This window comes from Pinus tabuliformis, chromosome 5_2 (genome assembly GCF_031772625.1).
Source record: "Pinus tabuliformis cultivar Carrire ecotype Pingquan chromosome 5_2, CPIR1, whole genome shotgun sequence".
NCBI lineage: Eukaryota > Viridiplantae > Streptophyta > Pinopsida > Pinales > Pinaceae > Pinus > Pinus tabuliformis.
The window spans coordinates 548,391,973-548,536,151 of NC_142306.1; the positions used below are offsets into that span (position 1 = coordinate 548,391,973).

The following is a 144,179-nucleotide window of genomic DNA, read 5'->3' on the forward strand; positions in this document are numbered from 1 at the left end:
TGTAATCAACTAGTTATTCTAGCTTAAGGAGCATTTGTTGAGGGACCAAGGGTTGTAACCTTCTCGGTCCACAAATAAAAACAATTTCTTCCACCTTCAGTCCCTCAACAAATGCTCCTGAGAGTTGGAATGATCCTTTGTTTATGTTGAAGTAGTTCCATTATGGCTAGTTGCTTGCTTGTTTGCCATTCATGGGAGATAATAAAATATAGAAAAATCCATATAAATTATCACTGAACAAAGGTGGTGTGGTTTGTTAACTGGTGAGATTAATATGGATTTGGTTTTAACCATGATTAAGGATCCATGATCAATGTTTATAAAGGTTTCAAGTATGTGGAATTTAGTAAGCTTTGTAATATTTTTTTGAATTTTATAAATTATATAATAAAAGCAATTTCTTCCTTTGTCTCTGAATTTTATAAATTAAATAATAAAAGCAATTTCTTCCTTTAGGTTTTTCATGAGGTTTCTTTTGTAATGGAAGCAAGTTACTTTTATCTCAGAAGCACAGACTCTCATGGTTAAAAAATGAAATTAAAATAATAATAATAATAGTTAAGAGTTAATTAATGGTAATTAGCAGTTATTAAAGGATAGTTGTGGATCATTTAAGTCTAATTAGAAGTAATTATGAATTGGAATGAATAATTAAGGTCAAGAATAGAGTTAATTAAGCATGAATTGTAAAGTAACTAGCATAGCCGTATAAATTAAATGGCTAATAAATGTTGATAGACATCAATCCATAATAAGCATCAAAACACTTCATCACATATCAACTTACTAAAATAAATAAATAAAATCACTAAATTTAACTATATTATAACTTATTTAAAATAACAATAATTATTATTAATGATAAAAAGAATTCATATATAAGTTAAACATATATTCATTTAAAAAAAACATGTACTAAGATCTCATTTTCTCATGGAGATTCTTAATTTGTAAATAGACTTTGTTATAATACCGTGTTTTATCAATACCACATGCCCCAAAAACCATATATCATTTCACATGACACTTGTTCATATGACATTTTCTTAATTAATTAACTTAATTAAAAGGGCAAAAAGGCAATAACTACTTTCAAATAAATCTTAACCTTCGATTTGTGTATACTACTAAGAATATTCTATAGAGGTTAAATCCCTACCATCCACCTAATAGTTATTGATAATTAGATTAAAATTCTAGAAGCCCTTTTCCAAATAGATATGTCTACATAATTAGTAATACTTGGTGGAATTAGGGATAAAGTATAGGGTGATTAGGGATAAATTGATGGTAAGTATTATTAACTTATGAGGTAATGAAAATTTAAATGATGGTAGTTAGTGGTTAACTAGAAATAATTATGGGTCACTTAAGGGTGAGAGAATACCATGAGATCAAGATCATGATTATTATGTCAAGGTATTTCATGATGATTACTGACCAAATCTAATCCAAAACTAAATGGATTAAATCAATCTAAGCCTCAATTTGAACGCTATTATCTGCATATCAATACTTGAAACACACTTACCACATTGCCCAAATATAACAACAATCACTTAAACATTATCCAAATCCCTTGCAACCTAAAGATTAAAAAATAACAAATACCTTTTATATTAAAGATCTAAAGCCCAAACCATAGAATACCATGAGATCAAGATCATGATTATTATGTCAAGGTATTTCATGATGATTACTGACCAAATCTAATCCAAAACTAAATGGATTAAATCAATCTAAGCCTCAATTCGAACGCTATTATCTGCATATCAATACTTGAAACACACTTACCACATTGCCCAAATATAACAACAATCACTTAAACATCATCCAAATCCCTTGCAACATAAAGATTAAAAAATAACAAATGCCTTTTATATTAAAGATCTAAAGCCCAAACCATCTTCTAGCAACCTCTCCAACTTGATCCAAACCAAATAAGTTCAAAATCTTGACAGTTCACATATGTATTTCCATGTTTGCCACCCTACATAAAAAAATTGGTTGAACATCAAACAATCCTCTCCCCACATGATTGGGTCTCTCTTTGTCACCCATGTGTTTGTTATGAGCCTCAGTTTAGCATGAGTGAGGTCTCCCACTACAATGCACGCTTCCATTCACTTATAGGGATTGTAATAATGGAACCATGGAATGCATTTTCAACATTTCCTTAAGACACATTTCAGGTATTTCAAACTTGTTAGATCACATGGCTTTACTTGTACATCTTTTCCCACAACTAGCTTGAGCTCTTCCCAATAGAATTCTTAAAGAACTATGACATTGATATTCACATTGAAATTGAAATTAACATTCCCCATTCTAATCTAATATAATTGTCGAAGTATCAATTTTAATGCTCAACATATCTAAAAGAAAGACTTTAACCCAAAATGACATACAAAGTCACTCAAAATGCTCTTCATCTCACTTTAAAAAATGCCCTTCAAGGCTATGTATTACACAAGAGCTATCAAAGATGTCGATCAATGTGATACCCATTATGCTTTGACTTTTGGAGAGGTCGTAAACCTTGCTATACCATAACACTTGAACTCTTTAATGGCGTGAGATGAGCTTAGTGTTGTAGTGATACCCATTATGCTTTCACTTTTGGAGAGGTCTTAAACCTTGCTATACCATAACAGTTGAATTCTTTAATGGCGTGAAATGAGTTTAGTGTTGTAGATACTAGAAGACTCTCACATGTGAAACAAAGCTTCAGGTGCCTACGACACTTCGCATGGATACATTGCTTGAGGGTGCAATAAGATAAACTTGGCGTGATTAGGAAGCATGGACTCGTTGCAAACCTTCAAGCTTGGCGTGATTAGGAAGCATGGACTCGTTGCAAACCTTCAAGCTTCAGTGGTTTGTGGTTCGAGGTATCGAATATATCTCATGAATAACTATGCAATTTCAAACCAATATGTCTAGGCCAAGTAGACTTATCATGACGGGGCCATGAAGGTGGCTATAGAACCAAAAAATTTAAATCACAAAAATCTATAGCCAAGTCAAATTTGCATGGGCAAAACATGCCACGGTGCCAACGCTATGAAATCTAGATCAGAATTATTATGTGTTTGATGGATTTTTGAGGTCCACATGAATCATGGATCCCTGTCTGAATTTGGTGTTATTTTCATTATTATTTATGAAAACGTGAATAATTAATTTCTGATGTTATAGGTATTATAGTATTTTTTGAAATTGGTAGATTAAGTGATGAGCTAGATTATACCATAGTTATTGGGAAGGTGAACGAAGCGGCTTTATTTAGGTGTAATTTAAAATTATCTTTTGGTATTTTTGGTATTTCTTATTGTAATTAGGCAATACAATTCTTGTAGAGATTGTAACTTTTCATTGTTTAAAGCATGTTTTTGAATACATAAATGAAATCAGTGTAAATTTTTGGGGCGTTTAAATTGCACAAACTATATAGCTCAAACCTATAATTGCAGCAAATCCCTACCTATTCGGGAAATTGACTAGAAAATATGTCCAAAAATGGGCTAAAATATAAAACATTTAAAATAAATTATTCATAATTTTTTAGCATTTTCATCCAAGTTATAAAATGCATCTTCACATCAACTTGGACATTTGTATCTCAAATCTAATGGTTAGTTTGACAAAAGTTTCTAATGTGCAATGCTTTATTGATCATTATTATTCATAGTATGTGCATCTAACACACAATATGATTAAAAGACATCAATATAGAACAAATTTTTGATATATAGATATGTTATTATTATAATAAGATATTATGCATTATCAAATCTGTAACAAGCATAAAGTAAAGATGAACAACAACAAGGGTTAAAGTTGGTCAAATCATACCATTTCCGGTATAAAAAAAATTGGTTGTTTCTAAATGGAACTTTAATGTCAATTAGCACCTTATTGTATAAATATAATTTAATGGCAATTCATAACTACCCCGTGGGTTTTCAACGTTTCCAAAAGAGTACCTAATTGTCTAGTGAAAAAACCCTCTTTCTAATCACAAATTTTACAAAGACACAATAGGAATTTTATGGATAAAGTTCCACTATGACCAAAGTTTCCTACCTCTTGTGGTATTGCAAGCTACCAAAATTTTCCATTGAAGACAAGATTCTTGTGTTATTGGATAGGAGTTGTCTGTCATGAAGATTGAAATATGGAATTACAGAGAAAGTTCCTTGATGCATACCAAGAGTTTCCATATGATTCCATGCATGTAGGATTAATGGACACACTTTCTTGTTGGTGGAGGTTGAAGGGGAGAAATACTAAGGGAATATCGATGTAGCAAATGACCTAGGTGAATCACATATATCAGGGATCAATCTGCGTTTGAAGACAAGGAGACACCTATCAACACAAACATGCTTTGAGAAGGATGATTGCTTAGAGGATCATATAAACCCTCATCCCAAAAGTCATGCAATTAAACCAAGAAGCAAGGACATACAACATGTTGAGAACAATTTATAATTTTATAATCTCAGATTTGTTGTGACAATCATCGGCGAGGCATTTGACACCCTACTACTAAGTCTATGAAAGCGTACATACTCTACCCCCTCTAGTTTTGAACCTGTGACCTCTTTAGAGGAAACACATGCTCTTAACCATTAGGCCCACTCAAGAGCAAGTGTTTCCTCTTCAAGTGAAGGCACATATAGAACGTCTTCCTTGTGAGGTCTAGATGGGTGCAAAGGAGCTTTGAATCTACAAAGAAGTTTTGCTTTGGTGGGAGAGGTTAGACAAGAAATGACTACTTTAACCATTAAGTTGGGCAAGTTGATAAGTGTCATTGATAAGTTTTACCTTGATAGTTATTTAGGAGCAATGATTTATAATATAACTTGGAACTATTTTTAGTAAACAATGGTGCATTTCCCCCCTTTTCAACTTATTAATATATATGAAGAAATTTTACAACTTAAACAAGCCTTTGATCAGATTTCATGTCACCATATCTACAGGGAAATAAACTCTGCAGCAGATCCCTTATCTAAAGCATGCACTTTACATGTTATGGGCACTTGGAAAATCACTGAGAAGATAAGAGATAACGCCTTAGAAGTCTCTCATAGGCCCTTTATAGAGGGTTTGTAGCAGGCGCAACAAATGGATTAATTATATTGACTACCTTTATTTATGTTTTTACCCAGATAACCAAGAGACTATTGTATATAATGATGCTTATTTTTTGAGGCAGTTTATGGACATGATAGGAACTGTTAATCAACCCTGCTTTTTTAATTTTTGGGGATGGTTGTCAACCAGTTTTTTGAATGCACAAGGGTGCATATACTTAATGTAATTTCCGATACGATAATGAAAATTACGATTTTATCTTCATGAACCAAAAAAAAAATGATCCCCCCACACACACACACACTACCATGATATATGTCATTCATTATATATCAAGAGATGGTTGTGAAATTACTTGATTATACCTAAGAGTCAACGTTCCCACCATTCTACCACTACAACATTCTAATTTGGGCTCTAGAGACATTGCACATTCTACAAATAGAGGAAACAATAATGCAATGAATAAGTCCTCCATCTAGTAATCTTGAGTTTGGATTTCCTAGTGGGGGGTAGAAGGAATGGATTTTCATAGCCATATAAACATGTGGTTATCCATGCACAATTAACAATTTCCTTCCACTCCTCTATCCTACCAAACCTTTTGATTCCAAGCCACATCAATGCAGCACCATTATATTGGCTCCACTAGAATGTCTATTACTTCATTTGAACAAATAGTCTTATTTTCATGTTTGTGTATCACAACAAAACTTCAAATGGATCATTGTGTTTTGAGCTTATGCATTTTACAGTTTGCACCATTCCAAACCTGTAGAATTTAAAAATAAAACATAACTACCTCTCCACCGTATAATGGTGTTTTTTACACCTTTAAGGGTTGTTACCCCCTCACGTCTAGGGGTAATTATAGGAGAAATTTTCCTATGATCTTGATCACATATAACAATTCCATAGATGATATCCATGGTTCTCTACAAATAGTTGACCAAGATGATTTCGACATTATGCTCAACCCACTCACACTTGATGGTCATGATGCCCTACATACATGAGGCACATGTTTTCATTGTTTCATATCAAATGTTAATGCTTTGTGTATTTCACATGAAAGTAGTGACCAATGGTTGAGTTGGATCATGATGCTCTACATCTATATGCCCTTTCCCTTATTTTAGTTTGGTGGTTATCATCATCTTCTATGTAATTATTGTCACTCCTAGTTTGAGTTGTATTTCTAAAGGCTTTAAAAGGTATATAGTTGATGTAGCTAAATATTAAAAAAGAAAGAAAGGGCAAGAACTAGAGTTCAAAATCCCAAAGAAAATGAAGGAATAAAAATAATAAGACAAAATCCAAAGAAAAGCTTCAACTATTCCCTCTCCATATAAGGTCATTACCCCAAAGTCCTATGTGATGAAACATATACCTAAAAAACTAACCATGCACCCTTTGTGATGTCTTTACCAGATTGAACTTAGGCACCCCACCAAAAGACACTGGATTTTATGTATATGATTCATTTTTTTTCCACATTTGATTTCATTAATCCAAGTAATGTATCTTTGTTATTCATAGAAGTATTCATTTAATGAATTTATGTTCGTCTCGGCAATAGTGTTAACAAAATAATAATATGATAAGGAATGCCCTTTTATGATTTTTTCATCTTACATTACTATATTTATTACACATTAATTCTCTCATAAATGAAACATTATTGGATTTGTCAATCCATTCACGGAATATTTATACTTTTGAGTTTGATTAAAAATGCATCTCATAGTTAAAAATAAACATAAAGAATATCACACTAATCGATTCCACAATAATACATAACCAGTTTGTCACTTTCGTACTCTAATATTTTGTTTCAATATTTCAAACTACAAAAGAAATAATATTCTTGCATATCCTTTTGAATAATTCTTTGAACCATTGTACTATTACTTATTGTTACACAAAAACACAAGGTATTTTCCCTTGGCAAAGCATATGATGTGATGGGATTTGTGAACGTCTATGTATCCATTGATCTTTTTGGATGGCCATCCATGATCTTCCCTCCATTCAATTATTCCTACATATCAAGTGTATGTCCATATGTTAGATGATGACCATCTTTCACTTGGACATCCAACCCAACCTTGCCAATACATCTCGCTATATCTTGATCCTACGATACCTTACTATCACCATGCAATATTCCTCCTTTCTCCTTTAGTCCATGCTCATGTGAATCCAAAGCTTCCTTCACATGGCCACCTCAATTGCCTTTTTTAACATAATACTCATGAAACTTTCCATTTGCTAGTGTAAAATTTCACCTGTTATGATTTTTAAGAGCCCTTCAAACATATCAATTCTTTCCCTAGCAATAAATTCATACTAAATGATCACGTGGAAGCCTTTTCCTATACAATGAACATATGAAATCTAAGTTTTGTGGTTCCCTTATACAAGGTCAAGGCCATGGAGATAATGCACATTGCCTTTGACAAGGATTACATAGTTCTCTGAGTCATAATAAATAGGAAGAAAATGCAATACACCAAAAGGTTATACTAAATCCCTTAGGTTTTCATTGTCCTCCTCTTCACAATACGACATTCATTAGAGCCTATCAATTTCCCTCGTTATCCTATGCAATGGACCATATTTCCTTTAATGCCTTGATGCCTTAGAATGATGGAGATTTGAGTTTACCTTCAACTAACTTTGGAGTTTGGTTGTGTGTTTTGTTATATTCTTCTTCTATACGCTTCCTTGCACCCCTACATCCAATCTTCTCTTCTTTTTTGGAAGCAATGAAATTCTATGTTCTTTGTTTGTCTCAAGTCCTTGTACCACCCAACAATTTATCTATCCTCATACATCCACCTTGCAAGCAACACATCGCCATTTAGGGAAACAGAGCCAAACATGGATATCGATATGCTATATCAAATCAAGCTATGATGAGAATGGATATTGTTGATCTCCTGATGTGATGGTTAAAGCATTTAGAGCCTTCAATGCTTCACAACAAAGGTCCTTTTGTTATGATACATCATAGCTCTTGTAAAATAATTCCCTTTTGTGACATTTCACATGGACCAAAAACACTTTCCTATATCTCCTTTGCAACGTGTTGAACAAAAAATTGTTTTCCACATGATACATCACGACACAAAAACCAACAAAAAAAAATCCATGCAACATCGTATGAAAGATATCATTCTCCTCAGCTTTTCTCTCCACAACTATCTCTTCATTTTGTGTCGCACAAAATATCTTTTCCACGTGATGTAGTGCATTTCACTCAAGATTTGAAGGGTGAAGCACAATGTTGATCACACCCAAAGAAAATACGTATAACACACCCCCCCAAGCAAATATTTTCTGGTGTGATACACAGGAAACCAAAATGTACATAAACCTTATAACAACGTACTTTTTGAACCTTTAGTATCAATTTATAATCATATTTATGCTTTGACTATCATAAAAAGGGAAACCCCACAACCAAAAAAAGGTCAAGAGCACCATAGCCATCGATTTTCATTTTGCAAAAATCACATTAGGTCGTCCATTTAAAATATCTCTTACCTTCCCCCTTCATATGTGCATTGAAATACCCTATCCTTGGGGCCATGACTTTGGCTGACTGAAGTGGAGTGTTGGTGAGTCCACAAAGACCAGAAAGGTAACCGTTCAAAGCCCCCCACTCCATCTTTCCAAGCACAAGTTTTGTTGTTGTGTCGCACGTCCACAATCACATGGCAGAAGCTAGCAGTTTTGGTAGCCAAGAAAGTTGTCCAAGCATGAGAAACATATAGACAGAGGCTCGCCAAGCTCAACAAACATGGCCATTGTTCAACGTCTAAAACCGGCATCTCGTCCAAGATCCAGGAGACATGCTAGTAGGTTTTCACACATAACCCAACTAGTCCCAAGACAACACAAAAAAACCCAATGTATGTATCAATTCTATCCACTAGCAGCAGTGTAGCAACGGTTCTAGCATCAAGATGCTATGGTGAGGAAGAATAACTTGACTTTGTCTACCATCGAGATGTGCAAAAGGACCGAAGCAGCAAAAGAATAGGCAATACGCATGTTAGATAAACGTGTGAGCAGACTTACTAGAAAATAAATGCACTGAGACAGGTAACTCAGAACTAACTCAGAACTATGCACTCAAAGAAACGGCCATGTGTGAATATCAAAACGAGGCAGGGCACAGATTTGACAGGCTATGATACACTATTGGACTGTAGACCAAATTAGAGGATAAGCGTGGATTGCATTTTATTCAAATGATACATATATAAATACAAGATGTACTACTGTTGGATTCAGCTTTCAACGTCTTTTGGTCGTCCCTTTCAACGTCTTTTGGACTCCGGACGACGGTTCATATTCCTTACCATAACCCTAATAATTTGGTTCTAACACCACCAAAGGATGAAAGGAAAACTACTGTGAGTCACAAAGGGGGAATGCTCTCAACGAATGGCTCCTTGCAGCATATACCAAAACTTTTTGAATAATATTCCAACATTAGCAAGCAAATTGGCAGTCCCAGAAATGTGCTTAATGGTCTCGGATTTGAGACAGTGAAAATATTTGTCATTGGTGAGACCAGCTTATGCCAGCAGAGCTACAAATAGCAGTCCTTGATGTAAACCGAAGAGTCTATAGGTAACCCTGAAGAACCACACCCTCGTACATTTGGTGATCCATTTAAACTCTGGATCTGAGGACCACGAAGCTTAAGAGTAGGATCTAGCACGTGTTTTTGATATAATTGTTCAGGATTGTATTCAAAACTTCGCAGCATATAGGGATATGTGTAGCGTTTAATCAATATGGATGATCTTCTGCAGGAGTAATGCTCCAGAGCTCATTAACACCGTTCCTGTTCTAGGCTAACAACGAATCCCTATAGGCAAGGGTTCTGCAGTCTAACCGTGATCTGGTTATGGTAGGATAAGCCATTCTTGCTTAGTATTCTTTCCTTAAGACGTGGAAATTCATCTTCCAACACCTTATTGCAGCGTTAACCTTAATAAGGCATAGTTGATCTGCAGCTTTGCACATATTATATGGTTCATTCTTTCCATATTGTTTTTAAGAAATATAAGTATTTTCTCCCAAGAAAAAGGATAAAAACAAACGAGAACTGTAAAAGTTCATATTTTACGTGGTTAGAAAACAGTTGGCAAATTTATTGGACCATCCGCCAAAAGGATGTTGCCAATTGGGAGGCCATGGTTCCAATCTAGTCCAGCCCCATAGGGTTTTCAGTCACTTTTACAGCTGGCAGTTGGCACCGTCCTTCATCCAGAGATTATGTGGAACAAGGGAAAATCCCATAAAGTTTTTCATATATATATATATAGTCCCAGTGGATTTCCAATCTAGTCGAACCCCTTAGGATTTTCAGTCACTTTTACGGCCGGCGGTTGGCACCGTCCTTCATCCAGAGATTCTGTGGAACATGGGAAAATCCCATAAAGTTTTATATATATATATAGTCCCAGTGGATTAGTTTGAACAGACTATTTCAAGGCGGAGTTCATCATGAGGTCTAGTCCTAGTTCAGCTGATTCCTAATCAGATACCAGCAGTGAGGTCTAGTCCTAGTTCAGCTGATTCCTAATCAGATACCAGCAGCTATTATGGCTGGTGATTGAACCACCTTCCATCCAGATATTCCTTGGAAATATATGTATATATAACATCATTTTTTAGGCCTGCTTTTCAAATCTCGTCTAATTAGGAAATAAATCTCGATTATGTTTAATAACATAAAAGTCCAGGGAGTCCACGGGGTTTTGGATAGACAGTGATCAGGTAATCTCTTAAGGCACTCTTTGATGTGAAGTCACCGGTTCAATTCTCTGCCCTGATCGGGGTAATATATTGGACATGATGAAGATGTAGTCCTACCCAACTTAAAAAAAAAAACATACAAGTCCATGAAAATCATTGAAATCAAACTTTTATGAGTTAATTCATTCAAAGTGAAAAAAAAAATAATGCCCAGTTCAAGCATACTGTAAAACTGAGAAAGTTAAACCATAAAACTAGATATACATACCAAAACAAAAAATAAGTCTGTTGGGTGGTGGTCTAGTTGTTGAGATGGGGCATCACCATGTTAACAACCCAAGTGCAAACCCTTGTGAGATAAGCCCTAGAAATATAAGTTGGTTAAATTTGATGGGTATCATATACCGCGTCAGTTATAAAGAACTGAAATATACTCTCCTCGCTACATTCTGTATACAATAAAATTTATTTCCCCTGAAGACATCTTTGAAAAGCTAGTGAATGCCTATTAACCACTTGCAGAGAACAACTTATGCTGGCTTCTCATAGGTTATTTTATTTCGAAATTCATCGATCTGATGGAGGATCTGCTCAGCCATATTAGGTTGCACGAACATGTGAGTGTTGTCAAGTACTTGTATAATAAATTTCTCAGAAGGAGGCCTGGCAGCGTTCAAACTGATAATAAACTCAGTCATTGGTATATCACTGCAACAGGTTGAAAGTAAACATCAATACATAGCTTAAACAGATAGTTTCACCATCAAACAAATAAAAAGCAAAGAAAAAATAAGATATTTATCAAAAATCAGGAGCAGATAACACTAAATGTTAACAGATTGATGGAACAAAGAAAATCCCTAATCATTAAATCCATGGGAACAAAAAGTTGTAAAGACAGTTCCTAAGAAATCAATAGATTAGTAGATATAATTATTAGATCCTAAAGGTAGCTGACCAGGAAATCAGAAGGCCTCTGATAGCATTCACCATGTTGAACTTTTGCTTTTGACGTTGAAGAGTTACACCATGCAATGTAAGCCGGACAATTTCCTGTAGAAGGGGACATATTAGAACGTAAACTCTTATCATGGGGACACCCAACGAATAATCATACCCACAACCCACTAGCTGTCCCGGCCATACAATATCATATTCCTCCTCAACCATATCTTTGATGAGGTAACACCATCAATGTAAAAACAATTTAATAAAATATAACTCTAAATGCAATCTTCCAAACCAAAATAGTTGTTCTAAGTGTCACTCCAATACTAAAATTCATTTGAATGCAAACAAAGATGATCTTAATTTCCGCTGATTCATCCGTAGGTTACAACCTTGTGAATATATGTGAAAATGTTTGGGCCGGAACTTCCAAAAGTTACCTTGATTAATACTTCACTATTGTTTGTTATTATCTGCCTATTCAAACCTAAGGGACTATAAAACGTTACATAGTTTAGTTTAATTGGGGTTTAGTATTACATTATAGCTATTAATTTGACTCCGTTTATTTTAGTGTACAATTCATTCACATATTCATCAGTACGACTTAGACCTATAATGCTGTTGAGAAGATTGCTATTCCATACTCATAGGCAGTGTTACATGGGGACACATTTCGAAGGGTTGGAGATGCATTCTCCTCACTCCTGAAACGTGGATACTTCAGGGGGTGTTTCCCACGTACCCTTTTGAGGGAAACACATTGAATGTCCCCATCAAAAAATGAAACACTCCCACATTCCCTTTTACCAAATTTCTTTGTTTTGAAGAGTTAAACCATGCAGTGTAAGCCGGGAAATTTCCTGTAGAAGGGGAAATATTAGAATCTAAACTGTTATCAAGGGGGACTCCCAACGGATAATCATACCCACTACCCACTAGCTGTCCCGGTCATACAGTATCAGATTCGTACTCAAACCATATCTTTGATGAGGTAACACCAACGTAAAAACTATTTAAGAAAATATAACTCTAAAGGCAATCTTCCAAACCAAAATAGCTGTTCTAACTTCTAAGTGTCACTCTAACACAAAAATCTATTTGAATGCAAACAAAGATGTTCTTAACTTCCGTTGATTCATCCATAGGTTACAACCTTGAAAATATATGTGAAATGCTTGGGCCAGAACTACCAAAAGTTACCTTGATTAAAACCTTCATTATTCTTTGTTATTATCTGCCTATTCAAACCTAAGGGACCATAAAACGTATGCATAGTTTTAGTTTAGGGGTGGTTTAGTATTAAATTATAGTTATTAATTTGACCCAGTTTATTTCAATGTACAATTCATTTAAATATTCATTAGTACAACTTATGTTGAAATTTGGTACCGGAAGACAGGTGGTTCCCTTAGGCTTTGATCTTTGGCCTAGGGAAAAGTGTCCAAAAGAATTTAATTTTTCTCCTAAAATGACTTTATAATTTTATAAAGTTAAATCTGATTTAAAAGTGACTTTAAGTGATAAAGTTACTACGTCTAATTTTAAAGTGACTTTTATAAAGTTAATGAAAAATTAGAAAGGAAAAGTGACTTGGAAATAAATGACTAAGTGGGTCTTTATTAAAGTGGGGTGAATTAAAAAATAAAAAGTGAGATTTAAATGAGCATTTAATCTCAGCCATTGATCTAAATCTAATTCAGCCATTGGATTTAGAGATCACCCAAAAGTCACTTGGAGTTATATTAAGAGAGGAAAAGGAGGAAAAGATTACATTCGATTCAATTCTTTCATGAGCAGATTGAGAGAAGGAGAGAAAGAGAGCAAGGGAGATTTCTGAGCGGTATATCAGTAGCTGTGTATCAGCAACAGCAGCCGTGTATCAGCGACAGCAGTGGTGTATCAGCGACAGCAGACATGTATCAGCAACAACAGCGGTGTATCAGTATCAGCAGCTGTGTATCAGCAATAGCAGCGGTGTATCAGTATCAGCAGCTGTGTATCAGCAACAGCAGCGGTGTATCAGCAACAGCAGCGGTGTATCAGCAGTTGTGTATCAGTAACAGCAGTGGTGTAACAGCTGCGGAGTAACAGCAGGCTGAGTTTCAGCAAGGCTGAGATAAGTTGTAAAAGTCTGTTTGCTGATTTTTTTTTGCTGAATATTTCTCCTACTGTAAAAAGGGATTTTCCAGAAATAAAAAATAGCTCTCAAACTGGTTTTCCCCAAGAATTGTAGGGGGTTTTCTAGGGTCACATTGACCAAAAATCTCAGTGTTTAAATGTGTTTTAATGGCTGTTTATTACTGCTGATTTTTATTTCTGCAATTTCCAACATTCTGTAAAATTTCTAGAATTTGTGTTTTCAGCAAATTTATTTTTTTCAGCTTGTTAAATGTATGGTTATGGGAAATGGCATTTAACTATATGGGAGAAATAAGGAGAAACTGAAAACCGGGGTGGGAAATGAGAAATTTCTACATGGTATCGGAGTTTGAGTGCTGAATGGCAGTTTGGGACAGCAAAATGAAAAATTACAGTTGCTGATTTTTCACTCAGAAAATTCCAGCAAGCTGATTTTTCATAAATAGCAGTTTTATCTTTACTATAGCAGTGCTATTTTTCAGTTTTAGGACAGCAGGATGTCATTGGGATTGAAGGTGGAAAATAGGCTGGATGGGCATATAATTACAGCGTTTGGAAGGAGAGAATGCAGAGTATCTTTGAGGAGGCAGAAGTCTGAGATATCATGGTGCATACCACACAAAACCCTGTTGTTGTGCCTACTGATGTTACTCAGTTGACAGCTTATAATAAAAAGAACAAGGGTAAGAGGCTGATTCTAGACGGAATCAAAGACCATTGCATTCCTCATGTGAGAGGAAAGAGCAATGCCCATGAGATGTGGACAACATTGTCCAATCTCTACCAGAGTACCAATGAGAACCGGAAGATGGTCATGAAAGAGAAGCTGAAGAACATTAAGATGGGTAATGATAGTGCAGCTGGATATCTCACAAAGATTACTAATGTGAGAGATGAGTTGGCAGCGATTGGAGAGGCCATTCCACCCACTGAGTTGGTGCGGATTGCAGTGAATGGCCTCCCCCGTTCATGGTTGAACTTCGCTGATGGGGTTTGTGCACGTGAGACCCTTCCCACATGGGAGAGGTTTTGGGATGATTGCCTTCAGACAGAGATCAGGAAAGGTCAGCTTGGGGCAGCCAAGCCAGTTGAGCAGGATGAGGATGTAGCACTGGTGGCAGGAGGCAAGAAAGGCAAAGGGAAGAAGCAGGCTTCCACAAGCAGTGGTGGGGGCAAAGGCAAAGGTAAACGTAAACAGGGGAACACACAGAAGGACTGTTCCAAGGTGAAGTGTTGGAATTGTCAAAAGATGGGACACTATGCAGTTGTGTGTCCGGAGAAGAAGAAGAAGAAGGGGAAGAACCATGACGTGGCAGCTTCAGCAGAGATTGAGGACTTTGCTGGTCGTTTTGACCGAGAGTTTGCGTTCACTACGTGTGAGTCCTCTAGTGCAGGATCACTTGCCACACAGGTTCAGAGGGAGCATGCTTTCCCCTCGATTAGCGGAGCATCTTCAGGTATCTGGTATGTGGACAGTGGGGCTTCACGTCATATGACAGGAGTCCGTGAGTACTTCTCAGAGCTTTCAGAGTGGCACTGATATTGAGGTAGTACTCGGTGATGACAGAGTTGTTAGAGCAGTCGGGGTGGGGACAGTGACATTTCAGAGGGAGTCCAAACCTCCCTTGAAGGTGTCAGAGGTTCTTTATGTGCCAAGGATGAGGAAGAACCTCATATCCGCCTCAGCTTTGGAGGACAGAGGATATGAGGTACTGTTCAGGGGAGGACAGGTGTTGATGTATCCCAGGGGCACTCCAGCTGATTCAGCTAGAGTGATAGGTGTACGCCATGCAAAGGTGTACAAGTTTGCATTCCAGCCCCTTTTGGCATTGAGCAGTAGTACCGACAGCAGAGCTAGTAGTTCTGAGCTGTGTGAGATTTGGCACCGCAGGATGGGACATATGTATCATGGAGCCTTGAGGACATTGCGGGAGATCACTACAGGTGTACCAGATTTCAGTGCTGATCACTTTGATACTTGCAGAGGTTGTGCGATGGGCAAGTTTGCCAAATCCCCTTTTCCTAGCAATGACAGCGGAGCGACGGGGATACTTGATTTGATTCATTCCGATGTGAGCAGTCGGATGTCTCATGTTTCCTTGAGTGGATATGTGTACTATGTTTTATTCATTGATGATCACTCCAGGAGGACCTGGATTTATTTTTTGAAGACCAAGAGTGAGGTCTTCAAGTGGTTTCAGGAGTTCAGAGCTCTTGTGGAGACTCAGACAGTTCGAAAGATCAAGTCCTTGAGGTCGGACAATGGAGGAGAGTACACCCTTGGAGAGTTTGTTGACTATTGTGCGGAGGCAGGCATTAGGAGGGAGTTCAATGTTCCTTACAACCCCCAGCAAAACGGGGTTGCAGAGAGGAAGAACAGATCCATCATAGGGGCTGCCAAAGCCATGTTACATGATCAGGGGTTGCCATTGTTCTTGTGGGCAGAGGCCTGCAACACGGCTGTTTACTTGCAGAACAGGAGTCCGCATCGTGCCTTGGCGCACATGACTCCGGAGGAGGCTTTCTCTGAGAAGAAGCCTGATATTGGTCATCTTCATATCTTTGGATGCATTACATACTCCTATATACCCAAGGAGAAGAGGACCAAACTAGAGCCCACCACAGAGAAGGGTATCTTTGTGGGCTACAGTGAGACCTCAAAGGCCTTTCGGATTTACATTCCTGCACAGAGGAGATTTGTTGTCAGACGGGATGTGAAGTTCGAGGAGGACAGGGCCTTTAGGAGGTCACGGGAGTTAGAGTATCTGGATCAGCCAGACCCTCAGCAGCAGTTGAGTCAGTCGCAGGGATCCAATGGGCAGGGATCAGGAGGATCCGGAGGTACATCTATGAGGATGTCAGGTCCGTCAGTGAGCAGTGACTCGCCGAGCCAGAGGGGTGGTGCTCCGGGCAGCATGCAAAGCAGTTCACAGAGTAGTTCACTAGGGAGTCCACTGATGGACAGTTCACACGGTACCTCTGCGTCTACAGGTTCAGGTGCAGGCAGGAGGACAGCAGATAGACAGTCGGGATTTCAGGCTCCTAATGATGATGAGGAGGAGTTTCATTCTCCTGTGGGAGAAGCATGCTCAGGGAAGAGAAAGCCCAAGTGGCTTCAGGACACCTTGAGAGATGCCACATCTGTTGTTGAGCCGAAGAGGCCGGTCAGAGAGAGTAGACCACCTGTGAGGTTTTGTAGCTATATGGCGATGGTTACCAGCATCCTTGACTCTGAGCCTTCTAGCTATGAGGAGGCAGCTAGCCAGCAGGTCTGGAGAGAGGCCATGCAGGAGGAGTATTCTTCTATCATGAAGAATGATGTTTGGGAGGTGGTGCCGAGGCCTGAGGGCAAATCCGTGGTTACTTCCAGATGGCTTTACAAGGTAAAGCATGCTGCAGATGGCAGCATTGAGAAATTCAAAGCGAGGTTTGTGGCTAGAGGGTTCTCCCAAGTAGAGGGAGTTGATTATGAGACCTTCGCTCCCGTGGCTCGATATACTTCGATCCGCTCCATTATATCGATAGCAGCAGAGATGGGTTGGAAGATCCACCAGATGGATGTGAAGACCGCATTTCTCAATGGCTTCATATAGGAGGAGGTGTACATTGAGCAGCCACAGGGCTTTGAGGTGCATGGGAAGGAGTCCCATGTGTGCAGACTGAAGAAGGCCCTTTATGGCCTGAAGCAAGCTCCCAGAGCTTGGTACTCCAGGATAGATACATATTTGCAGGGTATGGGTTTCACAAAGAGTGAGGCAGATCCGAACCTTTACTTTATTGTGATTGGTGATGAGCCTCTCATTCTGGTGCTGTATGTGGATGACTTGATCATTACAGGTGCAGAGAAACTCATAGAGCACTGCAAGAGAGATCTTGCGACGGAGTTTGAGATGAAGGACATCGGCTTGATGCATTACTTTTTTGGTTTGGAGGTGTGGCAGGAGGAGGGGTATTTCTTCCTGGGGCAGGGGAAGTATATTGTGGACATCCTTAGCAGATTCCACATGGAGGATTGTAAACCCATGTCGACACCGATGATCACCAACTGGAAGAAGCTTCATGCTTCGGATTCCAAGTTGGTGGATCCCACATTGTACAGGCAGCTGATTGGTTCCTTGATGTATTTGGTCAACACTAGACCAGATATCTGTTTTGCAGTCAACACGATGAGTCAGTTTATGTGTGAGCCTAGGAAGGTTCACTGGGTGGCTGCAAAACACATTTTGCGATACTTGCAGGGGATAGTGGATTATGGTCTGGACTACAGGCAGGGAGATGGAGTGAGATTGGCAAGATACACTGATTCTGATTGGGCAGGTTGTGCTTCTGATAGGAAGAGCACTTCAGGGTGTTGTTTTGGGTTGGGTTCAGCAGTAGTGTCATGGTTCAGCCGGAAGCAGCAGTCAGTAGCACTGAGTTCAGCGGAAGCAGAGTATATGGCAGCCAGTCTAGCTAGTTGTGAGGCTATCTGGCTTCGCAAGATGTTGTTTGGCTTATTTGGTCAGCCGTTGAGACCTTCAGTGATTTACTGTGATAATCAAAGTTGCATTAAACTCACAGAGAATCCAGTATTTCATGACAGGTCAAAGCATATCGGGATCAGATATCATTTTATGAGAGACTATGTTCAGAAGGGAGTTGTGAAGCTTGAGTATATTTCCATTGATGAGCAAGTTGCAGATATCCTTACCAAAGCCTTACCACGGGGCAAGCATGTCTACTTCAGAGACAAGATGGGTGTGGTGAGGAACACCTTCCTCGGTAAGAGGGAGTGTTGAAATTTGGTACCAGAGGACAGGTGGTTCCCTTAAGCTTTGATCTTTGGCCTAGGGAAAAGTGTCAAAAAGAATTTAATTTTTCTCCTAAAGTGACTTTATAATTTTATAAAGTTAAGTCTAATTTTAAAGTGACTTTAAGTGATAAAGTTACTAAGTCTAATTTTAAGGTGACTTTTATAAAGTTAATGAAAAATTAGAAAGGAAAAGTGACTTTGGAAATAAATGACTAAGTGGGTCTTTATTAAAGTGGGGTGAATTAAAAAATAAAAAGTGAGATTTAAATGAGCATTTAATCTCAGCCATTGTTCTAAATCTATTTCAGCCATTGGATTTAGAGATCACCCAAAAGTCACTTGGATCACCCAAAAGTCACTTGGAGTTATATTAAGGGAGGAAAATGAGGAAAAGATTACATTCGATTCAATTCTTTCATGAGCAAATTGAGAGAAGGAGAGAGAGAGCAAGGGAGATTTCTGAGCGGTGTATCAGCAGTTGTGTATCAGCAACAGCAGCGGTGTATCAGCAACAGCAGCGGTGTATCAGCAGCTGTGTATCAGCAACAACAGCCGTGTATCAGCAACAGCAGCCGTGTATCAACAGCTGTGTATCAGCAACAGCAGCGGTGTATCAGCAGTTGTGTATCAGCAACAGCAGTCGTGTATCAGCAACAACAGTCGTGTATCAGCAGTTGTGTATCAACAATAGCAGCGGTGTATCAGTATCAGCAGCTGTGTATCAGCAACAGCAGCGGTGTATCAGCAACAACAGCGGTGTATCAGCAACAGCAGCGGTGTATCAGCAGCTGTGTATCAGCAAAAGCAGCGGTGTAACAGCAGGCTGAGTTTCAGCAAGGCTGAGATAAGTTGTAAAAGTCTGTTTGTTGATTTTTTTTTTGCTGAACATTTCTCCTACTGTAAAAAGGCATTTTCCAGAAATAAAGAAGAGCTCTCAAACTGGTTTTCCCCAAGAGTTGTAGGGGGTTTTTCCAGGGTCACATTGACAAAAAATCTCAGTGTTTAAATGGCTGTTTATTACTGCTGGTTTTTATTTCTGCAATTTCCAGCATTCTGTAAAAATTTTAGAATTTGTGTTTTCAACAAATTTATTTTTTTTAGCTTGTTAAATGTATGGTTACGGGAAAGGGCATTTAACTATATGGAAGAAATAAGGAGAAACTGAAAACCGGGGTGGGAAATGAGAAATTTCTACAACTTAGGCCTATAATGCTGTTGAGCAGATTGTTGTTCCATAGTCACAGGCAGAGTTACATGGGAACACATTCCCAAGGGTAGGGAACACACTCCCCTCACTACTGAAACGTGGATACTTCGGGGGGTATTTCCCACATATCCTCTAGGGGAAGACAGAGCGGAACACACTAGAGAATGTCCCCTTCAAAAAATGAAATACTCCCACAATCCCTCTTTGCCAAAGTTCTTTGTGTCAATTTTCTAAATATAATGAGAAATACAATGGACATACTGTTGCAGAATCAAGTAGGGAAGCTTTTTAAACAAATCTCCTTATCCTTAATAATTGTTTGTGAACTTATATTAGCTTCTTATTGTTCTTTATTAGATTCTTTACTTCAAACAATTATCAAGAGTATAAACCACGAAGATCATAGAAGACAATGGACATAAAATGTAGGCTCCAATCCAGGGCAAAACCCCTCCAAGGGAAAACCATAAAGAATCTCCTCTTCTTATAAAATCAGATCAAATGAGAAATCCAAGACCCAAAGACCAAAGCCAAGACCTCCTCCAAGCACCAAGTCAGCCCTCCAAAGATTCCTTCCTTAAGCAAGTCAAAGTCCTCAAAGTCAACGAAAGTCCAACCTCCAAAATTCTAATCCAGTCAAACTGTTTTTCCCTCTACCTCAGGTCTGATTATCAGACCTGCAATTTTCAGCCGCCTGAACGAATCTACATGGGCGCCCACACGACCGAAACGAAGCGGCAAGGGAGAGTCGGGCAAACGAGCTGCACGAACGTGCACAAAGCCAACCTCGGGTCACAACTTAGCATTTTTGATACGGGCTCGTCCGCCTGGGCGCGCCGTCGCCCGAACGAGTTCACACGGACGCCCCCGAACGACCCGCCCGAATGAGTTGACACGAACGCCCTCAAACGACCCACCCGAACAAATTTACATGGGCACCCACACGACCGAAACGGAGGGACAAGGGAGAGCCGGGTAGCAGCAACAACAGAAACCTAGTTTCGCATGTGTGAGAGAAAGTAAGCACAAGAACAAGTTACTTCTCTTCTTCTTTGACCTTCGCTCTTTTGCTTCTTCTTTCTTGCTTCAGATCGAACTTGAAGTGTGTCCAAATGAGTCGAATCTTCTTCCTTTATATACCCTTCTCAAGAGGTCGAATAGGCCTCTCCCAGGCCAAATTTTCACTGGCAGGGCAAACATGGTCTTGGAGGTCATTTTGGCTTTCTAGACTCAAAAATAATTTCTTTCTTGTTACAAATTGCCCAAATGGGTCTTATACATATGAAAAAAACTCTTTTGACTCAATAAACCCTAGGAGCATGAAGAACATGCTTGACCTAGTGACAAATCAATGAGCATGAAACCCATGCTTAAAATAATAATTCTTTTTCTCCTTTTACAAATATATACAATGTCATAAGTACAAAGATAATTATGAAGACCGAATCTAGTTACATTCTCCAACACGTACTTTATAGATGATTTCTGAATCACAATTGATGATTTATGAAATATTTATGTATAAGATTGTAAAATTTCAGTAAATGATTTACATTTATGTTTCAAGTTTCATATATTACAAGTTAAATTTGTAATATTTCAAGTGGGGTTCTCCACATTGAAAACCCCAATATTTCCTAAAATTTGGGGGTGCTTCCACATATCCCGCAGATGTGTTCCCCCTTTCCTACATCCCTGTGTCCCAGAAACTTGGTGGAACATCGGTCAGACATCCAATTTACATGACCCACCAGCCTAGACAAGGGGGCTTGAACAAGACCTACATGACCCACCAGCCTAGACAAGGGGGCTTGAACAAGACCTACATGACCCACCAAACTAGACAAGGTGGCTTGAACCAGACCCAATGGGTCTACCTTAGAGTCGAGTACACCTGCCCAAAACTGTCAAAAGTCCCCTCAACCTTCCAAGTTTTAGAAACAATCATCAATTTTTAGCAAGAGATGTCGATTCTTAACAATACCAATCAACATAAAACTGTAAGTCCTATGATTTCAGATTGACTTAGATTTGACTCTTCACATTGAATGATTTATTGTTTGAGAACCTTTATGCATTTTGGTTCATAAATCATAATTTCTTGCTATGATCCATGGGGATTTTTAACTTGATGGATGAATGATGTCTTGATAATTGATCGTGATTGTATGATATACTTGATTATGTTTGGATATGTTCGTTTTACATTGTATTCAAAGTAATCTCTCATGTATCTTGAAAATCTATATTTTTGGTATTTTTCATGGTGCCAAGTCATTCTCAAGTCAATGCATTAATTTTTGTTGAGTCCCAAGTTTGTAAAAGTAAATATCAAAGATAATCAAGTTTGTAAGGTTGTGCGATGACTAAGTACATCAACGACCCGATGAGCTACCTATATAATGTAGCATCTACTCGCTCTTCTCTGCAAGCATCCACCTTCCTCAACTTTATGACTAGAGGGGTGGTCACGGACCTACAATCTTGCATATGAAACCTCTTGAGAATCTCTAAAGTGTACTTCCCTTGTCCCAAGATGAATTCCCCATCACACTGTAATACCTCCAGCCCAAGGGAATAATGCATAAGCCCTATATCCTTCATCTCAAGCTCCCTTGCAACATCTACCTTGCAATCCTAGATCAAGTTGTTTGTTCTAGCCAATATAAGATCACCAGCATAGAGCACTAGAATGAGCGAAAGCCCTCCAACCGTGATGTAATATAGGTTGGGATCCACCTCACTCTTAGTGAAAGCCCAATCCCCGAAGGTAGCTGCCAATATGAGTGTACCATGCTCTCAGGGCCTGCTTGAGGCCATAAAGAGCTCTCTTCAGCCTACACACATGTGTCTCTGTTGAAAGTATCAAACCCCTCTGGCTGCTCCATATAAATTTCCTCCTCAACCACTTCACTGAGGAATGTTGTCTTCGCACCCATCTGATGGATCTTCCAACCCATCTGCACTACAAGTGCCAGAATCGTCCTGATGGATGAATACCACACCACCGGAGCAAATGTCTCCTCATAGTCGATCCCCTCAACCTGTAAGAAGCCCTTGGCCAAAAACCTAGCCTTGTACCTTTCCACACTCTCATCTGCCCCATGCTTCACCTTCTACACCCAGCGTGAGCCTACTACTAATTTTCCCTTTGGTTGTGGCACAATCTCCTAGATATCGCTCTTCATGATGGAGGAATATTCCTCCACCGTGGCATCCCACCACACTTGTTGAGTTGTTGCCTCCTCATAACAAGAAGGTTCAGTGTCCAACAACTCAGTCATCAGTGCCATATATCCAGTGTACCTCTGTGATTGCTTGCTCTACTTGAACATAGAGCTAGGAGTCTCAACTTGCTCCTGGGCCTCCTAAATCAACCTCTCGCAACACTTGCTTCTCTTCCTCCCTATACTAGAAGTCTTTGACTGAGTCGCTACCTCCACTCGTCAAGGTCTCTCCTCCTCATCTTCATGTTGGTCGTCCTGTTGTGTAGTCCTCTTGCCACTTGACTGAGACTCAATCTGTGATCCTGGTTGAGACTCCTGCTTCGGAGAAAGTAGATCCTCCTCAGGTACTCCAACCTACTCTCGCTCTAAGGACTCCCTCAAAGCTTTGGCCACCTCAAATCTCACGTCCTACCTAATAATTGTCTTCTTGAGTGATGGAATATACATCCGGTACGCCTGAGATGTCTCATTGTAACCTACAAAAATTCCCATTTCAGTTGTGGGCTCCAGCTTCTTCCTGCTATCTTTGGACACATGGCAGTAAACTTTTGTGCCAAAATTGTCAAAGTATGAAACAATGGACTTCTTGCCTATGAAAGCCTCCTCCGGTGTAACTCGTCCAAGCACCCTGTGTGGACTCTTGTTCAGCAGAAATATTGCAATGTCGCATGCCTTTGCCCACAAGAACATAGGCAACCCCTAGTCATGCAACATGGCCTTGGTCGCTCCAACTATGTCGCGGTTCTTCCTCTCAACCACCCCATTCTGTTGAGGGTTATGGGATGTTACCAGCCCTCTCCTATTGCCCTCCTTGGCACACATGTCCCTAAAAGCATTGGAGACATATTCCCCGCCATTGTCACTCCTCAATGCTTTGATCTTCTTCGCGGCGTGGTTTTCTACCAAGGCCTCAAACTCCATAAACTTGGAAAAGACCTCCTCCTCCTTCATGAAGAAGATCCATGTGTTCCGGGAATAATCATCAATGAAAGTGACATAGTACCTACGTCTCATAAGAGACGGAGAAGAGAAGTGCCCACATACGTTTGAACGTACCAGCTCCAAAATACTTTTGGCTTCGTTGTCTTAGCCCTGAAAAGATGACTTGGCATACTTTCCAAGTGTGCACCCCTTGCACGCATCATGTTGGTCAAATATGCCCTGTGGTAGTCCTATGGCAATCTATTGAAGGATCTCCATGATGCAAATACCCCATGCGTCTATGCTAAATTTCTCCCACATCTCTGCTCTGCACACTTTCTGCCTTGTTGCTCAAGGTTGTGCATGACTCAACCTGCAGCCTGTACAGATTCTTCATCCTCACACCAATCTACTTCACACATCCAAAAGCTAAGTGCTTGAGGTAAGCCTTACCTCTGGTGAAGATGACATCATAACCCTTGTTTCAGTGACTAGCCACTGAAATAAGGTTCTTCTTCAGGCCAGGAACATAGAGGACATTCCTAAGATGAAGAGAGTTGCCAAACTCCCTCTCAAAACTGAGAGTAACAACTCCCCTAGTCGAGTACTTTCCATCATCTCCTAACTCAATATGAAACTACATGTCCTCCTTCAGTTGGTTCAAATACTCCTTGCTCCCGATCATATGGAAGAATGCTCCTGAATCAACATACCCTACGTTGTTGCCTATTGATTTTTCCATGCAAGCTATTGATGAAAACTTGACTAAACTGAGGGGGGGTGAATCAATTTAGTATATTCATGGACATTAAATTCTTTTCTTTAATCTCATTTACATTACATGAGCAGCTTAATAAATAATGACCAATGGACAAAATAGATAAACAACAATTACTAAGCAAACCAAAACATCACATGAACACATAATAACAGCAACTATCGACACCAGATATATGTGAAACCCATAAAGGGAGAAAACCACGATTTTATTATTGTTGTGATGCAAAGGCAAGCTCCTACTCCTTATTACATCTGATTTTCTGTAGGCTACAACCTACAAGAGGCTGCTACCTCAATTTTCTGCAACCTGCAACATGCAAGGAAGCTCCAACTCCCATGTGTTTTATGTAGGCTACAACTCACACGAGGCTCCTACCTCAACAGGCTCCAACCTGATGTTTATCAAGCCACTACTTGAAAGGAGACTATCATCCCCTAATGCAAACAAGAAATAACAATGTGTTGGTTTACCTGGTCATAAATTCTGCATATCTCCATCTTCATTTCTGCATCTTCTTCCCTTCAAATCTACTTCACATAAGCTTCATATGTGCCAGGTAACTAATGCATAATAGCTCAATTAGCTCTCACACATTCTCCCACTCTCTAACCATCTCAATGCCTTCCAAAATCACATATTTTATAAAGATAGTTTGTTGGTTGTTTGTATCCCACATAGGAATATGAAGTGAATAGGCTTGACTCTTTGCCTTCCACTCATTCGTTTCCAAACTCTTCATATCTTGAATATTAGAACACAAAAATAAATAATCCATCCAATATTAATTTCAGCCACATGTAATCATTAAATGCATCAACCTAATGCCAACATCAAATACCAATATTTATCATTAAATGCATCAACCTAATGCCAACATCAAATACCAATATTTTTCATTAAATGCATCAACCTAATGCCAACATCAAATACCAATATTTATCATTAAATGCATCAACCTAATGCCAACATCAAATACCAATATTTATCATTAATGCATCACAACAATCTTTGCAACATCTTTGCCTTTGCCTTGGAGTCTTGCCTTTGCATCACAACAATTCAACTCAATCAACAATTTCACATCACAACAAATTCTTCAATATAGCAATCTCTGCAACATTATCCAAGCATATCACAACTCCTTTGTGTTGCTCCCTTGCTTGTTGCTCCTTTGCTTGCTGCTTCTTGTGCAAGTTGGTCCTTTGCTTGTTGCTCCTTGTTGCTACTCCTTTGCCTCTGTTGCGCTTTTGCCATCAATGACAACAATGCAAACAATCTCCCCCTTTGGCATTGATGGCAAAACACTAATCCTCCCCCTCTTGTCCTAAGAAGTGTCTTCCTTCCTCTGATTGCCTCCCCCGTTGACATCAATGGCAAGGGGATTACAAATGTCTTATAGCCTATAAAAGAGTCCTCAGTGTAGTTGTCACCATTGCATTAAGCCTTAAGGTACTGCAAATGAATCTCAAAGAAATTACCCTACTGGTTTTAGGACAAGGAATATGCCAAAACTCACCTTAAAGAATGCCAAAATAACTTCTAGCAGCCCTTACAAATATTAGTGAATGATTGCCATAGAGATTCAAATTCAAATTTGTAGTGATATATCTTTGGAATATGCTTGATCAATCAACAGAAGGAGGTTCATTTGTGTTAATTTAAGTATGTTCTAGGCTTAGAGCAATTTATTTCAATTTTCACAGTTAGCTCAATATCTTTTCCAGATTAGCAATCACATCAGCGTTAAAGTAAACTGCAGATAGAACATAAACATAAATTGCAAAAGATAAACCAAGACAAGAGGACACAAGATGTGGCGCTAGTCAGGGACAAACCCCAATGTGGGGAAACCCTTGATCAATTCTTCTTATATGTTCTTCAATAGTTCAACAGAGAGAGAGAGAGAGATAGTACATTTACAATAGAAGTCAACACTTTGACTTATCTAGATAAGACCATAGATCATCTCTAAGAAGATGATACATGAGATCAGTTGAAGACATGTTGCTTCAACTGATTCTCCAAGGTGACTCCTTCACCTATCATCGTGTTGCATCTCATCATCATGCTGCACCTCACCATGCTACACCCATCATCACAATGTTGGACCTCATGACTGTTGCACCTAATGCTGCACTGCTATCCCATGTGCCATGGTTGAACCATGTTGTCATACAGCATGTCTCATGTGCTTGCCACAACTATCCATGTTGTCCATGCTTGCCATACTGCACCATGCCATACTGCACCATGCTTGCCAAGCTGTCCAAAGATGCCATGTTGCACCATATTGTCCATGCTTGTTGTCCCATTGTGCCACTGCTGCACAATGACATGGCAATCCCATCATTGTTCTGTCTCATCATGTTGTTGTCCCATTGAACATTGTGGCACAATATCATTGCTGCTAGTACTGTTGTCCCATCACGGCTTGTTATCTCAATATACTTACAGCAACCCAGCATTGCTGCTATCCCTACAGCAATATAACATACTTACGCTGCTCCAAATATGCATACACCATTGCCTAGCTATCCTAGTTGTACTGTTGCACTGTTGTACCTAACAGTCATGCCCAAAACATTGTTGTTCTAGGCATATGGCAGCCTTGTTGTCTTGTTGTCCATGCATCATGGTTCCACCATGCTCCATTGCCTAGCTATCCACAACACTGTTGTTCCAATGTTGCCTTCACAGCTGCTTATGTGGTCACTGGTTAGGGCATCTGGCAGCCCTTACACACCCAGCCAAACAGCCCCTAAAATCTGCCCAAATTTGCCCTAATGCGGTTGTCCTCCAAGGGAAGGATGTCCCCTTCACTATAATTTTGGGCAGCCTTTTAGCCCTTAATAATGGCTTTGCCCTCCTTTCATTACAGTGGCATCCTACAGCCCTTATAACAGGCTTGTGGCATCCTTTCTAGAGGATTGTTCCACCCTCTATGAGCCCTCAAACAGCTCCCTTTCTCCTTGGCCTTCTAGCAAGATACTCGACCTCCTTTCATCCCTTCAGTCTTCCTAAAATGGCTTCAGAACAACCCTATTTCACCCACGCTGAATTGCCTCTTCTTGCTACGGCCCTAAGCTTCAAACTTCGGCCTTTCTCCCTACAAGAGCACCCAAACAACCTCTCTTTCCCACGTTGTCTAGGGCAGCCTCTTTCTTGGCTGCTTAGAGGCCAACATATAGGCTAGGGCTTCTTCATGATAACATAGATACTAGGGCTGTCCTCCTTGTAGCGTTAGGGCTTCTCACTTGACTGCGTCCTCTAGATTAGGGCAGCGTTCTTCTTCTTGACTGCGGCTAGGGCAGCCTCAATCCTCCAACGTCTAGGGCTTCCACTCCTAGATTTCTCTTCCACTAAAACCCAAGACAAGTGGAGAGAAATCAAGATAGAAGTGTGTGTAGAAATGACTATCAAGTCATCTCCTTTTATACTAAAACGTTGAGCACATGTGGGGTATATTTGGTTGCTGGCTAACCTTGACGAATTGTCTTATAACACAAATAAATTCATAACTCCATGAATACTTATCGGAATTGGATGATCGTTAAATCAATCCTACACCTCTCAATGAGAGGGATCCAAGAAAAATATCAGCTGCCATAAATAAGATGACCCACATGGAGTTTGGCCCTAGTTGCCAATTTTAACACTCCCTCTCAACTAGGGGGAACTCCATCTGCTGATCCATATGTCCCACTGTACTCTCTACCATCAATGCCCTGCACTACTCTGCTCTATTGTGCTCTGTTCTGCGCTACTCTGCTGAACCATGAAGAAGAAGAATTGATCGAGAATGTTTCATACCATTCTCTACTGACACGAAGTCAGTTTTATTGATCCCAGATCAATATCACAAGAGAGTGTCTCAAACCACTCATACTAATCCCAGATCAATGGAGGTCATCCTAGTAGAGGGAGTACAATAGATACAATGATGAGTCCATCGATAGTACTACTATGGTCCCTAACCCCATTTCCCTGCTCATTGGCCAAATGAGATGTACTTCCCATGAGTCCTAGATTGCATGGGTAGGATGCCTCAACAAGAGAACCATTCATCCTGTCCCTAAGTCGCCACGGGGTATCAGGGGAAGGTTGAACCATTCACCCTATACCCAATGCACCATTAGGGGAGGGTGAGTCGCCCTGTGGTTGCGTGTTGCTCCAGTAGTACCCCAAGCCTCTCGGAGCTCCCAGAGCTCAAAGCACGCAACATGCAGGACCCTCATAAAAAGGTCTCTCAATGACTCCAAGTCGTTCAGAAAAGTCACAAATATGACCTTTCCCCGAGGCTTTGACAGAATGTTTGCGACCTGTACATCAGTTTCAATGCGATAGAGCCTCCTCACTCATCGACATACCATATCCCAGATAAGGTAGTATCTGATGTCTATATACTGGAGCAATCATAGAATACGGGATTCCTCAACAATCAAATCCCCCCCTGGTTGACACAGAAGATCACGGTGGTATCCATCATGTGTACAAATAGCTCACTGAAGAGCTCCCGCAACCAGGCAACTTCACACGAGGTCATACTCGTAGCTATGTATTCAGTCTCAACGGTGCTCAAAGCAACCATCTTCTGCTTCCTGCTCATCCAGGATATCGAGCAGAACCCAAAGAGAATCAGCACTCAAAAGTGCTCTTGAGATCCTCCACACTGCCTGCCTAGTCAGCATTCGAATAATCATGTAGCTTCACATTTCCAGCAGTGTATCTCAATTCATGAGAGATTGTGCCCCGAAGATATCTCAGAAGATTCTTGGCACCAATCTAGTGAGGCTCAACCATATATGAGCTCATCATGCTAACTGCAAAACATATGTCCGAACGGAAGTTCACCAAGAACATAAACGCGAATGAGTTTATGAAACTCAGAGGCATTTTCCAAATCTGGTCTGGCATCACTATCATGAAAGTTAAGATCCTCGAGGTAGTCACAGGCTTGCAGTTTACCATTCCACATCCGGAATCCAACTCCCTCTTACTTCTGCAAATGAGAGGGTCTGCACCTGTCAGAAATAGGTCGTCCTTAGAAGGTGCCGTTATGAGAGGTCTATCATCCACAACCTTCGAGGAATGGTTTGGATCGACTTCACTCCTAGTGAATCTCAGCTTCATCAAACAGCGATCAATCCTCTCATACTAAGCTCGGGGTGTTTTGCTTCAAGCCATAGAGGGCTTTCTTCCACCTGCACACATGAGATTCTCGATCATGAATCTCAAACCCCTCGGGTTGTTCCAAACCTGTGGACCTGCTACATGAGGGGAATGGTCCCCTTGTAAGATTTTCCTTCGATACATCTCAGACATGTACCTTCATGCTCTTCTTGAATTCAGGCATTCCTGTCACCATCTGACTCACATCAGGTAGGGCCCCATAATAAGTAGACCTCTAGTGCTATAGATGAGATGTGACAACTGACATGGTCCCCAATGGACCATCCTGCAACTTGATACAAATTTCCAACCCTGAACCCATGAGTAAAAGCATCTTAGAAAATTCTATTTTCAAACACGTACCTTTCCATCGATGAATGCCATCCTAAAACCTTTGACGTCCATTGTCGAAATGGAAATCGGATTCTTCTTGCGATCAAGTACATAAAATAGATTCTATAAATGAATCGAGTTACCCTTATTCAATTGAGGGGTAATATTCCCTACACCCTTTCCGGGATAGGTGGCATCGGCTCCAAGTATAATCCCATGATTGTTTCCATCTCTACTAAATTAGAGAGATCACCCTTCTATCCGATGAAGTGCCTTGAAGCACTATAATCAATAAGCTAGATTCCCACAGAATCTGAAGGAGAGGGCCAATACAAGATAACGCTTCTTTATCTTATCAGAAACAACATTTGATTCTTCATACCTGGGGTTCCTTGCTTTCTCTAAAGAGTCAACCATTTCCTTTATGACCTACACTGTCATTCCTCTGATCATTGAAGAAGTCCCTGGAATGGTTGTTATCATCATCAAGTGATGTGTCCCTGCCATTCGGACACTCCTTCGCATAATGGCCAAACTTATTGTAACCAAGGCAACTGCCTTTCCTTCCACCCTTAGATCCGGACTTCCCATTGAAGTGATCTTTAGGTAGGCCATTAAAAGCTTCCGTTGCGCCATTCTGAAAATGTTCTTTGCTTCGATTTCACCCTCGGTGAATTTGAAGAAGGATGAGGAATCCACTGATCCTTTTGTTCTTTCCCAACTGTCTTCGGTGATTGCTCTTTCACTCTTGCTTAGGCTTTGTCTTCACCTCAGCTCTGATACCATGTTAATTTTAGGTATGTTCTATGCTTAGAGCAATTTATTCCAATTTTCACAGTTAGCTCAATGTATTTTCGAGATTAGCAATCACATCAGCATTAAAGTAAACTGCAGATAGAACATAAACATAAATCGCAGAAGACAAGCCAAGACAAGAGGACACAAGATGTGGCACAAGCGAGGGACAAACCCCAATGTGGGGAAACCCTTGATCAATTCTTCTTATATGTTCTTCAATAGTTCAGCAAAGAGAGAGATAGTACATTTACAACAGAAGTCAACACTTTGACTTATCTTGATAAGAGCATATATCATCTCTAAGAAGATGATACATGAGATCAGTTGAAGACATGTTGCTTCAACTGATTCTCCAAGGTGACTCCTTCACCTATCATCGTGTTGCATCTCGTCATCATGCTGCACCTCACCGTGCTGCACCATGTTGCACCCATCATCACAATGCTGGACCTCATGACTGTTGCACCTAATGCTGCACTGTTGTCCCATGTGCCATGGTTGAACCATGTTGTCATACAGCATGTCTCATGTGCTTGCCACAGCTATCCATGTTGTCCATGCTTGCCATGCTGTCCAAGCTTGCACTGTTGTCCATGCTTGTTGTCCCATTGTGCCACTGCTGCACAATGGCATAGCAATCCCATCATCGTTCTGTCTCATCACGTTGTTGTCCCATTGAACATTGTGGCACAATATCATTGTTGCTAGTACTGTTGTCCCATCACAGCTTGTTATCTCAATATACTTACAGCAACCCAGCATTATTGTTGTCCCTACAGCAACATAACATACTTACGCTACTCCAAATATGTATGTACCATTGCCTAGTTGTCCTAGTTGTACTGATGTACCTAACAGTCATGTCCAAAACACCATTGTTCTGGGCATATGGCAGCCTTGTTGTCCATGCAGCATGGTTCCACCATGCTCCATTGCCTAGTTGTCCACATCATTGTTGTTCCAATGCTACCTTCACTATGGCTTATGTGGTGACTGGTTAGAGCATCTGGCAACCCTTACACACCCAGCCAAACAGCCCCTAAAATCTGCCCAAATTTGCCCTTAATTAATGTGGTTGTCCTCCAAGGGAATGTTGTCCCCTTCGCTATAATTCTGGGCAACCTTCTAGCCCTTAATAATGGCTCTGCCCTCCTTTCAGTACAGTGGCATCCTACAGCCCTTTGAACGGGCCTGCGACGGCCTTTCTAGAGGACTGTTCCACCCTCCACAAGGCCCTCAAACAGCTCCCTTTCTCCTTGGCCTTCTAGCAAGATACTTGGCTTCCTTTCATCCCTTCAGTCTTCCTGAAATGGCTTTAGAATAGCCCTATTTCACCCATACTAAATTGCCTCTTCTTGCTGTGGCCCTAAGCTTCAAACTTTGGCCTTTCTCCCTACAAGAGCACCCAAAGAGCCTCTCTTTCCCACGTGGTCTAAGGCAGCCTCTTTCTTGGCTGCTTAGAGGCCAACATATAGGCTAGGGCTTCTTCTTGATAGTGTAGATACTAGGGTTGCCCTCCTTGTAGCGTTAGGGCTTCTCACTTGACTGTGTCCTTAGATTAGGGCAGCATTCTTCTTCTTGATTGCGGCTAAGGCAGCCTTAATCCTCCAACGTCTAGGGCTTCCACTCCTAGATTTCTCTTCCACTAAAACCCAAGACAAGTGGAGAGAAATCAAGATAGAAGTGTGTGTAGAAATGAATATCAAGTCATCTCCTTTTATACTAAAACGTTGAGCACATGTGGGGTATATTTGGTTGTTGGCCGACCTTGACGAATTATCTTATAACACAAATAAATTCATAACTCCATGAATACTTATCAGAATCGGATGATCTTTAGATCAATCCTACACCTCTCAATGAGAGGGATCCAAGAAAAATATCAGCTGCCATAAATAAGATGACCCACATGGAGATTGGCCCTAGTTGCCAATTTTAACAATTTGAGCCACATTTAAGGCATTGTTTTGCTTTCAAACAATCAATTAAAGCCCTGATCTAGAGGTAATGGCATTATCAATCTTATCAACCCTTACTAGTGCTAGCCTGATAATCGCATCTCTCTCTAATGTAGTGGTTTGGAGCTCAGTGATCATGGCATCAAATTTCTCTTGTTTTTCATGTACTTCAACAGGTTGATACACTTCAGATCTCTCACCACCAACTTTGAACTCTACTATAAAGTCTTTGCTTGAGGTAAAATCCACAATGGAATTATTAACCAGTAAAGCATGCTGACTGTCCTCACAAATACTAACACAACCTGTATTTTCTCCCATGGAACTCACCTCACCTCGTCCACTTCTTCCAGTTTCTACCAAAACTTCAGATTCACCTGCTCTACTTTTTGCTCTATTTACAGAAACATCATTCCCACTAATGTCACCACGACAATCAGTCTGAGTCCCACTTACTTCTGGACAACCATTCATTCCCACACTACAGTAATAATACCTATTCTACCCGTTCGGATAGTTGCAATGTTTGTTCCAGTACCCTCTTCAATGCCTTCATCACTCTTGCATGAAACTTGATGTACATTATCCACACTCTCGGTAGAATTTTCCATCCCATCATGGTAGCATGTATCAACTGCATTCACAGAAGAAAACCGTGAAATTCACTATTGGCAAGTTCCTGAACACGTCTTTCACCAAAAGCAGGCCCATTCCACCTACACTTGTTTTTAGTATTGTCTTCTCCACCACTGAATCTTTCAAATGTCTTTCCTTGACCAACATGAGAAATGCCCCTGGAAACTTCAAAGCTGGCTTCCATTTTCTTCCGTTTTGATGATCTTGCAGTGTCAATTCCTTCTTTGTCAACATCTGTGCTCTCTGTGTTTTCTCGCTTGTTATGCGTAGAGCTACCACAGTTTCCCTTACTTTGAACATTGTTCTGAGGTTCATCTGACTCTGATGTAACCTAGTCCCCAACTTCACTGTTGCAATGAAATCCATGTTTCCTTTGTTGAATAATAGAAGGCGAAGGGAGTTGTGAATTAATACTTTGCTTTGTTGGTGGAAGGCCCCCTGCTATTGTGAGACTCAAATCCAATATTCGTTCCTCTGTGACATCCTTCTGGCAGCTGCTAGTCATGACCTCACTAGCATCATCCATGTATTCCTTACCTTCAACTTCACTGGTCGAAACTCCACCAACACAACTTGTTGCACTCATACCACACATACTGCTATCATTGTGGTTTTTGCAAATTTCTTGTGATTCAAGTGAACCATTAGTTACAAGTTGCAAAGGTCTATAGACGATAAAGAAGGCCCACATTCCCACATTGGCTCCACAAAGGCTACAGTCAAGAACCACTGAGGTTGGCTCAGGCTTTCACTGAATACCAACAGATTTGTTCTGTGATGATTCTATGGCTTCATTCACCCCAGGTTTTGATGAAAGTTGAACACTGGGACTGTGAACATGGACCAGACATGGAGATGATTCTCTAGGACATGCATCTTCAACAGGCTGAGTAGAACAATCCTCACAATCAACAACATAAGGAAGCAACCTCAGTTCCCATCCACAAGCTATCAAATCCACATCAACATTCACCCAACCTCTCCTTGAACAATTCACTGGTTCAACAACCTTCGGCTTTCCAAACCATGTCATGGACTTGAAAGTTGCCAGATGCCTCATAAGGTCTCCTCGATCCCAGGGTCTACATACAGGGGATGGTGAATTTATTGATGTTGAAATAGGTTTTGGATTGTTTTTTGTTAATGTAGGGGACAACCCACTGACTCTGGATGATGATGATTGCCCTTTTGAAATTTGTCCCAGTTGGGTTGTTTTTGACTGTGTGCAAGTTCTTTGGGAGAAGGGGTTCCAATAGAACTGGTGGGAGTTGAGGGCAATTTATAGTGGAAGAGTTTGCCCATGGCCTTCTCAAAGCGCTTCTTCGCGTCTTTTGTCATCTCTGTCACTGCAATTTTTTATACTTGCCCTACAAATTCCCAAGAGTTGTATGTTACGATCCTGTCCCAATTCAATCTTCAGATTTTACAGGTGGGAAAGTAAGTTGGTTTTGTTTATTTGTGTTGTCGTTTCTGCTGTTGGCCCTGTGTTTATGTGTTGGACACTGTCTTGAGATGCGTAGCTTGTGGCGAGGTGGAGTTCGATGTTGAAATAGACAAATATTAAGTTATGAGCCTTCATCCCTAGAGCAATAAAACCGTGAAAAAAATGATAAAGTATATGTATTCACCACTCATCATTCACGCATATAGGAATGTTAAACGCATATCTCTCATTTGGAAGGCATCATAGGAAATCAGGTTGTCACTGATATTGTTGTATCATGCTCCACATAATCAGAGATTCTACTTGTCAACTCAAACTTAACACAATATAATACTTGAATACAATATAGAACTTGGAACAACGAATATAGAACTTGGGACATAACTCCATGTGATGCCATGATGGAAACATCCTCAACGCATTGCCTGTCAATAATACCAATGACATATACACCATTGTAATATAACGTATGCGTTGGCACCATGAGATCCTCCGAAATAATAATGTTGCTCCAAAAACATATGAGAATAACCCTGCTCCAAGGACGTATGCTTCAAAAGGACTATACGATAAGCGCCAATGTATTGTCATTGTTGTTCAGTCAAGGCTGTAGCGTCTGCCTCTCTCCATATCCTTCAGCTTTGGTCGTGTTCATATTAATAATACCCATGTGACTAGGCATTTTTCATTATCAAGTAAGAAGCAGGTCTTCTTTCAATAGAGGTTGTTGAAATAAGAAAGCCAACCAATCAATTTATTCACAAGGTAAGCTCAGTCAATGTTGGATACCTACCCTATCCCACCATCTGCTCATGGTAAGGGGCAAGCATACGTATTTTTTTCTTTCTCTGCCATTAATCAATCTTGGCCTCGCCGCACAATAAATTATTTCTGCTCATGGTAAGGACAGCAAGCAGCATATGTATTTCTTGTTTCTCTACCAATCCAGACCTGCCCCACAATATATTTCTCTATCTGCTCATTTGAAAGGCTTAGTGTGAAGATCTGAACCCCAAAACACTACCAGGTAGTCTCAGCGTGGATGTAAGAAAACAGTGAGTGCTTTGAATGCCATTTTCCAGCAAGCCTTTAAATGCAGCATTCCAATCCTTTAAATGGCATTGATAAATGCCTAACAGAACAGCTCTATTAAATTGCAATCACTCCACCTCTACAAACAACCAAAATCAAGTGCTCCACTTCTTCGACCACCGATAATAACACTGCACCACTTAGCACAACAGTGAAACCAGCTACTTCAACATTATACAAGTCTCACACCCATTTGGATAAGACACAACCCAATAAAGGACCAGCTTACATGACCATAAGTTTTTTAAAGATCAATTTTTAGAGTAATAGTAAGATAGTGTCGCAAATTGATAGACTGGAGGGTCTCCTGCGCAAGGGTTACTGCATCATGGATTTGACAGTGTTGAAGGAACCTGAACTATTCCTCCAATATATAAGAACTTAGAAGTGGCTTCAATCTCAAAGAAATAATGATGGTGGCAATTTTGTAGATAACGTTGTTGTAACACCCTCATCCCACATTTATCCAAGTTGTAGATTTTTATTGTAGATTCAAACTGCATATTGTGATATGTTAAAACAATTGACTTGAATCTTCTCTACTAATCAGCGGAAACAAAAATTGATCGATGAAATCACGAAGCAGAAAAGGAAGAATTCAATCACACATAACATAGTAATTTTATGGTGAAAGCCTTGGTTAAAAACCCCTATTATCTGTATATTGCATTAACCAAAAGATCTGAGGAAAAAATACAATGCTTGTTCAACCCGAACAATCTTTGCACAAGTACAATCTATCTCACTACTTCACAAACCAGCTCAAACCAATACTTAGCCAAATTTGTTGCCTATCAAGCCCCTACTTCCTTGTGTTGTTCCCTTGGGAATTAGCCGATATTTAATTGGGAAATTCCTCACAAATAACCATGCAATCCATCCATATGTCTTTCTTTGATTGCATGCATCATCGCTTTAATTTATATGATTTTACAACTAATAGTACATTGTCCCCGAACTCTAATCTCAACTAGCTCTTCCTCTAAACCAACATGCATGAGTTATTTTTGAGTGAATTATCAATTATTTGATTGATTACTGCAAGTGAATTAAATCCAATTTAATTCACTTGACCACTCACTAGTTCCTCCAACAATTAGAACTAGTTTAAATGAATTTAACTAAGTTAAACTGAATTAAATAATTACAACTCAATAATAACTCAACCTCAGCCCCTAAAATTTAGGGATCACTCTACATGACTCTAGATAGACTTGCAACTCGAATTTACCGAGCCAACTAAGTCAACTTAACTTAGTTAAATGTTACAAGTTGTTACGATAATATAATTACAATTTAATTCAAGGACCAATTAAATTAGGATTTTCTTCTTACTATTTTTAACACTCCCTCTCAACAATAAAAGGATTATCTACTACCCCGATCCTACCTCTGTGAAAATAGAATTTGCATATTGACAATGCCTTTGTCAAAATATTTGCATTTCGCTCCTCTGTAGGAATGTACTCCAACAACATGATTCTCCTCTACACACAATCTCGTAGATGGTGATACCAGATGTCAATATGCTTGGACCAATCATGAAAAACTAGATTCTCAGAGAGTTTGATACACCTCTGATTGTCACAGTAAATCATTGTTGGATCCAGCTGTTGACCAAACAACCCAACAAGGACCTTACTCATCAAGATAACCTCATAAGCTGCTTGACTAGCAGTCGTGTAATCTGTTTTTGTTGAACTGAGTGCAACTGATCTCTGCTTCCTGTTGTACCAAGAAATTGTTGTTGACCCAATACTAAAGATTCCCCATGATGTGCTCTTCCTGTCGGATAGACTCCCTGCCCAATTTGCATCTGTGAAGCCTTGAAGCTTCACTTCCTTTGTTTGTTTGTACCAAAGACCAAATTGAGTGGTGCCTTTGAGGTATCTCAACACATGTTTAATTGTCTTCCAATATAGTTTGGTTGGCTTAACCATGGCTTGAAAAAGATGGTTAACTGCAAAAAACATGTTCAGTCATGTGTTCACCAAATACGTAAGTGAACCCACAAGTTGTCTATAAATAGTAGCCTCCACTACTTCACCTGAAGCAGCATCCTCCTTCCTCTAGTTACCGGCTAGAGGAGTTTCCATGGGTTTGTCGCTCTTCGTGTGGAACTTCTTTAGTATCTCGTTGGCATACTTGCCTGAGAGACAAACAGTTCTTCATTTCCTTGCCATACTTCCATACTAAGAAAGTAATGCATGAGCCCCAAGTCCTTCATCTCGAACTCTCTTGCAAGGTCCTCTTTGTAAGATTTGATCAGCTTCTCATCACCTGTCAGAATCAAATCATCTACATATAATATTATAATCAACAGTTTACCTTCAACCACAATATGGTAGAGGTTCGCATCTGCTTCACTTTTGGTGAAGCCCAACGCGATGAAATAGTTGTCAATCCTGGTGTACCAAGCATGGGGTGCTTTTTTCAGTCCATACATGATCCAAGTTGACTCAACTCCCGGATTTAACCAAGATCTTTTACTTTCGTGATGTTGTTAGACTTGCATTTAAAAGAACATAAGGAACATGTATGCATGTTGTAAAGAAGAGGGAACATGACACAAATCAACAACATAAAACACAAGACATTGATAACGGAGTTCGTCCAGGAGGGACTACGTCTCCTAGCCCCGGTGTCAAGATGGTGTAGGTCGCTGCATTAAGTGCTAGAAAGAGTGATGATGTACATGCATGTGTTTTCTCTATCATGCAAGGAATATGCCCTCACGTACGAGTGGCTCCACGAGATGTTCCGCTACAGGAACTCTCATTCACTAAAAGACTCCTATCAGCATGACATAATTTCACATATGATAATAATGAGCATCCTGCCAACATGGCATCAAAGGGATCTCAATTCAAACATACATGGCGGCACATGAGTATCTTTTCAACATGGCGACAAAGGGATCTCAATCAAAACATGACAATAAGTACATCTCACATCAAGAACAAAACAAGATCCCACATCAAAAAACATCAAACGGGGATCTATACAGCATAATGCATTTCAAGCAAAAAGACAAAGAAGTACATGATCACACTGCATATACCTCACATCAGGAGTTATCTGAAGAAGAGGATGATAAATTGGTGGATCTGGATGTACCATTAATCTCGTGGCGTCGAATATCATGGAAATGACTGCTCAGACATTGAATGCTGACACCTGCACTCCACTTGGAAAAATGGCCAAAAAATGAAATGATCAAATGGAAAATCTGATTACACCATCAGATTCATGGTGTCGAATAATGTAAAATTGACTGTCAAATTTCTAAATTCTAACAAAGTGAAAATCTGGGGCTACAGGAATCCTTTAGATTCCCCCTAGATTCCTCAAAGATTCCCTCCTCCGGGTCAGCTAAAGCTCTTTTACTCAGATCAAAATTATGTCTACGCCATCAAGTTCGTGTCGCCAAGAGGTGTAGGATCGACATAAAGTTTGTCCAATTTGAACACTGAAAAAATTTCACCCTCCTGAAAGTTGGGCTCAATCATGGTTCCGCCTGCCTCTGCTCCACGCTCATGGTTCCAATTGCAATTAATTAAAAAATCACCTCGAACTCTGCACTTTGCCTTAGCCTCCATTCTGTTCCGTTCCATGTGTTCTACACCACCGTTCTGTGCGGCCTCCTCTCCCAGTGCATTTTGAAATGAGACTTAAATATAAGATGTTGGGCGAAAATTACAACATGGAGCAATTTGGCATGGTGGCAAAGATAGAAAATGTTTGGAGAGAGGTCAGGGGATCGAATCACGCCCCTCTCAAAATAGTCGCGCAGTTATAGTTGACATAACCATTAAATATTATGTGTTTTAAAATAGAGGCGTGGTTATGATTTGATTTAAATTTGACAGAGTTTTGTTTTGGGTCATAGTCGTTGTGGTGGTGATGTGAGGACGCCCGGGAGGTGGGTTGGCCACACCGGCGGAGCGGGTTCAAGCCTCACTGCCCTCGTTGTAATGTTGACAAGTATCGTATGGTGGGGCATGGGCCGGGTCCACCAGAGGTGGCCAGCCCGCCGCCGTTTCTATATATTGTTTGATATTAATATGAAGGTAAGGTTGGTTGGGTCAGCGGGGATCACAACCTGTCAGCCCGTTAAAATTCGTTTTTTTTTTTATATATATATGGCCCGATGGAGGTGGCAGGGGTCATGGCCCACCACCTAATTTAATATATTTATTTTATTTATTTTTATAATATGCCATTTTTTTATTTTGTCTAATATAATGGATATTAGACAAATTAAGTATCCAACAAATTCTCCCGCTCCTCGGGAGCCAGATTCCATGTCCGAGACTCGGTCAATTTGTAGGACCATTAAACCTGGCCCATGTGGCAACTTTGACCAAAACTTTGACTAGATCTATCTGTCTCATACGAGCTCGGATTTGAGCGTCATTCGCACCGTTGGAATCAGAGCGACGAGTAATTTGATCTAGTGCTAGTTTAAGAGTGTTATGTCGAATTTAATTTTGACCCTTTCAGAGTCCTCTTGGACTTCTGCATGTGCCTAGAGCCACCTGGATCAATACAACGCTCGCTTGAGTCTGCACACATGAAACTCTCTATTGAAGGTCTCAAATCCTTCTTGTTGCTCAATATACACCTCTTCCTCAATCATGTCATTGAGAAATGTTGTATTTACATCCATTTGATATATCTTCCATCTCATCTGCGCTGACAATGCTAGAATAAATCTTATTGATGAGTACCTTGCTACATGAGAAAAAGTCTCATTGTAATAAATTCCCTCCACCTGAGAAAACCCGCAGGCCACAAATTTGGCCTTATGTTTCTCCACACTCCCACATGCTGCTTGCTTTACCTTGTAAATCCATTTGGAACTCACCACTGACTTGTTTTTTGGTCTTGGACCACCTCCCAAACATTGTTTCTGATGATGGAATCATACTCCTCAACCATGGCATCAACCCACACTGATTGTTGCACTGCTTCCTCGGATGAGGATGGTTCAATCTCTACACTCTCGCTCATCATAGCCATCTACCCAGTGTACCTCTTTGGTGACCTCCTCTGCTTGCGTTGTGATATGGGTGCTCCCACATTCTATTTAGCATCATGCAATAATCTGTCAGCCCCTCTGATGCGCTTTCTCCCATCTCTGGAAGTCTCTACATGAGTGGGTGTTTCCACTCTCTGCTCCTTTGCATGTGGTTGCTCCACATCATCATGAGGTTCCTCTCCTCAACTGCATGTAACTGAAGCTCCCTCTCAAGGGAACATCTCTTGGCCTTCTCTTCATCAAACTTTACATCTATACGAACCACTGTCATCATGTTGGATGGCAGGTACACTCGATAGTTGTGAGGTGTATCAGTGTACCCCACAAATATGCCCAACTTAATTGTTGGCTCTAGCTTTTTCCGTGCATTCTTGGTAACATGCGAATAGGCTGATGAACCAAAGATCTTTAAGTGTGCCACATCTAGTTTCTTACCAGAAAAAGCTTCTTCTGATGTACTCATCCCAATAATTCGATGAGGTCTTATGTTTTGTAAATAAACAATTGTGTTGCATGATTTATCCCACAAGTAGGCCCTCATCGTGTAACATTTCCCATTCCAGTCCCATAACACTTTTGTTCTTCCTTTCATCCACCCCATTCTGCTATGGGTTATGAGCTGCTATAAACTCACGTCGAATGCCTTCTGTTGCACAGAAGTTCTTGAATTCATTCGACACATATTCTCCATCGTTTTCTCTTCTGAGAGATTTAACTTTCATGTCAGTATCTTTCTCAACAAGTGCTTTAAGTTCACAAAATTTAGCGAACATCTGATCTTTCTTCTGCATGAATAAAATCCAACACTTACGAGAAAAATCATCAACAAATATTACATAATACATGTGCTTGGCTGTGGATGTTGTTGAGAATAGTCCACACACATATGAGTGAACTCGATCAAGGACCGCTTGCACTCGACTACCTTTATCATGAAAGGAAGCTTTGGTGTACTTCCCCAATGTACACCCTTCGCACGTGTCTCTCTATTCCAGTGTACCCTTGGTAAGTCATGTAAAAATTTGCTACATCATCTTCAAGGCTCCGTGGTGCAAGTGACCAAATCTTTTATGCCACAACTCACTGATATCTCGGCTCTACACCTTCTTTGCCTTAGTGCTTAAAACAACGCAGTCCTCTACCTCCAATTTGTAGAGGTTCTTCGTTGGAATCTGGATCTACTTCACTTGTCCTATGGCTATGTGATGAAGGAAAGCCTTTCCCTTGCTAAATATCACATCATAGCCACGATCCTCCAACATGGCAACAAAAACCAAGTTCTTATCAGCCTTCTTGTGCAAACACTTTGTAGCATAGTGTCCCGGCTCGTGACAGTGAAAACATTTAATTTTCGACATGTTATTCTTCTTGCCGCCCTGACTGAAATCTGATTTGGAATGGGATGATTTCCCCTTCCCTTTCTTCGCCTTTCCAACTAAGGCACAATTCTCCTCATCATCATGCTTGCATGAGGATCCGTCTCTGGTGTTATGTTTAATCTCTTCTTGTACCAAGTCGGACCATAATCGCTCCTACTCTGGTAGCTTCTCCCTCCCATTAACTGAGTCCTGGTAGTTGTGCCAACTCTTGGGAAGTCCTAGAAGTGTTAGGCTCACTAGATCGCCTTCTGCAACAGTAACCCTAACACTTCCAAGCTCATCCCGACATTGGGTGAACTTGGTCAAGTATTTGTATTCCCTTCTCCATCTTTATCTTTCTGAGTTTTTCCTTCAGTGCCAACTTCCTATGGTCACTATTGTTTTGAAACAGGACGGTCAATGACTTCCACATTGCAAATGGAGTTTCCTTACCGTGGAGATTCAAGACAATATGATCTCAAACTCCTTATAAGATAATCCTTCTCGCCTTTGCCACACACTTTCTCCATTCTACCAAATCTTTAGCATCAGATGTTTGAGGCTTTGGGATATCATGATTTATGAATTCCTTCAGTTCGTTGTCTTCCAACACTACCTCCATCCTTTCCTTCCAAGCTATGTAATTCGAGCTACCCTCAAGGGCATACTTGAGCCTCAAACCGTATAACGACATCCTACTAGCTCTGAAGTATGAAACTACAAATTCGATTTCACCTACACAACAAACTCGTATTCTCCTCTTCTATAGTGATTTCAGCTCCGATACCATGTAGATTTTTATTGTAGATTCAAACTACAGATTGCGAAATGTTAAAACACTTGATTTGAATCTACTATACTCATCAGCGAAAACAAAAATTTATCGATGAAATCACGAAGCAGAAAAAGAAGAATTTCAATCACACATAACACAATAATTTTTTGGAGAAAGCCTCAACTAAAAATCCCTGCTATCTGTATATTGCATTAACCAAAAGATCTGAGAATAAAATACAATGCTTGTTCAACCCGAACAATCTTTGCACAAGTACAATCTATCTCCCTACTTCACAAACCAACTCAAGGCAATACTTAGCCAAATCTGTTGTCTGCCAAGTCCCTACTTTCTTACGTTGTTCCCTTAGGAATTAGCCCATATTTAATTGGTAAATTTCTCACTAATAATTGTGCAATCCATCCATAGGCCTTTCTCTGATTGCATGCATCACCGATTTAATTTAGATGATTTTACAACTGATAGTACACTGTCCTTGAACTCTAATCTCAACTAACTCTTCCTCTAAACTGACATGCATGAGTTATTTTTGAGTGAATTATCAGTTATCTAATTGATCACTACATGTGAATTAAATCCAATTTAATTCACTTGACCACTCACTAGTTCCTCCAACAGTTAGAACTAGTTTAATTGAATTTAACTCGGTTAAACTAAATTAAATAATTACAACTTAATAATAACTCAACCTGGGCCCCTAAAATTTAGGGATCACTTTACATGACTCTAGATAGGCTTCCAACTTGATTTACTGAGCCAACTAAATCAACATAACTTAGTTAACAGTTACAAGTTGCTATGAGAATAGAATTACAATTTAATTCCTAATTTAATTCAAGGACAAATTAAATTAGGAATTTCTTGTTGCTCTTTTTAACACAAGTAACCGGCCAACAGAGGTAAATATGCGACAAGAGGCCACTATAATGGGATTCAACCTCCTTGGTGACCTTAAGGAATTGAAATCGACATAAATACACCACACAAACCTTCCACATCAGCAACAGAACTCCCAAGAGCCATCCCAACCACTCAGGTAACCGACCCCCGAGACCAACTGAAGTTTTAGGCCATTAAACCCCCAGACGCTCCCTTGATCTAGACAAGCATGTGTCCAAGAGGCTCCATATGCTCCCACAACATGGGTATGCATGCGTTTGGAGACTTTTCTCCTCATACCTGTGCCTACAACTCCGAGATTTGTGCCACTTTTTCAGGGCCAGAGCCTAGGCCACTGCCTAGAACTCAATGACACTTTCAAAAATGAATTTACACAACATAAAAATGATGCATTCGCAAAAACAATGACAAGGTCTATACTAGACCCCTACTAGCCATGATATACATTTCGTCAAACATGTCACAAATATGTAATCTACAGGTCTAAACAACAGAGTTGAGCATAGGGGTCTCATACTTATATGAGAATCGCTAAGAAGCATTGTTCCATTATATCATTTATTTCATTATCATCTATTAGGTCATAGATACATTGTTCATTCATTTACAAATCAAAACATGGAGAGCCATACATCATCACTGTCATAATACATGCTTATAACTAGCATAATAACAACATAAATACCAAGGATACATCAACCATAGAATACACACATAAACCAATACGTTTACACATAATATGTCAAGGAAAGAACCTCTTATTAATGAATGCAAAAGCTAACCCGGGATGGGGCTACCACATTCCACCCGACCATAAAATGGTTGAGCCAATTCTCTCTTCGACCATTCACCCCCTTGTCATATTCCAAGCATGATGTGGGACTCAAACCTAAAGAACCAACCAGGGTATCTCGAGGCTAAACCACCTCACCGTCAACAATAGAAACTGGGCTATACCACAATCCACACCAGATCACTAGTCAACACAAGAAACATGTAATAACAGGCTTTACCATGATCTCCACCAAATGACTAGGCCAAAACAAGCATGGATGCCATCAGATTTCTCCACCTATACAGTTAGGAATTTTCACGTCTCCTAGTCTCTCATGCTTTACTGCAATCCACAGTCTAATCCAGGGATCATTAGGCCCTAAACCGAGACTCCACCCTCTAGGCTTTACTGTATATCCCGCCATTCATCGGCAAGGATTCCTAGGCCTAATCAAAGGCAACCACCTCTAAGATTTACTGTATATCCCGCCATTAGCCAATCAAGGATTCCTAGGCTCACCAAGGCGCACAATACATGGCTTTAACGCAACCCAAAGTCCGGTTCAGGGGTCACTAGGACAGTGGTTTTACCACAATCTACAGTCTAGTTTAGGGATCACTAGGCCATGTGTTCTTTCTTTCGGAGATCCACCTCACTCAACTTCGAATCCATCCGACAATCCAACTCAACCAAAACATGAGAACCCCATCACACCATGGTTATCCAAAAATGGAAAGGCTAGGTTGAACATATTGTCACACCTCACAAAACCCATGCCATAACAATAATGATCCATGTCTGGGTGTGACAAAAGACCCTTCCAAGACCTTTTACTTTCGTGATGTGTTAAATTGCATTTTTAAAAGAACATGAGTGAATACATGTGCATGTTGTAAAGAAGAGAAACATGTCAATCATCAACAATATAAAAAAACAAAAGTCGTTGATAACGGAGTTCATCAAGGAGGGACTACATCTCCGGGACCCGGTGTCAAGATGGTGTAGGCCGCTGCATTAAATGTTGTCAATAGTGATGATGTACATAAGAGATGATGTCGTTATCATACAAGGTAATGCCCTCACGCAAGAGTGGCGCCAAGAGATGTTCCACTACAGGAACTCCCAATCAAAAGACTCCTATCCGTATGACACAAAACTCATGCATGATGATCATCCCGCCAACATGGCATAAAAGGGATCTCAATGCAAACATGCATGGTGACACATGAATATCCCATCAACATACAACAAAGGGATCTCAAAACATAAAATGACAAATCATGACAACAAGTACATCACATAGACGATTTTGCATCACATCAAGCAAGAAGTCATAAAAATGAGTAAGAAACAGGATCCCACGTCAAACATTAAGCAATGACCTATGCAGCACAATGCATATCAAAAGAAGTACATGGACACTGCGTATACCTCACAACGAAGGGCCATCTGAAAAAGCGGATGTCAAGCTACTGAAGTTGTTCGTGCCATCGATCTCACGGCATCAATCACATGGAAATCGCTGCTCGCGCATGAATGCTGACACTTGCATTCCACTTAGAAAATTGGTTGGAAAATGAAATGAGCAAATGACAAATCTGAACGCACCATCAAATTTGTGGCGTCGAATAGTGCAAAATCGACTGTCAAATTTATGAATTATGAGAAATTGAGAATCTGAGGCTCAAGGAATCTTTTAAATTCCCCCTAGATTCCTCAAAGATTCCCTCCTCCGGGTCCTCTGCAAATTTGCTACTCATATTAGGAAATTGACTGTGCCATCGGGTTCGTGTCGCCGAGAGATGTAAGATCGACATAAAATTTGTCCAATTTGGACACTACGAAAATTTCACCCTGTCAAACACACACATGGCAGCAACAGAGTATTAAAGATAAGCAGGAGAGTCCATCTATTATTTGACAATGATATACATTTATAGTACATTTGTGTGATCGTTGGGTTCCACATCCCAAGGTCTCTTGGACTTCCTTAGTCTATTCGGCTTCCACACCAACCCTTAGAGGATTAGGTGTCCAACATTCCCCCCCTTAATCCGAAGGGTTATGTATGAGTCCAAGAAGAGCGCTGTAATACAAAATGTGCAAAAAAGCATGGCAGCACTAGGCTGAATGTGCTCTCTGAAATGTTGGTATAAAGGGCGGTGGTTTAAAGATGACCACCAACACTGGAACACTTAGTGCAGTTCCCAGAACTCTTCCAAGTCTGGCGTGAAGCTCAAGTCTTCTGCTAGAGGAAGTGCTCTTGATGTTTTGAAGAGGGAAACCTTCAACCATGAAAGAGAGGTCTCACCCCGCATAAAAGGGAGAACCTCAACCTGAAAAGGGAGATCTCAACCTGTGATGGTTTAAGAATCACCAACAACTCTGAAATGCTTAATGCAATTCTTGGAACTCTTCCGAAACTAGCAAGAAGTTGAAGTCTTTGCTAGAAGAAGTGTCCCCAATTCTTTGAAGAGGTATCACCGACTGAAGGCATGCTCAAGGGCATATTTGTCTTTGGCTACAACTCTGAATCTGGTGTGGTAGGTTATGGTGCAGGCTCACTTGATGTGGCTTTGAAGCTTGTAAATGACCATCATTCCCCCCCCTAGCGGATACAAGGTGAGATGATGGAGAAAACTCAACTGCAAGACTTTTCAATACTCTAGAACAAGTTCTGACATATCACTGGAATATCTTCTTGGTTGTTGATGCCCATTGCCAAGAAGCAATCCATCCAAGATGAATCTTTGTTCTTGCGGGAGGTTTGTTTCTAAAGCCTCTGTTTGAAGAATGACTAGTTTTATGACAGTGCTTACGTGGATGAAGATCAAAACAGTGATCTTTCAGATGGCCAACTCGGTCACAGTGTTGGCATTTCACAATCTGTTGTTGTTGCTATGGAAGAGGAGCAAAATCTGGAACAACTAAAGTTGAACTGTCATGAAGGAATCCAACACTCTGAAACTGAATGGGCTTTGAGTAATCTGGAATATGAAAGGACACGTCCTTGTCATATCCAAGACCAGTTCTGTGCTTGTTGTGGACAAGCTCTTCCCAAGGTCTAATGATGGGCTTGGGAAGTGCAAACTGAACTTCTGCATCTCCCTGTACAACTGCTACTTCATTGGGTACTAAACCTAAATGAACTTCAACAATATTGACTTGTTGTTTTATGGGAGTCTGATTCATTGTTATGAACAGAAATAGGTTCAGAATGACGACTCCATTGTTGTAATTCTACTCGCTGTAGCTGAGATTCAAGCTGCAAAAAGTCAATTTTCTCTTGTGCATTTTGTAGACAGACCTGAATGTCTGTGAGAGAAACTTTGCTGACTTTTAATGTATCATGAGTAGTAGACAATATCAGAGTTTTGAGGAACTCTAATACTTCATTGATTCTGGCCATTTTCATTGAAAAAATAAGGTGAATTTCACAAATACAGATTCTTGATCTCAAGCCATATATAAATAAACCAAGTCGCAGATATATATAATCAGCTCAAAACCACAATAGAATATGCAAGCCTTCAACGTATTCAAAGCAGCATACAACAATTCCAAGCCGTGGAATTTCAACCGCCCCTACTCAATTTTGAATAATACAACACCAAGGAGATTTCCTTATGCAATGCTCAATGCTCAACATTAAAATGCTCATGCCAATGCACCAATACCCTAGGCAGTTCCAGGTTATTTAATAGCTGTATATTTCCTTGGAAGCATGACCAAAGACACCAACTCTGAGGACCAAAACTTTGCTACTGCAATCAACTATGATATTATGCACTGCAAGGCCAAGCTCGAACGCGTGAGGCAGCAATGCCAAGCTCTTATAATGCTCCCTTCAATTTCCTTCACAATGTTATTTATGTGTGCAGTGTCTCTAACTTTGTTTCTTGCCTTCTCCCACAAGCCTCTTTTTTTTAGAAATCCAACTACCAGAGGGGGAAAGGAACTCTTGAAGGTCTTAGCGGAACTTGATGATCACTTCCTTTCGACGTGCGAGAGCAATTATGAGGTCTCAAAGATGTTGGAAGCCAATCACTTGCATTATCACTCAAATTTTGCAGAGAATAAAGGTACAATTAATCATTCAAAATAGGTAATACTCATTATAACATGGAACAAGTCATTTAAAAGCCTATATGGCTCAGAAGATGAGCTCGATTCCCATAGGGCACTGAGGCAAAGAAGGTTTAGAGTTCGATGCAACAGTAGTATGTGGGAATTGATGCTTTGCAGTGCTTGCAGTGTGGAGTATGGATCCGCGTTCAACATGTGGGCAGTGTTTGGCGTATTAACGCATATGGTATTAAAGCATATGGGCAGATAGATTTTGGAGTTATGGTATGTGGGAGCTTAATATAACAAAAACAAACAATGCAGTATACATCATGCAACACTGTGTAACCTGCAACCTGCAATGTAATATGGGTGGCTGAGCATGTAACACAACATAGAAACCGACGGAGAAACAGGTATGAAGTCAGTATGACAGTGTTTGTATAACTGTGATTTAATATGGGTGAATGCACATTCAATGAGGGCGTTAATCGCCAAAACAACTATGGCTTCCGGAAAATTAGCATCTAGGTCGGTGGGAGCATTAATATTTTCTTCATACCTTGCAACTCAAGATTTATTACATAGATTATTCACAGGTGGCAGGCATGGTGAAATTCTCCTCTTCTCCAACGAGCCTAGACGCAGAAATAGGATGTTGCACACAATCCAGAAGGCCCTCTTCAATCGCAACCCAATGGCAGGGATAATAAATCTACTATAGTCAAGGAAGTGGAAACTGGCTTTGTGAGTACAAGAAGCAGAAATGACGATGGCAAGGATGAGAGTTTGAATCTGGCTTTGTCAGAGACTACAACGATGAAGGTGGAAGATCGGGCGGAGGGTTCGAGCCAAGCGGAAACGTAGGGCGCTTGTTCTGCAGAAGTGAGCAGCGTCAGGAAGCGACGATCCCATTCAGGTCCTCAAACGGAAGGCGAGGGTGAAATGCAGGATAGCGTCGGGTCTGTTAGGAAATGAAAGACCCGTTGGGCTAATGAGCCAAAACCACTTATGGGAATCCAACTTCCAGTGTTTGTTAAAGCGTTAACTGGAGGAATGAAACTCGATCTTGAGGTACAGGCTTTGAATGTACGGTTAATGGATATCCACAAGTTATGGTGTGGAGGCAATCTGTGCGGGAGATTAAAACCAACCAACCAATGTTCAATATGTAATGGACAGGGAGTAATTTCATCAACAGAAGCAAACTAGTTGACTTTACATAGCAACACGATATATCGGAAAAAGGGTTGTAGGTGAGAGAACTCATGGAGGGAGTGGGCTATGTGGCCAACGAGAAATATGTCAAGCGCCTACAAATTTTTGGGGTTTCAAAACTTTTTGTGAATGGGGTTTGCAACCGTGGACATAGTGGCCCCTCATTTGGCTCCCATTTTACATAGTATCAAACATGTTTAAATAGGTTGTATTGATTCTCTTGCAACCATATATATCGTGAATTCAATACCCTAGCAAATGAGCTCTCAAACTCATTTCACAAATGAAAGAATACCAAGAGTACATGAATAATACTAGCAATTGCACCAGATGTTGCAAAAGAAACACCGTAAGGCATAAACTTGAGAAGAATTGTGACATACAAAGAATCATTGAAGAAAAAAATGAATAAACAAAATGCCTTTCAAAAATAGAAAATAAAGAGAACACACTAACATTACCCTGGATACATCAGGTGTCTGATCCAAACAGGTTTCGAACATACTGGATGTTGGGGTACAAAGTTTTCTCTAGATTGCTGCCAAGCAATAGTAGATAGAGAATTTGAGATCGAAAGCCATTAATGTTGCTGCAACTTGCAATGTATCTAAAAAATATCGTTTATATTTTTACATAACAAATGCTAAGTCATTAAGATTCCGATAATAGGTGGCCTCCGAAGTAAGCTGAGCTGATTTTTCAAGCATTACAGGTTACTCTACCAATCGACCAGATTTGTCATTATCTCCAATGTTTGTTTCCATGCTCATTTTCGCTATCTGCATAGCATGTCTACAAGCATCAATTGCTCTTTCCTGCACATTCAATATTAATTCAGTAGACTGTTGTTTAAGAGGTGGCTTCTAATCCATGTTGATCTGTGGAGTGCCCAATAAAAGAAGAATGAGGGATACTTTCCTTCATTATACTTTTAGACGACATTACAAAACTAAAGACATCGCAAAGGTAAAATTCAAGGTTTTGAAACATCTTGTAATCCAACCATTGTAATTTTTGCTTTAGCAATATCCACAACATGCTTCTCTAGAATAACATGACTACTTTCATCCAAAATCGAACTGAACATTCCTTGCAAGGGTGCAAGATTGGTTGAAGCTCCACTCAAAATAACTAGTGACAGGGAAGCTCCTTGACGTGCATATTTCAAAGATTTTATGGTAAATTTTGGGGATATTCCAAGCATATATCTTCAATTTTGACAATTATAGACATTGATGACTCGACAATATGATCATTTTTCCCATCGATTGTTTTTAATCGCACTAAATCCAAATTTGTTGTAAAATTTGTAGCTCAAAACATGGGTTTTTGTATAATTAGGACAAATAGAAGAAAACACGCATGGCTCTCATAGAAAAACCAAATATGTCCACTGTACAACCAAGGCAATATGATTTGCCCTTAGATGAAAATAAGTGCGATTTGCAAGGGTGGATCAACCATAGAGGCATTTTGCAGGGCATATTTACCATAGGGAGAGAAATTTCTAGGTGTGGGTAAGACTCTCCACTAGTGATGGATGGCCCCATAGGCGTGGTTTTCATAGTCTAGTTTACCTTGGTGCCTACCTAGGACTAGAAATGAACAACTTCGTGGAGAGTTGATATCAGCTTTGGCATCCATGATAAGAATGTTGACATCTCTGATTAACATTGACTCTCATCCAGTTGAAGAGTCGATTGGTAAAGTAACTTACCCTGCATCAACCACAGTAATTAAAAGTCATGTAGTCAGTATTATATTTTAATTGGTGACAACTTCATAGGGTGATATTTAAAGTACATTTGAGAGAACTGCCTTTTCTGGCTATGTTGGTTATGTTTTCCACCAACCCTGAATCAACCACACTAATTAAATGTCATGCAGTCACTATTACATTTCAATTGGTGACAAATTCATAGGATGATATTTAAAATACATTTGAGAGAACCACCAATAAGTTGTATAAAAGCTGACTGAGCAGTCTTTGGTTCCCTACCAAAGATTGTAACTATTAGTGCCAAGTGCTTTCAACTTTCTCCATGGTAGACGCTTCGAGGGTTGCATTGCACTAATAGATTTCAAAACTTTGTGACGAGGCTTGATTCTAAACTCTAAACTACACAACATGAGATTAGAATGTGTTAAAAGAAACTTTGAACAAAATAGTCCATGATTTTCTGCACTTTACAACCCACAATGCAACAGAAATGGTGGCATTAATTTAAGGACTTTGCCTTTGTAAAGGCCTGAAAATAAGCAGAAATATCCCAAGTAGAAGTAGAAGAGAAAATTGTTAATTGAAGTTAGAGGAGGAAAGGTTCTTCTAAATTTAGAAGTGAAATAAATTTGGTAGAAGAACCGGCATATGAAGGTAAGGCGCAGTCTTACTTTCTCTTAGAGTTGACTTAGGAAAATTCTCTAATTTTACTTTAGTTAAAAACAGCAAATCAAACACAGCATGCATTGAGAGTTGACTTAGGAAAATTCTCTAATTTTACTTTAGTTAAAAACAGCAAATCAAACTCAGCATGCATTGAGATTTTATCTCAGTTCGACTTTAGTTCAGTTAGATAGTTTGACTCGAGTTCAAGAGGCCAATTCGCTTGAGTTCAAGATGCTAGTTAGAAGGTGCAGTCTTACTTTCTCTTAGAGTTGACTTAGAAAAATTCTCTAATTTTACTTTAGTTAAAAACAGCAAATCAAACTCAGCATGCATTGAGAGTTGATTTAGGAAAATTCTCTGATTTTACTTTAGTTAAAAACAGCAAATCAAACTCAGCATGCATTGAGATTTTATCTCAATTCGACTTTAGTTCAGTTAGGTAGTTTGACTCGAGTTCAAGAGGCCCATTCGCTTGAGTTCAAGATGCTAGTTAGACTTGAGTTCGGTGAAATAGTTTGACTTGGGTTTAAGGAGCTAGTTCACTTGAATTGAAGAGCAGTTGGATTCTATATAGAGAAGGGCGCAGACTTGGTGATACATGTGATTATTCACTAGATATAATTTGTGTGTTTTTAAGCTCAATAAAATAGTTCCATATCAGCGTTTGAGGTCAGGAGAGCGCATCACTTAAGGAGGCAGAGATACCTTGCGCAAGGAGGCAGTTCAACCTGTATAGTTGGTACAGTTGCGCAAAAGAGAGGCCAAATTGGTCTAAGGTGTGCAGGATATTGTGTTGAGGAATGAACAGGAAGAAGGGAATTTTTCCTTGTGCTTTATAATTAATTACTGGGGGCATTGTTTACAGAGACGTCAAATTTGCCAGGAAGGTCAAAAATCGCTAGAATCTGGCTATTATTTTTACAAAAAAATTTGATAGCAGGATTGCTTGAATCTTGTTTTGATCAAAATCTTAAAGCTTGACCGCTGTATCTAGTTCAGTTTCTAGTTCTTGCATCTAAAATATTGTTCAAATTAGTTGATGGCTATTATAAAACTAACAATATCAGATCAAACTGATGAAGAGATACCTTAGGAATAGAATAAAAGAATCCAAATTCAAGTGAGACATCAAATTGGACACAAAATTGAATAAAAATTAGCAACATGTCATAAGGAAAATTTGGCCACCTTGAAACTGTAGTTATTTTTCAAACATAACATTGCATTTGGAAATTCCCTTCAAAAGTAAGCTATGCAGCAAGCTCATAATGAGGACAGGGATTCCGAAGACTAAGTCAATGATGGTAACACAAATAAATTAAAATGAAGTAAAAAGTAAAAATAAAAAATATAATGCAAACAAAATCAGACAAGTTGGTAAAATAGTAGTTCGTACAACAAACTTGAAGAAAATCTATTCAACTACAATCCCAGTAATCCAAGTAAAAAAAACAATGCTATGGTAATTGCTATCTGGTATGCAAAAATGTCTGTCTGGCAAGAAAAGATGTCTGTCTGGTACACTAATTGCTGAGAAGAGGCCCTAGACGTCTGGCCTTATAATTGCTGAGGAAAGGTCAAAGAACATTGCAGCTTGAATCAATGCAAGACAAATGTGCAGTGTTGGGAGGGAAGTTGCAACGACTAAAAATCAAAGATGCAAAAGGATTACGGTCCAGTTAGACCATCATGGGGAAGAAACAGTTAAGTAAAATTGTCTTCTAGGCATGGTGGAAAAACATTACACTACCACAAGCTTTCAGATATTATCAACGAGAATTTAACTACAGTCTTGGTAATCCAGAAATCTATATATGTTGGGCACCCTAATTGTTGAGTAGACACCATAATGTTAGTTGCAAATTGTAAGGCTTATTAGATATTCTATTAAATATGAATGTTATTAGTTGGTTACATGTTGGGAAACTTAAACCTGAAGCAAAGGTCATAGTGCTCGCTGAAAATTGGGCTATTGCAGTTTTAGTTGACATGTCATTTCATTATCTTTTTTTCAATTGAGTTAAGATAGGCTTTGAACAAAATATGGTTGGTTGTTAGTTAAATAGTTACATTGGGCTATTGCAGTTTTAGTTGACATGTCATTTAATTATCTTTTTGTCACTTGAGTTAAGATAGGCTTTGAACCCCGGATGCGGGTGTTAGATAAGTCTTTAATGCGCATGGGCCGCCGGAAGCAGGTGGCTAATCAGCATGGCAACCTGCGCCTTCCCCTGTGGGAAATTAAGGCAAGTCTTGGCTCCTTGGCCGGCGCCATTAATCAAATTGGAAAATTGAGAAATTCTCTGCAAATTCCGAATTATGGAGCAAAGCCCCCTGCATTCACCCATTCGGCCTCTCAGTTGTTCTTGCCATCCCTCTGCAGTAGAACCGAGCCTTCGCACTGCTACGGGAAGACGTTGCCGACTCCTCTGCTGCGTCGACCTGGGCAATGGTCACCATTTTTCTCAGTCCTCTCTCTGCCACCTGCATTCTGCGCTCTCGACCCCTTCCTCTGGTCCGGATTTGAATTCCCCTGCACCTTACAACAGCCCCTCTGTCGTTCTTACCCTGTAATTCATCGCCCACTGCAGCTTTCTAGACGAAGAATCATGCGCCAACGCCATAGAATGAGGAGCAGGCAAGGTGTCGGGGCGGCGCAACTCACCCTTCATCTCTGCCCCCTTCTGTCGCCACATCCCCGTCTGCATCCCCTCCCCCAAGCCCCTCCCATTCCCGCTTCCTTGGCGGACACCCGCAACAACCGCAACCACGGCAGACTGGGCACCAACGAGGTTCAGCGCTCAGGGGGATTCGTCCAGCACACTGCTTCCTCCCAACAAGCGCAATTCCAGTTCCGCTGCTCCATGGACAGGCCGCTCATCATTGCCACCGTCACGGTGGATTTCAGAGAGGTCACTGACTCCTGCCCCGAACCAAAGCTCAGCCCAGAACCAAACAAGGATCCACCAAAGCTCGGTATCTTTCAAGGGGAGCCGAGCTCCAGCCACCCGCCGAGAGACAGGGACAACTCGTCCAGCAGCCGACAGCAGACTCTGGGAGGCAAAGCCACCCGCAAGGACAAAGGAATTCAAACGGAGGACACTGCAAGTGGCGGGCATGCAACGGATACTGGCTCAGAAGAATACAGCTGGTGTCCGATCATGGAGGAACCACCAACAAAAGCCACCTTGTTGTTGCATGCCAGGTCACGTGTCGGGCCCTGAGTTTAGTTTGCATATTTTCCTTTTTATCATGGTTAATTTTGAATTTCGCTTCCAGCTCGGGTTACGAGCATTGATTCTCATGAGCTGTTTCATTGTGGAGAATTTTGAGCTAAACAATGGGTTTCACTATGGATGTATCACTGAAATTCACAGTGTTTTGGTTAAAAAAATTTATTTTAAGAACTGTAGCCCCTGCGAGGGCAAAATGAGCTTTCGTTACCTCATTCTCTCACTGGTTTCCCAACTGGGGCAATCGCAATTTCAAGGCTTGATGTTTAAAATGGTCATATAACTGACCCAGTACCGCATAGGCCTGTGCCTCTTTGTACATTATGTTTTTATTAATAGATCAATTTTATTTAGAAAAAAAAAAAAGATAGGCTTTGAACAAAATATGGTTGGTTGTTAGTTAAATAGTTTACAATATCAAATCAAACTGATGAAGAGATACTTTATGAATAGAATAAAAGAATCCAAATTCAAGTGAGACATCAAATTGGACACAAAATTGAATAAAAATTAGCAACATGTCATAAGGAAAATTTGGCCACCTTGAAACCATAGTTATTTTTCAAACATAACATTGCATTTGGAAATCCCTTCAAAGGTAAGCTATGTAGCAAACTCATAATGAGGACAGGGATTCCGAATGCTAAGTCAATGATGGTAACACAAATAAATTAAAATGAAGTAAAAAGTAAAAATAAAAAATATAACACAAACAAAATCAGACAAGTTGGTAAAATAGTAGTTCGTACAACAAACAAGAAGAAAATCTATTCAACTACAATACCAGCAATCCAAGTAAAAAAAACAATACCATGGTAATTGCTATCTGGTATGCAAAAATGTCTGTCTAGTACGCTAATTGCTGAGAAGAGGCCCTAGACGTCTGGCCTTATAATTGCTGATGAAAGGTCAAAGAACATTGCAGCTTGAATCAATGCAAGACAAATGTGCAGTGTTGGGAGGGAAGTTGCAACGACTAAAAATCAAAGATGCAAAAGGATTACGGTCCAGTTAGACCATCATGGGGAAGAAACAGTTAAGTAAAATTGTCTTCTAGGCATGGTGGAAAAACATTACACTACCACAAGCTTTCAGATATCATCAACGAGAATTTAACTATAGTTTTGGTAATCTTGGTAATCCAGAAATCTATATATGTCGGGCACCCTAATTGCTGAGTAGACACCATAATGTTAGTTGCAAATTGTAAGGGTTATTAGATATTCTATTAAATATGAATGTTATTAGTTGGTTACATGTTGGGAAACTTAAACCTGAAGCAAAGGTCATAGTGCTCGCTGAAAATTGGGCTATTGCAGTTTTAGTTGACATGTCATTTAATTATCTTTTTGTCACTTGAGTTAAGATAGGCTTTGAACAAAATATGGTTGGTTGTTAGTTAAATAGTTAACATTTGGGTAAAAGTTATATAAAGAAGAACTAGCAAATGGTGAGCCAGTTTTGCATAGAGACACAAATATAAATTTAAAAAGTTTATATTTAGCAACTCCATAAGCATAGCCTCTCATCTTGCTTCAGTTGTTTGGCACGAGCTCTAATTTCATCTGGGTCAATCTTTGATGGAGGGCGAACCACAAAATCCATTGCAATTGCATCACACCGAACAATAAGTTGTCTAAAAGTTGACTGGGTAGTCTTTGGTTCCCTACCAAAGATTGTAAACTATTAGTGCCAAGTGCTTTCAGCTTTCTCCATGGTAGACGCTTCGAGGGTTGCATTGCACTAATAGATTTCAAAACTCTGTGACGAGGCTTGATTCTAAACTCCAAACTACACAACATGAGCTTAGAATGTGTTAAAAGAAACTTTGCAGGAAGCCCTGCAGTATGTACGAAATAGTCCATGATTTTCTGCACTTTATCCATTTAAAGAGCCAGTATGATTGGGTTCCTCCTAGCAAGCTCTTTGACATCATCTTCTGGGAGGCCAAAACTTGCCAAATGCTTCAATTTCTTTTCCAAAATTTCAGAGATGCCCATTTGAAAACCCTGGATACATCAGTGTCTGATCCAAACAGGTTTCGAACATACTGGATGTTGGGGTACAGAGTTTTCTGTAAATTGCTACCAAGCAAGGAAGAAGTCAAAAGCTGGATTGGTATTAAAACCATGACTGCAGCTCAAGGACCTGTGTTCTTGTCCCCAAAGAAGACGTTGCAACTAACATATGAGGCTGAGTTTTATGAGGTACTCATAGCAAGAGCCCAACTCTCCGCCATAGCAGACAAAGGGGGCATACCCTCATCTACATATACTGTAAAGCAACTCTAGCCACATTTTCAATATTGCTACAGGGGCTTATGCTTGTGCCCAGGATGCTAGCTAATAAAAAATACTGTTCAAATTAGCTGCTGGGTATTATAAAACTAACCAGATCAGATCAAAATGATGAAGAGATACCTTATGAATAGAATAAAAGACTCCAAATTCAAGTGAGACATCAAATTGGACACAAAATTGAATAAAAATTAGCAACATGCCATAAGGAAAATTTGGCCATCTTGAAACCGTAGTTATTTTGCAAACATAACATTGCATTTGGAAATTCCCTTCAAAAGTAAGCTATGCAAGAAGCTCATAATGAGGACAGGGATTTCGAAGACTAAGTCAATTATGGTAACACAAATAAATGAAAATGAAGTAAAAAGTAAAAATAAAAAATAAAATGCAAACAAAATCAGACAAGTTGGTAAAATAGCAGTCCGTACAACAAACTTGAAGAAAATCTATTCAACTACAATCCCAGTAATCCAAGTTAAAAAAAAAAATACCATGTTAATTGCTATCTGGTATGCAAAAATGTATGTATCCAAGTTAAAAAAAAATACCATGTTAATTGCTATCTGGTATGCAAAAATGTATGTCTGGCAAGAAAAGATGTACTCATAGCAAGAGCCCAACTCTCCGCCATAGCAGACAAAGGGGGCATACCCTCATCTACATATACTGTAAAGCAACTCTAGCCACATTTTGAATATTGTTACAGGGGCTTATGCTTGTGCTGAGGATGGTAGCTAATAAAGAACTACACTTGAAACCAAAAGGGAAGGCGAAGGTCAATTTCCTGAAATTCAATCCGAGCAAGAGTGGACGAGGATTGAACCTGATGAGGTTCCTGTAGCACTACAATGCCAAGAGTGAATTAAAATGACAACCTGTATATAAACAATGAAGACCTAAAGACAAGTATTCGGCGAACAGTAAGAACAAAAAACCGAAACCAACTAGTATATATAATTCGCTCAGGAAGAAACCCACTGGGAAACATGAACCTGGGAACAAAAACTCCATAAATGAGTAGTATGCTTACGAAAATAAAATAATAAAATGGCAACAGTGAAAACCCTAATCGACTAGATGGAGAGTGGATACTTGTGTATGGATTTCGAGTAGTAGTGCAACCAGTTGGATTTCGAGTAGTAGTGTAACCCGTTGGAGACGAGGCCAAGAATGCTCCTGCAACTATAACCTGTTAATGAGGGTTTGAATCTAAATATAAAAGAATGAAAAATAAAGACATATAAACCCTGAGCGAAATGGTCTCAAATAAGTTACCAGACAACCGTGAGAAAAAACACCTTCACTAAATCGAATTGCAGGGAAAGCGTTGGGTTTTGGAGGACGGGCATCGAATTGCAGGGAAAGAGTTGGGTTGGCCGCGGACCTTCTTGCTATTCATATGGTTTCAAGATGCATATAGTTTCAGTTATAACTAGATTTTTAATCAACCTTGGTAAATAGTTTAATCGTCTAACATTATATCAGACGGATCATAATAAAACAGGTAAGTCAAGAGGGTTGGATCATAATAAAAGAGGGAAGACGAGAGGGTTGATTTGATTTGAGAGGGGAACGCTTTATTGCGAAAATATAGAGGTTGTCGCGCACCATATCTAGTTTTTTTTGTCTTACTTATTGCTATAATATTTGTAACTATATATGTAAACAATCCCCTCACATCATTCCGTCCAAAATGTAATAAGATATCCTTTTGGTTATAATTGGTTATCAACTTATAGACTTATTTCATACATGAAGATTGAATCATGTTTTTGAAGCTAGCACAATGTATGTTTTTCACTACAAAAATATGATGATGATGATTATGAAAATATAGACTTTATTTTAGATGAAAAAAATGTTAATAATATTATAAACATAGTGTTTATATTAAATTTTTCCTATATGGAGTACTAAATGTAAACTTAACCTTAATCACAATGTTAACTTAGGAGTCGAAGAGAATCTAACACATTTATGTGACATGTATGTGACGTTTCGATATAGGTAATTCCTGTGAGCTATTCGCTTCTGAGGATGTTTATATTTATCGACCTTTTCTATTGATGCCCATAGGATTTTTCCGTTCAAGTTATATACTTTTCTCCTTGCAACTATTCGCTTCTGTCTCTAGCCGTGTTTTACAGGACTAGTAAGCTTTTCGTATCTATCTTCATTTTTACTTAGGGTTTCACATGGATATAGATATGCTCTTTTGATCTTATACAAATTGTTGGTAGCTAGGGTGGATTAACTACGGATGTTATTTGCATGGATTCGTTTGTATTCTTTGTATTTTACAACCATAGTCCCTTTTTTCACGGCTTTTAGATCTTATTGATTTTGAGCTTGCATTTAGTGGAATTCAAAATAGACTGCAGTGGCCTAGAATGCTTTCAAAGGTCATTTCGTTTTTATAATGAGGTGGAAACACAGTCAAGAAAACATAAGTGCAGTTAGCATACAAATGAGCATTAATGTTAAAATTTTATGATTTTGTAGATAACTATAAAATGCAGGTGGGTTTCCAGTCTCCCTGATTATACGCCGTCATGTTCTTTTGGTAATTGTAATTTCATTTATTCAGGCACCTTCTCGCAAAATTTGACTATTAGAATACACCTAAAGATTGTACTTGCACCAGATCATACGATATCAGATTGGTAGCATGGTGATGTGATTTTTGTCCTTGGGATAAAGCATGCCGAGAGGATGGCGTGGATAATGATTTCGACTTTGTTCTCTCTGTTAAGCTCTTTTATCCACTTAACCTTTAGATTTGTACATGAACTACACCGTTTTTGTTTATTTTGAAAGTACTTTCTTAAACTCCAAGTATTACAATTGGTCTGAATACCTCAGTGACAACAACTGACCAGTTTGCATGGGCAGGTCCTCAAAGAGCAAACAACTATTCACTAGTGTATCACAAGCAATACTCTTCCCTAACAGTTACTATTTTCCTAAAATCATCTAGGACTTGCACTTAAACCCTATCCCAACCACTTATTCATGCCTCTGTTGGAATTGACCCTTGGTGGATTGCATGACAAGCCACTATCTTCACTGTTGAATCCTGAACCATGATCCCATTGGTAGAATTAGGCACTAATCTGTTGTTGTTGAATTAGGTCGGTACTTGAGATGACTTTTCGCAGGATTTTGTTTTTTTAGGAAAACTGATACTTACTGCTACTGGAAAGAAGGCCATTGCCTTCCCTTTGTAGAGTACATAAACAGCCATCATGACATCAACAGAGCCTTTCTTTTACCTACCTTAACAATTAGAGCAAGAGTGTGAGATCTAACTCCTATGTTTATTGTGTCACAATCTTTCCTTCGGAACCTAGAGGCGTTGAGTTTTGAATAGGAGAATTCGAATTATGGTAGAAAATATACAATAAGATATACGAGATTGCAAGCAAAGTTTCTCTGATCAAACTCTAGAACAAGCTTGCCAAAGTAGAGTGCACAAGATGAAGTTCCAAGAATTTTTATGATCTGGTATAGCCTAAGTCACATGACATGAGGAGATGGGACATAGAGGACACATAAATACGAGCATTTGACAAGAGACATGGCGGCCCTAGAAATAGGACACAAGGGACACGTTTTGTATATATATATATATATATATAACACTAAAATATAGTCCCTAATCCATATTTTTTAGAAATTAGAACATCTATAGATATCAATCATGATGATATCTTGAATCTTATGTATGTGGCTATGCCATACATACATATGTGTATATTTTTAATTTTTTATGCATACATTTGTGTAAAATTAAAATGTATCATGATTATCCTTTCAATCATAAAAACAAATCTTAATGGCTGCTATAACTTAAACTCATACTCGGAGCTATCAAAATTTTAAAGGGGGCAAATTTATGGTTCATGTCCATATTCCAAGCAACATACGCTCAGGGGGAGTTGATCCATCATTATAGATGCCACCGTTTATGGAAAATATGGGTGTCGAGCAGCCAAAAGTTTGGAGCCACCAATCACTTGAAGGTTGCTGCTATAATTTATTAAACTATTATTTTCCCTGTTTGAGCAATCTCCTTGTAGGCTGTTGCACTACAAGCTGTCACTGCCAGATGCCAATGTGAACCCACGGGCCACGATTAAGTATGTAGTGTCCAGATATGTTTTACTGTGTGAAAATCTGCCCACAAATCCCTCTGTCCGCCTACGAGTTGATGATAATCTCACGCTCAACAGTATCCCTGTCATGAATAGACATGAAATTAACAGAAACACGGTCCAAACACGTGTCCTGATTTCAGGACACATTGAAAAACATGCCGGACATATTTTATGGGTTGTGTCGTGTCCAACATGCAAGATACGAGACACGGGACCCTTAAGGGCTGTGTCCTGTGACTTATGGTATAGAAATGATGCATTGATACAAGCCAAAAATGAGGGATTACTGTGTGAAACATTTAATGGTAAATGTCAATGCATAAAGGGAGACAATGCTCGTACTTCAGTCCTTGTACAACCATCTTCTTAATTTAAAACATGACCTAACTATAAATATGTGTTAACAACATTAATGACGTGTGTACACCTAAGTGGGCCTAACAGTTAAGAACATGGTTTTTCTCCATGGAGGTCACATGTTAAAATCCGGAGGGGGGTAGGGTATGTACGTGTGAGCTCGTTGTTGTTTGTGGATATTAGTGTGGGGCTGGCAAGATACCAGCACTCTCATTCTCGCTTACTAGCTGGAGAGCGGGATGAATTATATTTCCGGAGCCGACCCCAATGCCCAAAAATTTACCATTGAAAAACATTAATACTCGTATTTACGTGTCCTCTATGTCCCATGTCCTCATGTCATGTGACTTAGGCTATACCAGATCATAAAAATTCTTGGAACTTCATCTTGTGCACTCTACTTTGGCAAGCTTGTTCTAGAGTTTGATTAGAGAAACTTTGCTTGCAATCTCGTACATCTTACTGTATATTTTCTACCATAATATGAATTCTCCTATTGTCGTGGCGGAAAAAGTCATTTGGGCTGACACAACTGACCTCCCTAGGAGTATAAACTCACTAGCGACAAACAAGACAAAATGGAATGATCTTTCTCTAAATCTACCTTTTATAACATGAAAAGTACAAGTGTTTAGGCTTACCTTATTCCAAAACGCTATTGTTGTAGTTCGTTCTTGCCAATTCGGATGAGCTCCTCCTTCAAGTCAATTCCTGCAACCACAAACAATCAAACAATTACCGAGCACTTGTATTTCATATAATAAAACATAGATTCAACATGCAGACCAAGGAACACATGAAATAACTCATTAACATAAGCTATTGAGAAAAATAAACCAGTTTGTATTAATAACGAAACAAAGAAACTCTTACAACCTGGCCTTGGTGTTGTGCAAGTTCCTCCCAGGGTCCATCAAGTGTCTTCCTCTACTTTGACAAAGCTCACCCACTTCCAAGTAGAATCATGTAAAGACAATCTCTCCTCACAAAGGTTCTAATGGAAGACCTAAATCCTGCAGCATTTACCCAAAGAAAATGTATAGCTCCAACCTCTCCTCCTTCTGGCTCAATGCCTTTATTTATAGTGCTGTAAAGAGGTTATTCAGGTCCACTATCAATGGGATCATCCCCCTCTATGGGTGGGATAGCTCCCTTATTGATGGGATAAGTTCCCCCTTAATAGAGATACATGAACCAACTGGAGGCGCATCCATTTCATCAAACCGACCTCTAGAATGTTCTAGAAGTAACCACAAGTAACTTTCTCAAGATAAAACTTGCGCACTTTGCCTTTTACAGGAGGACGCACCTGTCCTTTAACATACAGAGCGTCCATGGACGCAGTTTTTGTGAACATTGCCTGCGTCCCCGCAGGTAAGGCTAGAGAGAACCTGCGACCCTAGAGATAAACATAGTTTTTACAAGACTTTCTCTCTTCTTTGAGTTTGAGATGGATAACAGAGGCATAGACTTGCCTAAGAGGGTAGCATGACTGTTGATTTTGAGCCATACTAACTGTAAGTCGTCAAGGTGACATTTTTTAGTGTAACAGATTGCCCCCTAAAGTGCGAAGCCTGGAATAGATTGGTATTTTATAATTCTAGGAAGGGTGAAGCGCTTTATCATTTCAAGGATTGACTTGTGGATGACCTGGTTAGAACCTGCAATTTTCAACACAAAATACATGTATAAGATTATATCATCACTGAGGTAGGCATTCCCATACTCAGATTCAAAACTTTAACTAATGGACTAAATATTCTGATACAGGAATGATCTTGCAGTACATCATTTTTATAGACTTTTGTAGACACAGTATGGGCGCAGCCATCTGTTTATGATTAGTCTACATAGACAATGAATACAAAACTCCTCGCAGCCTGGATGGTGGAAACTAGATCCAGGGTCTTCACTTCTACTTCCCGAATTGGTACGATTCTAAACATGTGATTAAATGATTTGATGTCGAACATGTTAGAAACCACTTGATTACCAGTCGATGATGTGAACTGTTAACAAGCGTGAGAGAGACCACCAGTAATGTCAATGGTTCTCAAAGTACCAAGCACAACCCGTGAAATGTGAATAGATGTTCTGATGTCGAACACTTCATGGAATCCTTTGATCGAAAGTCAATGATGTAAACTGACGTCAAAGGCGAGAAACCTGCCATTGATGCATGCAGACTTCAAGGTACTGTCGATTCCTAAGTCATCTTTCTAGATAATGTGTCGATGTCGATAGAAAGTGACCCGTTGCAGGCAAGCCTGCAACACGAAATCATTGTTCAAGTTGAAGAAATGTTGCTGTAAGGACTGACTCAGGGATGGTCAAATGGATGACAAGTATTTTGCAGATGAAAGTTTTGCTTGCAGACCTCTTGAACACATAACGACACGACAGATGGCTTGGTGACGAATAACTCAAAGTTAATCCCTGGAACCCGGTTAAAGACTTTCAAAGTGGTTTGATTGACTGTGAGGTAAAAGATTTCCCAACCCAGGTGAATGAAAAGTGTCATGTTCAAGAGTGGTAATAAAGTTTCTTTTGAGACAAAAGGTAACAAACAGGTTCATTCTTCTCTCTTTTCCCCCACCATTTCTGGCAAGTACCTCTTTATTTTTAACAAGCTTGAGGAGGATAACATATGCTTGGTTATAAGCTCATCCTTCGGACGAGTCCAACCTAGTTTAAATTCGAACCCTAGGAAGGAGTGGTTCGTTCCCGTTTGTAATTGAACAGGTCCTTTACTGTAAAAGTTTAACGAGCCCAGTATAGGAGAAACTCGGCGTTTTTCAATTTTAGAGAGTCTGAAAAACTTAAGGAAACTCCAAGTTGAACTTTTTCGTAAATTTGTGTCCCTCAAGCCCGAAAAAGCATAAAATAATACCTGGGGGAACCGCTTGATCTTGCGACCAAGGAGTACTTTCATAGTTAGTGTCAATGACCTGAAAAGTAAAAAGCGATCAAGGACACGTCGTTTTATTTCCGTATCGAGTTTGAAACGACAAAAACACGGCAATCTTTTCCTGATTTTACGATCAGAAAAGAGCTATAAGGGGACCGTCTTTTAATTCCGTTTTAACGAGTGTAAAAGAAACGCTCGGCAATCTTTTCATTTTTTAGGAGTCAGAAAAGGGCTTAAAAGATGACTCTAAGGTTTCACTTTTTCGTAAGTTTTAACGAGTTCGAAAAAATGATAAAAATGTACTCATATGGCCGACTTTCAATTTAATTTATGAGCAGGAAAAGACGGAAAGAACTCGGCATTTTCATTTGTTTTACGAGAATGAAAAATAGCAAAATAATCTCAGTATTTTCATGAGTTTAACGAGTCTTGAAAATAATTGAAATTGACTCGAAATAGGTTTCATTTTTACAAAAGCTTGAAACAGAGAAAAACTATGCTTCAAAGTAGTTTCATTTTTTCACAAGCTTGAAACAGAGAGAAAACTGTGCTTGATGCCCCCTAAACGTAACTGCTAGAGCGCATGCCCCCCAGCTTCATTTGGATGAAATGAAAGTTGAGTTACGAGATCATTTGAAAGACTTGACCTAAAACTATAAGAAAATTATGCAAAAAACTGAAATAACTAACCTAAATACTTAACATTTATGAGGTCTAGTCAAACTCTCGACTCAATTAGAGGAGGATTTGTTTCATTTTTTCACGAGCTTGACACAGGAAAAGAACTATGCTCGGATTCGGTTTCATGTTTACGCAAGCTTGAAACGAAAAACTATGCTTGTTATAAGTTCACATGCCCCCAGCATAATGACGCAAAACGAGGTGCATGCCCCCCAAGCTTCATTGCATTCAATGAGGTGGATGGAATGAAGCTTTACTTTCAAGCGGAGTCGCCAATTTGTCGTGGCGGAAAAAGTCATTTGGGCTGACACAACTGACCTCCCTAGGAGTATAAACTCACTAGCGACAAACAAGACAAAATGGAATGATCTTTCTCTAAATCTACCTTTTATAACATGAAAAGTACAAGTGTTTAGGCTTACCTTATTCCAAAACGCTATTGTTGTAGTTCGTTCTTGCCAATCCGGATGAGCTCCTCCTTCAAGTCAATTCCTGCAACCACAAACAATCAAACAATTACCGAGCACTTGTATTTCATATAATAAAACATAGATTCAACATGCAGACCAAGGAACACATGAAATAACTCATTAACATAAGCTATTGAGAAAAATAAACCAGTTTGTATTAATAACGAAACAAAGAAACTCTTACAACCTGGCCTTGGTGTTGTGCAAGTTCCTCCCAGGGTCCATCAAGTGTCTTCCTCTACTTTGACAAAGCTCACCCACTTCCAAGTAGAATCATGTAAAGACAATCTCTCCTCACAAAGGTTCTAATGGAAGACCTAAATCCTGCAGCATTTACCCAAAGAAAATGTATAGCTCCAACCTCTCCTCCTTCTGGCTCAATGCCTTTATTTATAGTGCTGTAAAGAGGTTATTCAGGTCCACTATCAATGGGATCATCCCCCTCTATGGGTGGGATAGCTCCCTTATTGATGGGATAAGTTCCCCCTTAATAGAGATACATGAACCAACTGGAGGCGCATCCATTTCATCAAACCGACCTCTAGAATGTTCTAGAAGTAACCACAAGTAACTTTCTCAAGATAAAACTTGCGCACTTTGCCTTTTACAGGAGGACGCACCTGTCCTTTAACATACAGAGCGTCCATGGACGCAGTTTTTGTGAACATTGCCTGCGTCCCCGCAGGTAAGGCTAGAGAGAACCTGCGACCCCAGAGATAAACATAGTTTTTACAAGACTTTCTCTCTTCTTTGAGTTTGAGATGGATAACAGAGGCATAGACTTGCCTAAGAGGGTAGCATGACTGTTGATTTTGAGCCATACTAACTGTAAGTCGTCAAGGTGACATTTTTTAGTGTAACACCTATTCAAAACTCAACTCCTCTAGGTTTCAAAGGAAAGATTGTGACACAATAAAAGTAGGATTTAGATCTCACACTCTTGCTCTAATTGTTAAGGTAGGTAAAAAAAAGGCTATGTTGATGTCATGATGGCTGTCTATGTACTCTACAAAGGGAAGGCAATGGCCTTCTTTCCAGTAGCAGTAAGTATTAGTTTTCTTAAAAAAACAAAATCCTGTGAAAAATCATCTCAAGTACTGACCTAATTCAACAACAGCAGATTAGTGCCTAATTCTACCAATGGGATCATGGTCCAAGATTCAGCAGTGAAGATAGTGGCTTGTCATGCCATCCACCAAGGGTCAATTCCAATAGAGGCATGAATAAGTGGTTGGGAATAGGGTTTAAGTGCAAGTCCTAGATGATTTTAGGAAAACAGTAACTATTAGGGAAGAGTATTGCTTGTGATACACTAGTGAATAGTTGTTTGCTCTTTGAGGACCTGCCCATGCACACTAGCCAGCTGTTGTCACTAAGGTATTCAGACCAATTGTAATACTTGAAGTTTAAGAAAGTACTATCAAAATAACCAAAAACGGTGTAGTTCATGTACAAATCTAAAGGTTAAGTGGATAAAAGAGCTTAACAAAGAGAACAAAGTCAAAATCATTATCCACGCCATCCTCTCGGCATGCTTTATCCCAAGGACAAAAATCACATCACCATGCTACCAATCTGATATCATATGATCTGGTGCAAGTACAATCTTTTAAGTGTATTCTAATAGTCAAATTTTGTGAGAAGGCGCCTGAATCAATGAAATTACAATTACCAAAAGAACATGACGGCGTATAATCAGGGAGACTGGAAACCCACCTGCATTTTATAGTTATCTACAAAATCATAAAATTTTAACATCAATGCTCATTTGTATGCTAACTGCACTTATGTTTTCTTGATTGTGTTTCCACCTCATTATAAAAACGAAATGACCTTTGAAAGCATTCTAGGCCACTGCAGTCTATTTTGAATTCCACTAAATGCAAGCTCAAAATCAACAAGATCTAAAAGCCGTGAAAAAAGGGACTATGGTTGTAAAATACAAAGAATGCAACGAATCCATGCAAATAACATCGGCAGTTAATCCACCCTAGCTACCAACAATTTGTATCAGATTAAAAGAGCATATCTATATCCATGTGAAACCCTGAGTAAAAACAAAGATAGATACGAAAAACTTACTAGTCCTATAAAACACGGCCAGAGACAGAAGCGAATAGCTGCAAGCAGAAAAGTATATAACTTGAATGGAAAAATCCCACGGGCATCAATAGAAAAGGTCGATAAATATAAACATCCTCAAAAGTGAATAGCTCACAGCAATTACCTGTATCAAAACGTCACATACATGTCACAGAAATGTGTTGGATTCTCTTCGACTCCTACGTTAACATCATGATTAAGGTTAAGTTTAAATTTATTACTCTGTTTAGGAAAACTTTAATATAAACACTATGTTTATAATATTATAAGCATTTTTTCATCTAAAATAAAGTCTTTATATTTTTGTAGTGAAAAACATACATTGTGTGAGCTTCAAAAACATGATTCAATCTTCATGTATGAAATAAGTCTATAAGTTGATAACCAAAAAGATATCTTATTACTTTTTGGACAGCATGATGTGATGGGATTGTTTACATATATAGTTACAAAGATAGCAATAAGTAAGACAAAAAAACTAGATATGGTGGGCAACAACCTCTATATTATTCATGTACTCTTGGTATTCTTTCATTTGTGGAATGAGTTGGAGAGCTCATTTGCTAGGGTATTGAATTCATGGTATATATGGTTGTAAGAGAACCAATACAACCTATTTAAAACATGTTTGATACTATGTAAGATGTGAAGTTCGAGGAGGAGAGAGCTTTCAGGAGGTCACGGGAGTTAGAGTATCCAGAGTCACCAGATCCTCAGGAGTAGTTGAGTCAGTCACAGGGATCCAGTGGTCAGGGATTAGGTGGTACATCGATTACAGTGTTAGGTCCATCAGTGAGTAGTGGCTCTCAGAGTCAGGTGGGTGGTTCTTCGAGCAGCATGCAGGGCAGTCCGTAGAGCATTTCATGGGGCAGTCCACTAATGGACAGTCCAATCAATGATGATGAAATGATTTCATCTCTTTCTTATTTATAGATTCCTTATGGGGTCTCTTTTCCTTATTTTAGTGTAAGGGGTTAAGTTTCCCTCCACTTGGCCCCAATTTTGGCTTCCTACACAAGATTTGCCCCAATCACCCCAAATTTACCCAATGTTGCCCCAAAAACATTGGATAATGGGTTTCCTCCCTTATCAATGACTATAGCCTATGCAGTTGGATAGGCTATTTCGTCCTCCCATGGCCAATTAATTGGAAGATGACATTACACCTAATAGGGTTGACTTTTAGCCACCTATATCAAGCTAGGGATTTAATATCCCCAATTTTGTGAGCATGGAAATCACTAAGGAGTTTTGCCCAATTTTGGTGATATTAATAAAAAATGGGCAAATATTATTTTATTAGAGAATAGAGGCAAATATTATTTTATTGGAGAATGGAGGAAAACATTATTTACTGGAGAACGGCAGCAAATATTATTTTATTAAAAGGGCGACAAAAGGTCATTAGCGGAAAGTGGCCCCCACCAATAAAATGATATTAAAAGGGAGTCTAGAAGTTTGGGGATAACAAATTGATATTTTGTAAAAGGAGGTTGGGGATCATTTGCCATTCATTCTATCCTAGTTGATCGTTTCTCATTGTTATTGAAAAGAAACTCAAGCGAGTTTCAAATTGAGGGTTTCAAGTGAAACCTCTCACCCTAGTTTTGGTGGATCTCTTGCCACCCTAGCTAGATTTTCTCCTTCTTCGGTGGACAATATTTAAAATGGGAGCCAAATGAGGGGCCACTATGTCCACGGTTGCAAATCCCATTCACAAAAAGTTTTGAAACCCCAAAAATTTGTAGACGCTTGACATATTTCTCGTTGGCCACCTGCATTTTATAGTTATCTACAAAATCATAAAATTTTAACATCAATGCTCATTTGTATGCTAACTGCACTTATGTTTTCTTGATTGTGTTTCCACCTCATTATAAAAACAAAATGACCTTTGAAAGCATTCTAGGCCACTGCAGTCTATTTTGAATTCCACTAAATGCAAGCTCAGAATCAACAAGATCTAAAAGCCGTGAAAAAAGGGACTATGGTTGTAAAATACAAAAAATGCAAACGAATCCATGCAAATAACATCCGCAGTTAATCCACCCTAGCTACCAACAATTTGTATCAGATTAAAAGAGCATATCTATATCCATGTGAAACCCTAAGTAAAAATGAAGATAGATACGAAAAACTTACCAGTCCTGTAAAACATGGCCAGAGACAGAAGCGAATAGCTGCAAGCAGAAAAGTATATAACTTGAACGGAAAAATCCCACGAGCATCAATAGAAAAAGGTCGATAAATATAACATCCTCAAAAGCGAATAGCTCACAGGAATTACCTGTATCGAAACGTCACATACATGTCACAGAAATTTGTTGGATTCTCTTCGACTCCTACGTTAACATTGTGATTAAGGTTAAGTTTAAATTTATTACTCCGTTTAGGAAAAATTTAATATAAACACTATGTTTATTGTAATGCCCCACTTAAATCTTATCCTACAAATTGTGTTAATATTTACATTATCTGAAAATATTGAGGAATATTGGTCTAAAATAAATTTATGATTTCCATTATCAATACCAAATCCATCAATTGATTTTCACGTGTCCAACCAAATGTGTATAATGTTCATAAACAACAACATGGAACTGCAAAATAGAATCTTAACATAGGTGGCTATCTACGTTAAAAGGGGCATCATAAATGCTCATGTGACATCCTTGTGGAACCCTTCAATAACAATTAGAGTTGAAATAGATTCAACTATCTATCATGGAAAATAGCATTTGAACCCAGATATCCTATAAGGTGGTACCAAACCAAAATAATGGCAAGCAACAGATTAGTGCACTATCAATTTCACTAGAAGGTGTTAGTATAAGTTTCATGCATGTAATTTCTTTAATACCTCAGTGAATATGAATAGCTCAATCTCAAGTCTATGGATGCTAGGCAATATCTTGACTCAGTCACCTACTACCTTATTCCTTTCTTAGTTTGATTGCTTCTAACTCTACGCAAAAGAGAAATTATTTTCAAAAATAGTAAAGAATGTCACTGAGGGTTTGGAGGTGGATGTGCCTATGAGATCCATATGTTATGTTAACCCAAGTATTGTTATGGATAACTTTCTCCCTTTTTATAAAGGATGATAAAAGGGACAATGTAGGTAATCCCAAGCAAGATTATGTGGTCTTAGGCTATGCTCTTGCAAATAGTTTTGAGGATGACTAGTTATTCATACAAATTGGCCTACAAATTAGGTAGGATAATATAAATTCTCGCCACCTTCACATGTAATTTTTGAAGAGATCCAAATAGGCAATCAGCTTGATTCAAGACTGAAGAGGTGACCAACTAACTTTCTAACAAAACTAAGATGTAAAAAAAAAATTCCAGGTTCAACCTAGTCCAAAAGCATTTGTATTGTGTAAATACTCATGTTGCCATGACTTCTGATAACCAAGGGACCACTAGTGTGAGTTAAAATTATTACTGAGTCACAATAATAAAGAAAAATCCCAAAACATACAAATTTAATGGAAAATTCAAAAATGAGGATATATATGAAAGCAAATTGAAAAGTGGGAGATCTGAAACATTTATAAAGAGGCTCTCAATCTGTTCTCCTCGTAAGAAATTTATAAAAAAATATTATGTTAAAAGCAAGCAAAATATTGCCCCACTTTAAAGGTTCATAAGACATACTTGCATCGGCAACACGAATGCAGTTAACGTGCACGTTTTCTTGCACTGACGTGGAACCAACCCAAGCATTGAACAATACAATGCAGATGCCTTTGGGCAAGACATAAAAGTTATAAATGAAAGCTAAGAAACTAATTTATGTTTGATGCCAATAATAATGATCCTAACCAGTCTGACTCTAATTTCAAGAAAAACTCAAACAAACCATGCCTGAAAATTTTGTTCAGTAAGTCTCCGCATAGAAGTCTTAAATGACGTCAATGTTTATTTATGTTGTAATGTCTAGTTGCAAAAAAAGAAACCAAAAAGCTACATTTCTAAGAGAAAAGAAACACATAAGCTAAATTTACAAAAGAAGAGAAATGTCAATTATGGTTGCAAAATACAAATCCAAAATCAAAAGCCTTAACGGAAGTCATGATAGCTTTGGCTCATATTGATTAGTTGTGTATTTCCACATTGTAGTCCTTGTTCCTTAAATTGTCTTACAACTTGGTTCTTTGCCTCTCTAACATTTCATATCTATCTATGAACCGGTCCACCTCATTATGTGGTATAATGCACTCCGTAGATTTTTCAAACCAATCATAACGGTGATTGGCAACATAGTCATAAACAACATCCCTTAGTGGAGTTGCAATAAGTTGGAAATTGCTGAGAATTGAATAGGGTAGTGGCAAATATGACAAAGCTTTCAATGCCGCTGTGAAAAATACTACAAAATTAAAGTTAGTGCTATCCAATTGACAAGAAAATAAAACTTTAACCAAGAATTCTGTGTATTCTTCTCCCTTTAGATGCAAAAATAATAAAACATCAACATCCCTTCAAAATATCTAATTAATTGCACTTAATTCAAAACAATTTAGTAAAAAATTGAAGTTGAACCACAAATTCTTCCAGACTTTCTGGCAAACCTCCGAGTGATAGTTGAAACAATACAATGAACACATTTTATAATAGTAAAATTAATTTATAGATGTTTACCAGCAAACGATTCACATCCAAAGTTTCATTACAGATCAAAAGGTGTTTGTCTATTAGTTTCATTATAAACTTTTCATTCATTTAGGGAGAAAAAAAAAACATGAACATTTCGAATTTGTAAGGCAAATGAATCAATAAAGTTTTAAACATATCAAACAAGGGCTGCCTAGGGAGATGAATTTTCTCCTAAATAACTTCATCCCTGCTCAAGTTTATAATGATAGCATCTTTTACCAATCACAAATTGACAACCCAACTACTTGGCATCCTAATTCCAAATGACCAGCCACAGATCTAAGGTGGTTTTGTACGCAGCAAGAGGAGGCTTTTACATGCAGCAAGAGGAGGCTCTTATATGCAGCAAGGGTAGGATTTAATCAACAGTCAAGAGGAGCTTCTATATGTTGTCTTAAAGGAGATCAAGCTGCAATGAAGAGAGGCTTCTATACGCAGTCCAAAGGTGCCCTAGCCGCAGTCAAAAGGAAGCTTAGATGCTGTCAAGAGAAGCCAAACATGCAGCAAAAGGTAGTCACTATTCCGCAGCCAGAAAAGGAGAGACCCTAGCTACAGCCAGAGGGACCTTAACACAACAAAAAAGCATCAAAGAATAATGATCAGATTGTTGTAGGTGACAGCACAGTGATAGAGATTGTTCCAGGTTTGAGTTAAAGACTGACTGCAAGGAATAAGAACCACAATCATAAGGTGAGGTTGTGTGTTGAAGAAGTCTGCCCTCAGACTTAAATTGGATCTACGTAGGGCTAATTTCATATGCAGATTGGGTGCTAGGATTAAGACGAGTTCTTGCAGTCACATAATAATGCATTGGTGATGTTTGTGTAACTCTCTTGAGGACATTTACTACATTGTTGTTTATGTTTATGTTCTATCTGCATTTGATTATCATGCTAATGTGATTGTTAATATGGATATTGATATTGGGCTTATACGAAATTTGAAGTAAATTGCTCTTAGCATAGAACATACCGAAATTTAACACTTACATATGTGGAGGCATTTGTTCTGGTCACTTGAAGTATTAATTTCAAGGTTTCAAAATCAACAAGTAACCTAAATTTCAAACCAGCATATGATCATAGCCTTTTCAGATATTGTAATAGAAGTAGATGGTGCAGATTACTCTCGACTTTCACCTTGTAGAGGACTAGGATAAGCAATAGGGTAGACATTGTTCTCAAGGGATTTTTGCATTATTTTGTTACTGTTTTAAGCCTTGAAATTGACAATTTTGTTTGCTAGTATATTCTTGACAACCTTAGATGATAATGTCAGTCCACGATAGAGCCACAATGATTTGGCTTGATTCACTTGTTACTTGCAAGAAAGGTCTGTTATTAGAGTTTGATAAGGACAATGTTGATGACCAAATGAATGAAACCACCATTGAAAGAGATCTAGAATTGGATAAAAGATTTGAAGGGTTTGCAAATATTTTGCAGCTGAATCCAAGGTTATATATGGTGTACTTCGAGGGCAGTCCCATCTATGAAGATTGTAAAATATCCATACACCTATGTTCTAGTAATGATAGCATCTATGAAAATTAGTCCAAGGAACATTTGTATACAGGATTTGAGCAGGATGGTGCTGCCACCAAAAGTGAATATTCTACCGAGAATGTTAGCTTGGAAAATGAGCAATGTGCTCCAGAGTCAGATCTTATTAATATATTACATGTGAATAGATTATATGTGATGCACAACTACATTTTTCACCCTGAGAATGGTGTCATCAATCTACAATATGGTGATAAATTTCCTTTATACCCGAAAATGGAAATGAATGTAATGAAGTTGATGGCATTTCTTACCGTCCAAATTCATGCACAGAATTTAAAGAAGGTGATAATATTGATTACCGGGATGAAATTTTCTCTAAAGAAATAAAGTTACAGCAAATTGGACACATAGAGGATGATTTTCATCATGATCTGGTCAATTTCAAAGGGACAGACCTAGTTGAGCAGGCAGGTTTGCAACCTGTTGGAGGGACAACATTAGAAACAAAATGTGCGACTCACAGCCCTACAAAACGGATGTATGGTAATACATGGTCTCATCAAAATGACATCAACTTGAATTGATTCCCAGGTCAGAAAATGTTGGTCTTGAAAATTGTATATTGAATGTTAAGGCCGCAAAATTTGAAGACATATCCCTTTTTTGCACGTGATGAACAAATAGGAAAATTAGGATAGAAGGATGAGAATACTGGTGATATTGGCGACTATATAGCGTATATTTAGTGGCAATAGAAAAATAAAATTTTCAAATCTTACATGGTATAAAAAAAAAAAATGAAATTGGAATCTAATACCCATTCCCTGATTTTCCTTTAATAAATAATTAATAATTGGTATCCTTTGTGCACTAAATAAGGAATGGAAGCGATGAATTCTCCAAGCTCCTAGAATCATACTTATGTGTCAATAATAAAAGAAATTTGTTTCTAGATTTACGGCTCCTTTTGAAGAAGACTGTAGACACGTGAAATTCCTACTTTTGCAGTAGTGGCTATATTCAAGTTATGTTACTATTTATATCTCCCAACATACTCATTATTTAAAAATTTTTCTTATTTCTAGAGGAGAAATAAAACAAATATTATTTAATTGATATTTTCTTAACTATTTGAACTCCCTGAATGAGTATGTTCATTAGATTTTGTAAAATTCTAGGTGTTTTTTGAAAATATACACCTTTAAATATAATAGGTATGCTTTAGAAGTAGTATGGCTTTTTGAGAGTACTGGCAGCTGGGAAAATTTCATTTTAGTTTCAAGATGCATTTAGCTCCTACCCTATTTTGACGTAATCTTGTGCTCCAAATGCATAATTTCTTTTAATATGAAGTTCTCGTTACAGTTAGACAAGCAAACAAAAAACTCATGAGATAGTTTTCAAGATTTGCATATGTCATTGGCATCCTAATCTGAAACGCAACCTTCAGTACAAAGGGAAAAGGAAGATGTAGCCACTTAAAAGTCTGATTAATTATTAAAGCCAGTCATCATCAGTCATAATCATAATAAAGGGCTCACTTTTAACATTTTGTTGAATAATTAACTTCTTGTGGAAATGCTTTCTTTGTTTTTGGTTACTTCTGGGGACTATGTTTTCTCCTCTTTTGTGTTGTTTCACTTGCGTAAAGAAAAGGGATAGTAAATTAGAACTTGAAACTTAAACTGTTGCTTGTAGACGATATAATCTAAAGGGTTGTTCATAGCAACACAAGGGCAAGGTACATTCGAAAGTAGTGGACCTCGAATATTGCTGACCGTATAAAGCATTGTACAAGCACAACAAAATATTTTATAAGTAGCACTCAATCCATTGAAGGGAGAAGTCACCATGGGTAAAAAAAAATATGCAGGGGAAGTTGCCAGATCTCATGGAGGGAAGAATTGTACATGCTGGTGATTTGAGGAACATATATATAAGTCTCAGAGATGATGTGAAGAAAATGGACACATGTTGGCAGCTGATAGATTCTCAGAATGAAAGGAGCATGCATGGGAATCTCTCAAATTCTGAGGAACAAAGGGGCATATGTGAGGAGTGTTTGAAATCTGGTAACCAAAGCAGCAGTAGCAGTCATGGTAATGTCTTGGTTGCTAAGAAACAGCATGGCATGTTTGGGGAGCTCGTTCTGGCAGTCAAAGGAGCATACCATCAAAACTCTCAAGTTTCAGGGATCAAGGTTGCATATATGAAGTTAGGAGCCAAAGTGACACGCATTGGAAGCCCTTGAATGGTAGGAAGCAAATGTGCATGCATATGAAATCCTTACATGCAAAGCTGCTACATGGTACTAATCAAAGCAATGTACATGGAATGCACATCAATGTTGTGGAACATAATAGTGTGGATGAGAAGCTTTTCCAATTGAGTGATAAAATTAACTCATGGGTGAAGCTCTTGAATGCCGAGAAATTGCAGAGCATGGACAATAAGACATTGGATGCTAGTGATATAAACAGCAGGAAGTTTTCAAATGCTGTGGAGCAAATGATCATACTATCACATGTGGGAGAACAAAGGAGAATATAAGATAAGTTGTCACATCATGGAAATCATAGGAGATTCAATGAGAAACTATCGCATGCTGATGAGCTAAAGTGAATCTTGAGCCAATATCAATTGTAATATATAAAAAAAAATTGTAACGCAGAGGGGAAGTGTCCAGGTAAAACTCCACGGCTTAAGACAAGGTGATTAGAGGAAAGGAGGCCAAGTATCCGGTGTTATGGTGTGTAACCTCATCCGTTGATAGCTCAACTAGCCTTTTTGCATTGAGTGCTAGCGAGCGTCAGGTAGAGGGTTGAATTCCCTGGGGAACTAACCCAGTGTTATCTTTGGGTGAACTAGCTCTCTAGTCTGCCAGCCCAAATGATAAATAATCCCTGATTTTCAGGTCACATTTCTATGCAAAGCTAATTGTTCTGAAATCAATTTCGAATGTTTTAGAAGTATGCAATTGAAGATGTTTGTTAGTGAAATGCATAGCGTCCAGTACGGGTTTATCTTGCAGGCTTGTGCCGACCGAAAAGCCCTTCAAGAAGGCAAGCTACTGCATAGCTATATGCTGAAACCTGGAACTATCGATGAGCTCATCACATTCTTATACAACAAACTTCTGATCATGTACACAAAGAGTGGCGAAATCGGAGATGCACGCCTAGTGTTTGACAAAATACCAATGTGAAACTTATTCTCATGGACTGACATGATTGAAGGTTATGCGAGGCTGAGCCATTGGAACAGAGCACTCGCACTCTTTTCCCAAATGCACAAGGCAGACGTTCTTCCTGACAGTTTCATATTCCCAGTAATTATCAAGGTTATGCCAAAATATATATATATATATATATAAATCTGTGCAACATCTTACAGGTAGCCATAAAGTCGAATGGCTTTAAAGATGGCAAAACAGACAACATCTCTTACGCTTCTCGGATAGGGAGAAAGTCTCACAATTCAGGAATGTGTAAATATGGAAAAAAAAACTAGATACAAAAGTCCAACAGACTATTAAACGATGAAATACATAGGAATTCTGTAGAGCCGCATGTAATTGGAAAGCTCGATGATCTAGTAGGAGGCAGGCATATTGATGAGATGCATACAGGCAAGGTGGGCAGGAAAGTTTTGGTGGCGCAGTTAGAACAACAAGGGATCTTCTTCCTTTTCAGGCAAGGGAAATAATTAGAAGGATCCAAGATAAGAGGATTACTGCTTGCCCAGAAGCTTTGTTTCTTGAGTGTGTTGCAGTTACTCCAATTTTTCACCGCATAAAAGAGAAATATCACACAATAAGCAATGGGCTATGGATAAAATTTGATGAGAGAATAACCAGTGCACGGTCTTAATAATGCAATCCTCCACCCAACAACCTTGCATCACAACACACTCTCGATCACAACAGCCCCGAATCCTACCACAGGAGCCCAAACCAAATAAGTAGCCATAATAAACTAAGCGCTCTCCAAAATTAGCATTCCAGTCACCTATACCCTCTTGGAAAAAAAAAAAAACAGAACAGAAGAGAGAACCACAACAAACAAAATACTTAAGATATTCTAAGACACGGACCACTGTGCCCTCAATTACTTGTTAGATATCAATGGCATCGAGAAGCAAACACTGTTTCCCTGCATCAAGGGTTTTGGAAGACTAATCACAAGATCAGTAGCCAAGGTGGCTCCACACCTAATCCAAGACCTCTAAATGTATTAACGACTAGACAACCTTTAAAGATGCCAATCACTCGATAAATCCCAAGGTTGAGAAAGGCTAATCACAAGATCATCAACCAAGGAAAGGATCGATACCCACTTATCCAAGACACTTATAAGCCACTACAGACCTCAGGCCACCTGGTATATACTTTCCAAAGATTCCACCTAGGTTCTATTTTCTTGACAATGACGTATCGAACTCTTGAACGCTAAACGGTCTCACACTTAACCAAACTGAAACCATAAACACAAAGCATTGCGCCAGAGCAACGCAGTTTGCAGGCCATTAAAACACCATTTCCCATTTAAGAAAAGCTTGAAAACCCCTAACACCATAAAGAATAGCAGATCAGTTTCTAATACAGCCATTCGCACCAAGCATTTTTGCCAACAACCCGAAAATCTGCCTAGCGGGGGTTCGTATGCCGCTGGATCTGTGTGCCGACATGGTGTACAAGCACCGTCCCGGTAAAGAGAGGGTGTATTTTCTTCGACCTTTACAAAACCTAGGTTCTGCAACAGAAATATCTGAAAAAAAATGGATCTCGAACAAAAACTTCATAGGAAATGCATAGAATTAAAACGGCAGGTTTAAGGGATGAAACTATTGGCAACGTTGACAGAAGGAGGTGAAGATGAAACTCCGTTGCAAGTCAAACTTGATGGTGTTGCAACAATCATTGGCAAGATAAGTTTAACTTTTCTGTAGTTACATTCATTGTCTTAACATGAAGGATGATTGTGGAGAAGGTAATCAGTCACCAATCATGGTCGAGTTGATGCACTTCGTATTGTGAATTTTTTTTTGTTGCAACTACAGTGACAATCATTGTAGTTGCAATTCCAGAGGTTTAGCCACAACTCCAGAGGTTTTTCCATTGGCTGTGACATTAAGCTTTCAAGGTCCAGATTTTGAACCTAGGCTCTGATACCATGTGTAAGAGCCCTATCCTAAGGTCTGCTAATGGATCTAATTTTACTGAATTAAATAAGACAAGAGGTGATAACTTACTTACTTACAGGGCTTTTAAACAAACAAAATTTTGTCATTTACATTATAATCAACATAAATTATGGTGTGCATTCCATTGATATCAACTTAACAAGAGTAGTCCATGGAAAAATACCTGTTCCGGCGGTTGATGACGATACCTTTGTCTGATAGCTCCAGCTGACGCTCCTTCTCGCCGACCCAACCGGATTTACCTCCCAGCCAACTAGGAAATAAATTCCTAGCCCAGGAAACCTCCACAGGTTCCCTAGCCCTCCGTGCCCAAGTCCAACCAGATATAGTGTGTCCTCAAGAAGAATGTGCAAAACTAGAAAATGATACTTTCCTCCTCTCAAACCCAAGAAACCTCCACAGGTTTCCAAGGTCTCCCAAAAATCATAACAAGGCCAAACAATCACAACCAACCCCCACAATCCTAAGCAAAACTCCAACTCCCCCTCTTCTTCCTTCCCCCTTCCCTTTTATACCCTCTTTCCTCAACCACCTCTCATTAATGTCTTTAACTCTCACCCATCCTTGGTTGACTTCTCTTCCAAGCTAGAGTACATTTGGAATTGTGATATGAATTTAAAATTGAGAATTTAATGGGGAAGTAAATTTGGGAATGTGAAGTGGTTGACTTCTCTTCCAAGCTAGAGTACATTTGGAATTGTGATATGAATTTAAAATTGAGAATTTAATGGGGAAGTACATTTGGGAATGTGAAGTGTAATTACATGGGGAGGACCATGTCTCCTCCTTAGTAAATGTGAGGGTACATTGGGGAATGTGAAATGAATAAATATATATTGATGATAAGATGGAGAGGACTTTGTCTTCTCCTCATTAAATGTGAGGGTACATTGGGGTGTGTGAATGAATAAATATATATTGATGATAAGATGGAGAGGACTTTGTCTTCTCCTTATTAAATGTGAGGGTACATTGGGGTGTGTGAATGAATAAATATACTTTGAATTAATGGAAGGAGACCATATCCTACACAATATTCAATTTGAGAAGGTAAGTGGGGAATTTGAATAATGGAAATCATAAATTTATTTTAGACCAATATTCCTCAATATTTTCAGATAATGTAAATATTAACACAATTTGTAAGATAAGATTTAAGTGGGGCATTACATTTATAATATTATAAGCATTTTTTTCATCTAAAATAAAGTCTTTATATTCTGTAGTGAAAAACATACATTGTGCGAGCTTCAAAAACATGATTCAATCTTCATGTATGAAATAAGTCTATAAGATGATAACCAAAAAGATATCTTATTACTCTTTGGACAACATGATGTGATGGGATTGTTTACATATATAGTTACAAAGATAGCAATAAGTAAGACAAAAAAACTAGATATGGTGGGCAACAACCTCTATATTATTATTCATGTACTCTTGGTATTGTTTCATTTGTGGAATGAGTTGGAGAGCTCATTTGCTAGCGTATTGAATTCACGATATATATGGTTGCAAGAGAATAAATACAACCTATTTGAACCATGTTTGATACTATGTAAAATGGGAGCCCAATGAGGGGCCACTATGTCCACGGTTGCAAACCCCATTCACAAAAAGTTTTGAAACGCCAAAAATTTGTAGGCGCTTGACATATTTCTCGTTGGCCACATAAACGAGAGCCCAAAGAGTTGAAAAAGAGGAAAATGGTTAAAAGAGGGTTGAAATGATCACCCTTTTTGAGGGATTAGTGCCTAGTTCACTTGGGGATATGAATTCAAGGATAATGATGAGTAAGAACTTGGTTTCTTGATTAAGGAGGCCCATAAAGTCAACTTCGTCCAATGTTGAGAGAAAGAAAAGAAAAGTGACCTTCAAGCATTTATACTTCAAAGAAAATGATGCAAGTTTCTCGAGATAAATAAATCTCTAGGACATTTCATTCATATAACATTGGCCCATACATTAAATTAGCTAAAACATGCTCAATTCCACATTTCGATAATGCAAAGACTAGCCCTAATTTTTAGCAGTATGCAGCAACAAGAATAATAGCATCAATTTTTTTTTACAACGCTATAGAGTATATCCAACCAACATTTCATTTACTCAATAAACCTCCGAGACAAGAGAAATAACCCAAATCCATACATCAAAATTCATCCATCTCCAAAAATATCCACCAAGGAAAAAGTGCGAAAATTCTCTATGATTAGAGAGATCCCAAGTCAAGTGATGATACAAATGAATGTATCTAACATCAATATATAGCCTCCTAAGGAGTTCGAATTAGCCTATGGACCCATAATGATAAAATAATGTGCAAATAATAACCCTTAATGGTGATGGGCCCACCATACTAGCTGATAATGTAAAAACAAGCCTCACAAGGGGCCAAATAATGAGGTATGCATGTCGTAGGGCCCTCCAAAGGCTCAATAACACCCTGAAGTGCCATATTGAGGAATAAATTCCTCGGAATATGATGGAAAAGGGAGTGGCCCCTTGTTCTCCAAGTAGTAGACATGTGGTGCTTTAAGTGGGTCTGTGGGCACACCAATGACCCCATGGGACTCCATCTGAATCGAAGATGTTTGTAGATCCTCTGCAATGGTCTAGGTGGTGCAATGAATGTTGCCATGACATCGTACAAGTGTTGGGACACCTGCCAAGAGTGTGAGGCTCTTGTGGCGGTCTGCTAGGCATAGTGTACCAATCATGTCACCATCGTCCCAAAAGTGGATCGCTAGTAGTCTCTAAACATCCATGAAGATCTGTGGAGTGTTGTCTGTTGTTGTGGAGGCCCATGGCTCTCTATGCACACCCTACATGTGCTAATGTGGACCTCTGGGGGTCAGGATCCCATATAGGGAAGCCAAACCCAAATGGAAACCACTTGCAATCCTGCATAAGATCCAATGTGTCCCCTAGGCTTCCAGTATAATAAGTTATTAGAATAATCGGGTAAAGGAGCTTACAAACCATCGATAACAAAGTGGTCACTTCATAATGGTATGCCCTTCCATAGTGGTCTTTGGCATGTGCTAGTGTCTCCAAACTCCAGAGGGGGTTAGCCAAGTACTTTATTAGGTGGTTTCAGCCTTAGAAGGAATAGTATGCCCAAAGTACACCCTTATAATGGGGGTGGCAAGTGACAAATAGGTGAGACGGAATAGGCAATGAGAGGGGCAACCCTTAGCCACATAATGGGGCATAGGGGTATCTAGATAAAGGGAAGCCCACACCTGGGTATATAATGTATAGGAGGGAGAAGTCATGGTACATGAGGTGCCCCGACCTTGATTTTTCCACCCTTCTTTATATGTCTTTCGCCTTTTATGAATTTTGTTTAATTAACTGCTCGGGGCTCAAAGGACAAGAGCATGATGTGTATAATATAGTAGTGATTACCCCTTTTGAGGTAGGGTAGTTCATTGCCCTCTAGGGGTTGAGACAATCATGGGTTCCTGAATGATAGAGGAGGCTCATTTAGGGTCTATGGAACCAGGGTGATGGCCATGGTTGGTAGAGCTCATGTAATGGCTTTTGCCCACGTGCTAATTATTTTTGTCTTGGCCATCTTTTGCATTTTGTGGTACAATTTCTTGTTAAATGTGGCCATTTATGCTTTTCACATTTTCTTTCAATTGCTTCAACCTCCAGGGCATCACTCTAAGCCTGACCCAAGGTGCGGGAAATGGGCTAGGGAGGCTAGCCCTATGTGGGCCCAGAATGGGAATGTGGACCCAGGTGGGAGAAAAGATAAATGGGGGTATAGTGAGTGGAAAGGGAGTGATATGTGCGGATAAAGGAGCAAAACCACGCACCCAAAGTCAGGGTTTCCCAAGTAATACCACCCTAGAACCAAATGGTCAATAAAGGAGATCTCACGGGACTAATATCCAAGAGTAACAACCAAAAGAGATCAAGGGGCGGGAGCACAGACTAAGCCCACTCTTTCCACCAAATCCCCCCATCAATCCACACCCAAAAGTATCCATGTTAAACCCAATACTCAATTACTAAATGACAAGACATACCTTTAGATTCAGGAGGCCCACCTTCAAACATACGATCAATACAGGTGGGTGAGGAACCACGTGGTTGGCTCAGGTGCTAGAGAAATGGCACAACGAGCTAGTAGGAGGCATCAAAGGGTTGCTCGTTGTCGGTTGAGGCTCATCATGAAGAAAAAATTATCCTAGGGATATCACCCACAAAGTGGTGGGTAACAATTTTCACTGGCTAAGGCACAAGCCAGAAGACCTTTCATCGCTACATTTTCAAACATTATTTGCTTCTAGTTGTTGAATTTTGACAAAAATTATAGATCTTTCTTGACGAAAGGTCAAATGCTTTATTTTTTTAAGAAGTATAATTCGAAGGTAGAAGAAGAATGCAGCACGAAAATAGGCATTATCTAACTGGCCTAGATCCATCTTAACTCCGGATCTACGAAGCATCGAGAGGAATCAAATATCTTTTCATTCTAAAAGAGGTTTGCATATCAAGAGATTTGATCCCTTGCGGAGCTTGGTAGATCTGGAGTTAAGATGGATCTAGGGTGGTTTAATTTTCCCCTTTAAATAAGCTACATTCCACATGAATACCATGGGTTCTCAATACCATGGGCCATTTTTAATTTTATTATTATTTTATTTGTATAGGGTTATTTTTATTTTTATTTTTTTATCGAGTTAAAATATTTACATTACATTACATTAATCTTTTTCTTTAATTTTAATTTTATTTTTATGTAATTTGACTTGGTCAAAATGTTAAACATCACATTACAACATCTCTACCGCGTTGGGCTGGAGAGCGTCTCTCGGCGCAATTATATAATGGAGAACATTTTGACTTGTTTTCTGACTTGTGTAAGAAAGAGGGAATTTGGAGGCAAAAAAGTGATGGTATGGGGAGTAACTGAGTCATATACATGACAAATAAGATGATACAGGGAAAAGCAGTTCCAAATAGATATTAAATTTAAATGATGCACATAAACATATATTTGTTGAATAGGAGTCCCACAGGAGAAGTAATACAGGCCATCACTATGGAGGCATGGTTTAGGGAGAAACCAAAGGTAAACCATTTTAAAAACCTTAGTTTAGCTGCTTATGATGATTCCACAAATAGAAAAATTCATAATTGTTATTTGTTGGATATGTAAACCATGAAAAGCATATAGGTTTTTGGAACCTTGCATAAATAAGCTTATTGCGAGTAGAGATGTGTGAATCAGTGAAATTTTAGATTTAAATCAGGTTGACAATGGCCACAGTTTGAATTTGAAAAAAATCAATTCATCAGCAACAAGGACAAGTGCAAAATATTGCGCAGTCATTAGAGGATAATATGCAAGTACCACAGAAGAGGAAGATGCCAAGAATTCTTCAGGAGAAGCATGAAAAGCTTTTAACTCAGATTGTCAAGCAAAGAAGAACGGGATTAAAAGGTTTGAAGAAAGAGGAGCTTCCACAGGCCAGTAATGGAGCAAATAAAAGGTTGGATAGTGAACGTGAGCATTATGTTAAGCAGTTGTTTTATGTGGCGTGTATTGATTTTTCTGTTGTCTCAAATCTCGAGGAATGTCGGGCTCATAAATACGAGGGTGAGTGCAGGAAAGTACTCATGGTTCCTACAGTGAAACCAAAGGCTTCTATAGCAGAAGTAGTTTTGTCCAGGGTAGAACCATTATAATTTGGCTTGCCAAGAAAAGAGTTGTAGAGAGCTACAAATTATAGATGTAGGGTCATCCAAACGAGGTACAGTTTGGAGGTATGGATCAGCCAAAGGAGGAGCAACATGCAGATGTGGATGATCGCTACAGGTTATGGAAGGCTCTAGAAGCTTGGTTGGTATTATTGAAACCTTGATATAAAGGTGTAGAATAGGACAATTTTTTAAAAGGAAATCAACCTCTTCATCTGTGGTATGTGAACTAACATTTTCGGCCAACATTGGCTCTTATCCGAATAAGGATTCAATAGTTGGTCAGATGGTTAGTGCCATGATTTACTTTGCAGTCAACCATGCCAGTTAGATGTCATGTAGTCAACATTTATTCTCATTTGGTGATAGCCTTGAAATATGATATTTGGAGTGCATTTGATAGGTAGACTGCAAAAAATTGAAATCTTTGACACGTTTGTTCAAGGTAGTTTGTATACTAGGACAAAATTTTGTTTCCGTGTGACCATTAAAGGAGGGTGTTATTACTATTAATGTGATCTATGTCATAAGAAAGAGACTTAAGCTATTTTAAATTAAGTCACATGTCATTAATGTTTTTCAATGGTAAATTTTTGGGCATTGGGGTTGGCTCCGGAAATATAATTCATCCTGCTCTCCAGCTAGTAAGCGAGAATGAGAGTGCTGGTATCTTGCATGCCCCATACTAATATCCACAAACAACAACGAGCTCACACGTACATACCCTACCCCCCTCCGGATTTTAACATGTGACCTCCAGGGAGAAAAACCATGTTCTTAACTGTTAGGCCCACTCAGGTGTACACGGGTCGTTAACGTTGTTAACACATATTTATAATTAGGTCATGTTTTAAATTAAGAAGATGGTTGTACAAGGATTGACGTACGAGCATTGTCTCCCTTTATGCATTGACATTTACCATATTAAATGTTTCACACAGTAATCCCTCATTTTTGGCTCATATCAATGCATCATTGTTATACCCTAAGTCACAGGACACAGCCCTTAAGGGTCCCATGTCTCGTATCCCGCATGTTGGACATGACACAACCCATAAAATGTGTCCGACATGTTTTTCAATGTGTCCTAAAATTAGGACACGTGTTTGGGTCGTGTTGGATATGTACCCTAAAGTGTCCCGATTTTAGGACATGTGTCCCACTAAAATCCCAAAGTAAAAAGCATCGCGTCTTGATTTTTTTTCATTTTTTCTATTAATTTCATGTCTATTCGTGAGAGGAATACTGTCGAGCATGAGACTATCATCGACTCGTAGGCGAATAGAGGGATTTGTGGGCGGATTTTCACACAGTAAAACAGATCTGGACACTACATACTTAATCGTGGCCCGTGGGTTCACATTGGCATCTGACAGTGGCAGCTTGTAGTGCAACAACCTACAAGGAGATCACTCAAATAGGTAAAATAATAGTTTAATAAATTATAGCAGCAGCCTTCAAGTGATTGGTGGCTCCAAACTTTTCGCTGCTCGACACCCATATTTTCCATAACCGGTAGCATCTATAATGATGGGTCGACTCCACCTAAGCGTATATTGCTTGGAATATGGACATGAACCATAAATTTGCCCCCATTAAAATTTTGATTGCTCCGAGTATGAGTTTAAGTTATAACAGCCATCATGATTCGTTTTTATGATTGAAAGGATAATCATGATATATTTTATTTTTACACAAGTGTATGTATTAAAAATTAAAAATATACACAGATGTTTGTATGGCATAGCCACATACGTAAGATTCAAGATATCATCATGATTGATATCTATAAATGTTCTAATTTCTAAAAAATATGGATCAGGCACTATATTTCGGTATTATATATATATATATATATATATATATATATATATATATAAAACATGTCCCCTGTGTCCTACTTTTGGGGCTGCCATGTCTCGTGTCAAATACTCGTATTTACGTGTCCTCTATGTCCCATGTCCTCATGTCATGTGACTTAGGTTATACCAGATCATAAAAATTCTTGGAACTTCATCTTGTGCCCTCTACTTTGGCAAGCTTGTTCTAGAGTTTGATTAGATAAACTTTGCTTGCAATCTCGTACATCTTACTGTATATTTTCTACCATAATACGAATTCTCCTATTCAAAACTCAACTCCTCTAGGTTCCAAAGGAAAGATTGTGACACAATAAACATAGTAGTTAGATCTCACACTCTTGCTCTAATTGTTAAGGTAGGTAAAGGAAAGGCTCTGTTGATGTCATGATGGTTGTCTATGTACTCTACAAAGGGAAGGCAATGGCCTTCTTTCCAGTAGCAGTAAGTATCAGTTTTCTTAAAAAACAAAATCTTGTGAAAATTCATCTCAAGTACTGACCTAATTCAACAACAACATATTAGTGCCTAATTCTACCAACGGGATCATGGTCCAGGATTCAGCAGTGAAGATAGTGGCTTGTCATGCCATCCACCAAGGGTGAATTCCAATAGAGGCATGAATAAGTGGTTGGGAATAGGGTAAGTCCTAGATGATTTTAGGAAAACAGTAACTGTTAGGGAAGAGTATTGCTTGTGATACACTAGTGAATAATTGTTTGCTCTTTGAGGACCTGCCCATGCAAACTGGCCAGTTGTTGTCACTAAGGTATTCAGATCAATTGTAATACTTGGAGTTTAAGAAAGTACTTTCAAAATAAACAAAAACGGTGTAGTTCATGTACAAATATAAAGGTTAAGTGGATAAAAGAGCTTAATAGAGAGAACAAAGTCGAAATCATTATCCACACCATCCTCTCAGCATGCTTTATCCCAAGGACAAAAATCACATCACCATGCTACCAATCTGATATCATATGATCTGGTGCAAGTACAATCTTTAGGTGTATTCTAATAGTCAAATTCTACGAGAAGGCGCCTGAATCAATGAAATTACAATTACCAAAAGAACATGGCGGCGTATAATCAGGGAGACTGGAAACCCACCTGCATTTTATAGTTATCTAGAAAATCATAAAATTTTAACATCAATGCTCATTTGTATGCTAATTGCACTTATGTTTTCTTGACTGTGTTTCCACCTCATTATAAAAACGAAATGACCTTTGAAAGCATTCTAGGCCACTGCAGTCTATTTTGAATTCCACTAAATGCAAGCTCAGAATCAACAAGATCTAAAAGCCGTGAAAAAAGGGACTATGGTTGTAAAATACATAGAATACAAACGAATCCATGCAAATAACATCTGCAGTTAATCCACCCTAGCTACCACAATTTGTATCAGATTAAAAGAGCATATCTATATCCATGTGAAACCCTAAGTAAAAACGAAGATAGATACGAAAATCTTACCAGTCCTGTAAAACACGGCCAAAGACAGAAGCGAATAGCTGCAAATAGAAAAGTATATAACTTGAATGGAAAATTCCCACGGGAATCAATAGAAAATGTCGATAAATATAAACATCCTCAAAAGCGAATAGCTCACAGGAATTACCTGTATCGAAACGTCACATACATGTCACAGAAATGTGTTGGATTCTCTTTGACTCCTACCTTAACATTGTGATTAAGGTTAAGTTTAAATTTACTACTCCGTTGAGGAAAAATTTAATATAAACACTATGTTTATAATATTATAAGCATTTTTTCATCTAAAATAAAGTCTTTATATTTTTGTAGTGAAAAACACACATTGTGCGAGCTTCAAAAACATGATTCAATCTTCATGTATGAAATCAGTCTATAAGTTGATAACCAAAAAGATATCTTATTACTTTTTGTATAGCATGATGTGATGGGATTGTTTACATTTATAGTTACAAAGATAGCAATAAGTAAGACAAAAAAACTAGATATGGTGCGCAACGACCTCTATATTATTATTCATGTACTCTTGGTATTCTTTCATTTGTGGAATGAGTTGGAGAGCTCATTTGATAGGGTATTGAATTCACGGTTTATATGGTTGCAAGAGAATAAGTACGACCTATTTAAAACATTTTTGATACTATGTAAAATGGGAGCCAAATGAGGGGCCACTATGTCCACGGTTGCAAACCCCATTCACAAAAAGTTTTGAAACCCCAAAAATTTGTAGGTGCTTGACATATTTCTCATTGGCCACATAGACGAGAACCCAAAGAGTTGAAAATTCAGCTCTCATGTTTGTGCCCCGACCTGGAGCATATTTGATATGTAAAAAATGATGTTCATCTAAGAATAACACGACACCAGCGCCACAAATATGGCGGTCTCCTTGGCTAGCCCCATCAAAGAATCCCAAGGGGATTGAATGATCTAAAGGGGTCATTCTTGAAACATGTATCTTCTTACCTTTTACTTCAACTTTGAAAAAATTAACAGTGAACTCCATCGACCCCATCACCACTTCAGTCAGGATATGTGTATTTTGAAAAAAAGCCATATTTTTTAGCCACCATATCAAGTGAATAAGCACAACATGAAAGGATAGACATGTCGAAACTACATAAACATCAACCCAACCTTGAATGCAATTAATCAAAGAATCTTTGTCCCAGGTTGTCATAGAAGGATAGAACATAGACTTAGCCAAATTCCATACTTTTCAGGTGTATTGATAGGAGATAAATAAACGATATACAGTTTCTTCATTTGATTTACAAAGGGGCCACTGACTAGGACAAATCCATCCCATTTTTGATATAGTTGTCTCAAGTGAGGAGCTTGTTGGAAAAGGCCAACCACAATGCTAAGTTTCACTTGATGAGCCCCTTGTGCTTCCACGAGTACCTCCGCAACCACTCAAGTATTGTGTTCAGTTGATTCTCCATGAGACCCTAATATCTGAGCTTAGCCAAGAAAAATCTAGTTGAACTATTTTTTTACCATATCACTTGATTATCATTATCAATGGAAGGTATGATCATTGTCGAGACTAGAAGCTCCATGAAATTTGTTCATTCCTTAGCCTCCAATCTGGGCAAACCCATATCATGGGCAAGTTTCCATGCCCCAGTTCCCCACTCACTATCATTCTAAGCTTTTGTATTAGCTAGGAAAAATATCCCAAATCTACGGAGGGATGAAATAGTATTATTAGATAATGAATAATATTCCCTTGCTCCTACCCATGGGTCTGTCCAACTCTAACACTTTGTCCATCCTCAATTTTCCAAGCAATCTAGTGCCTGATAATAGGAAAGACACTTGAAAGGGCACGCCACACAATTAAACAATTTGCTACCAATTTCTTGGTATGCCTAATCCATTCAATCTTAGTTTTATCCCCAAAATATTTGTCTTTGAGAACCTTATTGAACAGGCTTCTATTATTTGAAAGTCGCCACAAACTTTTAGCGATAAAGGCTTTGCTGAAAAGAGCCAGGTTTTTCAACCCCCAACCTCCTAAAGATTTGGGCTTAACAATGGCTTTCCAACTTGCTAAAGGGACACCATCCGAGGATTCGTTTTCCAACCATAGAAATTTAAAGCTCAAACTCTTAATCTTGTTCATAACACATTTTAAAATGTCCTCTATTGATGTCTAATACATAGGTATTGCTTCCAATATTGACTTAACAAGAGCTAGATGGCCACCTCTAGACAATAATTGATTAGTCTAAATGTTTATTATAGCCTTCACTTTTTTCATCAGCCATGACTAGTCAAAGTACGTAAGGCCATCTTGTGTGTCTTTGATTTGAAACGGAAAAGTGAGCATTGGAAAGGTTTTGACTGTTGTTGAAATGTTACTGTATGAGATTGTAGACTTTTCCAGAATGATCATCATACATGTTACAAGATCGAATGAATCAAGAATCCTTTTCATTATTGAAATGCTCATCATCGATCCTTCCAGAAAAATGAGAATATTGTCCACAAACTGTAAGTGTGTCAGAAGAAAATGGTCTTAAACTTAAACCCTTTAAGCTCACCCGAGTTAATGGCCCTCTTGATTAGAACACTTAGAGCTTCGTCCACTAGAAAAAAGAGAAATGGGGGTAATAGACAACCTTGTCTTAGGCCCCTAGATGCCTTAGAGAAATGTGAAGGTCGACCATTTAATAATACTGCAAAACTCACCAATGAGATGCAAGAAAGAATCCAATTTATAGTCTTTAAACTCACACCCATTTGGATAAGACACAACCCGATAAAGGACCAGCTTACATGATCGTAAGTTTTTTAAAGATCAATTTTTAGAATGATAGTAAGAGAGTGTCACAAATTGAGAGACTGGAGGGTCTCCTACGCAAGGGTTACTGCATCATGGATTTGACAGTGTTGAAGGAACCTGAACTATTCCTCCAATATATAAGAACTTAGAAGTGGCTTCAATCTCAAAGAAATAATGATGGTGGCAATTTTGTAGATAACGTTGTTGTAACACCATCATCCCACATTTATTCAAGTTGTAGATTTTTATTGTAGATTCAAACTGCATATTGTGATATGTTAAAGCAATTGATTTGAATCTACTTTGCTCATCAACGGAAACAAAAATTGATTGATGAAATCACGAAGCAGAAAAGGAAGAATTCAATCACACATAACACATTAATTTTATGGGGAAAGCCTTAGTTAAAAACCCCTGTTATCTGTATATTGCATTAACCAAAAGATCTGAGAAGAAAATACAATGCTTGTTCAACCTGAACAATCTTTTCACAAGTACAATCTATCTCACTACTTCACAAACCAGCTCAAGCCAATACTTAGCCAAATTTGTTGCCTGTCAAGCCCCTACTTCCTTGTGTTGTTCCCTTGGGAATTAGCCCATATTTAATTAGGAAATTCTTCACTAATAACCGCGCAGTCCATCCATATGCCTTTCTTTGATTGCATGCATCACCGGTTTAATTTATATGATTTTACAACTGATAGTACATTGTCCCTGAACTCTAATCTCAACTCGCTCTTCCTCTAAACCGACATGCATGAGTTATTTTAGAGTGAATTATCAATTATTTGATTGATTACTGCATGTGAATTAAATCCAATTTAATTCACTTGACCACTCACTAGTTCCTCCAACAATTAGAACTGGTTTAACTGAATTTAACTCAGTTAAACTGAATTAAACAATTACAAGTCAATAATAACTCAACCTGGGCCCCTGAAATTTAGGGATCACTCTACATGACTCTAGATAGACTTGCAACTCAAATTTACCAACTAAGTCAACTTAACTTAGTTAAATTTTACAAGTTGTTATGATAATATAATTACAATTTAATTCCTAATTTAATTCAAGGACAAATTAAATTAGGATTTTCTTCTTGCTATTTTTAACACTCCCTCTCAACAAGAAAAGGATTATCTGCTACCTCGATCCTACCTCTGTGAAAATAAAATTTGCATATTGACAATGCCTTTGTGAAAATATTTGCATCCTGCTCCTCTGTAGGGATGTACTCCAACAACATGATTCTCCTCTACACACAATCTCGTATATGGTGATACCAGATGTCAATATGCTTGGACTGATCATGAAAAACTAGATTCTCAGAGAGTTTGATACACCTCTGGTTGTCACATTAAATCATTGTTGGGTCCATCTGTTGACCAAACTACCCAACAAGGACCTTCCTCATCAAGATAACCTCATAAGTTGATTGATTAGCAGTCGTGTACTATGTTTTTGTTGAAGTGAGTGCAACTGATCTCTGCTTCTTGTTGTACAAAGAAATTGTTGCTGACCCAATAGTAAAGATTCTCCATGATGTGCTCTTCCTGTTGGATGGACTCCCTACCTAGTCTGCATCTGTGAAGCGTTGAAACTTCACTTCCTTTGTTCGTTTGTACCAAAGACCAAATTGAGTGGTGCCTCTGAGGTATCTCAACACATGTTTAATTGTCTTCCAATATAGTTTGGTTGGCTTAACCATGGCTTGAAAAAGATGGTTAACTACAAAAAACATGTTCAGTCATGTGTTCACCAAATACATAAGTGAATCGACAAGTTGTCTATAAATAGTAGCCTCCACTACTTCACCTGAAGTAGCATCCTCCTTCCTATAGTTACCGGCTAGAGGAGTCTCCATGGGTTTGTTGCTCTCTATGTGGAACTTCTTTAGTATCTCGTTGGCATACTTACTTGAGATAAAAACAGTTCCTCATCTCCTTGCCATACTTCCATACCAAGAAAGTAATGCATGAGCCCCAAGTCCTTCATCTCGAACTCTCTTGCAAGGTCCTCTTTGTAAGATTTGATCAGCTTCTCATCCCCTGTCAGAATCAAATCATCTACATATAATATTATAATCAACAATTTACCTTCAACCACAATATGGTAAAGGTTCGCATCAACGCGATGAAATAGTTGTCAATCATGGTGTACCAAGCATGGGGTGCTTGTTTCAGTCCATACATGATCCAAGTTGACTCAACTCCCAGATTTAACCGAGATCTTTTACTTTCGTGATGTTGTTAGAATTGCATTTAAAAGAACATAAAGGAACATATATGCATGTTGTAAAGAAGAGGGAACATGACACAAATCAGCAACAGAAAACACAAGACATTAATAACGGAGTTCGTCCAAGAGGCACTACGTCTCCTGGCCCCGGTGTCAAGATGGTGTAGGTCATTGCATTAAGTGCTGGAAAGAGTGATGATGTACATGCATGTGTTTTCCGTATCATGCAAGGAATATTCCCTCACATAGGAGTGGCTCCACGAGATGTTCCGCTGCAGGAACTCTCATTCACTAAAGGACTCCTATCAGCATGACATAATTCCACGTATGATAATAATGAGCATCCCGCCAACATGGCATCAAAGGGATCTCAATTCAAACATACATGGCGGCACATGAGTATCTTGTCAACATGGTGATAAAGGGATCTCAATCAAAACATGACAATAAGTACATCTCACATCAAGAACAAAACAAGATCCCACATCAAACATCAAACAAGGATCTATATAGCATAATGCATCTCAAACAAAGAGACAAAGAAGTACATGATCACACTACATATACCTCTCATCAAGGAGTTATATGAAGAAGAGGATGATAAATTGTTGGATCTGGATGTACCATTAATCTCGTGGCGTCAAATATCATGGAAATCACTGCTCACACATTGAATGCTGACACCTGCACTCCACTTTGAAAAATGGCTGAAAAATGGAATGATCAAATGGAAAATCTGATTACACCATCAAATTCGTGGTGTCGAATAATGTAAAATTGACTGTCAAATTTCTGAATTCTAACAAAGTGAAAATCTGGGGCTACAGGAATCCTTTAGATTCCCCCTAGATTCCTCAAAGATTCCCTCCTCCGGGTCATCTGAAGCTCTGTTACTCAGATCAAAATTATGTTTGCGCCATCAGGTTCGTGTCGCCGAGAGGTGTAGGATTGACATAAAGTTTGTCAAAGTTGATCACTGAAAAAATTTCGCCCTCCTGAAAGTTGGGCTCAATCATGGTTCTGCCTGCCTCTGCTCCACGCTCATGGTTCCAATTGCAATTAATTAAAAAATCACCTCAAACTTTGCGCTCTACCTTAGCCTCCATTCTGTGCAGCCTCCTCCCCCATTGCATTTTGAAATGAGACTTAAATATAACATGTTGGGCGGAAATTACAACATGGAGCAATTTGGCATAGTGGCAAAGATAGAAAATGTACGGAGAGAGGTCGGGGGATCGAATCCTGCCCCTCTCAAAATAGTCGTGCAGTTATAGTTGACATAACCATTAAATATTATTTGTTTTAAAATAGAGGCGTGGTTATGATTTGATTTAAATTTGACAGAGTTTTGTTTTGGGTCGTAGTCATTGTGGTGGTGGTGTGAGGACACCCGAGAGGTGGGCTGGCCACACTAGCCGAGCGGGTTCAAGCCCTGCTGCCCTCGTTGTAATGTTGACAAGTATCGTATGGTGGGTTGTGGGCCGAGTCCACCAGAGGTGGTTCACCCGCCATCGTTTATATATATTGTTTGATATTAATATGAAGGTAAGGTTGGTTGGGTCGGCGGGGGTCACGGCCTATCGGCCCGTTAAAATTCGTTTTTTTTAATATATATATGGCTCGATGGAGGTGGCAGGGATCATGGCCCGCCAGCTAATTTAATATATTTATTTTTATAATATGCCATTTTTTTTATTTTGTCTAATATAAGGGATATTAGACAAATTAAGTATCCAGCAAATTCTCCCACTCCTCGAGAGCCAGATTCCATGTCCGAGATTCGGTCAATTTGTAGGACCATTAAACCTGGCCCATGTGGCAAATTTGACCAAAACTTTGACTAGATCTATCTCCCTCATACAAGCTCGGATTTGAGCGTCATTCACACTGTTGGAATCAGAGCGACGAGTAAGTCGATCTGGTGCTAGTTTGGGAGTGTTATGACCAATTTAATTTTGACCCTTTCAGAGTACTCTTGGACTTCTGCATGTGTCTAGAGCCACTTGGATCAATACAACGCTTGATTGAGTCTGCACACATGAAACTCTCTATTGAAGGTCTCAAATCCTTCTTGTTTCTCAATATACAACTCTTCCTCAATCATGTTGTTAAGAAATGTTGTATTTACATCCATCTGATATATCTTCCATCCCATCTGCGCTGACAGTGCTAGAATAAATATTATTGATGAGTATCTTTCTATATGAGAAAAAGTCTCATCGTAATAAATTCCCTCCACCTGAGAGAACCCTCCGGCTACAAATTTGGCCTTATGTTTCTCCACACTCCCATTTGCTGCTTGCTTTACCTTGTAAATCCATTTGGAACTCACCACTGACTTGTTTTCTGGTCTTGGGACCACCTCCTAAACATTGTTTCTGATAATGGAATCATACTCCTCAAACATGGCATCAACCCACACTGATTGTTGCACTGCTTCCTCGAATGAGGATGGTTGAATCTCTACACTCTTGCTCATCATAGCCATGTACCCAGTGTACCTCTTTGGTGACCTCCTCTGCTTGCATTGTGATATGTGTACTCCCACATTCTATTTAGCCTCATGCAATAATCTTCTAGCCTCTCCAATGCGCTTTCTCCCATCTCTGGAAGTCTCTACATGAGTGGGTGTTTCCACTCTCTGCTCCTTTGCATGTGGCTACTCCACATCATCTTGAGGTTCCTCTCCTCAACTGCATGTAACTGAAGCTCCCTCTCAAGGGAACATCTCTTGGCCTTCTCTTCATCGAACTTTACATCTCTACGAACCACTGTCATCCTGTTGGATGGCAGGTACACTCGATAGTTGTGAGGTGTATCAGTGTACCCCACAAATATGCCCATCTTAATTGTTGGCTCTATCTTTTTCGGTGCATCCTTGGTAACATGCCAATAGGCTGATGAACCAAAGATCCTGAAGTGTGCCACATCTAGTTTGTTACCTGAAAAAGCTTCTTCTGATGCACTCATCCCAATAATTCGATGAGGTCTTATGTTCTGTAAATAAACAATTGTGTTGCATCCTTTATCCCACAAGTGAAATGGTAGGCCCTCGTCATGTAACATATCCCATGCCAGTTCCATAATACTTTTGTTCTTCCTTTCATTCACCCCATTCTGCTATAGGTTATGAGGTGCTTTCAACTCCTGTTGAATGCCTTCTATTGCACAGAATTTCTTGAATTCATTCGACACATATTCTTCATCGCTATCTCTTTTTAACTTTCCTGCCAGTATCTTTCTCAACAAGTACTTTAAATTCACAAAATTTAGCTAACGTCTGATCTTTCGTCTGCATGAATAAAATCCAACACTTACAAGAAAAATCATCAACAAATATTACATAATACATGTACTTGGTTGTGGATGTTGTTGAGAATGGTCCACACACATATGAGTGAACTCGATCAAGGACCGCTTGCACTCGACTGCCTTTATCATGAAAGGAAGCTTTGGTGTACTTCCCCAATGTACACCCTTTGCACGTGTCTCTCAATTCCAATGTACCCTTGGTAAGTCATGTAGAAATTTGCTACATGATCTTCAAGGATCCGTGGTGCAAGTGACCAAATCTTTTATGCCACAACTCACTGATATCTCGGCTCTACACCTTCTTTGCTTTAGTGCAGAAATCAACGCAGTATTCTACCTCCAATTTGTAGAGGTTCTTCAGTAGAATTCGGATCTGCTTCACCTGTCCTATGGCTATGTGATGAAGGAAAGCCTTTCCCTTGCTAAATATCACATTATAGCCACGATCCTCCAACATGGCAACAAAAACCAAGTTCTTATCAGCCTTCTTGTGCAAACACTTTGTAGCATAGTGTCCCAACTCGTGACAGTGAAAACATTTAATTTTCGACATGTTCTTCTTCTTGCCACCCTGACTGAAATCTGATTTGGAATGGGATGATTTCCCCTTCCCTTTATTCACCTTTCCAGCTAAGGCACAATTCTCCTCATCATCATGCTTGCATGAGGATCCGTCTCTGGTGTTATGCTTAATCTCTTCTTGTACCAAGTCGGACCATAATCGCTCCCACTCTGGTAGCTTCTCCCTCCCATTAACTGAGTCCTGGTAGTTGTACTAGCTCTTGGGAAGTCCTAGAAGTGATAGGCTCACTAGATCTCCTTCTGCAATAGTAACCCTGACACTTCCAAGCTCATCCCAACATTGGGTGAACTTGGTCAAGTACTTTTGTATTCCCTTCTCCATCTTGATCTTTCTGAGTTTTTCCTTCAGAGCCAGTCACTATTGTTTTGAAACAGGACGGTCAATGACTTCCACATTGCAAATGGAGTTTCCTTACAATGGAGATTCAAGACAATATTATCTCAAACTCCTTCTAGGATAATCCTTCTCGCCTTTGCCACACACTTTCTCCATTCTACCAAATCTTTAGCATTAGATGTTTGAGGCTTTGGGATATCATGATTTATGAATTCCTTCAGTCCATTGTCTTTCGACACTGCCTCCATCCTTTCCTTCTGTTATCAATTAGGTTGTTCCCTGCCTCCCGAAGGGAATACGGCCGAGGTAACCACTAACTAGTCTTTTAGTTGCAGATCCTAGCCAATCTGCAACCAGAGAGGGCTCTCTCTTTGTAATTTAGCTTTGTTTGGAAGTATTTTAGGCTAGTTATGATGCATAGGGTTTTGTTTTAAGTTTGTTGGAGGGTGATTTCAGGAAGATCTGGGATGCAAGTCTAAAACAGTCTGTTCCATTGGGCAGATGGAGTTAATGATGAAGAATTGCTGAGAGTGTTTTCTTTGGTAGAGGGCAATACTACAGAGCAAGATAATCAATCCTGAAACAATTTTTAGATCAGAAAATTGGTGGAATGAAGTCAGGGAATGAAAGGCAATCAAGAATGTTTCATTATGCTGGCAGAGGGAAAGTGCATGGATATTATCAAGGAGCAATAAAGAATTCCTAGGTAATATTCAAAGTGAAATAATTAGTGCAAACAAGAGCAGCTAAGAATTCCTATTTATGACTAATTCTGAAGAAAACATAATTAATACCAGAGATTGAACACAGAGTGTATTTAAACAAACTCTGGGCTATTCTTCTTCTCTGTTACCAATATTATGGAACATATATGAAATTTGCAAACACAGAAAACATAAAACATAGTTTAGAATAACTTATTGATCCATAGAATAACACAGGAATTATGTAGCAGGTCCCAGAACATCAAATCCACATCCAGACGGTCAGCAACAGTGAACTTCAACGACTTTTGTATTAAAACAGTCTCAGAATTTACAGCGCAGTCCAAAGGGAAAATCACCAACCCCAAATGCATCTTATGGGGAAGTATTTATACAAAAATGAGATACAAAATATCTTGTAGATAAGTCTTCATGCAATAACTTTCATCACCAACTTTTCAGAAGAAGTAAATGAGAGAAATAAATGGCACAGTAAATGTTGGTGTGCTGGCGGTTTAGTCTGTCAGAGATTTTTGACTTTTTAGACTGAGTGAGACGGCTGGAGCTGCGTCTTTACTCTGCGTTCCTATGTTTGTTGTTTTGTTGTTTTGCTGTCCTCGGTGCTCGGTCTTGTCTTTAATGAGCTGCAGTCTCAATATGAATTCCTCTTTCTGCTGTTTAATTCTTTGACAGGTGGCCCGGGTACTTAAATTTGTTGACCTGTAGCTGACCAAAAAGAACAGAAATCAAATCACCTGGGTAAAATTTCCAGCATTGCCTGCCACCAATCCTCTGTAGGCAGCTGATGTCTTTGTATTTTTATGATTGTTTCATCAGCTTCAGTGTATCTATAAAAGTTGGGCTGGACTTCAAAAAGATGATTTATTTCATGTTCAATGTAGAACAGATTTTCTAACTTATCATAAAGACTTTGTCCAGAGGGAGGCCCTGTTTCTTCTGAGGTGCTTGAGGATGCTATAATTTGATTGGCAACATAATTATTTACCGTGTTAGTATATTGTTCATGTGTTAACAGTCTTCCAGCGCTGGTTAACAAGCTAGGTAATCCTTTGCTCTGCAATGTTGAAAACTTTATTTTGAAGTCATTAATGTCGGCTTGCATTTCTTCGCACTTTCTCTCCAAATTTTGTACAAAATTCCTCAGGGTCAGCACCTTTTTCACTGTCAAAATAGTATCTGTTCTGCTACTGATATCCAGAGCTGCCATCTGCTCTTTGGTATGAGTGTTTAGGAACTGAATCGTTTTATTGGCCTGTTCAGGCATGTTTCCCAATGCTGCTCTAGCCCTTCTAGTCTCAAATTGAGCTAAGCCTATCAATTCTATTTGTTCATGTATAGTCTGAATTGATTGCCATTGGTCAGTGATAGATTGGCCGATCTTGGCCCACAAAATTTTCTTGATTTCAGCTAGAGTTTTATCTAGAGTAAGCTCCTTCTCTAAGGTTTTTATTTTGTTGTCCAAGGCTTTTATTTCCCTTTGTTTCTCAGCCACTGTCATCTTGGACTTGTCATAGCTTTCCTCTAGCTTGGCCAACTTTTCTTTGGCCTCTTTCACCTCTGTCATCTGAACTTCTAGCTCTTTGACTGCTTTCATCATTTCTTCCATACTCATGCTAGATTTCGGTGTTGTAGTTGTTGCTGCTACTGTAGCATCTGTAGCTGTTGCTAATGCTGCAATGATGAGAGGAATCGTTGCTGCTGCTGTGGGAAGGGTAGTGGGGATTGTTGGAGCTGTTACCAGTGGCTGGGAGGTCGACTCTCCCTGCTTGCCTTGCCATGCTTTCTCCAACTCTTCCTCCATTTGAATTATCCTTTGATTCATCCTCATGAGCAAATCCATTGTATCTTCACCTTCTTTCTCTTGCACAAGTTCTGCAGTTTGAGGGTGCATGGTTGCAGGTAACCTCAATTGTTTTCTGAGTGCAGCAATATCTTCTTCTTTTTTCTTTATGAGGGCCTGGATGCCTTTGGCATCCTTCTTAGGATCATGCCCTAGTTCCACAATGATTTCCTCCAATGTCTTTATTCTGTTATCTTTGGCCGAGGAAGACATTCTCTCCAAATCCAATTGAGTGTTTGTATTTTTCAATGATTCCTTCAGTTGATGGGCCAACATTGCCCTGTCTGCTAGTGTAGCATAGACCATTTCACCTGCTTGATTGTGTAGCTCAATTTGGTCCATTGGGTGTATGTCCTTGGCAAGGACCTCTAAGTTTGTCTTTATGTAATCTGCAGCTGTTTGTGGTTGTTGAATATTAGGCTTGAAATGACTTAAAATCATTTTCTCCTCCTTAATGTCATAAGCTGCCATTAATCTCTGTTGTTTGGAGGGTGTTGTCTTGAGGAATTGATCATACAACTGTATCCTCAATAGCTCATTTTGGTCTTTGATCTCCATAAAAGTTCCTTTAATGCCAGGCAGTTGCTTGCTTTGCTGCCTTGAGGAGGACATCTCCATACCATGCTGCCTCTCTTGCTCTTGCTGGAATGAGCTAGTAGGTGTTTGCTGGCCAGTTTCTCTCTCCCTCCTTGGACTCTCTATGACTTCTTCACTAATTTCTTCCTCAACTTGAGGATCAATTCTCTGTATTTTAGCTTCTAGTTGTTGTGTTGACCCACTAGCAGGTGTAGTTTCTTCCCTATCCCGCTTCTTGCCTCTTTCCTCATTAAGGGGAGTCTGTAAAGCTGGCACCTGTAGTGCCTCTGTCTGCAGTGGAGGGGCTTGCCCTTGACTCTGCTCCTTTGAGGTAGTAGGCTGTTCTGTCACTGTTTCTTGCTCTGCATCCATTACCTCCTTGCCTTTTGCTGTACCTGTTGCTAGTGTAGACCTTTCTTGGGCAGCTTGTGAAGCTGCAGCAGTTGATGTGCCTTCTCCGACTTGTTGTGGCAGTTTGAATGTTACCTGCTCAAAAGAATCCAAGTCAAGAGTCTTTTCCAAATCTTTTACATTTTGCTCCATTATTTCTTCTTGGGTGAACTCTTCAACTAGAGTCCCTTGCACCTACTCCTCTTGGTTAGCAAATTGTTCAATCTATGGGATTTTGCAATGTTCATAGGTTGACAGCCTATATGCTATTTTTCTGGCATTGATAAAGCCATCTGGGTCATAAGGGACCCACCAAAAACTCCTTTTTAACTTGAGTTTCTCCCCCAATATTTGATTAGCATCTTGCCATCCTCATTTTTTGTTCATGACAACGGGGCCTAGTTGGTCTTTGAATTTCAAACGACCCTTTTTCTTGGCACTATGAAAGTGAGTTAAATCTGAATTAATGAGTTGCCTGTAATATTCCAAAGTAAACAGTCCCATTGGCACATATCTCGGCAGCCTATAGGGACAGAGCTCACAGCCATATATCCTAATGACAGTGTGATTCTGGTAAAAGTAATAGTCACCTATTTTGTAGTTCTTTGAAATTTGCAATATTTTCTGCATGTCATAGGATAGCCTAGCAAGAGGAGTTCTCATCAGGAGACAAGAGACTGGATAGACAAACAGGTCAATGAACTCACAGTAAGAGTAGGGAGAGCTGCAGACTTCATGAAAGACTGAGGTCCAAAAAATCACAGACCTCTTAATTCCTTTAGAGTCCAATCTTTTTATGGGGCATTGGAAGCAGTCTGGCTGATAATACATGAATAGATGATAGATGTAAGATGAGTATTTGAAAACTCCCTCCCTATCCAGTTTCAGGAGTTGGTCATGTATCTTATTGGCAATGAATTTGGCATAGTTGTATTTGACAGCAGGGGGTTGTCCTAGGGTAAATGCAGACAATAAGACCAATATAGTATGATCAATATGTTCACTTGTTTTGAAACCCAGGACATAGGAGATCATATCTACTAGTAATTTGCCCACTTCATTGAAATGTACATAGAGAAAAGGAGGTGTCCCTGTAGGCTGGCGGTCCGCTCTCATGAATACTTTGGCAATTCGGGCTATCACCGAGCTGGAGAGTTTAAGACCTTCATCAAGTAGGAATTTCATAGAAAAAGGGACCAGAAGCTGAGTTTGCTTGAAGTTTAGCATTTGGTTGATTGATTCAGGAGTTATATGGAAGAGAATGCTGCCAGATGGAGACTTGACGGCCCTTTGAGTTGGGTCATAGTTTTCACAGCAGAGGCGAATTATTTCAGGGAAGACATTGACAGAAGGGAGGAAGTAGATGGGCAAGTTTGATTCCCAAATGCCATAAATGTCATTGTTATTCAAATAATTGTGCCTCAGCTGACAGAAGGTCTGCAGGTGGTTTTCGTCACCAACCAAGTCTTGAATTAGGTGGTCCTTATCAGCCAAAGGTAATGCTTCAAGTTCCTTGTGAGGTGCATTGAGAGGAGTGATGTTCAAGGCTGCTGGAGTGGCCATCTTCAAATTCTTTGTGTTTGTAATTTAAAATTTGGATTTGTGCAACAACTGAATGGTGAAAACTGTCTCTGAGGCTTTGTCAGGGAGCTGTAGAATGAGCTTATCTAGAATTGACCTCACTGTGTAAAATTTATGGTCAAAAACAAATGTTGCAGGGTCTAGCAGGGTCTTTACATGAATTTGCTGGATTGCAAGCTCTGTGAGCAGAATGCAGAGGAAATGGTGGTCTTTGCAGAGGATTTTTTGATAAATTATCTTAATGCATGGGCAGTTTGGAGACTCTGCCGGCGGAAACGGGCTCGAAATATGGTTTAAGGGCCTATTTGCAGAGGAGGGCACCGCTCGCCGGTTTGCTTTGAATCAATAGCTCACACAGTGAATACAAGGTGGTGATTGATAGGCAGGAGCACTTTTGGATTTGAATTATAGATCTTTAGGCGATTTTAACAGCGAATTTTGGAAAAAAACAGGGTTTTCGGGCAAACAATGGGTAAATACCTGTTTTTGGTGGCGCAGAGGGCAATTAGCAGGTACAACTCGAGCTGCGGGGTCGAACTATGGAGCCAAATTCGCAGGGTGATGGACTGTGCACGTTTGGTGGCTGATTGATCGTAAAATCGCATGCAAGCGTCTCCACTAGCGCATAACAAAAATAAACAAAAACCGTCGTTTTCACGACTTTTAACAAGATTTGGACATTTTAGCGCTTTTTGGCGCTTTTTAGGGATGACGTCATCATGACGTATTTTTGGCGCGTAGCGGGTACGGAGGGTGACGTGGCAGCTGACGTGTATGGTGACGTGGCACATGACATGGTGGCCGGGCGGTGATGTCAGCAGATGATGTGGCAGTACTGCAGAGGAGTGGGGGGCCGACGTGGACGCGACGTCATTGGTGATGTGGGCCAGACGTCATCGGGCAGGTGGCAGGCAGTAAGCGGTTTTCCCCGCACTGCCTTTGGCCCAGGGTGGTTTCGCAGGAGGGGGCTCCGATCACGCCGGGAGATTGACGCGTGGCAGGGGTACGGTAGTAATACCGCCCATCCCCGGATGCTAACCTTCGGCGGATAAGGGCTCCCGATATCGCCGCCAGCCGTCAGATCTACGACGCGGGATCGGACGGTGGACGGGTGATGATCGGTGGCGGACGGTTTGTGATACGGGGCCCGCCATAATATTTTAATGTTTCAATATTTGCGGGGTCAAAACTTTGATTGTGGGTTGATTTGCATGGTGTGAACGGGCGGCTATGGTTATTAGTTTAACCAGATATTAAACTAATCCCATTATATACATGCGCGCGAGGTTATAAGGTATGGTTTATGTGGGAGGGTTAGCACGGTTATTTATTTAACCTGAAGTTAAATAAACCCCAAAGATTTTATGAACGCGGAAGGGTTAATAAAGTCCTAAATGAACTTAATATTCCCCAAACTTGTATTGTATGGCTATAATTGCCAATGGGTAGGGATATTTATATTTTTTTGGGTTTTTTTATATAGTTTTTTGTAGAATAGGGGTGGGAAAAATGATTGAGGGAGCTAAATAATAAAGTTAAATGTTAATATGACTTTATGGAATGAAACTGCATGAATAAATGCTAAGTTTATAGAGTGAAAACTTAGGCATAGGGAAATGAAAGGAGTATGAAATGATCATTTTTACACAAGAAATGTGGCTTCTTTTCACTAAGTAAACTCAAAGTTCAACTTAGCATTCCTCATAAAAAGAAGTGAAGTAGGGCTAGTGGGCAGATCCCAAGGTCCTTGAGGGGATGTCAGTAAATGATTTCTGGGGGAATGAAAGGGGGAGTTAGTCATGCTTCCATTGTTTTGCAGTCAAACAATTGGCTTGGTACTTGTGACATCCACGAGATAAGTCTTTCTGACAAGATAAAAGTGATCACAAACTTGCTTCTGCAACCTCAAACTGCCTACCCAGCCTAATACACCTAACATATTTTCTTCCTTTTGATTGGGTGCACTTGAACTAGCAAACCCTGAAGTTCCTCTTTTCTTTTGACTGTCCTCCTATCTAAATCTACCCTTATCTCTTCCAAGGGCCCAGATTAAGCAGTTGGGCTCCTTAATTTCTCTACCTATCTACTCATCTGCCAAGCTTGAACTATTTGGATAGATATTCATTCTCTATTCTACAACAGTAAATTTAAATATGGAGTGGTCCAGATTGAACTATTGGGCCATCCATCAAGTGTGATAAGCAATAGTATTTGCACATTGTGAACTTGCAAATAAGATAGCAGTGGCATTTTGACTGGCCACTTTCCTGGTCTTTTGGTTTGGGGTTCATTTCTATTATTTTTTCTGACCAATTCATTTTTCTTGCCCTTTGATTATTCTTTTAGGGCATACCCTCTTTTCATTTTTTAATTTTCTTCATTTGTTTACAAAATATGGAACCTTTGCAGCATGAAAGGATGAACATATTTGGCTCTTCCACAGTCAATCATGAAAAATGAAACCTATTGGTATAGGAACCTAACAGTGGCTCCACTTGGGGATGGCTTTTCTAGGTGAAAAGTCAAAAACAGTAGGTCAGATGGCCTTATTTTCAACTCTTGGTGTTATTTGAAATTCCTCCTTTGCTGTACACTAAATGGTGTTTCTGCAAAATTTGAGTGTTTCTCATGCATTCACTCACTTAGTTGCAGCTCTGTTTAGGTTACTCTGCCTGAATATTTAGTCACCATCTTCACAACTCCCAAGCTTTCTTCTTGATCTCTTCTGGTAAATTGAAAATATACACAAAAAGGTGGCACAATTCCTTGTCTTTCCCTCAAAATTTGTTGCATCTGATTACCTATCATATTGTTGTAATAAATTGCAGAAAATAAATAGTATTATGTACAAACTAAAGTGCTGATTTTTTTAACAAACAGGATCAAAATAATGTTTCAGCATTCGACCATTTACTGGTCCATCATCTGCCTCTGTGCCATCCAAGCTTTTTAGAAAATAGGTGTTGTTTCCTTGTACAGCCTGAATAACAAAGGGTCCTTTCCATAGGAAATCAAATTTGCCATGCTTTCCTTTGTCCTCTCTTCTGGAATCCCACTTCAGCACTTTGTCTCCCATGAAGAAATCTTCAACTTTGGTTCTTTTATCAAATATCTTTTTAAGTTTTTCTTGTAAAACCTGAGATCTTTGATATACTTCCTCTCTTGTCTGCTGCAAATGAATTGTTTGATTGATTCTTCTCTGAATATCATTAGGTTCTGCTTGTATTTCTTGCAGCAATTTTATCATTGGGATTCCTAAAGAAGAAGGGAATCTTGCCTCCATGCCATAAACCAACTCATATGGGCTTGTTCCAATGGATCTTTTGGTGGTCAATCTGTCTGCCCATAGGGCATTTACAAGTTTTTTATGCCAATTCTTTTTATTCTCCTCTAAGACTTTCTTGATGATGTTGATGAGGCTTTTGTTGGAAGACTCAGCTAGACCATTACCTTGAGGGTAATAGGCTGTGGAATGGCCCAAGGTAATGTGGTACTTGTGGCAAAAATTAATCATTCTTCTGGATTTAAAGGCAGCTGCATTGTCAGTAATAATTTTTTTTGGACAGCCAAATCTAGACAAGATGTTGGTTTCTAAGAATTGCATGATGATTGAGTCATTGGCTTGCCTACAAGGGGCAGCTTCTATCCACTTGGTAAAATAGTCCGTGGCTGTCAAAATCCACTTGTGTTGGCCAGAGGAGGAAGGATGGTTTTCTCCAATGAAGTCTAAACCCCATTGCTGAAATGGCCTTTCAGTTGAAATGGGTTTGAGGGGCAAAGGCAACAGCTTTTTCTTGCCTTCAAAAATTTGGCATTTATGGCAAGAAGTTACAAATTTTTTGACATCAGCAAACAGGGAGGGCCAATAAAAACAAGCTCTTAGAATTTTATCAGCTGTTGACTTCCAATACAAGTGTCCACCACAGTCCCCTGCATGAAATTCCTTGAGCACTTTGTTAGTTTCATCCAATGTTAGTCAATTAAGCAAAATACCTTCATGGTTTTTCCAATACAACATATTGTCTATGATACAAAACTTTGAAGCTTTCATTTTCAAGAATCTCTTTTTAGTCCTGGATAACCCCGGAGGAGCTTGCAGGTTTAACAATACAAAACATATGTCAGCATACCAAGGTGATTGTAAAAAGGCTTGATTGATCTGTGGAGTCGCCATCTCGTGTTCGTTATCTAGTTCATTGATATCAAGGGCTTGGAAATTGGTTTCAGTCATTAATTTAGCTAATCCCTGCCCTTTTATTAGTTTTGTAGGCTTAATTTCAATGTCATACTCTAAGATGTTGGCTATCCATTTGCCCCTTTTTCCTTCAATTCCTTCTTGAGTCAGAATGTCCTTGACCACAACATTTGGAACATAGGCTATCACATGAGAATACAAGATATAAACTCTGAAATCCTTGATGGCTTTTACAAGGGCATAGGCCTGTTTCTCCATGATTTCATATTTGAGTGGAGCATCTCTAAGTGCTTTGCTGAAAAAGGCAATGGGCTTCTCACACCCTTGGTCATCTTTTTGCAATAGGACAACAGCAATAGTATGCTCAGATGCAAAGGAAAAGATCATGAAATCTCTATCAAACTTGGGGCTTGTGAGGACTGGTGTTTTTGTTAAAGCTGTTTTGATGTCCTCAAAGGCTTGTTTAGCTTCCATTGTCCATTTGACTTTAGAATCTTTCTTGAGCATATTATTCAACAGTCTTATTAGCTCGGCCAAATTGGGAATGAATCTTCTTAGGAAATTGATCTTCCCTAAAAAAGCTTGTAATTCTTTGATGTTTCTTGGGTGAGGGACTTGGAGGATAGCTTGAATTCTGTCCGGGTCAATTCTGATGCCATCTTTTGAGATTATGTGACCCAGGAGTTTGCCTTCTTCTAGGCCAAACAATGATTTCTTTGGGTTCAACGATATGCCATATTTTCTGAAAATTAGGAACACTTGTATTAAATGCTCTAAATGTTCCTGGTCTGATTTTGAAAAAGCAGTGAGATCATCAAGGTATATGACTAAGAAATCATGGATCTCTTTGGAAAAGGCTATGTCCATTGCTCTCTGAAATGTGGCCCCTGCATTTTTGAGTCCAAAAGGCATTTTCACATATTTGAAGGTTCCCCAAGGTGTTGTAAAGGCAATCTTGTCTTGATCATCCGGGTGCACTAAGATCTGATTGAATCCTGAGAATCCATCCAGCAATGAGATCCTAGAAACCCCTACTACCCTTTGTAAGATATGATCCATTTTTGGTAAGGGGTAGTGGTCTTTGAGAGAGACTTTGTTCAAATTTCTTAAGTCAACACATAGTCTTATCTCTCCGGTTTTCTTTCCAGATGGCACTAGATTTGAAATCCACTCTGAGAACCTTATAGGTGCAATGATTCCAGCTTCATACATTCGTTTAACTTCTTTTTCAATAAGGGGAAGGAGGATAGGGTTCACCATTCTAAGCTTTTGTTTAAAAGGTTCTTGATTCTCTTTCAAGGGTATAGTATGTTGGATGACCGAAATATCATAGGACTTGAGGTCCTCATAACTCCAGGAAAAGACATCTTGGAACTCTTTGAACAACTCAATGTATTTTAGCTTTTGATCAGCAGGCAATGTTTTTGACAGTTTTACCATTTTCGGATTTTCTGCGGTTCCAATGTTGCAGTCCTCAATTTCTGCATTGAGAGGTTGCATCTTTGGCTTTCTTGGGATATCCTTTGAATCAAATATGTCCTCCAAAGGAGTTAAGCCCGTGGGCAGAAAATTATCTTTTAGTTCAATTACTTCAGATTCTCCCTCAGCCATTTCATCAAGATCTAATCGCTTCAGCTCTTGTAGATTTTTGTCATCAAAAGTTGTTGGATGCAAAATTAGATTTGTTGTTTGAGCTGATATACTTTGGTCACCTTTGTTTATTTGTTGTTGTTCATCCATGGTGCTTGTATCAATGTTTATGCTAGAGAATTCCTCTTTCAAAGTGAGGAAATTATTTATCTGTGTATCATTTTCAAAGACCTGCTAATTTTTGACATTATCTGGGACAATAGGTCTATGTTTAATTTCAGCAGTGAAGTGGTGGTTGGGCTCAAATGGTAGCTTACATGTGCTGGCAAAAGTTGCCAAACTATGTGCATGTAAATTGTGCTTTCTAGGAATTTTGGTGAGCTGAGATTCTGAGAAGGTGTTAAGTATTTCAATGGTTGCCCCTCTGTAAGCTCTTAATCTAAGATCATTGGTAACAAAGTTTCCCTTCATTTGTTGTATAATGAGATCTGAGTCCCCTAAAATGGAAATCTTGGTTGCCCCTAGACCTCTGATCAGTCTGAGTCCTAACAAAAGGGCTTCATACTCGGCCATATTGTTTGTGCATCTGAAATTTAGCCTATACGCATGACCTTTAGCATGGTCATTCTGCATGTTGTGTATCCAAACCCCTGCCCCTGCTCCTAATTTGTTTACTGACCCGTCAAACTCTAAGTACCATAAGATTTGTTGATTATGACTAGCCTTAAGAGTTTTGGAAGCTCATTCAGTGGGCAGATTTGGCTCTTGTAACTCATATGATATGTCATCTTCCTTTCTTACATCAATCATATCAAGATTATTTTGATCTTGGGCACAAGATTGTTCATTTATGCTTCTTATTTGTGTTGTTTCTAGGAGTTTGACATCAGTTTTATGACACATCTCAGCATTATATAAAATGAATGAATCCATATCGGAATGCGTAGAATAGATGGGGAAGTTTTGGGGTTTCTCTTGACTGCTAACCACATATTTCATTAATGTTTCCCAATATATACTCTTTGGCTGTCTAAAGACTGAAATAGTGGCATAGGACATGTCTAGTTGCAAAGATCCTTGGAGTTTTGCACCCCAAGATCTGGACAAAAGCATACCATACTTAGGTGGAATATCAGCTACTACCACATCCATCAAAATTTTTCGCTGGATATTGGACTAGAGATACACAATGGTCTTTAATCAGGCCTAGACATCTGACCTGACTGGAATCAAATGAGAACAAGTCTTTGTAGGGCCTTGTGATGTCTAGGTCCAGTCTTTCCATCACAGACTTGGGAATTAGGTTATGGGAAGCTCCTGAATCAAACATTGCGTTATGCAGCAATTTGTCATGAATGTTTAAGCTCACGTAGAATGGAGGAACCCCTCCGTCTACGATTTTACCATTGACTTCAAGACCAAAAATCAGTTCTGGTTGGTCATCTAAAACATTGGCTGCATCCCTATTCTCTGGTATTTGAAGTGACCTATTGATTTGCTCTCTGTAAACTTCATGTTTAGCCAGTTCAGACAGAGGGATGGCTATTTTCAGCTTGCCTATTTCAGTCTCCAAGCTAAAAGGTTTTTCTATCTGAATTTTTGTATTGTGGACAACAAACTTTTCCTTTTCTGCTGAATTTTCAGTGACCTTTTCTTCATCATGAGTGCGGTTCTGAACCAAATTTGTTTTGAAATTATTTTCAGGAGGGCTGGTTACATTTTCTTTTGGAGGAGAGGGTGTATATGGCCAATTCTTTGAGGGTTGTAAGTCTGACATGTCTTCAACAATGGCTTCCTTAAGGTTAGGATCTCTTCTAGCAGGGATTTCTGTTATGACAGCTTTATCTTTTGTTTTCTTTGGCTGCTTGGTATCTTTTAGGTTGGTAGTTTCAGGCACATCTATGGTTCTACTTCTTAATTTATATTGTTTATGAACCTCATAGACTGCTGCATCATAGCCTTCCCTAAAATCAAATGACTCTCCGGATTTGGTTTGAAATTGATTAGAATTATGAGCTTCTTGGTCATCTTGGGTTAGAAAAATTTGTTGCTCACTGTCTGACCCCATTAGGTTGATTTGGGTGTCCTCTATTGGCTCACTAGAGGTTGAGGCTTCGGCATAGTGCTCTTGAAATGGAGGTCTGATGTTCTGGTCAGGGGCAGTCCTTCCAACGTTTGGATTTTGATTTTTTCTAAAGTTTGGGTTTCTTGCAGTATTACTTGGTTGACCTTCCCAAGATGATTTTCTTTCAATGGTTTCCACCCTATCTCCAAGTCTGTCCATACCTTTGATGATTGCATCAAGTTTTTGTTCAAATGCTGAAGGCTCTTCTTTGAAAGTTGTTCTTCTTTCAGCTTTTGCCTGATTTCGTTTAGCAATCAGGTTTGCCTCCACACTAACAGCTATATTTTGCATGTCTGCTAAGCTTGGAGGGGCTCTTTCCCTCAGTTGATATGCCATGTCAGAATCAAATCCATAAGGGAATTTGATTAAGGCCAAGTCAGGTGGAGGTCTAAGGTTATGAGGAATAGCATTATAGACATTGTTGAACCTAGCACAATAGTCTTGGACAATTTCTTGTGGCCCTCTTTTCAAATTGTCATATTCTGCTAAAATGTGTAAAGGGTCTTTCTTCTTTTCCCATATGTTTAAAAAGGATTGATACAGAGCTTCTGAATCAGCTATAGAATTTGCAGCAAGTGCTCTAAACCAAATCCTTACATCACCAGTTAGACTTTGGACAAAGATTTTCATTCTCACATCATCATCATCAATTTCATAATTCTCAAAATAATCTTGCATCTTCTTAGTGTGTTGCTAGGCTGTATAGGAGCCAGTGCCATCAAAGTATGTGATTTTGCTCTGATAATCCTGAGGCATAGCCCCTGGATTTCCAGGCAACTGAAGAGGAGCATAACGGTTTGCCATATTCACAGGGATAAATGGGACAACATGAAGAAATAAGAGAGGTGGAACGGTAGGGGCAGCAGTGGAAATATGTGCAGTGGATGGGGGAGTGGAAAGGATACTTTGAGGTGTAGATGAGGAACTAGGAGAGGTTGTAGAAAGGACTGCTGCTCTCCCAGGTGTAAACTCAGATTTTGCAGGGTTTTGCTGAAGTATGTCAAGGTCCAAAACAACAGATTTTTCTAGTTTTTCTTGTTTTCTAAGGGTCTTATAAATTAAGTTAGGATTTTCAAAAACAGCTGGAGGATCTGGATCAGGATTTGACCTGGTGTAACGAGTTTTCTTCTTTGGGGCCAGCTTCTAAATCTATTTTTGGTATTTTCTGGAAATGTTTTCAAATCACAGTTTTTTACAATATTTTTCAAGAGTTTCTTTGAAATGTAGGAGGCTTTGGGCTTTCCTTTGAATATGCTAAAAATAAGGAAACTGATCAAATCTTTGGAACAACTATTTAAATCCTAAAACTATACTAGAGATTGACTGAAGCAGCTTTTACTTACTCCTGTAAATGCACAGCAAGAACAGTTTCAGAGGCTACCTGGCTAACTTCAGGCTCCATCTGTAGCTTTAAAAAATGGACAGCAGTGACAAACAGTCATTCAGTTCCCCAGTGGAGTCACCAATGATGTGATCACTTAGGTTGTTCCCTGCATCCTGAAGGGAATACGACCGAGGTAACCACTAACCAGTCTTTTAGTTGCATATCCTAGCCAATCTGCAACCAGAGAGGGCTCTCTCTTTGTAATTTAGCTTTGTTTGGAAGTATTTTAGGCTAGTTATGATGCATAGGGTTTTGTTTTAAGTTTGTTGGAGGGTGATTTCAGGCAGAGCTGGGATGCAAGTCTAAAACAGTCTGTTCCATTGGGCAGATGGAGTTAATGATGAAGAACTGCTGAGAGTGTTTTCTTTGGTAAAGGGCAATACTACAGAGCAAGATAATCAGTCCTGAAACAATTTTTAGATCAGAAAATTGGTGGAATGAAGTCAGGGAATGAAAGGCAATCAAGAATCTTTCATTATGCTAGCAGAGGGAAAGTGCATGGATATTATCAAGGAGCAATAAAGAATTCCTAGGTAATATTCAAAGTGAAATAATTAGTGCAAACAAGAGCAGCTAAGAATTCCTATTTATGACTAATTCTGAAGAAAACATAATTAATACCAGAGATTGAACACAGAGTGTATTTAAACAAACTCTGGGCTATTCTTCTTCTCTGTTACCAAGATTATGGAACATATATGAAATTTGCAAACACAGAAAACATAAAACACAGTTTAGAATAACTTATTGATCCATAGAATGACACAGGAATTCTGTAGCAGGTCCCAGAACATCAAATCCACATCCAGACGGTCAGCAACAGTGAACTTCAACAACTTTTGTATTAAAACAGTCTCAGAATTTACAACGCAGTCCAGAGAGAAAATCACCAACCCCAAATGCATCTTATGGGGAAGTATTTATACAAAAATGAGATACAAAATATCTTGTAGATAAGTCTTCATGCAATAACTTTCATCACCAACTTTTCAAAAGAAGTAAATGAGAGAAATAAATGGCACAGTAAATGTTGGTGTGCTGGTGGTTTAGTCTGTCAGAGATTTTTGACTTTTTAGACTGAGTGAGACGGCTGGAGCTGCGTCTTTACTCTGCGTTCCAATGTTTGCTGTTTTTCTGTTTTGCTGTCCTCGGTGCTCGGTCTTGTCTTTAATGAGCTGCAGTCTCAATATGAATTCCTCTTTCTGTTGTTTTGATTCTTTGAGAGGTGGCCCGGGTACTTAAATTTGTTGACCTGTAGCTGACCAAAAAGAACAGAAATCAAATCACATGGGTAACATTTCCTGCATTGCCTGCCACCAATCCTCTGTAGGCAGCTGATGTCTTTGTATTTATATGAGTGTTTCATAAGCTTCAGTGTATCTATAAAAGTTGCGTTGGACTTCAAAAAGATGATTTATTTCATGTTTAATGTAGAACAGATTTTCTAACTTATCATAAAGACTTTGTCCAGAGGGAGGCCCTGTTTCTTCTGAGTTGCTTGAGGATGCTGTAATTTGATTGGCAACATAATTATTTACCCTGTTAGTATACTGTTCATGTGTTAACAGTCTTCCAGCGCTGGTTAACAAGCTGGGTAATCCTTTGCTCTGCAATGTTGCAAACTTTATTTTGAAGTCATTTATGTCTGCCTGCATTTCTTGGCACTTTCTCTCCAAAGTCTGTACAAAATTCCTCAGGGTCAACACCTTTTTCACTGTCAAAATAGTATATGTTCTGCTACTGATATCCAGAGCTGCCAGCTGCTCTTTGGTATGAGTGTTCAGGAACTAAATCATTTTATTGGCCTGTTCAGGCATGTTTCCCAATGCTGCTCTAGCCCTTTGAGTCTCAAATTGAGCTAAGCCTATCAATTCTATTTGTTCATGTATAGTCTGAATTGATTGCCATTGGTCAGTGATAGATTGGCCGATCTTGGCCCACAAAATTTTCTTGATTTCAGCTAGAGTTTTATCTAGAGTAAGCTCCTTCTCTAAGGCTTTTATTTTGTTGTCCAAGGCTTTTATTTCCCTTTGTTTCTCAGCCACTGTCATCTTGGACTTGTCATAGCTTGCCTCTAGCTTGGCCAACTTTTCTTTGGCCTCTTTCACCTCTGTCATCTGAACTTCTAGCTCTTTGACTGCTTTCATCATTTCTTCCATACTCATGCTAGATTCTGGTGCTGTAGTTGTTGCTGCTGCTGTAGCATCTGTAGTTGATGTAGCTATTGCTGATGCTGCAATGACGGGAGGAATCGTCGCTGCTGTTGTGGGAAGGGTAGTGGGGACTGTTGGAGCTGTTACCAGTGGCTGGGAGGTCGACTCTCCCTACTTGCCTTGCAATGCTTTCTCCAACTCTTCCTCCATTTGAATTATCCTTTGATTCATCCTCATGAGCAAATCCATTGTATCTTCACCTTCTTTCTCTTGCACAAGTTCTGCAGTTTGAGGGTGCATGGTTGCAGGTAACCTCAATTGTTTTCTGAGTGCCGCAATATCTTCCTCTTTTTTCTTTATGAGGGCTTGGATGCCTTTGGCATCCTTCTTAGGATCATGCCCTAGTTCCACAATGATTTCCTCCAATGTCTTTATTCAGTTATCTTTGGCCGAGGAAGACATTCTCTCCAAATCCAATTGAGTGTTTGTATTTTTCAATGATTCCTTCAATTGATGGGCCAACATTTCCCTGTCTGCTAGTGTAGCATAGACCATTTCACTTGCTTGCTTGTGTAGCTCAATTTGGTCCATTGGTTGTATGTCCTTGGAAAGGACCTCTAAGTTTGTATTTATGTAATCTGCAGCTGTTTGTGGTTGCTGAATATTAGGCTTGAAATGACTTAAAATCATTTTCTCCTCCTTAATGTCATAAGCTGCCATTAATCTCTGCTGTTTGGAGGGTGTTGTCTTGAGGAATTGATCATACAACTGTATCCTCAATAGCTCATTTTGGGCTTTGATCTCCATAAAAGTTCCTTTAATGCCAGGCAGTTGCTTGCTTTGCTGCCTTGAGGAGGACACCTCCATACCATGCTGCCTCTCTTGCTCTTGCTGGAATGAGCTAGTAGGTGTTTGTTGGCCGGTTTCTCTCTCCCTCCTTGGACTCTCTATGACTTATTCACTAATTTCTTCCTCAACTTGAGGATCAACTCTCTGTCTTTAGGCTTCTGGTTGCTGTGTTGACCCACTAGCAGGTGTAGTTTCTTCCCTATCTCGCTTCTTGCCTCTTTCCTCATTAAGGGGAGTCTGTAAAGCTGGCACCTGTAGTGCCTATGTCTGCAGTGGAGGGGCTTGCCCTTGACTCTGCTCCTTTGAGGTAGTAGGCTGTTCTGTCACTGTTTCTTTCTCTGCATCCATTACCTCCTTGCCTTTTGCTGTACCTGTTGCTGGTGTAGACCTTTCTTGGGCAGCTTGTGAAGCTGTAGCAGTTGATGTGCCTTCTCCGACTTGTTGTGGCAGTTTGAATGTTACCTGCTCAAAAGAATCCAAGTCAAGAGTCTTTTCCAAATCTTTTACATTTTGCTCCATTATTTCTTCTTGGGTGAACTCTTCAACTAGAGTCCCTTGCACCCACTCATCTTGGTTAGCAAATTGTTCAATCTGTGGGATTTTGCAATGTTCATAGGCTGACAGCCTATATTTTATTTTTCTGGCATTGATAAAGCCATCTGGGTCATAAGGGACCCACCAAAAACTCCTTTTTAACTTGAGTTTCTCCCCCAATATTTGATCAACATCTTGCCATCCTTCTTTTTTGTTCATGACAAAGGGGCCTAGTTGGTCTTTCAATTTCAGCCAAGCCTTTTTCTTGGCACTATGAAAGTGAGTTAAATCTGAATTGATGAGTTGCCTGTAATATTCCAAAGCAAACAATCTCATTGGCACATATCTTGGCAGCCTGTAGGGACAGAGCTCATAGCCATATATCTTAATGACAGTGTGATTCTGGTAAAAGTACCAATCACCTATTTTATAGTTCTTTGAAAGTTGCAATATTTTTTGCATGTCATAGGATAGCCTAGCAGGAGGAGTTCTCATCAGGAGACAAGAGACTGGATAGACAAACAGGTCAATGAACTTATAGTGAGAGTAGGGAGAGCTGCGGACTTCATGAAAGACTGAGGTCCAAAAAATCACAGAACTCTTTTCTCCTTTAGAGTCCAATCTTTTGATGGGGCATTGGAAACAGTCTGGCTGATAATACATGAATAGATGATAGATACAAGATGAGTATTTGAAAACTCCCTCCCTATCCAGTTTCAACAGTTGGTCATGTATCTTATTGGCAATGAATTTGGCATAGTTGTATTTGACAGCAAGGGGCTGTCCTAGGGTAAATGCAGACAACAAGACCAATATAGTATGATCAATATGTTCACTTGTTTTGAAACCCAGCACATAGGAGATCATATCTACTAGTAATTTGCCCACTTCATTGAAATGTACATAGAGAAAAGGAGGTGGCCCTGTAGGCTGGCGGTCTGCTCTCATGAATACTTTGGCAATTCGGGCTATCTCTGAGCTGGAGAGTTTAGGACCTTCATCAAGCAGGAATTTCATAGAAAAAGGGACCAGAAGCTGAGTTTGCTTGAAGTTTAGCATTTGGTTGATTGAGTCAGGAGTTATATGGAAGAGAATGCTCCCAGATGGAGACTTGACTGCCCTTTGAGTTGGGTCATAGTTTTCACAGCAGAGGCGAATTATTTCAGGGAAGACATTGACAGAAGGGAGGAAGTAGATGGGCAAGTTTGATTCCCAAATGCCATAAATGTCACTGTTGTTCAAATAACTGTTCCTCAGCTGACAGAAGGTCTGCAGGTGGTTTCTGTCACCAACCAAGTCTTGAATTAAGTGGTCCCTATCAGCCAAAGGTAATGCTTCAAGTTCCTTGTGAGGTGCATTGAGAGGAGTGATGTTCAAGGCTGCTGGAGTGGCCATCTTCAAATTCTCTGTGTTTGTAATTTGAAATTTGGATTTGTGCAACAACTGAATGGTGAAAACTGTCTCTGAGGCTTTGTCAGGGAGCTGTAGAATGAGCTTATCTAGAATTGACCTCACTGTGTAAAATTTATGGTCAAAAACAAATGTTGCAGGGTCTAGCAGGGTCTTTACATGAATTTGCTGGATTGCAAGCTCTGTGAGCAGAATGCAGAGGAAATGGTGGTCTTTGCAGAGGATTTTTTGATAAATTATCTTAATGCATGGGCAGTTTGGAGACTCTGTTGGCGAAAACGGGCTTGAAATATGGTTTAAGGGCCTATTTGCAGAGGAGGGCACCTCTCGCCGGTTTGCTTTGAATCAATAGCTCACACAGTGAATACAAGGTGGTGATTGATAGGCATGAGCACTTTTGGATTTGAATTATAGATCTTTAGGCGATTTTAATAGCGAATTTCGGAAAATACAGGGTTTTTGGGAAAACAATGGGTAAATACATGTTTTTGGTGGCGCAGAGGGCAATTAGCAAGTACAACTCGAGCTGCGGGGTCGAACTATGGAGCCAAATTTGCAGGGTGATGGACTGTGCACGTTTAGTGGCTGATTGATCGTAAAATCGCATGCAAGCGTCTCCATTAACGCATAACAAAAATAAACAAAAACCGTCGTTTTCATGACTTTTAACAAGACTTGGACATTTTAGCGCTTTTTGACGCTTTTTGGGCATGACATCATCATGACGTATTTTTGGCGCATAGTGGGTACGGAGGGTGATGTGGCAGGTGAGGTGTATGGTGACGTGGCACATGACGCGGTGGCCAGGCGGTGATGTCAGCAGATGATGTGGCAGTGCTGCAGCGGAGTGGGGGCCCGATGTGGAAGCGACGTCATTGGTGACGTGGGCCAGACGTCATCGGGCAGGTGCCGGGGCGTAAGCGGTTTTCCCCGCACCGCCTTTGGCCTAGGGTGGTTTCGCAGGAGGGGGCTCCGATCACGTCGGGAGATTGGCACGTGGCAGGGGTACGACAGTAATACTGACCATCCCCCGGACGCTAACCTTCGACGGATAAGGGCTCCCGATATCGCCACCAGCCGTCAGATCTACGGCGCGGGATCGGACGGTGGACGGGTGATGATCGGTGGCGGACGGTTTGTGACACAGGGCCCGCCATAATATTTTAATGTTTCAATATTTGCGGGGTCAAAACTTTGATTGTGGGTTGATTTGCATGGTGTGAACGGGCGGCTATGGTTATTAGTTTAACAAGATATTAAACTAATCCCATTGTATACATGTGTGCGAGGTTATAAGGTATGGTTTATGTGGGAGAGTTAGCATGGTTATTTATTTAACCCGAAGTTAAATAAACCCTAAAGATTTTCTGAATGCGGAAGGGTTAATAAAGTCCTAAATGAACTTAATATTCCCCAAACCTGTATTGTATGGCTATATTTGCCAATGGGTAGGGATATTTATATTTTTTTGGGTTTTTTATAGTTTTGTAGAATAGGGGTGGGAAAAATGATTGAGGGAGCTAAATAATAAAGTTAAATGTTAATATGACTTTATGGAATGAAACTGCGTGAATAAATGCTAAGTTTATAGAGTGAAAACTTAGGCATAGGGAAATGGAAGGAGTATGGAATGATCATTTTTACACAAGAAATGTGGCTTCTTTTCACTAAGTAAACTCAGAGTTCAACTTAGCATTCCTCATAAAATGAAGTGAAGTAGGGCTATTGGGCAGATCCCAAGGTCCTTGAGGGGATGTCAATAAATGATTTCTGGGGGAATGAAAGGGGGAGTTAGTCATGCTTCCATTGTTCTGCACTCAAACAACTGCCTTGGTACTTGTGACATCCACGAGATAAGTCTTTCCTGACAAGATAAAAGTGATCACAAACTTGCTTCTGCAACCTAAAACTGCCTACCCAGCCTAATACACCTAACATATTTTCTTCCTTTTGATTGGGTGCACTTGAACTAGCAAACCCTAAAGTTCCTCTTTTCTTTTGACTGCCCTCCTATCTAGATCTACCCTTATCTCTTCCAAGGGCCCAGATTAAGCAGTTGGGCTCCTTAATTTCTCTACCTATCTACTCATCTGCCAAGCTTGAACTGTTTGGACAGATATTCATTCTCTATTCTACAACAGTAAATTTAAATATGGAGTGGTCCAAATTGAACTGTTGGGCCATCCATCAAGTGTGATAAGCAACAGTATTTGAACATTGTGAACTTGAAAATAAGATAGCAGTGGCATTTTGACTGGCCACTTTCCTAGTCTTTTGGTGTGGGGTTCATTTCTATTATTTATTCTGACCAATTCATTTTTCTTGCCCTTTGATTATTCTTTTAGGGCACACCCTCTTTTCATTCTTTAATTTTCTTCATTTGTTTACAAAATATGGAACCTTTGCAGGATGAAAGGATGAACATATTTGGCTCTTCCACATTCAATCATGAAAAATGAAACCTATTGGTATAGGAACCTAACACCTTCCACGCTATGTAATTCGAGCTACGCTCAAGGGCATACTCGAGCCTCAAACCGTATAACGACGTCCTACTCGCTCTGAAGTATGAAACTGCAATTTTGATTTCACCCACACAACAAACTCGTATTCTCCTCTTCTATAGTGATTCCAGCTCCGATACCATGTAGATTTTTATTGTAGATTCAAACTACAGATTGTGAAATGCTAAAACAATTGACTTGAATCTACTCTACTCATCAGCAAAAACAAAAATTTATCAATGAAATCACGAAGCAGAAAAGGAAGAATTTCAATCACACATAACACAATAATTTTTTGGGGAAAGCCTCAACTAAAAATCCCTTCTATCTGTATTTTGCATTAACCAGAAGATCTGGGAATAAAATACAATGCTTGTTCAACCCAAACAATCTTTGCACGAGTACAATCTATCTCCCTACTTCACAAACCAACTCAAGGCAATACTTAGCCAAATATGTTGTCTTTCTTATGTTGTTCCCTTGGGAATTAGCCCATATTTAATTGGTAAATTTCTCACTAATAAATGTGCAATCCATCCATAGGCCTTTCTCTAATTGCATGCATCACCGATTTAATTTAAATGATTTTACAACTGATAGTACACTGTCCCTGAACTCTAATCTCAACTCGCTCTTCGTCTAAACTGACATGCATGAGTTATTTTTGAGTGAATTATCAGTTATCTAATTGATCACTACATGTGAATTAAATCCAATTTAAATCACTTGACCACTCACTAGTTCCTCCAATAGTTAGAACTAGTTTAATTGAATTTAACTCGGTTAAACTGAATTAAATAATTACAACTTAATAATAACTCAACCTGTTCCCCTAAAATTTAGGGATCACTCTACATGACTCTAGATAGGCTTCCAAGAGCCATCCCAACCACTCAGGTAACCGACCCCCCAGACCCACTGAAGTTTTAGACCATTAAACCCCCAAATTCTCCCTTGATTTTGACAAGCATGTGTCCAAGAGGCTCCACACGCTCCCACAACATGGGTATGCATGCGTCTGGGGACTTTTCTCCTCATACCTGTGCCTGCGACTCCGATATTTGTGCCACTTTTTCAGGTCCAAAACCTAGGCCACTGCCTAGAACTCAATGACACTTTCAGAAATGAATTTACACGACATAACAATGATGCATTTGCAAAAGCAATGACAAGGTCTAGACTAGACCCCTACTAGCCATGATAGACATTTCGTCAAACATGTCACAAATATGTAATCTACAAGTCTAAACAACAAAGTTGAGTATAGGGGTCTCATACTTATATGAGAATTGCTAAGAAGCATTGTTCCATTATATCATTTGTTTCATTATCATCTATTAGGTCATAGATACATTGTTAATTCATTTACAAATCAAAACATGGAGAGCCATACATCACAACTGTCATAATACATGCTTATAACTAGCATAATAACAATATAAATATGAAGGATACATCAGCCATAGAATACACATCTAAACCAATACATTTACACATAATATGTCAAGGAAAGAACCTCTTATTAATGAATGCAAAAGCTAACCCAGCATGGGACTACCACGTTCCACCCGACCATAAAATGGCTGAGACAATTCTCTCTTCGACCATTCACCCCCTTGGGCCCTAACCCAAGAGCTTCGACCCTCTGAAAATAGATCAGTGCTGGCTCAAGAATACTGCATCTTCATTATCAAAAAATAATAGTCATTACATAAACTGTTCACCACAAAAAGCTCGAAAATGAACTTGACAGAGTGCTACACAAAAGTGCGAAAATTTGATTAACAATGGCTAACCTATTGAGGCTCTAAGCTCCCTTATTTATACAAATAGAATCCTTCAACAGTCCTCCTAAAATCAAGGAGCTCGGCGTCCCAAAACTGAAGATAAACAATAGTCCTTCTTCACTGGCTCGGCTGCCCCTTGGATGCACTAATGTGGCTGTTTGTGCTCCGAGTTCCTGATGGAGAATTCGAGGTAAGTGTCCATAAATGAAGGGGAACACCCCCCTACAAATCCTATCCCCTGTTTCCCTCGAATATTGGCTGCCATTTGCTCATAAATCCCTTGACTTTTGTCCAAAATTGACCAAAAAATTTGCATAAAGCACAGATTAGACTACATGGCAAAATGGCTAGCCCAATTCACTCTATTAGCATAAATATAATAAAAAACATGCAATAAACTAATGAGAATGGTGGATTAAGTCGAATCAAGAGGCAAAATGAGCCCATATAATTACCCATTTCCGGGGCTCATCATCACCCCCTTACTGAAGGTGTTGCTCATCCTCTTAGCAACTAATCTATCTCCTCATATTTGATAGCCTTGATGGCCTCCCTGACAGTCCATGCCTCAAATATGAGATCCTCTTCCCTATCATGGAATCCCGGTTTGTCATCTACCTTCTCCCACTGCTGTTTTTCTTCTTCTTCCTTTGTGCCTTCTAGTAGTCCGAGCAGTAGCGGAGGACTAAGCTTCAATCCAATCTAATGGACCTTCAGACTTAGCATAGAGTGCTTATACAGGGGCACTCTCCTTAGTGCTTCTCTCATTCTGTTTGGGGAGTGGTACTCCCTGATCTGTAGGTCGTGGGGTAGTGTGTTCCATCTTCTCATGCAGGCATGGATGCAGTCTTCCCCAAACAATCTCTCCATGTCCTCAAAGTGTGCAATAGACCGAGCTTGCTCATTGATGTAAATAGTGGCACTTTGAGTATCAGCTACAATTTTCTGGTGGGTGCTAATGAGAGCCATAGGGTCTGATGGTTTTGCTCTAATCATTAGAGGTTCATTATGTTCTTTTGCCATCATTTTCTGGATCTTTGCTGCTCTTTTGTCTTCATGACTCATCTAGGATGCCATGGCCATCAACTGTAAGTCACCTAACCTTGAGTTAAGGTCCCATAGGTTCATATTAGTAAGGGCCATGTTGTGTAGATAAAATTCTGCCAACTTCGCCTTGTCCTCTGCTGAACTTTGTTCACACAAGTCTATGAACTACCCATAATTCTGGAGAGGTATGGTGCCTCTTTGAGCCAGGGTCTTGATCTGAAATTAGAGCCACTGATCCTTGAGGTAAACTACATATGATTTAGCTAGCTGCCGACACTGAAGTGCCTCCATAGCCCAGCTGGCCATGCAAGCTAATTGGGCCTCTCTTTCCTGTAGCTTTCTTCTTAAGATCATTATCCCATTTTCTGCTTGGGGCTCCCTTTCTTGCAGCTGTTTCTTTTACCTCTCATTTTCTTCTTCGAACTGAGATCTTCTAATGCCTTCTATGTGCCTCACAGTGGTTAGTTCTTTGCTCATTTCCCTGAACCTGTTTTCCATGTGCCCAATGTCTTCCACTCATTTAGATTTTGCAATCTGCATCCACATATGGCTTTTGATCCTTTCCTTTTCCAACTCAAAGAAAAGTGGGACTGCAAATTTTTGGGGGATAATTTTTCCTCCTTCAAGAAGGTTGTAATAAGAGCCCAAATTAGGTTGGGGGTCAGGTTCTGGTATCTCTGCTGCCTTATCTTCCTTCTTGGTCTGCTCCTCTGCCTTTTTCTCAAGATTTTCAGTTTCTTGTAGCTTTGTCAATGTCTCTTGTAGGACTGTTTTTGCCTCCTGTAGGACTGTTTTAGAGTCCTGTAGTTTTATCCTTTCTTTCCAAGTGGAAGTCTTAGGACTTCCTCTTTCATAGGTGATGGGAGCTTTGGATGGAGATTCCCCCTTTTTGGCAGTAGGGGAATCTTCAATGATGATGGGCTCCTTTGAAGGTGGCTGAGGCTTTCCCATTTTTATTCTGGTGCTCTTCTGAGCCTTGAAATACATAGATGGTGGTCTTTTCCTCTTTTCCTTGGGTTTTACTAGTGTACTGAGTGTAGCAAGAACAGTTGTTGCCTCCCTTGCCAGTGTCTCAGTGGACACTTCTTCCTGCTGTTCTTCCATTTTTATATCTGTTATTTTTCCTATCTCTGCTGGAGTTTCTTCTTCTGTGTCTGCTATTTTTCCTATCTCTATTGGTGCTTCCTCTTCTGACTCTGTTGTTTTTCCTATCTTCGTTGGTGCTTCCTCTTCTATTTCTGCTGTTTTGGTCTATTTCTGGACTGTTTTAGGCTTTTTCTTTTCAGTCCTAGGCTTCTTCTTCCTTACTGTTGTGGTTTTGCCTTTTCTTGTCCTTGATGCTTCTTTCTTTCTTGTTGCGGGCTCACTTTTGGTGTCAGGTTCTTCCTTTTCTGTCTGGTTTTTTGTTTCCTCTGTTTGTGTTTCATTTCCTTTCACCTGGGTGCTTTCTTCTTCCTCATGGATTTCTTGCCTAGTTTCCCCTTTTTGCTCCTCCTCCTCACTTTCTAATGGACTGAGGTCATAGGTAAAGGCTTTGATATCATCATCTTTGGTCATGTTCCTGAAAATTTCCCAGGCTATGGGAATGGTGAAAGTGTGGAGGGCATCTTCCACCAGTAATTTAATTAGCCCATGATGAGCCAATTGATCTGGGCCTCCTGCCTTTAATTTGATGCTAGACTCTATTAAGGATTGGAGGAGGAAGCAAGGAAGACTGAGTTTTTGAGGTGTAGGACAATCCATGCCATACCTCAATTCATGCAAGAACCTAAAATGATATCCATAAATGATATTGTACCTTCCTTCACAAGAGATATATTTGATGATCTAGTAGCTGACTTCGTCCCAGGGGTAAGGTATACTGTTTCTTCTGATGCCATTCTTATCTTCCACAGGGTGCTCATTGGGCTGGAAAAAGGTTTTCTTAGCAACCTGACCTAATGGTTTCTCATCCTTGCTCCAGGGTAATCCAAGTGGCAGACCGGTGACCCTACTGATGAACTCTGGTGTGAGTTCAATGGTTAGGCCTCTGAAATTGACAGTGGCAAGAGTTTTTGAGTGAGGTTTCAAAGATAATGCAAACTCCTCTGTTACTTCCTCATCATAACCGTGAAACTTCTCAAATAAAGGCATCCAATTTGCTCTAGTAAATAGAGCTACTACCTCTAGGTGTTCATGAAGCTTAGTGGAATTCAGAGTCTCCTTCCTCATAAAACCCCCTGTCATGATGTTCAAATTATGTTGGAATATTTTAGTTGAAGAGGGAGTAGCAAGTCTCAATTCTGAAAACATAGGAACAACTGAGGTTTTTGCAAGAGACAAAGAGAATATTTTCTCGTTTTCCCAAGAGCATATTTCAATTTTTTAGGCTGTTGGTACTTCTTGGTATATGTGAGGGAAGCAATACTTTAGAATGGGGAACAAACAGACTATGTTTCTCATTTTTCCAGATAAACAAACTTCTCTGCGTAAATTTACTCTTTACAGACTTAGTGTTCTAAAATTACATCATTTTTCTTGCAGAGGAGAATCTCATAGAGGAACAAAAAGACCGTATTTGGATGCAGAGAGTAAAAGGGAAAAAAACTGTGTATTTCTCTCAAAAACACAGGCAGACTTCTGATTGCTTTTCCTCCCCCTTTTAGTCACTATCTTCTTTTAAAATCACTTCATCCTCCATAGACAAAAAATGCAAAGTGGGTTTTCACCAAGCCTACCTCTTCGGGCTCGATTTTGCTCTGAAATCCTGAATTTTCCTCTGCGATGCTGCTAATTGGTCCTCCTGTAGAAAGGCTCCTATAGGACTGTGTTTCCGCTCCTGTAGAGTCCGATAATACTCCTGTAGAGCCCGATAAGCGGGCAGGCCTTGAAAATGATGGGATTCGACTGTTTCGAGGCTCTGGAGGTGGTAGGTAGGCTATTACAGTCAAGAGCATGTTAACACAAATGAGAACAAAGGTGGTGAAGGCAGTCGACTGTGGCGTACTTAAGTTTATAGGAGAGTTCTGCAGTGAGGAGGTGAGGTGGCAAGAAGGGTATGTTACCATCATTCGGACCATTGGTCCCCACTTCAGTGTCATCATGGATCTTTTATGCTGCCTGTCGCAATCATTTCCATCATCCCCGTTGGATTTCGCTACTACCTGTTATGAGATTTTTCTGGAGTTGACTGACCACACGTGCTGAGGGCAGTCGCCGAGTGTTGTTTGAACTAGATGAGGGTGGCCAGTTAGCTAGCCACCGATCTAATTCAATCTCGACCATATAATTTGTCCGTGCAGTTTTTAAACTATACCCATGCAACAAGGTTTAGTCACTTACCTGTTAATTGAGGATCGCATTTTACCGTGCTATTGCATGCTGAGATTCTAGTGTTCTAACCATGGATTTCTGCTGCTTGCACTCATGGCCTCTGGATTGGTGGCTTAGCTACCTTGCACAGGTGATCTTCAATCGGATCTGGCTTGTGTGCATTCTATACATCTGTGGCTGCATTGTCCTTGCCTTTGGAGCTCGATTTTTAAGGGGATCAGCTGCTATAGGAATCCTACAGGAATTCCTGTAGCTGCTTCTCCCTCTAAAAATTTTGGTTGAGGCTTGAGCAGGGACTTGAGAGGAGTCTGATGAACATTCTGACAATCATGGGAAGAGGTTGGTATGCAATAGGTAAGAGGTAAGGATGCTGCTTGTTCATTTTTTATTTTTTTTCTAGAAAACCAAAAGAAACAATATTTCTGTGTTTTATGTGTAGGGAAGAAAGAAGCGAGTAGAAATGTGGTGGTGCAGACATGGAAAGGAGGGTTATGAGGATGAATGGCTGTAGGATGGCCTACAGGTATTCTGAATAAGTTTCTAGTCTTTGGATCCCTTTTTTGACTTGATTTCGAGCTCTCTATGATTTCTATAGGAGCCTCCTGTAGAATGCATAGAGCCTCCTATAGGATGCACAGTTTCTAGAAAAAGTGAGACCAGGGGCTGGGAAAAGACATCAACGATGGAAAAAGGGTCTATTAGAGATGTAATCGGCTTGGCCATGTTCCTTCTTCTCTTGTGGCTCTCCTGCAACCTGCAATGCGTTCAACAGAAGTTAATTTGTTCTGTTTTTTTTTTTTTTTAAGAGACAGTTAGGGCGTCTCTGGGAGGTTTTCACCCTACCTGCCTGCCCTGGGCGCCTCCAAGGGGAGGTTTTCACCCAAAGATATTTATTCTCTTAATTTTTTTGTTTTGTTTTTTCTTATTTTTTCTCTGAGCTGCCTCAAGAGAGGTTTTCAGCCCCAGGATGGGACTCAAGCGCCTCATAAAGGTTTTCACTGGAGTCCTTATTGTATTTGTCTCTTTGTTTTTAATGAGTGGGCGAAGTGGAGGCAAAGGTTTTCTCCACTACCAGCACTATTTTACTCAGCTCTTCCATGAATTCTTTCTTGGAGAGGGGTTTCTTGTAGATTTTCAACCTATGCCCATTGACAAGCATGGGATGGCTTCCTCATTAATAGGCCTGATCAAAACTGAGCCATTGTCATGAAATCTTTCTACAATGTATGGTCCCAACCATCTTGTGTTGGCATTATGATACAGGTGTTGTTCTTGATGGCAACTCGCTCAGAGGTATGATACAGGTGTTGTCCTTGGTGGCAACTCAATCAGAGGACAAATCTTAGTACAACAGGTCAAGAGAGAGATATACGCAGTTTAACCTTGATGAAAGTGCGTATACACGCGGGTGAGAAGAAAAAAGGCGCATATACGTACACACGCAGGTTCACAGAAGGAAAGGTGTGTATATATCATAAAACTAAGTTTTGGTCCGTGGTATTTGGTTCATGGTATTTTGGTATTGGTCCATGGTATTTGGTCCGAAGTGTTGACCCCAAGTATTGGGTCCAAGGTATGGGTTCTAAGTGGTTTTGGACCATGGTATTGAAAGAGGCCTACACCTATACAAGGAGAAGATCATTAGGCCAAGGGTGCAAGGAATGAATATCTGATGAAGTGTGAGATCTAGTATGCTGGTTATGGGTTTGTGATGTTGTGCTTGATTTGAATCAAGGATGCACCTATGCGGTTGATGATGGATGATGTATCGGGATCATAAGGCTTGGAATGTATTATCATTATGTGGTTTGATCATGGATAGACTAGATCTGAATTATTGACGCATGTTTTATTGTATGAATGTTATGATCTGGGTATGACTGATGTTTGGAACATCTTCAAAGTTATGAGTTAATATTTGCAAATGTGTACGTGGGTTCGCTTTGGTAAAAGCGCGTATGTACGCTGGTTTGGTTCATCGTAGTAGCGTATATATTATGAAGTATGATATTTGAAGTTGCAATTGGGTCTGGTTATTATTGCAGAGTTCTGTGTTCTTCTCTGTGTTCTGGTTACTGTGTTTTGATGACAGGGTTTCAGTGATTCAGTATTGGGTGATTCAGAGATTGATGATGCAGGTGTAGTTGATGATTGTATTATAGTGGTGATTGTTTTGTATTTATGGATCCAGTATGAAAATTTATGAAACGTGGTCCCTGGAAGAAAAGAGAGGGTTGTAGCCTTCTATAGGCTGGCGCCTACGTACTAGTAAAGATATCGGCTAGCACAAGAGCCAGGGCGTTGGAGGTTCCTTCCAATAGAAACTGGAGAACGAGAGAAGGTAGTAGCCTTCTGCAGGTGGGTGCCTACGTACTGGTATGAGTCCGCACCAGTACAATATTGTAAATAGGTTTTTGTTATATTAAAGAAAACAACAGCAGGTGGTTTTTGTCCCGCATTGGGTTTCCACCTTATATCATGGTGTTCATGTGTGCTTCTTATGTGTGATGATCTATTCTATTTTACTGCACCTGTTTACTGTTCATATGGTTAATGAATTTCTGATGCATTGATTAAAGATCAACATATAAAGGATTAACTAAATCATAAGTTTACTGGATATACGCTAGTTGCATTAAACACAGTTGCGTGTACACGCGGGTTCCCTTAACTGAAGTAGCGTATATATATCTAAGTATGGAAATGAAAAAGTTAGTGATTTGATAATACTGATTCACCCCCCCCTTAGTATTATTTCCAACAACTGGAATCAGAGCAGGTCCTTTGGTAGAAGCTTGATCGCTTGAAGGAGATCCGTAGAACAATGGGAAAGAAAGCGCGTCAAGAGAAGAAGATAGCTCAAAGGAACAATGATAGCCTGCCGTTGAGTGGAAGTAAGTATTCAGATCCTGAATCACCTCAGATTGAAGATGGGCAAGCAAATGAAGCATCAAACACATTCATAGATCAACAAGATCTACCTTGCAAAAGGGAGAGTGCCCTTAAAGAAGAAATTATCAACTTAAAAGCTCAGCTGGAATGTGCCTTCAAAGTTCGTCAAAAGCTGATTGAAGAACAAGAAAAGGAGATTCTCAAACTAAGGCAACAAATGGAAGAAGGAAGAAAGTCTGAGGAAATTTTGAAGAAGCAATGTTTGGAAAAGGAAGAGCAACATAAGGTTGAGGTAAATATCTTGAAAGGTAAATTAGAAGAAAAGGATAAACTATTACGATTTCAAGACAATACTAAGATTCTGGATGATATTCTTAGTAGTCAAAGGTCGCCTGCTATCAAAACTGGTCTTGGTTTTTATGAATCTGTTGAAGGTGAGGCAAGGAACTCTAATGAGAAATCTAAAATGCTCAACAAGGAGATGAGAAGACAACCCCATGAACAACGAAGGAAAGAAATTCCTCAAAGAATATCTTTTGCTCCTAACTGTGGAAGTGATAGACAATTATCTCTTCCGATGAATAATGTTGAATGCTATGTATGTCATAATCTTGGACATGTTGCAGCCAGATGCAGAAGTAGAATGGTTCATGACTATCACTCAGAAAGATCATCACGTTCCAGATATTTTAAGGGATATTGTTTTGCTTGCAATATGTTTGGTCACAAAGCCATTGACTGCTATAGGAGGAATATGAGACATGTAAGATTTTATGCATGTAACAAGCTTGGACATACAGGAAAGGAATGCAGGAGAAGATTTAAGACACCATACCAAAAGGAGAAAAAGTCATCACAGTTGAAGATATGGAAGAAAAAGGAAGTACAACCAGAAAGATGTGGCATAGAAAAATATACAGACATCACAAACTTAGAGGAAGCGGAAAGTGTGGAACATCCATGTTCTAAATCTCATACACAAGTTTCATGAAGATAAGTAGCGTATATACGCGAGTTAGATGCTGCACAATCGCGTATATGGAGCTCTGAAGAAAAACAACAGAACAAACTCAGGAAATGGTTCTGTCGTGGTATGTGATGGTTGGCACCGACTCATGGGGAGCATATGCTTCGAATAATGCATTGTTGGCATTATGGTTAGAAGTTCTTGGTGATGATGCTTATTGACATATCTTGCTACTGATTGTTGATTGACCAAGAGAATGGATTGCAGGTTAAGATGCTTATAGTACAGATCATATAGGGTATGATAGCTACTGATAATTGTCATGGTCTTGTCTAGATACTTGGTCTTTGTGAGTCATATGATGTATCTTGTTACCCCACTATGCATGGGATGGATGATGTAATGGTTCTTGTGTTTGAGTAAAAAATGGTGTATCCCCAATTGGTTGGGAGATTGATGTATGTATAAGTCTTTAGGAAGGTCATTGGTAATGTATGTATAGAGTCATGTTATGCTTTTGCAAACCTTGCATGTGCTCAGGGGGAGCATGGATAGATTGGTACATCTTGGCATGTACAAAGGGGGAGCTCAATCAGAAACTTCAACATGTACTCAGGGGGAGCATGAACAAAAAAATGTATATCAAAAAAGAGAATATCTTGGTCTGCCCTTTTCCCTTGATGTCAAAGGGGGAGAGTGACTTTGTGTGGTGGTTGCCATCAGGTCCAAAGGGGAGATTTTTGGCATTATGATACAGGTGTTGTCCTTGATGGCAACTCACTCAGAGTTATGTTACAGGTGTTGTCCTTGGTGGCAACTCAATCAGAAGATAGATCTTAGTACAGCAGGTCAAGAGAGAGATATACACAGGTTAACCTTGATGAAAGCGCGTATACACGCGGGTGAGAAGAACAAAAGGCGCGTATACGTACAGACGCAGGTTCACAGAAGGAAAGGCACGTACATATCGGAAAACTAAGTTTTGGTCTGTGGTATTTGGTTCATGGTATTTTGGTATTGGTCCATGGTATTTGGTCCAAAGTGTTGACCCCAAGTATTGGGTCCAAGGTATTGGTTCTAAGTGGTTTTGGACCATGGTATTGAAAGAGGCCTACACCTATATAAGGAGAAGATCATTAGGCCAAGGGTGCAAGGAATGAATATCTGATGAAGTGTGAGATCTAGTATGCTGGTTATGGGTTTGTGATGTTGTGCTTGATCTGAATCAAGGATGCACCTATGCGGTTGATGATGGATGATGTATCAGGATCATAAGGCTTGGAATGTATTATCATTATGTGGTTTGATCATGGATAGACTAGATCTGAATTATTGACGCATGTTTTATTGTATGAATGTTATGATCTGGGTATGACTGATGTCTGGAACATCTGCAAAGTTCTGAGTTAATATTTGCAGATGTGTACGTGGGTTCACTTTGGTAAAAGTGCGTATGTACGCCGGTTTGGTTCATCGTAGTAGCGTATACATTATGAAGTATGATATTTGAAGTTGCAGTTGGGTCTGGTTGTTATTGCAGAGTTCTGTGTTCTGCTCTGTGTTCTGGTTACTGTGTTTTGATGACAGGGTTTCAATGATTCAGTATTGGGTGATTCAGAGATTGATGATGCAGGTGTAGTTGATGATTGTATTACAGTGGTGATTGTTTTGTATTTATGGATCCAGTATGAAAATTTATGAAACATGGTCCCTGGAAGAAAAGAGAGGGTTGTAGCCTTCTGTAGGCCGGTGCCTACGTACTAGTAAATATATTGGCTAGCACAAGAGTCAGGGGATTGGAGCTCCCTTCCAGTAGAAACTAGAGAACGAGAGAAGGTAGTAGCCTTCCGCAGGTGGGTGCCTGCGTACTGGTATGAGTCTGCACCAGTACAATATTGTAAACAGGTTTTTCTTATATTAAAGAAAACAACAGCAGGTGGTTTTTGTCCCGCATTGGGTTTCCACCTTATATCATGGTGTTCATGTGTGCTTCTTATGTGTGATGATCTATTCTGTTTTACTGCACCTGTTTACTGTTCATATGGTTAATGAAGTTCTGATGCACTGATTAAAGATCAACATATAAAGGATTAACTGAATCATAAGTTTACTGGATATACACTAGTTGCATTAAACACAGTTGTGTGTACATGCAGGTTCCCTTAACTGAAGTAGCGTATATGAATCTAAGTATGTAAATGAAAAAGTTAGTGATTTGATAATACTGATTCACCCCCCCAGTATTATCTCCAACATCTTGCATCTTGTCCATAGCTTGCCCTTGAAATCTTTGTACCTTGAGTCATACAACAATGCCAAATCTCCTTCTTGGAACTGTTTCTCCTTGATGCTTTTGTCGTGCCACATCTTCCTCTGCAGCTGGATTAATTCTGTGTGGAGAGGGGACTGCATCCTCTGTTCATCGTGTTGAAAATGCAACAAGATGATGGAGCTTAGTGGAAAGGAGTCGCCTTCACTAAGTGGGCCCGTAGGCAAATTATGGCGCAAAGTCTATTTTTTAGACTATGTCTATTTTTAGACATATGGATCATGGTCTATGAGTTGCAGGATGCTGTTTATGGATGATTGGTCATGTTGGGAAAAATAGATGGACTTCTATTTTTGGATCACAGCAGGAGTGATCAGAGTCTATTTTTAGACTGCTAGTCAAAAATAGAAAAGTCAAATATTATTGTCTCTATAATATTTAGACTATAAACTTTATCTTATCCTCTTGGAGCACTTCAAGTTGAGCTACAGATGTGGCACATGCAGCTGTCAGAAGGAAATACGCTTTCTTTTTTAGTCAGTTGAGCTATTGCATGCAGGACTTCAGTTAGAACTCAAGCAGTTGAGTTTGGTGGAGTTGGATGTGGAGTTGATGGAGTTGTGTTCAGTTTGACTTGGTTAAACTAGTTGTAATTAGTCTAATTGCAAATAGACTAGTGATGAGTTATGTGAATTAATTATTAACTCATAATGGAACTGAAGAATACATCAGTTAACTCAGTGCATGTACAGTACAGTGGAGACAGGTGTTAGAGGTTGAGATTGCTATCAGTTGTGACTATAGTTGTGCATGAGATTTTGCACAATCAAAGGATTGAGTATGCCCATGAGAATTGCATATGCCTAGTGAATAGCCTGTGCTCACGTGATTTCCAGTGTGAGTGATTTTCACAAGGTAAACAGGAGTTTTGATCAGCCATTCATCATTCATTCTCTTGCAGGATTGTGCAGTGGAGGCAGGCAAGCAACAGAGGAGATTTGGAGATTAGGTCTGAGCTGTATTGTGTGTAACAGGTGGAGATAGTACTGAGTACTTGTGAGGAGTATTGTACTATGTAATGTTACATGTTCTCAATCATTAATATACAGATAGTGTGGGGTTTTCAGCTGTAAGCTTTCCCTGGGTTACATACTGTGTTAATGTGTGCATGCGATTGATGTTTCATTGTTTTTAATGCTGCTAAATTGATGATAAACGTAGAGGAGGTTATGTATTATGCATGTATTCCACAATAGTGTATAATCGGGATAATCTCTGTTGAATAAGTGTTTATTATTCAAAATTTCTACACATCCAATCCATTAAGCTGGAGTATCCTTTCCCTTTGTGCATGGCTGAGATCTAGGTCCAGCTGTGCTGCCATCCTTAGTGTTTTGTATTCAAATTCTATCGACAGCAGAGCCTTTTTCCCATAGACCAATTCATAGGGTGTGAATCCTATGGTGGTCTTCCATGTAGTGTTGTAAGCCCATGTGGCCTCAACTAGTCGATCTGCCCATTCTTTTATGCTTTTGCTCACTACTTTGGTCAAAATTCCTTCTAAAGCTCTGTTGGTGACTTCCATTTGTCCATTGGATTGTGGATGGTAGGGGGTGGAAGTCCTGTGCTTGATTATGTGATGTGTGAGCAGGTCTTCAATCAGATTGGAGGTGAACTGGCTTCCTTGATCTATGACTAATTCTCTTGGATATCCGAACTTGTAGAAGATGTTCTCCCTCAAAATCTCGGCTACTTTCTCTTCGGTTGCTGCCTTGATTGCCCTTGTCTCTCCCCATTTTGTCAGGTAATTGGTGCACACAATGATGTATTGTTTCTGGTTTGAAGGACGGTTGATAGGACCCACAAAGTCCATGCCCCTCTTCTCAAATGGCTCGAGAGTCACTTGAGGCTGCAAGGGCATCTCGTCCTTTGGAGTAGGTTTCCCCATCTGTTGACACCAATCACATTGGCTGATATACCTCCTCACATCTTGATAAGAGTGGGCCAATAGTAACCTGCTTACAGAATTTTGAAGGCAGTCCTCTTTGCTGCAAAATGGCCTCCACAAGGCCCATCATGATAGGTCAGGAGAATGTCAAAGACTTCCTCCTCCCTGACACACCTTCTCAGAATTTGATTTGGGCCAAGTTTGAAGAGACTGCCCCCAATCCAAGTGAAAGGGGCGCTTTTCCTCACGATCTTGCTCTTTTCTTTGGAGGACAGGTGAGATCGGAACTGTGCTGAAACCAAGTAATTTTCTATATCAACAAACCACGGAGAGAGTACTGAGATAGCGAACAAGTGTTCATCTCGCATCTTATCATCCACCGTTCCTTCCTCACTTGCAGGCAGATTTATTCTAGACAAAAAGTCAGCAACAACATTTTCCTTACCAGGTTTACCAATAATGGTTAAATCAAACTATTGTAATAAGAGCAACCATCTAATGATACGAGCATTCACATCTGGTTTATTCATCAAATACCTAAATGCAGCATGATCATTGTGTACAAAAGTCTAATAGCAAGTAATATAATGTCTGATTTTATTTAAGGAATAGACAACAACTAGGAGTTCCTTCTCGGTTACTATGTAATTTAATTATGCCTTTGATAAATTTTCACTTATGAATTATATGGCATATGGTAGATTTTCATCAACTTGCCCTAAGGCTGCCCCTATTGCTTTGTTCGAGGCATCTATGTGAATGTGGAAAGGTAGGGTCTAGTTTGGACCTTTCAAAATTGGGGCAGTCATCAGTTTACTTTTCAAGGTATCTAAGGCTTCTTGACAATTGTCAGTCCATATGAACTCGCCATCTTTTCCCAAAAGGCCAAACAATGGTGAGGCTAGCTTACTGAAATCTTTAATGAATATTTTGTAGTATCCTACCAAACCCAAGAAACTCCAGACATCTCTCACTTTTTGAGGAATTGGAACCTGTTGGATGATTGCTATTTTGTTGGGGTCCACCTGCAATCCTTGTTGAGATATTGTATGACCTAGAATAGTCCCTTCAGTCATCAGGAATTCACATTTATCTGGACTAAGGGACAGGTTCATCTCAATACACTTGCCCAATACTTTTCCCAGGTTATATAGAGATTCCTGAAAGTTAGAACCGTAAGGAGTAAAATCATCCATTATATCTCTACCGCGTCATGGACCAGTTCCGAGAATATACTCAGTACTGCTCTCTGGAAATTCGCTGGAGCATTGCACAAACCAAAAGGAAGGACTTGATATGCAAAGGTACCCTAGGGACAGGTGAAAGTGGTCTTATCTTGGTCTTCAGGGCTGATTTGGATTTGGTTATACCCTCTAAACCCATCTAGGAAGGAAAAAAACTTTCTCCCTGCCAGGCCATCTAACACTTGATCTATGAAGGGTAGAGGGAAATGGTCCTTCTTGGTGGCCTTGTTTAGTTCTCGGTAATCAACACAGATCCTCCACTTACCACTTTTCTTGGGCACCAACACTAGAGGAAAGACCCATTCACTGTCGGAGATGGGGTAGATGAATCCTGCACCTAGCAACTTTTGCAATTCTTCCTTGACAATGTCTTTAAGGGCTGGATTCATCCTCCTTTGAGGTTGTCTGACTGGCTTGCAATCCTCTTTAATGTAGATGTGGTGAGTACAGACCAAGGGATGTACCCCTTTCATCTCCTTATAGCTCCAGGCGAAGGCATCTAGATGTTTCTTTAATAAGCTACATAATTCCTTCTCCTGGGAGGTGGATAGAGATGAGTTGATTTTCAAGGTTCTTCCTGGGCCAAACTCTGTAGTATTTACACGGAGAGAGGTTGGGTTGGTCATATAGATATCAGCTGAGGGATTGCCTGAGGCTTCCTTTGCTAGCTCTTCCAATGTCAAACTACAAGTGGATGGATTCCAAATTAAGTTTTCAATAACATGATCCTCACCTTGAGGTCCTCCTCCCATGGTAGTTTCCACTGCACACAAGGGTGTAGATTAGATTTCATCCTCATCTTCCTCCAACCAGAGAGGTAAATCATGCTCTAGCAAGGGCTGGGCAGGAGGATATAGGACTAACTGCTTTGACATGAGTCCATTCTTGATTGTCATGTTCCCAGCTCGACAGCTAATGTAGGCATCTGCAATAGCCAACCAAGGTATTCCTAGAATGAGGGGGTACCCTGTGAGCTTTGCCTTTGGCTGGAGAACTAGGATGTCAGCAGGGTATTCCCAGGAGTCAATGGAGACCATTACATCTTCCACAACACCCTCAGGGGTCACGGTAGAACGATCTACCAACTACAGCACAGTTGTGGTATTTCTCAGGGAACCCTAAAGGTTGAGCTTGAGCATGGTGTCCTTTTTCATCACATTAATGGCAGCCCCTAGATCAATCAGGGTGTGGCGGATCATGGTACCATTGATGTGGACATCTACTATTGGACTTCCAGGGTCTAGATACTTCGGACAAATTACTTGTCACAACATTAGGTTGGACAGTTGTCCTAGGACATTGATGGTGGGGGTATCTTTTTTCCGCCGCCTTGGATGCTTGAAGCACCTTTCATTTATCATCTTGTTGTATATAGGCACATCCTTTATGGCTTGGAGAAGTGGTATCTTCACACATAGTTGTTTCAATTCTCCTAGAGGCTCAGTCTCTTTTGGGGTAGGCTGGGTTGGTTCAGATAATCTCTCGGGAAAGGGTGGAATGGCTTTCGGTTCACTTTCCTCTTTATCCTCCTTGTCTTCCTCTGGAGGAGGCTGGCTATCTGGGAGAACCTTCCTAGATTGGAGGTTAATCTCCTGAATCTCCACAACATAGGTTGGGCAAGATGTTTCCCCACTATAAACTTGCTGAGCCTGTCGATTATTTGGGTTCGGGTTCGATTGAGCAGGCATTTGGGGTTATCTTGGTGGAGCAAGAGGTTTTGATGGAGGTGAAGCAGGTGGTGGAGGCAAAAGAGCGGGAGTAGAATTGTACTGGGGCCTCCACCCTTGATGAGGTACATTCCACTGAGGTTGTGGTTGAGCATAACAGTGAAATGAATGAGCAGCTGGTTGAGCATGATATTGAGATGGATATGTCCAAGGAGGAGGTGAGGACCAGGAAGGATGAGCAGGGGGACCCTAAGAAGGCATGGAAGTGGGTTGATTGGAGTTATAATATGCCTGGGATGTCCCTTGCATCCCCTGCTGGTAAGGCCTAGGCCCATGTGGCCTCCTTTGGTTTAAAAAATAGAGTGGCTCGGTGGCTCCTTTAACTCCTTGGTATACATCTTTAAGTCCGGGCAAGGAAGGGCACTTATCTATGGAATGATTTTCTTCACACAATGAACAAATCTCTATGGAGTGAAATGGACATTCATTCTGAGGATGCCTTCTAGTGCATCTTGGACAAAAGATGGCCAATGCCCTCTCTGCTTCCTCTTGTTTCCTTTTGATATGCAAGGTATCCATTTGCATGGCAAGAGTCTACAACATCTCGCTCTTGAAATCTTCCAGCATGTTTCCAAGTTCAGCTTTGAGGGATGAACTGGATGGAGTAGTGTTGGATATGGGTTGACTCCCCCTACCTTTCTTTCTGGTTGCCCTAGAGTGGTTTCTAAACACAGTTTGGATGTCTTCATAAGGCAGTTGGTAGATGTCTCCCCCAGCCAGTAAATGGACAGTGTCTACCTGGTCTTCCGAGATTCCTCTGAGGAGGACCAGCTTCAGAGATTTGGGTCAAGTGTGCACCTGGCCCTTTTTTAACTGAGCTGGAATCTTTCTTCATAGTCCTCCAAGGATTCATCACTTCCCATGGTCATTCGGAAGATTTCTTCGTTAGTCTCTTTTGACCTAAAATAGTCCTGATATTTGTTATTGAAGGCTTGCTGCATCTGAGCCCAAGTGGTGATGTTGTTGCCAAGTAACCCCATGAACCAGTGCAATGTTGCATCCCTGAGGGTAGAAGGAAACCATTTCAGTTTCTGCATAGTCATAGGTTTGGTAGATAACAACAAACTCGAACAAAAAAGTGTTAGGATCTTCCGTGGTTAGTCCATGGAAGTGGGGCAAGGAAAAAGGGCTTATGTTATTCATCTTAGTATCCCCATTGGTTTCTCAGATAGGAAAGGTACCCTCTATTCTTTCTCCATTTCCCTTAACATTTCTATTTTCAACCATTATCTTAGGAGGGATGGTTTCTTCTTCTTCTTCTTCTATAGGCCCTCTGAATATCTCAGGTTGTTCTTCTAAGGGACCTTCTGGATCACTGCCACCGAAGAAGAGAGAAGGGTAGCTTTGTGATGTTGTGGGGGTGTTGGGTAGGAATTTCCATGAATTATCTCCGTTCCTACAGGCATGAAAATGAAATATTTTTGGTTGATTTTTGTTTTTTGTTTTTGTTTGTTTGTTTGTTTGTTTGTTTTTTTGTTTGTTTGTTTGTTTGTTTGTTTTTTGATTTTTTTTTGTTTTTTTTTTTTGTTTTTTGTTTTTGTTTTTTTTTTGTTTTTGTTTTTTGTTTTTGTTTTTGTTTTTGTTTTCTTTTTTTTGTTTTATTTTGTTTGTTTTTTGTTTTTTGTTTTTTTTGTTTTTTTTGTTTTTGTTTTCGTCCGCTTGTACTTGCAAAACTAAAATCTGATTGAACAAACAAATTGCAACTAACTGAAATGAACTTGCTGAAATGAAATTGTAGAACTGAAATGAAAGCAAGGAAATGACTAATCTACTTTTGCTATAATGAAATTGCAGAACTGAAATGAAAGCAAGGAAATAACTAATCTACTTTTGCTGAAATGGAAATTGTAGAATTGAAATGAAAGCAAGGAAATGGCTAATCTAATTTTGCTGAAATGGAAATTGTAGAATTGAAATGAAAGCAAGGAAATCCAGGAATTGAGAGAACTATTCTACACTGGCTGAAATGAACTACTTAGCAGAATGTTGCAGTAGAAAATAGAAGAAAAGCAATAATCACAAGATACTCTGACGTTTCCCTGGCAATGGTGCCAAAACGTGGTGAGCACCAACATTGCAACAATAATGCTGCAACTCCTAGGGCTTCCTAATTTACTTTTATCAACCCAGTAGTTCGTAACAAACTTGGAAGCGACGGTGTTGTATGCACAAGTACTAGTTCTTACTGCATGCTATCACTTGGTCAGCTGGCGCAAGATCACTAGGAGCTCAAGCCAACTTCTATGAATCCCAGAAGAAGCTTTTTAACTATTGATGAAAGAAATCTAACTCTACAGGGGCTATTCTACTTGCAGAAAGAGAAAGAAGACTAGAATGTAAAGCAAACCCTAGCAAACCCTAATTTTTCTAACTAACCCTACTTTTGCAGAAAGAGAGGTAAAAACCTATGAAATGAATGCCATGACCTACTGAGAGAGAATATTACATCTACTCAAGCTATTTGTAGAAGAAAAACATGAAAATAACATATTTTTGATTTTTTAGGTATTTTATGTGAATTGGTATGCATGTGATTTTGTCTGTTTTATGACTGTGGCAGAGGTTTGGTGGTGATGGAGGATGGCTTTGGTGTTTGCAGAGGTGTAGGAAGGTGAGGAGGTTTCCTAAGAAGCCTCTATCACCCTTCTGGAGACTTCCCTTGCAATCGGATTTCGAAAAACCACTTACAGGAAATTCTACAGGAGGCTGCAGGGGATCTACAGGAGGAGGTCGAGAGCTATTTTTGGAGGTTTTGGAGGTGGAGAAATGGTGGGAAAGGGTAGCTGAGGACTAGAAGGATGTGTCTAAGTGTCTGGAGTTGGTCAAGAAACATGAGGAAGGAAAATGATGGTTGGATTTGCTCAAATGGTGAGAAGGAAGCTTGTGGGAAAATGCAGAAACTAGGGCATATTGATGAAATGTTGTGGATGGCTTGTGAGTCTTGTGGGAATGAGATAGTGCAGGATGTTGGATGGATGTATGGCGAGCTGAGGTGTCCTGCAAAAGTTTTGCACATCTACTTATCAAAACTGAGCGGCAAAAGAAAGACTATCTGCACTATGAAAACAGAAATATCCCAAGTAACCCTAATTATTAACCTAGAAACAGAAAGTGTTGAGCAATCATCTATGGATCAGAGAAGCATGAAAAGTTATCTTCTGGAAAATAGGAAATGACCTTGCCAACTGAATATGAGCAACACATTTAACTGTCAAACCAAGTAACACACTAGACATTGCATGGGAGAGCAAAATTGTGGTTTTGGTGGCAGCAATGGTTCCATGACCTCAATTCATGATCCCAGGAAGGGAGAAAGGAGATCAGGACCTGTTGTGGCCTTTTTGAATCTTATCTTTCACTGCATTAACCTACTCCAATGATCTGAAACAAAATCAGCTATTCAAACTAGCAGAAGAGACCTATTTTACCCATGCAAAAATAAAACTCTCTAACAGAAATTAACTGTGATTTGAAGTAAAAAAACATATAAGTACTACAAGAGGTGCTGGGCAGCTTGGGTTGGGCCCTAACCCAAGAGCTTCAGCCCTCTGAAAAGTGATCAGTGCTGGCTCAAGAATACTGCATCTTCATTATCAAAAAATAATAGTCATTACATAAACTGTTCACCACAAAAAGGTCGAAAATGAACTTGACAGAGTGCTGCACAAAAGTGCAAAAATTTGACTAACAATGGCTAACCTACTGAGTCTCTAAGCCCCCTTATTTATACAAATAGAATCCTTCAAGAGTCCTCCTAAAATCAAGGAGCTCGGCTTCCCAAAACTGAAGATAAACAACAGTCCTTCTTCACTGGCTCGACTACCCCTATTTCCCTCAAATATTGGCTGCCATTTACTCATAAATCCCTTGACTTTTGTCCAAAAGTGACCAAAAAATCTGCATAAAGCACACATTAGACTACATGGCAAAATGACTAACCCAATTCACTCTATTAGCATAAATATAATAAAAAACATGCAATAAGCTAATGAGAATTGGGATTAAGTCGAATCAAGAGGCAAAATGAGCCCATATAATTACCCATTTCTAGGGCTCATCAACACCCACACCTCTTATTATAGTTTTATAATTTAGCTCATGGCGGTATTTACATCCATATACATATGTACATATACCTAAACATTACCAAAACATGCACAAAAAACATATAGCAAAGACATTTACTGAAACATCTACTCAACCAACGAATAAGGAAGGATACATAGCTCGCATCTGATCCACCATCTCCCATGTAGCTTCATCAGGCCCAAAGTGCTTCCATTGCACTTTAACCTGCTTGATTGCTCGATTCCGGAGCATAAGAACCTTTCTCTGCAATATACACAAAGGCTCCGACAAGAATTATTCATCTGGCTCCACCTGCAATACAGACCAATCAATCATATGATCAACATCTTTAACATAGTTCATACGTAATGAAACATGGAAAACATCATGGAATTTCATTGTCGAAGGCAGTGAAAGTCAATAGACTACTAGCCCAATCCTCTCAATAATCCTGAAAGGTCCACAAAATCGAGGTACCAACTTGGCACATGATCTAATCCGCAAGGAGCTCCTCTTCGGTTTGATGTGAAAGTACACATGTTCCCCAACCTGGAACTCCTTGAACAACCCATTATGATCTGCATAGCTCTTCTGCCTATCATATGCTTCTTGATTACCTGCATTTCTTGTTCCATTTTTTCCAACATGTCTGGTCCAATCAACACCCTGTTAACGGGATCACTCCAACTGATGGGAGTATTCCAACTCCGCCCATACAATGCCTCAAACACACTCATCTTCAAAGATTCTTGATACTCATTGTTGTAAGCAAACTCTACTAGTGGAAGCTACTCTTACCATATTCACTGTTGATGCATCATGTACATCCTCAGCATCATCTCTAATATCATGTTGACCCTCTTTGTCTGTCCATCTGTCTGTGGATGATACGTTGAACTAAAGGCCAACTCTATGCCCAAACCTACAAATAACTCCTTCCAAAACTTGGAAGTGAACTTTGCATCCCTGTCTGACACAATATTCTTTGGAACTCCATGCAATCTAACCATGTCCCTGATGAAGACCTGTGCTACATCACTAGCTGAATACGTGGTCTTCACTGGAATGAAGTACGCAACATTTGTCAACATGTCCACAACAACCATGATGTAATCATGTTGTCTCCCTTCCCTCAGAAACTCTGTGATAAAGTCCATGGAAATGACCTCCCATTTCCACTCTGGAATCACAATTGGCTGTAGCAATCCACGTGGATGCCTACACTCAGCCTTCACCTGCTGACAATCCAAGAAACTAGCCACAAACTATGCTATATCCTTCTTCAGATTTGGCCAATAATAAAACTTCTTCATTGCGATCAATGTCTTCTTATAGCTTGGGTAACGTTAATATGGTTTCAAATTAAACTCCCTCAAGATCACCTTCTTGAGCTCACTATTGTGTGGCACATATATCTTGTCTCTAAACTTGACCAATCCATCCGCTGTAAGACAATAGTCCACATCCTATGCACCTATACCTTCACATGTACCTATACCTATACTACTGTTTGTACATGTACTTATACCACTACATGTACCTATACATGTACTCTATTGCAACCTATGAAAAATCTCCATATACCTGGCATACTTTTGACTTGCCTACAAGATCCTATCCTATAGATATATCCCATTGGAACTCATAGTTGCTATATGATTTACCTGTATCATCCTACTAAGAGAATCTGCAATCTTGTTCTCCTTTCCTTTGATGTATCTGATCTCAAAATAAAACTCATTGATCATGGCCAACCATCTAGCTTTTCTAGCATTCAGATTCTGCTCGTCAAATAGATACCTCAATCCACTGTGACCACTCATCAATACAAACCTACTGCTATGTAGATAGTGCTTCCGCATCTTCAATGCATGAATGATTGCTTCCAACTCAAGATCATGTGTCGGATAGTTCTGCTCGTGCTCATTAAGTTTTCGTGACTGATAACACACTACTTGTCCTTCCTACATAAGGACCCCACCAAGGCCTCTCTTGCAAGCATCTGTACATACTACAAATTCTTTTCCCAGATCTGTGATCTTTAACACTAGAGCATGTGTCAACAATGACTTAAGCTGCTCAAAACTGGCCTCACATTCATCTGTCCATTCAAACTTCTTACCTTTCCTCTACACTGATGTAATAGGATAAGCAATCTTCTTCTTTGGTATTCTCATTTGAATCTTATTCTTCTGGATGTGGTTCTTCAATGATATCAATAGAATCTCTTTTTTGCAATATTCTTCCTGAGCTGAGATGAATACCATTGAGATCAAGAGGAAATA

At 39.5% G+C, this 144,179-nt stretch overlaps 1 protein-coding gene, 1 long non-coding RNA gene and 1 pseudogene across 8 annotated transcripts; all 3 read right to left on the reverse strand.

Annotated features, from left to right (window-relative positions):
• Positions 1 to 11,103: 11,103 nt before the first annotated feature.
• Positions 11,104 to 69,184, reverse strand: LOC149160109 (Nucleotide excision repair, TFIIH, subunit TTDA). Of its 7 annotated transcripts, none has more exons than XM_089436615.1 (4): positions 59,677 to 59,943; positions 59,432 to 59,577; positions 11,840 to 11,934; positions 11,104 to 11,589 (listed from the first exon to the last, which is right to left on the reverse strand). In XM_089436615.1, the coding sequence occupies exons 3-4, from the start codon at positions 11,872 to 11,874 to the stop codon at positions 11,412 to 11,414; spliced, it is 213 nt and encodes a 70-aa protein (XP_089292741.1). In that variant the 5' UTR covers positions 11,875 to 11,934; positions 59,432 to 59,577; positions 59,677 to 59,943; the 3' UTR covers positions 11,104 to 11,411. The 7 variants fall into 7 exon arrangements, with proteins under 7 accessions (XP_089292741.1, XP_089292744.1, XP_089292739.1 ...); XM_089436618.1 differs by having other exon boundaries at positions 59,432 to 59,583; XM_089436613.1 differs by having other exon boundaries at positions 59,494 to 59,577; positions 59,700 to 59,941.
• Positions 32,661 to 35,094, reverse strand: LOC149160110 (uncharacterized; annotated as a pseudogene).
• A 3,894-nt stretch (positions 69,185 to 73,078) lies between the features above and the next one.
• Positions 73,079 to 80,913, reverse strand: LOC149160111 (uncharacterized). The gene is made up of 2 exons (XR_016261193.1): positions 80,610 to 80,913; positions 73,079 to 73,440 (listed from the first exon to the last, which is right to left on the reverse strand). It is a non-coding gene; the product is annotated as an uncharacterized LOC149160111 (long non-coding RNA).
• Positions 80,914 to 144,179: the final 63,266 nt, after the last annotated feature.

Bases quoted from the DNA above. Each gene is read 5' to 3' on its own strand.
- LOC149160109 (XM_089436613.1), bottom strand. From the start codon at position 59,750: ATGCCCGTCCTCCAAAACCCAACGCTTTCCCTGCAATTCGATTTAGTG. The intron at 59,578-59,699 runs GTGTTTTTTCTC...TTATAGTTGCAG, and splicing joins TGCAATTCGATTTAGTGAAG to GAGCATTCTTGGCCTCGTCT. The intron at 11,590-11,839 runs GTCAGCTACCTT...AACCTGTTGCAG, and splicing joins AGAGGCCTTCTGATTTCCTG to TGATATACCAATGACTGAGT.